General features: G+C 32.7%; 2 protein-coding genes across 2 annotated transcripts; one reads left to right on the top strand and one right to left on the bottom strand.

Annotated features, from left to right (window-relative positions):
• Positions 1–37582: 37582 nt before the first annotated feature.
• On the top strand, positions 37583–108217 carry LOC143247258 (synaptotagmin-7-like). The gene is made up of 8 exons (XM_076495005.1): positions 37583–37791; positions 80345–80631; positions 81524–81608; positions 82690–82843; positions 88135–88251; positions 90696–90865; positions 103726–103834; positions 104764–108217. Exons 2-8 carry the CDS (start codon positions 80357–80359, stop codon positions 105069–105071), a joined length of 1218 nt encoding a protein of 405 aa, XP_076351120.1. The 5' UTR covers positions 37583–37791; positions 80345–80356; the 3' UTR covers positions 105072–108217.
• An 8661-nt stretch (positions 108218–116878) lies between these two features.
• On the bottom strand, positions 116879–130341 carry LOC143248036 (xibalbin-1-like). Its single transcript, XM_076496519.1, has 4 exons — positions 130291–130341; positions 123449–123554; positions 118513–118570; positions 116879–117298 (listed from the first exon to the last, which is right to left on the bottom strand). Exons 2-4 carry the CDS (start codon positions 123528–123530, stop codon positions 117160–117162), a joined length of 279 nt encoding a protein of 92 aa, XP_076352634.1. The 5' UTR covers positions 123531–123554; positions 130291–130341; the 3' UTR covers positions 116879–117159.
• Between the last annotated feature and the right edge of the window lie 12449 nt (positions 130342–142790).

Here is a 142790-nt window from a genome sequence, read left to right as displayed (position 1 = left end):
TGCTGTATTTTTCTTGCTGAGGCCCAGCATTGCCAGGTGGGTCAAGGCGTTCGACTTATTATCTGAGAGCCGCGGGTTCGAATCCCCGCCACACCAAACATGCTCGCCCTTTTAGCCGTGGGGGCGTTATAATGTGACGATCAATCCCACTATTCGTTGGTAAAAGAGTGGCCCAAGAGTTGGTGGTGGGTGGTGATGACTAGCTGCTTTCCCTCTAGTCTTACACTGTTAAACTAGGGACACCTAGCGCAGATAGCCCTTGTGTAGCTTTGCGCTAAATTAAAACAAACAAACAAACAAACAAACAATTTTTTATTGCTGTAGCGGTAGAAATAGCGGCGCTTCATTGAAGAGGTAGAGCGCCTACTTATGACGACTACAGACTTGAATGTATTAAGTAAAGAATGGGTTTTATTTAGCTATGGTTATTTATCGAAAAAGTAACAACAATGTTTATTTAATCATATAAGTAACGAGAATAGATTTGGGTTGATTATGAGTAATTAAATATATTAACTTAATCATAGCTAGCAACTACAGATTGAGCTTTGTATGGATATTTAAACAAAGTTGAACCAAACATTGATAATGACGATTAAGTTTTTTATAGATATATAGGCAATGCTAACATTGCTACAAACAATTCATTATTGAGCCCGGCACAGTCATGTGGTTAAGGCGATCGACTCGTAATCTGAGGTTCACGTCGCACCAAACATGCTCGCCTTTTCAGCTATTCGTTGGTAAAAGAGTAGCCCAAGAGATGGCAGTGGGGGGTGATGACTAGATGCCTTCCCTCTGGCCTTACACTTCTAAATTAGGTTCAGTTAACGCAGATAGCTCGCGAGTAGCTTTGCATGAAATTCAAAACAAACAAACAAAATTTATCATGGTTATCTATAGCTAGTGTGGACTAGGTTTATAGTAGTTATCTAAACAACGTTAACGTAAACATCGGTGAATAATGTATACTGAGTTAATTAAGGATATATACACGATGTTAACCTATAAATCGGTGAGAAATATAAATTGATTTCGTTAAGGATACCTTAGCAATGTAGAGTTAAACATTGATAAAGGAGGTTTATACATGCATTCAAAATTGAAAGTTGATGTATGACAAGTTCATTGTATTTTATAGTAAATTAACAGCAAAAAATAATGAAAGACTTATTTGCAGATTTCTTTCAAAATCCGTTATTCTTGAAACAGAACACATGTGGAGACCCTGCAGAAGTACATAAAATCAAAAATTAAAAGTAAGATATACAGTGTATTTATATGCCATACTATGTTGTAACGTATATAATGCATAATCCTTCTCGTGATTCATGGCATGTACATGTTTTACTGTCGTCACGACAGTATAAACTAAACGTTAAGCGTTTCTCATGTGGCGTCAATTTGGTATCTATATCTACTGACTGACTGACAGACGGGTGCGAGTGGTTAAAACAGGTGATTCGTTTAGGTAGCCTTTAGGCTCTTTTCGGATAAATTGATAAAAAAGAAACAACTTTCAATATGTGTGATATTACGTTAACAAAATAACATATTTCATAGTAGATAAACGAAGCCTTCGATAAAAGTGGTGTTTAATTGAAACATAACACTAGCCTTTCTTTAGACGTGACTAAACATATTCAAGTCAGTTCTGTATTTTACATATATCTGTAAAACATTTCTTCAAAGACATTACTTTTTCAGGACTAATGAAGTTAAAGGTATATGTTCACTGGTCACATATATACACACACACACACTTATATATATAACTGTTTCTGAAGAGGGATCGAAAGGGAGCTCATATTTACTTTTTTCTAATTCACGAAACTTACTTTTTTCAGGGAACATATTTAATAGCATAATTGCTTTTTCTATCAGGATTATATTAACTGCTCTAAGATATTGAATTGTTAAAATTATAGTAAATGTAGATGTTTTTGTTTGTTTTTTTATCGTAGGGTGAATTTATTGTTAGGACTAAACCGAGATTGTTGTGGGGACCAGGAAAATGTTGACTTATACATCGATAAACGTGACCATAAGTTTTTCTCTTTGGTTAAATAAACAACGCTGATTCAAATATCGTTGACTATAAATTAAGTTGTAGTTGGTTATTTAGATAACGCTGACTCAAACATCGGTTACGACGAAAACTGTCTTGTTTGTTATTCAGATAACATTCACTCAAACATCATTGACTAAAATAAGTTGAGGTTGACTATATATATATATGTGTTTGCTCTTTGTACGTATCGTATATATATTTTCATTAAAGAACAATTCTCATATGTTCTTTTTCTGTGTAATAATTTTGTTCTGAAGGAAATATAACACCAAAGTATTTTTTCTGTGTTTCATAAAACACGCAACACTGGTATACTTATCTTGTATGTTATTGTTATGTTTTATAGAAAGTATGATATTATTTTTAATCCTATGTGTGTTATCGTTATGTTTTTGTTTTGAAAAAATGCAAAATGTGTATATCCTTGGATATGTTACTTTATCTCTTTATGTAGCACGTTCTTCACTGATTTTATGTTGATTATATAACTCTCATATTTACTTCGGCCAATATCAGACAGTACTGTATCTTAAGGAGTAGTTAACATACTGATTTGAAAGAGTTTAGTATTATAATAATTCACAATACGATTCACAGTTTTATTCTGATAATTGTTGTTAGTATTTTACGTTCGTAAGAAGCGATGTTCATTCATTGGTAGTTTTCGAACATAAAATGTAGTATCTGAAATTAAGAACTGTTGTTGCGTACGTGTGTGCATGTATTCAGTATGTGACGGATTTACTGTTGTACATTTATTTTAATGTTGATGTTTGTCTTAGTTAAATTTATTTTTAGAAATGCATGCAACTTATACTGTTAAATGTGCATTGCGAAATTCCTGTCTATTCCCTAAGTTTGTAGAAGATTTTCGAATGTAAGAATCAACTATGTACGATATACGTATACAAGCACTAGTGATTGCCAGTATCGTTGCCAAATGAAATTTGTAGGACCTCGCCTAACGATTATAAAAAGTCGTTATTGCAACACATGGATAAACAATATATTACTTTTAGTTTTCCTATATGGTTTACTGTAACTCTCAGAAGCTATAATTGTGATTAACGCTTATTAATAGGGAAGCTACAGATACTTAACCAGAACGTTTCTAGATTTCGAACATTAAAAACCGTTTAACGCTAGGGATTATCATTGGAAGTTAGTATTTCTGCAAAGTCACAATATAACTTCAGCTGTGAAAAGTCACCTTGTAAACGGCGGGAGACAAGCGAAAAATACATAGCTAGCTAGCTACCTTTTAAATGAATTGTATCTATGTTAAATCGGAATTAATTCATTCATCGTGAACCTTCGATAAAACATTCAGTTCTAAACCAGAAAAAAAAGACTCTTAATATTATTTATAAGTTTGTAAACCTTTTATACATAAATCATTATTTGTATTAACTATTTATTACAAATGTTATTATAATTGTATGATTGTTTATATATTAAAATATATTTGTATTACGAAAGAAAACCGTGTATATCAATATTGGCAAATGTTATAAATTTGGTACACCTCAACACTTAATTAACTTTTAAATTAAAATTAAACTCAGTGTTAGACTATTCAAAATTGCAATAAGTAAGTTTGAGGCTCGTCCGAGGTAAATTATAATACGTAACATAATGAATTAGGGACTCATCCAGAAAAATTGTAATACCTAACAGCCATCAGCATAAAACTATTTAAGTATAACATGAACAGTTCTAATCTTACCATTTCCACGGTAATTGTAGAATAAACAAATTAATTAATGCACTGAGTTGTGATTCTATTATGATGCTTCAGGAAATTAGCATTTTAGGAATGTCTTTGATATTTCTTAGTAATGTTTAGTATATTCGAGTTTGAACTACTTGAATAAAAGTATAAATAAAAAAAGATGATGCGGTCCAAAATCAATAAAATTAGGCGGCAAAAGCCTTTATATGTCTACTTTTTATGTCTCTAGCAAATTTGTCTGGTAACTATAGCAGCCAATCAGTTGCATTTCGACAAATGAACTTGGATTCTGTTCTCGTGTACTTCAAAAAGAGCAGACTCTTACATTACATATATAACCAATCAAAGTCTAACAGCGGTACAGCTGATCGTCTTGAAAAGACTGTGAGTTTGTGTATAAAATCTTATTCTTTTAAGCATGGTTTTATTTATATATCCTGAGCTACGAATAACTCTCTTTAAATCTACATTTACAGGAAAATAAATCATCTTTATAATGAATACGGTAAAGTATACTTTTTGCTGTGTATACCATGGTATGATTTTAACTATAATGTATAGATATTATTGATGTGATGACTGTATTTTAGTTTCAATAAAATTGTTGACATGAATGCATGTAAAATATTTTCATTTGTCTCTGCAGAGGTTTTATGCAAAACAATGTAAGGGCTAACGGGGCATAGCCATTCATAATTTTGAGATGATAGACTAGAGAAAATGCGGTAAATCAACATAATTGTACGAGTTGTACATGGTACAAAAGTATCTTTATGATTTATTGGTTCTTTCATCATGAACCACGATAGTGGTTTACCATAGGGATTTCACAAAAATTCTAAAATACCATACAAGCAACAGCCATTTCTAAAGCTACTAAAATATTGATACTAAGAGGAAAAGTTGAATTTCCGAATGTTGGTAAAAAAATTCAAATTCATATACTTGTTAGTCATATTTTTATTATTTATTTCATTCTTGATTCATAAGCCTACAGAAAAACGACTACGAATATTTAATCAAAGCTGGGCAAATCTACTAAAAAATTCCTGCACAAGTCGTAAGACAGTTTTTATGTTGTTTCTTGAAAGAGAATGGAAGATTTTATCAATTTTCATTGTTACTGGCAATGTTTCTCCTCTAAGCCATTGAATCATCGAAAGATACAGCAAAAACGGCGAGGTATATTGCGCCAACATTTATGCACAGCTAGTAAACAAACTCCTGGAAAGGTTGTACGGCTATTTTTAAGTTGATTCTTGAAAGTCGATATTTCTATTCAAGTGTCTCAGAAACGCAGCAAAAATTTAAACATCGTTATACTAGTCAGAAGCTCCTCATTTTATTAGAGTAGACAATGTATATTTGTAGTAGTGTCTCCAGCCTTATCATTATCGATTATAGTTTTACAAACTGTTACAAAAAAAACTGGCTACGAATAGTTTACTGAAATTTGGACAGTACTAATATTTACAGTTGTTAGTATGTCATAGGGTAGTTTTAAAAATTAATTCAAGTAACTTAGTTTTCCCTTTTGAATAAATTCTCTAAGTCCTTTATTTCCGCCACTGAAAATAAATCTGGTATTTTACTAACGTGTATTAATTTGAAGAAAATTTGTACAACTTATAGAGCATTAAATGGAAACTGCTACATTGAAAATGTATCTTTTCTCGTGTGTATTGTTATACTTAGTTTCTACGTGATTTTCTGCGACTATTTCATTGATTTTGCTAACAGTAGATGGCCCGGCTGGGCCGAGTGGGTTAAGGCGTTCGACTCGTAATCTAAGGGTCACGGGTTCCAATCCCAAACATGCTCCCTCTTTCAGCCGTGAGAGGCGTTATAATGTGACGATCAATCCCACTATTCGTTGGTAAAAGAGTAGCCCAAGAGTTGGCGATGACTGGTGATAGCTAGCTGCCTTCTCTCTAGTCTTACACTGCTAAATTAGGGACAGCTAACGCAGATAGCCCTTGCGTAGCTTTGTGCAAAATTCTAAACAAACCAAATCATATTGACAGTAGACGATTACCATTGTAGATTTTTCTACTCTTGTGAGTAGTGATTTATTCTATTAATTTTTTAAAGGCATATTTACACGAAACATCAAGTACAAAACCATCTACCTCAGTAAACAATGGCTGAGTATGAAAACACAACAATTCAGCAGTAAATTGTTGAAAAACATAGTATTCAACTGAATTCTTATACACATACGTAGCTTCAAATTTATTCTCCTTAAATAGGAATAAAAAAGAGATTAGAAAAGGTTGTTTATTTAAAAGGAAAAATTGGGATTTTCAAAAAAATACAGAAAAAAGTTGAATCAGTTTGCAAATATTATATTTTTAAGCTTACAACCAGGGACTCTTAAAAAAAGTAAAGAAACTAGACTTATAATAGTCTATATTATTTTCCTAAGCCACAAATTCGTATTTTAATTCCACTAAAGTTGATTATTACTGTAGACAATGAGAGATAATATGAATTTTTAAATAGTTTTAAGCAGATTTTTGATGAAGTTTATCTGAATCCGTCACGAACCTAAGGTTGTGCACGAAATACAAACGTTATGTCAAGAACAGTTGACTTGCTGTTGAAATTACAGTGATCAGAAAAAGGTCACCCAGAAGAGTTAAAATCCAATCACAAGAGAACAAGAAACTGCGAATCAAAAGGAATTATAAGGACATACTTTATTATTTTCTTTTTAGCCACTTTCTTTGTTTATGGATTGTTTATTGATTCACAGACTTAGATATGATTGATCACACCTTAACCAATGAAAGACAAAAAAAAAGTTGAAGGACATTTGTTGTTGTTTCTTCTAAGTCTGCAAAGTTTTTTTGATATCACGAATGTTGGAAATCTTAAACAATCCAAATAAGAGCAAAATGAAATGGTCTGTAGACTTCCTTTAGGAAGCTTTTTCATTGACATCAAAACAACATTTTGAAAGTTAATTTAGTTTGTCCAAGCAAGATATCAAACTACAAACTTCTGAAAAGTTTAATATAAGGAATTAGGACAATAGATTATTTCTTTTTTCAAGATTGACACCGAAACATAACAATTTCATTACGATAAACTCATGATTTTAGGATTAATGTATTTAAAATACTTAGAAAAGTATTTTATTTTACTAAGAAATAATTCTTGCATTAGAAAACCTAATAGTTCTCTTATAAATTTCTAAAAAAACTCTTTCATTGTAATTTAGAATTCAGTTTTTAGAACGTAAATCTAAGTTTAGAGTCGGTATTATTTGCTAAACGGTTAAAACGTAACATGTTTTATGACTTATATATATATATATATATATATATATTAAACAGTTGTTTTAAGCAGAATTTTCATGATATTTATCTGAACCTGTTACCAACATAAAGTTATGTCGATCACTGCTTTTAAAGCCTAAGAGATATGCTGACTTGCGATTTTTATTAGAATCTCACTTAACCTTCTATTGACTCATTCTTCCCCATAATTATAGTCCGAACTCTTGGTAAAATAGATTCTGCAAGAATCTAAAATGTAATATTTAGTTTTAACCCATTCGTCAAGAAGATTATGACAATGAATTCTCATTCAAATTCAGCTCAAATATCCTCATGTGAATATAGAAAGATAGAAAATGTTTTAGTCAAGAAAAAAATTATATGGAACTGATGTATCTCAATATGGGTGTTAAAATTTTTATTAAAATAAAACAGAAAACAATGTTTTGATCTTCTTAGGTCCTCTTCAAGTTAGCAAAGAGAAAGTTTGCAACTGACCGTTGCCGGACACATACCTTAGGGACAAGAGTATAAACGGGTGCAGGATTGTAGGTGGCGATGCAATTAGTATAGATATAAAGGTGTTCCTTTATATTGGCTTAAATTTGGTTTTAGTTGTCGTACAAGTATGGATTATTTGGTTTTGCGTTTGTTTATATTTGTTTCCCTACTTAGTATCTGGGTGTTTTATATGTTTATGTTGTGTTTATTTGATTTGTAATGTTCAAAAACACGTGCAAGTGTTTTCTTATGTTCTTTAAGTCTGGTTTCCATTTTTCTCCAATATATAAGCCGTGGTAGTTGCTGCATTGTATTTTATAAATGATGTTGATGTTGTGTTTGTCAGCTTAATGTATGGAATTTAGTTTTGTACCTGTTTTTTGAATAAAATTGGTGTTTACTGGAAAGTTCTGTTGCCAGTTGTTTTTCTCCAAATGCTAGTTATTATTTCGCTAAAGTCGGGAATATATGGTATACAGTAGTGTAAGGTTTTGTAGTTTGTTGTATCTTGAGATTTATTATCGTTTGTTTGTTGTTGATCTTGGTGTGTACGTATAATTCAATGGTTTTTGAAGGAAATTTGTTGATGAAGTGTTGTTTTATTTTGTTGAGTTCATCAGGTGAGTTTTGTGGCTTGAGATACATTTTTACTTCAAGTCGAGTTTTCGTCATCACGATATATAACTGGAGTCGCTGTCATGTACTTTGGATCCGTTTCGTACAATACAAATGTGATGGAACGTTGTATTATAGTACATCAACTTCGAAATACATCATTGTGGGGAAGAGACGATCAGCATCAACCTTCAGTTACACTTTCGATACTAGTAGCTCTTCTGAGGAACTCGAAGAATTAACTTATCAAGACATCTGTCCCACATCATTACAAATCTTCCATTGACTTGAACCGTCAAAACAACATATACATGTGGTTTTTCGATATTTTTGTCTCTGCTATCCGTAAAAAAAATGGTGAAACACGACTCATCGCATCCTACTAGTCTATAATTGTCTGTAGTTTTCCATCTTAGCTCCGTTGAGACTTCATTAAATTTAGTACACTGATAAATATTTACAATCTACAATGAAATATGTCTTCCGCTGGTACAGCGGTAAGTTTAAGGATTCACAACGCTAAAATCAGGGGTAGATTCCCCTCGGTGGACTCAGAAGATAGTCTGATGTGGCTTTGCTATAAGAAAACACACACACACAAATAGATATGAAATTGGTCTTGATATAAGAAGTGCAAAATTATTCAGCAAAAACTCGTCAGATTTGACCAAAATTTTGTGAATACCTATAGAAAAAGTTACTTGAACTGTTGACCTTAAAATTTTACTATAGCTTTACGTAAGAATAAAGGTCGACAGGTTTTGATTTTTTGTCAGTTAGTTTAAAGAGGACAGATTTAGAATAGCATAACCATAGAATGAAAGCATAGTGTAGATGTATAAGTATTGGTTAGGCTAAGCAAACTAGATTAACAGTTTCTAGCTCAAGTTTTCAAAAGAATCAAGGTGAACGATTATTATTCATTATTCATTGTCAACTTGTAGGCACAAACTCGCTAAGCTTTATTAGCATCACCTAACTAAAAAGTATTTAGTGTGTCATGATATTAACTTAAGCAATTAGCGTGAATAATTATGCTCGATACGGCTGTACCGAGCGCATGCGGGGATGACAAGAAACTGTTACTACAAAGGAAGTTATTAACACTGTTTTAGACAGGAAAAACTACCGCCTCATATTTCAAAGAATCTGGTTCGTTCTGTAAACTATAGCTCTGTTCCAAACAACAGGGTTGCGATCCTAAGCCTAATGTTGAAAACTATCGAGTTTCACACTTTCGCACTTGGTCTGGTTTGTTGGTATGTGCTAACAAAAAGTGATGATACCTGATCAAAAAATTTTAGGTGTAAAGAAAAAAGTGTGGCCAAAAGGGATTGAGCATGTGACCTAAAGGAATGAAATAAAAATTGGCGGCGAAACTGGTAGCTAGACTTATAACATTGGTAATAATCTTACAGTAAATATCCATAAATTAGTTAGCTAGGGTTTTGCATTTTTTTTATTCTCCATCATTCATTAAGTTGAACAAAAAAAAACGGTCTGATTAACTAATCATCATTATATATATTTATAATACTTCTTTTAATTGCCCATTGAAATTTTAGTTAAATAGTTTCAAATGTTGGCACATTTTCTGCTATATAAAAGTCTATCACTTAAGGAGGGAACTCCCAGGACCAAATCAGTCATGGTGTCATGTATGTGACACCACATAAAATCGTCTTCCACATTGCAGTTAGTTCCTTTAACCATTACTTTTACGTGAACTTTACAGAGAAAATGAATGATTTCACCAAACGTTTTCTAGTCAATTCTTTACATTGAGTTTTGTAACAGAAAAAACAAATTTAGTTTTTTAAAGTAATATCTTCGTATATGTACAATATTTTAAATACTTAATAAGTTAGACTAGCACACACAATATTAATAAGTTTGCTTCTCAGGCACGGCATGACCAGGTGTTTAAGGCACTGGGCTTGTAATCGCGGGTTCGAACCCCAGTCACACCAAATATTCTCGTCCTTTTAGCCATGGGGGCGTTATAATGTGACGATCAATCCCACTATTCGTTGGTAAAAGAGTGGCCCAAGAGTTGAATGTGGGTGGTGATGCCTTTCCTATAGTCTTACACTGCTAAATTAGGGACGACTAGCGCAAATAGCCCTCGTGTAGTTTCGCGCCAAATTCCAAAAGAACAAAAAGAAACTGTGCTTCTCTTGCAATTTTAGAAATATCAGCAAAATATATATTTAGAGATATACTGCAATAATAGTAGTAATACTGTTAAATACACACTATCAGTTTCATTATGATACAAATGTTTTTTCATATATATTATCCATATATTCTGATATAATATTTTTAGTTGGTTACATGCAAAATATATGTGTCAAATAAATTCACCTTCGTTCATAGAATGTGGATTATTGTGTATCTTATTATAGTTAACTTGATATAACTCGCTGTAATCATCGCATGAACGTGGGCTGCTTCAAACTTTGATATAAATGTTGACTTTCCACTGTAACCATTACGTTATTGATTGTAATGTACGTCTCATTTTTTGCCAAGTAATTACATTCATGGAGGCCTGATTCATGTAAATTGCACCTTTTTTTTGTTTCCTTCTTACACCTGGACACTACTAATCCAGGCCTGCAAATCTAAGCTTCATAAATGTTATTTTGGTTTAAATAACGGATTTTCCAAATTCAGCTACGTATATTTTGAAAATAATGTTCGTTTTCTATTATCACCTAAGGATTTTTTTTTACAAATCAAGAAAAAACTCTTACTTAGATCGCATTATTATTTTGTTTACCACGATAAATATTTTTATCGTTATGTTTTTAAACAACCATTAAAACAAGCTGAAGAAAAGTGAAGAACATTTCATGTCAAACGAATATATATCCTAATTCCTCCTGATTCTTTCGTGTGTGTGAAATTACACCTTTTAGTCTCAAAACGTGTTATGGTATTTCTTTTATTTATTGCATTATGAAAAATCTGTACTTGCTGGAGAAAAATGAGTATCATTTTCGGATTTAGCAGAAATTACGGTAGAACATGTAAAAATGTCAAAACATTAAAACGTGTAATTTACATACTTAACTGTCGTTAGGTATCTATATGTTAATAGATGCACAGGAAGTTTCTATAAGTAGTAATTCTAGAAAGATGTGTATCACATTTCTTCTAAGTCTGTGCTTTAGTCAGTGTATTAAATTTATATTCAGATGCACATGGTCACTCCAGTAAAATATTCGTATTTAAGGGGGTACTTAAGAAGTAGCTAAATTTATCTTTTCTGTTCAAAACTGACCTGCAACGGTAATCTATTGTAATAGCAACACTAATATTACTGATTTATGTGTGAAATAAGTATGGGTTTTGTGTTGGCTCAGCGCTATGTCTGGTTTCAGCTGTGAGCTCAGCACAGTATTCCGTTGTATAGCTTTGTGTTTATCTGTTTGCTTTTCTCTATCTTCGAAGAGGGCTATCTTCGCTAGCCGTATAAGGCTAGACGGAAGGAAGCTACTCATCAACACCCACCACCAACTCTTGGGCTACTCTTTTACCAACGAATTTTGGGATTGACCATCACATTATATCGTCCCGACGGCTGAAAGGACGAGCATATTTGGTGTGACTGGGATTCGAACCCGCGACCGACGAATTACGAGTCGAACGCCGTAACCCACTTGGCCATGCTGGGCCAAGCTTTGTGCCAGACAACAAACAAACAAACTTTGATGTTCTTATTTGTTGTGTGAGTAGTAATTACACAGCTGAATTTAACCAGTTTAATAAATTCATTTTTTAAAATAAAACTTAAAGATAATACGCTAGTATGTAAATTCCATGAAAACTTTTGGACCTATAAAACCTAACTTTAATCATGGAATAAAGTGTAAACCACAATATCTGCTTTGATTTAATGTTATTAGTATACATTGTTATATACTGAAATGAATGTTCTTGAACTTTAAATAATCTAAATCCCTAAATCCCCGTTTCAAATCGTTAATTATTTTGTTTAATCATTTGATGACATCATCAAATTACTCAGAAGATGTCACTGTATTTGTTTATATCTTAGCGAAAAACGTTGGATCAAACTTAGCAAAATGGTTTACTTTTGAATTTTGCGCAAAGTTACACGAGGGCTATCTGCACTAGCCGTCCCTAATTTAGCAGTGTAACACTAGAGGAAAGTCATCCCCACCCACCGCCAACTTTGGGATACTTCTTATCAACAACTAGTGAACTGACCGTCATATAGTAACGCCCCCCAATGCTGAAACAACTTACATATTTGGTTGGAAGGAAATTCGAGCTCGTGACCCTTAGATTGCGAGTCAAGTGCACTAACCACCTGGCCATGCCGGGCCCTATCAGAGCGAAGAGAATAGATTTCATCTCGTAACGTTCGTCAGTATAGCTTTGTGCTTAAATATAAAACTAAAAACTCGTCAGTATAGTCCTATGAATTCTGTATCGCAATAAGCTTAGCGGGAATTCGAAAAATTCACTAATTTTACAGTAATATCCGATAGGAGCGTACTTTGCGAAGTGTAAATTAACAAAAATATCTAATAAAAGAAACTCCTCATTAGCAAATTGCTTGAAAGAAATAGTAATGTTAATTATCGGAATCACGCCCACTTAACAACGGAAGGAAGATCCTATCAAAGTTCCCGTCCGGCCACTACTTGTAAATATCAGAATTAGTCACGTAAAGCCCACTCAGATGAAAGTCAATTGACTCTTAAAGACGCACAAATCTCTAATTTCTCCAGTGTTCCTTAAACTAATAGAACTTAGAGTAATCCGAAATTTGGCAGAAAATCATGAAGGCGTATAAAGGCGTACAGTAATGTCACAACTTACTTCAGGAGGGCTTTTGACCTTTAATAACGTTTGTTTTAGTTTAACATATTCAAATAGTTGTTTGTTCTTTCACAATAAACACATATAATATCTCTAAACACATAAATGTTTCAAAATAGCTTTTATATTAAACATCAATTACAATGGTGTATTTTAAACAATAAAAATAGCATTCATATAATTCTTCAAGTGATGTTCTCAAACAGACAATTGAATTTATATTTTCTACCTTAACAAGCATAGAATATTACTATTGTTGATGGTAGTAATTTTTATCGTCATTTCAGTGTTTGTCAAGAACATTGCTGGTTCTTAGTAAATATCTATTAAACACACGATCTATTAATAATTTTAAAGAACGGTATTCGACATTAACCGATTATTGCATATATTATAATATAATGTGTTGAGCCCGATAAGTATCCCTACCAGGTTTAAGAGCAAATATTTTCACCAGTAAACATAAATTAGTGTAGAATTATACCTGTTATTTTGATATATTGTCGTGAAAAATTTTACAGAATATAGTCTCGTACATATTTTTAACTCTTTCAGTAATAGAAGGACCAAAGCATGTAAATACTAAGTATATAAATTATTTATAGTAAACATTATTGAATAGTGCGTCATAGATTGTAATTAAAAAATTTGCTTAAAAAAAGTGAAAAGTGTATTCAACTATACATGTTCAAATTAACCTAATGTCTTTTTATATAAAAACGTTTTAAAGAGACTTGTTCTTTTTTTGGGGGAAGGGGTAAACTGAATGTTTCTTGTCCTGTTTCGTGAAAGATGTACTTAAATATTTCAAAGCGTCACCCTCCCAATTTTAAAATCTTAGGATTAACATACGCGATCAGCGTTTCAGCTTTTGTAGTTGTTGCACATTATTGAAGTCCCCCGCTGGGGCAGCGGCAAGTCTTCGAATTTACATTGCTAAAATTATGAGTTCGATTCCTCTCGGTGGACACAACAGATACCCCGATGTAGCTTTTCCATAAGAAAACACAAACACACATTATTGAGATTATGAAATGTATGAAATATAATTAAAGGCAAATAAAGTATATAAGATATTCCTAAACAAGTTCCCCGCTAGTGCAGCGTTAAGTCTACGGATTTACAACGCTAAGATCAGGGCTCGATTCTCCTCGGTAGGCTCAGCAGATAGCGCGATGTGGCTTTGCTATAAGAAAAAAAACACACACATTTCTAAACAAATATAAAATAAAAGTAGGTCTTGTATTCCTAAGAAGAATGGATGTTATAAGTATTAGGCCTCTTATACATAAAATTAGTTTTTCGGCCGCTACTGTATTTATTTTAACACAATCGATTGAGCGAAATGCGTCGTCGGCATTACATAGGGCGGATGGATTCTATTATTATAATATTTTTTTAATTTTGAAAATTCCCAACAAATTAGAGGAAAAATGTTGCGCTTGAAAAATATAGTTATATAATATAATTCTATAAAGAAAGAATATAAAAGTCTTATAGAGAAGAGAAAACAAAACCCCAGCACCGGAGTACAAATCATTAGCTGTAGTTTGCCCTGGTGTTTTGAGGTATCGACGAAAGTAAGACCAAAATTGCATTAGAGATACACCGTCTATCTAGTTTAACCTCAATTTCACCGGCCTAACATGCTTAGAAGAAAACAGAAAAGGAGTAAGTGTGGTACTATAGGCCAGAATGTTCAATATCTTTACAACCTATCACTATTTACGTTCAGATGTAGAAAGGTGACTTCTCGAGAAAAATAAATATATAAAATTAAATGAAGATAAAAATAAGAAGCAAATAAATACAGCACAACAGATCAATGTGGGAGACAACAAACTGTCATTGAAGTTAGCATTCCAGCCCTCTTCCGTTTGGACTACTAGTGTAGCTGTTACTATACTAAGCCTAATCTTTACTGTTAGTACAGCTCCCGTACTCCATCTTCACATAGGTCTTCAATGGGTATACCTACTATTTTTTAATAAATGTGCTTATCAAGGAAACTTTTAATTTACACAAATAATATAAAATAAATGAAAAAATGTGCTTCATAAGGTATACAAAGAACTGAGATATCTCTGTAGCAACAGGACAACAAATATCGTATAAAGAACTAAGATGTCTCTGTAGCAACAGGACAACAAATATCGTATAAAGAACTAAGATGTCTCTGAAGCAGCAGGCCAACAAATATCGTATAAAAAACTAAGATGTCTCTGTAGCAGCAGGACAACAAATATCGTATAAAGAACTAAGATGTCTCTATAGCAGCAGGACAACAAATACCCTATAAAGAAATAAGATGTCTCTGTAGCAGCAGGACAACAAATACCGTATAAAGAACTAAGATGTCTCTGTAGCAGCAGAATAACAAATATCGTATAAAGAATTAAGATATCTTTGTAGCAGCAGGACAACAAATATCGTATAAAGAATTAAAATATCTCTGTAGCAGCAGAACAACAAATATCGATTGTTTGAAAATATTCCCCATCTCATAGTGATGTTTTGTCCTATTTTGTAATCAGTTTCATCACACACTGACGATTTTGTTTTGTTTCACTTTATTTTAGCAAAATAAGCAGGCTTGTTTGTTTGGAATTAAGCTCAAAGGCTACACCATGAGCTATGTGTGCTCTGCCACCACGAATATCGAAACTTGGTGTCTAGCGGTGGGAGTCCGCTGGGATACTACTGTACAACTGGGGTAATAAGCAATCTAAAAATTTGCAGTTACGTACAGACACAAATACACACGATTATACGTATATATAACTACATATTTTTGTATAACAGTCAATCCTATTAGTTGTATAAGAACATTATTTTACTAGAGTTAAGAAAAGTAATCTAATTTATATAGTGTTGCCAATAAGTGTTTGATTTTTGCAAATGAAGTAGTTTAAATTCACTCACTTCCACCCTGATGATTTCTAGCGCAAAAACCGTTGTCCGTTGTGTAGTTCTACGTTTAACAACAAACCGATGCAAGCAAACTTAGTAAAGTTAATAAATTAATGTAGTTGTTTTTAAACCTTCCCAACTTACAGTTGTTATTCGTGTTCTTGAATAAAAACAAACTTATTTTAACCAATATATTTTGGCATAGCATTCTACATATCGTCGAAATTGTTTGAGTTATATAACACTACCAGAACATTGTTAGATATAATGCGATAAGTGCGCAAATAAAGCAAATGTTTCAGACAGTAGTGATATTAGCTTGTTTTTTTAAAACCCGAATGGAGAAGTTCATAACAACTGTTAACAATTTCTTTTGTAGCGTTTTTTTATTTCGAAATTTTGCACAAAGCTAGACTAGAAAGGAAACGGCAGTTCGTCAAGAGTATTCATTGCTAACCTTTGTGCTGCTTTTGCCTGATCAAAGTTCACAGGTGGCGCAGCTGTAAGTCTGAAGGCTAACAACACAGGAGTACTACACATGCAGCTCATTGTTTACCTTTGCACTGAACAACAAGGCCCCAAATACACCCAAATAAACAAACTGTCTGATCCCATCCAACCGACTCGCAAATCAAACACGAAATTTGAGTGCCACTATTAGAGCGCATCTGAGGTCGAATCGAGGCACGAGTCACTCAAGGCTGTTTGCAGCCTTGCAAGTCACTATTTTAACCTCCCTCACCTGAAACCACACCATCTTTCACTCAAAATTCACGCGAGGGAAATAAAACAACACAATGATACAACACATTAAAATCTTACACATCAACTGCCAAGGAAATCTTAAAGACAAAAGGTTAGAAATATACAACATAAACAAACATATAAACGCCAACATAATCATCATTTCAGAAACACTTTGCACAGAGAAACAAAACACCACAATCCCAGATTCATCTCACACAACATACCTCACTCAGAAAACAACAGAGGTATAATAACTTACTTTAGTACAAAAATATCGCATCTAATCTCGATAGAAGATTCATTTAAATCTGACATTAATGAGACCATTTTTTGTAATATACACTTTAACAACCGGCTAACTATTCCGATTCTAGCCATATATTGCTCACCAACCAAAAATATCGACATTAACTTCCTTCAAAAAATGTGTTAATCGTAAACCCAAACCAATTATTATTGAGACTTTAATTCACCGCACACAGAATTAAGGGGTAACAGAGACACACGCAGAGGATCCTGCATAAAAAATTTTATTTCTAGCAATAAAATGCACTTAATTAATGACAATACACCTACACACTTCTCAGCCGCTAACGGCTCATATGATGTACTCGATTTCATCATCGCACCCAACTTTACAAAAGTGCAGAACGCATTTTTTAGCAAAGAGTTTTGAGTCACAAAATCTTATATTCAGAGGGACGAAATTTTTTATTCAGTTGTATATTTTGTTTATCAAATGAATATAATAATTCACTTTTCAAGGTTTGATGTGAAATCATTACGAATTGCAAAGATCCTATTGCAATCAAGTGGATTCACTTTTCGAGATGGGATTTTTTTTAGTATATTTGCGAAATACTATAATAGCTGCTTAGTGATTCACGATTTTTTTAAATTCCTTGTGTGTGAGAGAAGCTAATGATCCTTAAACAAAGCAACAAAAAATGATGGCTTTGGTTTGGTTTCTTGTAGTTAAACACAAAGCCAGACAATGGGACCACCACTGCAACATACCACTGTGCTACTGGAGGGGGAATGCAAATTATGGCAATAATGACACATTGTTAATAATGTAGATGTCCGGAATAAACTGACATGGGAATATTATGTACTATCGACACTGATTCACCAAGTGTTATTATTTTATATATTAAACTATGAGATATATCTATATATCATTAAACTATGATATATATCTAATTAAAGGATATAACACGAAAACTTCAGTTAAAATTCGTTTATTAAATATCCAAAATTCATCCATTATAATGAAAGTTTATGTGTCGTAAAGAAAACTCTATATACAATTTTTTCAAGGGAGAGACTAAGGTAGGAGTGACTTTCTAATGTCATGCAGCAGTGTTATTACCATTACTTTCATTTAATATTTGGCATCTTTATAATCTGATAGGTAGGAGTGGCGTCTTACCCCACACTAAAGATGTAATTTTCTGCTATAGACCTTGCTCATTGTGTAAACCCTTTTCTCATGTTAATGAACAGATACTTTAAATTTGAATGCGCTTTTCATCCAATTAAATTAAGTTTCAAGAAAAGACAGTTTTTAAATGAACCCTGTTCTATTTTAAATATTATATTTACCTGAAGAAGATTGGCTACAAACTTTTTTCTTTGGTAAATTCACGTCTTGTGTTTTTGAGATGTTTTGTTTATATTCTTAGACAAAATGGGCACCTGTGGTTTTCTCAAGTTAAACTGATTTCCGCAAACGATCGGTAGGATAAATTATAAAGAAATTCGGATTTGAAACTAGCCGAGACTGGAAATAATGTGTTATATACAAAATTAAACGTTTTCTTTTTATGAAAATCAAGACACAGAGGGCGTACTTGATAATCACCTGCAACTAGGTTTGTGAATTGTTCAAATACTTTCGCTTTCTTCTCTCAAGATTTCTCATCAATTAACTTACCCGAGATCCTGTGTAGACTGTTTAAATCTAACGTTTCTTAGTTAATTGATGGCTCGACATGGCCAGGTGGTTAAGGCACTCTATTTGTAATCTGAGGGTCGCAGGATTGAAACATCGTTACGCCAAACATGCTCCCACTTTCAGTGGATGGTGATGACTAGCTGCCTTCCATCTAGTCTTACACTGGTAACTTATGGCCGGCTAGCGCAGATAGTTCTCGAGTAGCTCTGTGCGAAATTCAAAAACAATCTTATTTAAAGGGAAAAGTCGCATCTTATTCATATAATGGTCATTTTTATTCAACAATAAAGAACACTGGCAACTGGAATGAAGTCAGTCGGGCAGTTTTTGGACAACATGTCATATGAAAACTGCATAGATTCAGGATGAATGAAATTTTAGAAAATTTGTACATTAAAATAAGAAGGTGGAAAAATATTTGGTATGTTTGCATACCACACCACCAGATGGAGTAAAACAGCTTTACTATCTCATAAAATTTGTAATTAAACAAATGCTAATTAACAAAACACACTTAAATCAAGTTAATTATCATTTAAATACTCCCATCAGGAAATGAGAGGGTAGTATATCATGTACAAGTTGCAATTTATTTAAAACAATGGTTTCAAAAAACGTTGGTTCCAGTGTGGGACAATGATGAACATTGTGGCTGAAACATATGTCATTTTTGTGGTGTAAGACGGCCCAATGGGTATGTGTGTACCAAACTTTAAGTCACTTGTCGTAAAGCCATCACGCGTTGTAAAAATAGCGGTGAACTTGAACATTATTTCTTTTACAACATGTTCAACTGTCTGTAATTCCTCATTGTTTGAAATCACCAAAGTGAAATTCTCTGAAATATCTTATTCGTATTCATAAAACAATTTAAGGTGTTTAAATTAAGTTAAATCTATTTAGGAACAAAACATTTAAGCCGCGCTTTGATCAATCACATTTATTCATGATGTCACCTGAAGAATATTTACACACAATTCGTTTTCTGTGCAGCACGCCACACTTGATGACGTACAAGAGTGGCCAGTTTAAAGGAAAAACGCATTCACCCTCTTTCTAACTTACCCATGTTTTTTTGCACTTTGTCCTAGACTCCTAGACAATAGGTAATTTCTATATGACATTCATTCAGCTTTTCCGCTCCTTGCCAGCAGCTTTTAAATGATAACTTGAGTGACTTTTATTCAGTTTATAAATACAATATTTATTTTAAATTATAGTTGTTATGAGTTACAAGGAGACCATTTTATCCACCGTTATAAATAAAACTACCCCAAGCTATAAGAAGTGAGTTCATTATTTAAATACTTTAAGAAGGTCTATATTCAATATTTATTGTAACTGTAAATAATATTTGTAATAAAATATGGTTAAATTAAAATTATTTTGCTTTTTTATGACATTTATTTTAATTGGAGAAAACAGCATTCAAGGTTAAGGTGGGTATTAACCCACCAGTACGAAATTATGGCAAACAATCAGAAGATGTGTTAAAGGCGTTGCACAAATATGGCAAATACCAGTATGAGAATGTAACTGTAAATAACGAATGCTGTTATTAGTGATTATATTAGATGTCTACACGTAAATAAGAATACAGCCGCTAACACATGTCATTTGATAACGTTAATCTGGAAATAGTTAAACGTACAATCCAACAGCAGCTTTGACATTCTTGTAACATTTTCAATACATTAGGACCTTGTTAATTTCAATTAAATATTGTGTGTACCATCATTTGAGTTCAAATGTAGTTTAACTCAAAATTTAGGTAGAGTAGACATGTTAGGTTTGAGACCCTTAATGAACTGCAAGGAACGACTTTTCAGCATCTACACTAAAAACCTATATGTAAAAACAGAAAAATCATCTCATTTTCTTTTAACAGGCAGTTATAATCCATTTAAAGGTTACAAACCAATGGTTTCAGATACTTGTACGCTAACCTATGTAGAGGTCTTTCTACTTTAATACTTCTAAAAATATTTTGGATAATTTGAACATGAATAAACTACTTATGTAAAATTGGACCTTGTTGCATAAACCTAGCTTTGTGAAATTACTTGTATTATAGTATTAGTTCGATGTTTTGTGGCCCAACTTTAATAATTGATCAGCCATTAAAGCTATCCAAGCATTGTGATGTTGCTAATGGTAGGACAAATAGGATTTTATATTTATAAAACTATGAAGAAGTTATAATTTCATCTCATAGATCACATTTTGAATAATGTGTTCAGTCTTGTACTCCTTACCTTAGGAAAGACATTTATTTGTCGAAATGATTTCAGAGAAGGGTTAATAGACTTGTGCCTGAGATGGAACGGTTTTCATTTAGTGAGAAGTTTAATTCTCACTACTTGTTTTCTTTTGAAAAATGAATATTCAGGGTAGAATTTGATTGAAGTGTTTAAGGTTGTAAAGGAAATGTACAGTGTGATACATCGTATTTTTTCATACTTAACAGTGAGAACAGTGAAACTTTTGTTTTGTTTTGAATTTCACGCAAAGCTACACCAGGGATATCTTCGCTAACCGTCCCTATTTTGACAATGTAAGACGAGAAGGAAGGCAGTTTGTCATCACAACCCAACACCAACTCTTGGACTACTCTTTTACCAACGAATGATGGGATTGACCGTCACATTATAACGCCCCCACGGCTGAAAGGGGATTCGAACCTCCTACCCTCAGATTGCGAGTCGTGTGGTATGATCACCTGACCATACTGGGCCAACAGTGGAACACAAATATGTTTTGACATTGTAGAAGTCAACTTCAGCTAAGACAGTTTTAGTTTTATAATAGAATGATTGACCTTTGCAATAGGTCGATTTTGGATGTTGTGGAGGCAATAAACTTAAGTGAGTTTAAGATACAGCTTGATAAGTATATAAATGATAAAATCTAGGATTAAGTTATTTAAATTTATTTATTAAAAATGTTACTTTAATTTAGAATATAGAACAGCTTAGACGGAACAATTATGTTAACAACAAACAAACAAAGCAAAAGCAAAACGATAAAGCTACGGACGCTTAACATTTCGTCCAAAATGGTAACAAACTAATGAATTTCTGTCTTCAGTTAAACTAAGTGTTGTTTGTTTGTTTTGAATTTCGCGCAAAGCTACACGAGGGCTATCTGCGCTAGCCGTCCCTAATTTAGTAGTGTAAGACTAAAGGGAAGGAGGCTACCCATCACCACCCATCGCCAACTCTTGGGCTATTCTTTTACCAACAAATAGTAGAATTGACTGTCACATTATAACGCCCCCACGTCTGAAAGAGCGAGTATGTTTGGTGCGACGGGGATTCGAACCTGCGACCCTAATATTACGAATCGAGTACCTTAACCACCTGGCCATGCTACGCCTTAAAGTAAGTATCACTTGAGATTTGCGCTGTTAATCTTGACGAGTATCTTATCTTCTGTGTTCATGGTCAAATGATGATTTTCATTGAAGGAATTTTCGGTTAAATTTTTGTATTAAATTATTAAAAAATAATAGCAATTACTATGAAACAAGGAAATAATTGCGAAATAACTTTTAAACACTACATAAAGTATAATGTATATCTCGACCTTATCAAAAAATGTCATAATGTGGAAACTGGAGCGTATCATGGAAGATACGAAAGTGGTATTTATGCTTTTATGGAGGCACGATCAAATCTACTTGTTTTAAAATAATAATAAAGTAAGGCTTAGAACTACGCATTCTTTTCGTGTCGTACTATATCTACATGCTTAAGTTACTGTAAGTTTATTCGATATTTCAGAAAAATGCCGTGGCCAGCTTAGATCGCTTAACGACGTACTGCAAGGTTAAAAATACTACCAGATTTCTTTCCCTCGAGCGTGGGTTAACTGTAGAACGCCCACATGGTGGTGATTGTCATGTTTCATCAGAGCAACTCTGGTAACTGTAAACGTTTCTTCCAGAGCAGGAAAGCTCATAATTCTTTAATCCCAAAGTGGTAAGTAAGAAGAAAACACTTTTCCTTGCAAAGAACATCCATTCATTCCTACACATAGAAATGTTTCGTGTCATGGCTATCAACTTGTCAGACGAAACGATGAGTATTATAACTTTGGAAATCCTTTTTTTTTTTTTTTTTATACGGTAAAGAGAAAATTATTGTTGATACTTTCAGTAGTGGGTAAGTCACCAGTGCAAGTAAAGCTATAATAATTAAAAGAAAGAAAAACGTCACTGAGTCATTTTCATAACAGAAACTAACCAGGTTCAGTGACCTTTGGCCCGGCATGGCCATGTGGTTAAGCCACTCGACTCGTAATCCGAGAGTTGCGATTTCGAATCCCTGTCACACCAAACATGCTCACCCTGTCAGCCATGTGGGCGTTGTAAGGGTCTGGTCAATCCCATTATTCGTTGGTAAGAAAGTATCCCAAGAGTTGGCGGTGGGTGGTGATGACTAGCTGCCTTCCCTCTAGTTTTACACTGCTAAATTAGAAACGGCTAGCGCAGATAGCTCTCGTGAAGCTTTGCGCGAAATTTAAAACAAACCAGTGACATTTAGTTATTGTATTGCAGTCTGAAAGACTAACCACGACTTACAAGTTGATTTAACTGTCCTTTGTTCCGGGTTATGAACTTGACAAAAAGAGGGAGTAGGTGGATACTATGATAAATAGTATAAAAATACTAAAATGTACAACATATAATTGTAATATAACATATTATTACAGTATTCATTACTACCTTACCAATAGTTTTGTACAAACTTTAAGAACTCACTATATCTATATACTTAAAACGTGGTATTAGGCAGTTGGTAGCACTGCCTATGTAGAGATGGCTCGTATTGTTCATCGAAATAGTATTTTAAATATCACCTAAATTGGTTGATCAGAACTTTACAATATTATACAGTTTCCTTTTATAACAATATCTGTGTAATGACTGAGCCACACGTTCTGTGAATGTCTGTAAATATAGCAAAAAGGTTGAATGTCATGTTACTCTTCCTTCTGTTCCGTTTTTATTACATGATAATTAAAAACCAAAACAATGGTGTCAACCAACTTCACTGAGGTGACACAGCTTTAAAAGTAATATCCGATTTTATAATTATCATTAATAACTAGCACTAATTAAAAATACTTTTAATGTAAACGCTATTATCATTATTCCTTGAAGTTTGCTTTTTTACAGAAATTTTGTGTTCCTTTAATAACTTGAGAAGAAAGGGAAGCAGGAATTACTAACCTTTAATAGATAAACAATAAATATTACAGTTGAAACTTTATTGTTTTTAGAACTTGGTTATAATTACAACCTTCCTATTTCTGTTGAAACACTGAATTTAGAAACAAGAAAATAAATAAAAAACACTTTTCAAAAAGGAAGTGAATGTAGGAACGGTTAATATCGATCTTTCAAAAACAATGGAAACTTGATATTAGTGATGGTTCGTTTTAGAATTTTGCGTAAAGCTACACGAGGGCTATCTGCGCTAGCCGTCCCTAATTTAGCAGTGTAAGACTAGAGGGAAGGCAGCTAGTCATCACCACCCACCGCCAACTCTTGGGCTACTCTTTTACCAACGAACAGTGGGATTGACCGTCACATTATAATGCCCCCACGGCTGAAAAGGCGAGCATGTTTGGTGCGACGGGGATGCGAACCCGCGACCCTCAGGTTACGAGTCACACGCCTTAACCCACCTGGCCATGCCGGGCCTATTAGTGATGGTATTTGCATCATTCCTATATAATAACACAAACAGGGATTAACGTATAACGTATATATTTTACCATTCAATCTCAACAGAGTTTATCCTGTTTCGTCTGTTAATATTATACTACACTATGTGTCTCTGCTATTATGTAGGGATGATGCAAATGCCATCCCTACTATCGTGGTTGCATTGGTTTTGAAAGATTGATGTTAGCCGTTTCTTCACTTGCTTCACTTTTAGAAAAAATTATCTTTACTTTTACACCGTATGATTGTAAGGGTGGTTTTGTATGAAGAGGTAGCAGGTAATGTAGTGACACCAATTGTGCTTCTTGTTACTCCCTTTCAACACCCAACTCTTGATATACTTCGATACCGTTTTACGTGATTATTTAACTGACGGTCATTGGCCACAGAAGTGTCTTATGGAGGAAGTTGAAACATCACGGGTAAAAAGTGGGTATAAGTCAAGAACGGCTCTCATGCGAACCGAACTGTGGCTGTTGGAGTAGAAATTTCAGCTGATTTTATGTATTATTACAGTAGTGAAGGTCATTTTTTCGTTTCATTTCTCAATAGGTGGTGCTAGCCCGCACTCAGAGATATATACGATGTTTGTGTGCTCTCTCATCACACTTTATGTCGATATACGAACGTGACGTCATCTATGAATATAACTGACGTTAACTAAAAAGTTGTCGAATTTTCACACAGTTAACTCGAGATGTTCCTGAAAGAGGCGTTTTTCAAGTGATTTACTGGAGAAAAGATAGCTATTTAACACTGTCCACCTCCAAGTCGTGTGCAACTCTTTAGAACGAATACTGGGATTGAATATAATGTTATAACTCCCCAGCTGTTGATAAAACAGCTCAGCGACAGATTTCGATCTTGCGACAGGCAGATCGTGATTCAAGCACCCTAGCTATCAAACCATAAAAGCATGAAAACAAAAGAAAACAAACTTCTATAACCATACAAACCGAAAGCAACAAGCACGGATGCATAGTACAATATATATTTACCAGGTGACGGTAAAATCAAGACTTTAAAAGATGCTGAACAGTTTGCCTCTACACACATGCACGCAATTCATCTAGTAAATTAACTGTACAAATTATAGAATATCATACTTAAAATCATTTTGAAGTACAACTATTTAATGTAGGCTAATGAAATATTGTACGTAAATATTGCTAAATAAGGTTAACGTTTAGACAGAATGCTTCTTTAGGACATTTGACCAAGTGAAAGTCAACTGAGGTAAATGTTGACCTTCGCGTTTTTCATTTTACAGAATTTTAAAATATTTTATTTTTGTTTTCTCAAATAGTTAACACTTTGTAAGTAATTTCTGTGTTATCGATATTGCGTAACTAACAAGCAATAATGTGTTATCAAGTGTTGTCTAATTTTCAATAATCATCATAGTAGGACGGCATACTATATTCGCCATTCCCATTCTACATCTAAAAAAGGTTTAAAAATTCATGAATTTTTTGTATAATATTTGCTCTTGTGGGTATTACAATGATTAACCTAACACGCAATTATGTGGCTTTCGTAATAATATAGATTCGAGAAAGAATAATGTTTTATGTATGTTTTTTTCTATAGCAAAGCCACATCGGGCCATCTGCTGAGCCCACCGAGGAGAATCGAACCCCTGATTTTAGAAAGAATAATAAGTGAAGGAAAAGTACGGTGATTTGTTGCAGAAGAAATGAAAAAGTCCTGACAAGGTGTGAAGTTGATATAAAAATGAAACATTTTAGTCACTGAAGAACGAAGCACCTTACGGTAGATGTTTGCGCTTCATTATATTAGAATAATTTATTTTTTAAAATGTTCACGTAAAGTTACGCCTGCTGTGCCTAATACTGCATTGACAGGCTACAAAGAATGCAGGTAGTTTACAGCACTCACTGACACAAGTCCTCAACTCTTTAGTTCCGCTAGTTACTCTAACCACTTGTCAAAATTTTCATGTGAAAAAAACAACAAATAAATATTTAATAAAAAGAGAACAGAAACAAATGTTATTTTGCATATAAACTGTTTGATTGTCATGCTCTGAGTTAGAAAAGATAGAGAATATGTGGAGTTAGAGTTGTTAACAATTCTTATTGGAAACTATTAAGTTAACCGCTCATCTTGATTGGCAGAGGACTTCTCAAACTACAGGATAAAAATTTGACTATTATAGGAAAGCTGTTGTCAGACAAATGGCCGTCCCATGACCCTGAGATAAAAGACTGAAGACAAGTATTGTATGTAAGAAGAAGTAGTTAGAGTTACTAAAAGTGTTTTACTAACAGTGTTTAACGGGTTAAACTTTTAGCTCAGTTGTTAGAACACTCACCTCATATGGTACTGGTCTCGAGATGATCCAATTAAAAGAAATAGTCAGAGAATAATCTGTTTGAAAAAAACAGAAGTGTCATTACCCCACAGTAGCTGAACAATTAGAGCACAAGAAATTGGGAGTGTCTCTTGACTGTCTTAATGTGATCCATAAACACCAGGTAAATTAGCATACAATACACCTACTTGCAATACAATATGCAGCTTTTGTGATAATCCTTTGTTGCAGAAGGTAATATCTTGGGTTGAACATTGAGTGCAACCTCGACTATAATTCACGATCTCCAAATTAGAACTTAGAACAAAACTTTAAAAGTTTGTAAATATGGGATATATACTGTAGGAATGTGAGATATATAGAATTCGGATATGATCTGAATCCTGGCCAGACTAGCTATTTAGGGTGCTCGACTTCCTGTTCGACCAAAAATGCTCACCCTTTCAGCCTTGGGGACGTTATAAGGTAATAGCCAATCCCACCATTCGTTGTTAATAGATTATTCCAAGTGTAGGTGATTGGCGATGATGACTGGCTGCCTTTCTTCTATTTCTTCACTGGTAAGTTATACAGGGCTAGCGTAGAAAGTCTTCGTGTAGCTTTGCATGAAATTCAAACCAAAACAAGCACATCACACACTCTATTTAGCAGTTGTCAGCAAGATTTTCTATTTTACACAGAATTCAGTTCATTTTATATTGAAAATATGAAAAGAAAAGTGTAAAAAAATAACCTTGTTTATCATTCATTCACATGACAACAAAAACAGAAATTATAAAATGACATTATTGTAAGATAGCCTTTATGGAATACTTGTACAAATAAATTATAGATTGCATTAAAAATATTTATATCTAATTTTTGTGACTTATCTTTAATAAAAATAACATCTTCCATGATAATTCTGTTATTTTAATAAACTGATTATGGCCAGGTAGTTAGGGAACTCGACTCGTAATTTCCGAGTTAGAATCCTCGTCACACCAAACAAGCTCACTCATTCAGCCGTGGAGGCGTTATAATGTGACAGTCAATCCTACCACTCGTTAGTAAAAGAGTAGCCCAAGAGTTGGCGGTGGGTTGTGATGACTAGCTGCCTTCCCTCTGTCTTACACTGCTAAATTAGGGACGACTAGCGCAGATATCCATCTTGTAGCTTTGCGCGAAATTCAAAACAAACAATCCTTAACAAAGGGGGAAAATAAATCAAAGTTGCAGAAAATGTAACTACATGAACAACAAATAGAAAACTATTGACTACAGATAAAATTAATGTATTTTAAAATATAAACAAATACAAATGGTCGATAAATTACTTAACTTTACAGACGATATTCAAGTATTGGGTGTTGCTAGCTGTGGAGAAGATGCTGCTGATTTACAAAAGGATTTTGTGAGTTGGGTAAATAAATGGCAGATGAGTTTTAGTTAAAATAAATGGAAGATAACTGTGTCAAAATAAAAGAAAATATTTTATATATTATATTATATTAAATATTACATTAGACAGTACAGTATAAAAACTAAAAAAATCATTCTACTCTATAATCAGGCAGGGAAAATTAAAGACAAACCTTTGCTATATCTGCACTACATGAAATACCATTGAAACAAATAAAAAAGAAGTTAGTACGTATAAGGGACAGATGAATTATGTGTTTATAGTTCCGTTAACTAATATGTGGATGTTTTTGTTTTCTTATTGCAAAATTACATCGGGCTACCTGCTGAGTGCACCAAGGATAATCGAACTCCTGATTTTAGCGTTGTAAACCCGAAGATTTACCACTGTCTCACTGGAGGACAGTTATTAACATTTCGATGCATACTAAGTAGTTTTTGTTTTCTCGGTACAGTTTAGAGAACTACTGTGTTAGAAACGCAGTTAGGTCTCTCAACAAGAGTGTCACGTGTACTTTCTAATAGGAAAAAACTGATGTAACCTCAAGCCAAGTGTATAAAAATTGACAGTGGTATTTTTTCCGTGAAAGTCAGGTAATGACCAATGGACATAAGATACGTTATTTTGAAGTGAAAATGACCATTAGTCATGTGGATATTTCATTCACCCTAAGATGAATGGCATTATTGTTTTTCGTATATAGTGTTCTATTATCTCAATCCAGGACAAAACTCACAAGACGAACGACTTGGAGTCTGACATAATTTGGTGTTTAATATGCTTGACTGACAATCTGCAGGTCACAGAATCAAAGTCACAGCTTTGGTGGTAGTGTTTTGTGATGGTAAATAGTGGCGAGTGATATTGCTAGTTACATTCCCTCTAGGCTATAACTCAAAATTAGAGACGACTCGTGAAGATATTTCTCAAATAGATTTACAAAACATTCAAGAAACATAAGAATTTTGCTTTTCAACTAATTTAAAACATGAACCTGATTCCTTAACTTAACATCACGTGTCAGTAAAAGTTCCACACTTTAGACTTGTAACATTGATAGTTGTTTGACGGTGGATTGAAATCATTATCATTTCACTACGTGCAACTCAGCACTCTTTTTTTCTTAGCACCTGACTCATTTCAGAACATAAAAAGTGAGGTTTATTCTCTGAATTACACTTTCTGGTGTGACTCTAGTAATACCTTGGTTTCTGAGAATACTGCACAAGTTGAATTAGCATAGGGGCACGAATAAAAATAAATAAATTATTCCTTGTCTAGAAGAAACTGAGGAATTATCCTTTAAATCGTTTTTATCGAGACTGCAAAAAGATTTTTCTAGTAAGAAAATGACTGAAATATCAAGTTTGTTGTGTTAAAAATACATTTGCCTCCCTGTGGATCAAAAATAAGTCTGAAGCCTTATAATTTTAAAAACCGGGTTTTGATAACCAAGGTGGGCACAGCAGCGATAGCCCCTTGTGTAACTTCGTGTTTCACAATGAACAAACAAGTCAATACAAGTAAAAAAATGAACGAAACTTACTGAAAAACATCTTAAATTACATTAACGTTATAAACTTTGTTTCATTTTCCATTTAATAGAATTAACTATGGTAAGTAAATCATTCAGTGTCATTTCTTACTCTGATCATTTGATATAATGTTAAAGAAAATCGATTAATCTCAGCTATAGCCACATTTTGACATCATCTGTGAACTTAGTAGTTGTTTAATGATTTCTGAAATTTGAGATTCTAAAACAATTTTGTACTTTCCGAGTGAAAAATTTCAACAAGCTGTTTCATGTTTTTAAACCATAACATGAAACTTCTGCTGGTGATGATTGATCATCATCAGCATTATGTCATCGATTAGTATTTTTAATTTTGTAAAAATAAATGAACAGTAAAAAAATAACATTTTAATGATTTATAGACTATTAGTTTATCCATGTCTTGGATCAGTAGCCTACTCAAATCTCGGTTTGTTATTTGTATTAAGTAATAAACTAGAGAAAAATGTTAATCATGATAATATGGAAGTTTCTCGTTATTTCATATTTGATATCATTAATAATACTTCTTTGTTTCCGCTTTATTAACGCAGCAGTTTAAGCTCATTACTCATTCTGAAAGTTTTTAACAAAATCGCATGTTATTATGAAAACAAAAACAAATAAAAATAATGGAGTTTTATCACATATTAACTGTATGAAAAAGAAGTATTTACTTTCGTCGATTTTCTGAATTTTGTTTTACCAAAAAAAGGTTTTAAAACGTTCTTAAAAGTAACATGTTTCTATTAATACAAAAGCTGTAAAATGATATTATAACTTGCAAGACATAAGTAGTTTCTGTGTATCATTGATTGAAAAGAAAAAAAAAAAAAATGTAATAGCACAGGTTAAGAAGTCAACCGTAAACTTAACGGCAGATTATCAGACCTTTAGTTTAGTGCGCCATCTGATGGAGATAAAAACAATTTCTGAATGTTATATAAAATATCATAAAGTATAATAATGATGAAAAGGGAGACATCAATTAAGAATACTGCGAATAATTTAATTTATTTGAGAAACAGGCTTTCACTTGTAATTGAAGTTAATTTTTAATACAACCGTGCTGTTTGTAGATGTTATTATGGAAAACAAAAAAAATAATAAAAAGTATCAGAGTTGACGCCTTAAGTTATGTAACATTCAATGATATTTCAAGTCTAGAGGATGTGTTAATATTAGGCCTAATTACATACTACGTCATATCAACTTAGCCATGTTACAGTACGGGAGCAAATTCATTTGAGGACGTATAAAAGAATTTGCTTAACTTGGAATTTGTTGTGAAACTTTAAGAAGGAAAAGAAAAAAAGAAAGCCAAAGGGGTTTGAAGTAGGGAGAGCTAAGTCTGTTTATAAGACTAATTTAAAGACCCCTCTGTGTGACAGCGGCAATATTAAGGACTTACAACCCTAACATCCTGAGTTTAATTCTCCGCTGTGGTCATAAAGAGATAGCCCAATATGGCTTTGCTTTAAAATAACCAACCATCAATACAAACTCGCTAGTTCGAAACATAAGTAAGTGCAACTTTTTTATTTTGTACAATGTTTTTTATGAGTAACTTTCGCATTCTTTTCCTCTGACTACCATTTTAAAAAGCTATTTTTCTATAATTTTCCAATAAACAGAGATAGTACATTTGAGCACAATTGCGAATTTTGGCAAGTATACTTACAATTTGATCAAATTTATCTAGAAAACAACAATATCTTAATGTGTTATTACATGGCAAAACATATGGTTTCTGTTTGCTGTTATCAAGCTCAAAATTAGACAATGGGCTATCCATATTGCGTCATCACAGCCATTTGTTTCTCATAACGTTATAAATCTTTTCACTTACCGCTGAATCACCATGGGAGTCTGCGGTTTCTGAAAAAACTTGTATGATAGATAAGTATAATATATACAACTTATTTCATTATAACATTACCGACCAAAAACAATTTGGATATACTTTAACAGTTTGCTGTAGTGTTCTCTTTAAACATTTCGTTTGAAAATCGGTATATATATGTATATATATCAGGTTTTTTCAAGATATTGTTTGTTCTTAAACACAAAGCTACATAATGGACTATGCCTATTGTACCCATCACTCGTATCCAAACTCGGTTTTAGTGTTATAAGTCTTCAGATGTATTGTTGATTCAGTGTTCACAAGCGAGTGTAACAGTAGTTAAAAATTAGGGACAGCAAAAGTAAAGAATATTCAAATACAAAAGATACTGAGTAGTCACGTTATTATTTGCGGTCTTTTGAAGTCTTGGTAGAAAAAATAGAAGAATGAAATAAGTTTTCAAAAACATTCTTTATTACTATGATCTCCTGTTGCTCAACTAACGAAAACTATGCAATAATCCTTAGTTTTTTAAAATAATGATTGGTATATTGATGCTAAGTTTATAGTTTATTTTTAGATACACACGTAATACTTATTTCCGGGGTACAAATTTGTTGGCCCGGCATGGCCAGCTGGTTAAGGCACTCGACTTGTAATCTGAAAGGCGCGGGTTCGAATCTCCGTCACACCAAATATGCTCGACCTTTCAGCCGTGGAGCGTTATAATATGAGTGTCAATCTCACTGTTCGCTGGTAAAAGAGTAGCCCAAGAGTTGGCGGTGGGTAGTGATGACTATCCGCCTTCCCTCTAGTCTTACACCTCTAAATTAGAGACGGCTAGCGCAGATAGCCCTTGAGTAGCTTTGCGCGAAATTCAGAACAAACAAACCAAACAAATTTATTCTAAACCCAATTGAACTGTTTAATCCGGAAAAAAGATAATTGGCTAAACACTTTTACATTGATTTTCTCATAACGTTATGGAGCTAAATTCGGGATCTTCCTGAACCTTCTGACAGTCTACCACATTCTACGAATAATCTATAAGAAAGATATGAGATGGTAAAGTAGGAAAACCCAATCCAAGGTTTTTTCTGATAAGAAGAAAATAAAAAGCAAGATAACCAACTCAAACAAGTAAGAAGGAAAGTCAAAACCTGAAGGATGAGTTCAAGAAGGCGTTGTGAATTCTGTACTTGTTAGAATGGCAACATGAGTATTCATTCAAAAAAACCAACAAAACAGTGAAAGCTTTATCATTTGTTTGCATTTATTTTCATGAAATAAAGAAGGAAAAAGCGGCCTAGAAAAGGGTGCACTTTTCCGGAAAATGTAGCAGAAACTGTAGTTTTCAAACGATCATAAAATCTCTAGTATTTATGCCTAAAAATATAGAAACATCCTTGGAAATATTTTTCGCTGTTCTAGTTTAGTACTGAATGCCCTATTATATTGTTCAAATTCTGCAGTTGACGTTCCACAGAAATCGGTAATATAACGGAAATATTTTTCCATCCCGAGGTATGCGTTACGTGTTAAATTCAAAATTGCTTTGAAATGCGGAACAAAGTTTCTTATGAATATAATGGTACTATACGAGCCCAGGATCATTTGATGAAATAAACTATAGCTTTTGTGCTTGTGTGATGACAACCGTGTGAAAAATCTCGGCGTCATATCTTTGGGTCGTTTACGGTTACAGGACGCAGCAAGTGAATTAATTCCAATATCCTCAATGTGGGAAATTCATAACATGTAATGCTTGGTTTATTCTTATACTGAACTGAGCTAATTCTATGAGATAAAAGCATATGTGTGTTTTATATGCAGATTTACGTAAAACCTGGGAAAGGTGTAATAAATCTTAGTGTTGTTTCATTAAGCACATTTTAAAACTTTAACTGTTTTGTATCACGACTGCTAGGGCCATCATATAATCTAAAATAATAATAGTATTTTTAACATTAGCATTTGTGACGTTAAAGCTTCAAAAACGTTGTATTTAACTAGTATATTTTCACTTTGAGTATATAATGGAAGTTAACGAATGTTGTATATTCATAAAACATAATAAACACATTACATTAATTTCATGGTTTTCTCTGTTATGCTTCCTACCCTCTCTACTCTATATGTGGCCTTCTAAAGAACACACAATCCTACAAATACTTCGTCTCTATGGTTAATGTCTGATTTTCATAGAAATTATTTATGAATATATAAATATGACACCCCTTCCTCTTCCATAAATGCGAAATAAAGATGTTTATTGCAGAGTTATAAGTCTTATTTTATCTTTCTTATTGGTTGATTGTTTTGTTTTTGTCAATATAAAAATTCGGAAATGATAAAATCACTACCATTTGAAAACACCTAACGTGAATTGGCTTTAAACAAGAATTCAATATATTCCAATTTGAAGTTCAGTCCGTTGAAACTTATTTGTTCTTATTCCATATGGTGAGTTTTGTCTGGAGATATATATGTGTATACAAGGTCTGTTCAAAAAATACGCGGACTGTTTGAATTGCGCGGCTCCAGTTGGTTCCAGGGAAATCCGCTTGGTGTCTCTAGGTTTGCACAAATCAGCTGATTACGACGCCATTTCCCGATTGCAGATATATTCATTTGTGTATTAGCTACGCGGTTTTAAGTGAAGTGCGATTTTTTCGTTTGGCGGATTTCAGAATGAATGACCTGAAGGAGCAACGACTTGCTGTGAAATTTTGTGTCAAACTTGGAAAATCTGCGACTGAAACTTTTGCTATGCTTAACACGGCTTACGGTGATGTTGCTATGAAGCGTACGGCATGTTTCAAGTGGCATGAACGTTTTAAGGATGGTCGACAGTCCATTGAAGATGATGAGCGTCCTGGACGTCCTTCCACGTCAACTGACGACCCACACGTCGACAAAATCAACACCCTGGTGCGAGCAAATCGACGTCTGACTGTCAGGGAGCTTGCTGAAGAGTGTGGGATATCAGTTGGATCTTGTTAAGAGATTTTGACCGAAAAATTGAAGATGCACCGCGTTGCTGCGAAATTTGTGCCACGCCTGATGACGGACGAACAAAAAAGCCCATCGCGTCCAGGTTTGTCAGGAACTGCTTGATCGTTCAGAAGATGAAAACTTCTTGTGAAGGATCATAACAGGTGATGAATCATGGGTTTATGGTTATGACATTGAAACGAAGGTCCAATCGTCCCAGTGGATGGGTGAAACATCGCCCAAACCCAAAAAAGCTCGCCAAGTTCGATCCAAGGTCAAGGTGATGCTGACAGTTTTCTTCGATGCTAAGGGTGTTGTTCACCACGAGTACCTCCCCGAAGGCTCCACAGTGAACTAGACTTACTACATTGAAGTTCTGAAACGTCTGAGGGACGCCATCCGTCGCAAAAGGCCAGAAATGTGGAGGAGTGACGACTGGTTTTTCCATCACGACAACGCTCCAGCCCATTCAGCCCTCAGAACTCGTGAGTTTTTGGCCAAACACTCGATCACTGTTCTTCCCCACCTCCCCTACTCACCTGACCTTGCTCCTTGCGATTTTTTCTTGTTCCTCAAACTCAAAAGACCCTTGAAAGGAAGAAGATTTGAGACGATTCCCGAGATTAAGGCAAATGCGACGAAGGAGCTGGAGGACATTACAAAAAGAAGCGTACCAGGACTGTTTAAACAAGTGGAAACATCGTTGGGATAAGTGTGTGCGTTGGGGAGGAGAGTACTTTGAAGGGGTCCCAGGCCTGTAACTTCTAAATAAAGTACATTTTGTTTTATGACGTCAGTACGCGTATTTTTTGAACAGCCCTCGTATAAGCAATACTTTATGTATGATTTTTTGCAAATTTATTTTACATTTGTTGCTCAGTTTAAAATCAATCTTGACATATATATATATTTACATATTTAGAATTACTTCAGGAATATTTCAAGAAAATAGTATTTTCCTGTAACCTGACGAAAGGGGAAGTGCTCCATCCCTACTTGTTATAGTTGTATGGCTACATAACTAAAAAAACAAAAAACCGTTTCTCCTGCATGTTGATATACAACTCATGCATGTGAGGGGTTATCTCTACATTAACTGCATTCGTAATATAGTCATTTTTTTTTATTGAAAATGCTTCTACTCGTTTTAATCCTGCGTAACACGTATCCTACATTCATTAGGGAACCAGCAATAAACAAATGTGTGTGGTAAAGAACAATAAAACTCCAACTTCAGGGCATTACATTTATAAAATTTATAAATTGGTAACACGTAAATAATAACGTTCAGTACTTGGTAAAAGAGCTGATATTTACAGTAAGAAGTTAAAATAATGCAGTTTAAAAGAAGTTGTTGTTCAATTAGTTAAAAATTAAATTCAAGTTCAAATAAATATCTAACTTATACACCAGTAATATTGTGATGTATTACTGAAAAGCTATTGAGGATTCGTATACCAAACTGAGACATCTCGCAGGGACATCATCATCAATAATATTACTCAAAACATCTTCTGATCGTCGTACTCACTCTGATAATCAGAAGCATCATCTTGTATTCGTCCTCACTGCCCATTTAGACGTTAAATCCTGCTCAGTTATTTACTGTTGGTCCTCCTATTGTGAGATTCTAATATAACATTGTCTGTCTGAGAAGTACATGCAAGTAAACAAAGGAGTTCACTGGGAGCACACAAGAGAGTTCCTGGTATCTTAATATTACGCATATACAGATTATATAAGATCCACCTTAATGCCACGCATGTATAGATTTTCTAAGCTTCACCTTAATGCCACGCATGTATAGATTCTCTAATCTACACCTTAATACCACGCATGTATAGATTTTCTGATCTACACCTTAATACCACGCATGTATAAATTTTCTGATCTACACCTTAATGCCACGCATGTATAGATTTTCTAAGCTTCACCTTAATGCCACGCATGTATAGATTCTCTAATCTACACCTTAATACCACGCATGTATAGATTTTCTGATCTACACCTTAATACCATGCATGTATAAATTTTCTGATCTACACCTTAATACCACGCATGTATAGATTCTCTAATCTCCACCTTATTGTTACGCATGTATAGATTTTCTAAGCTGCATCTTAATGCCACGCATGTATAGATTTTCTAAGCTGCACGGTACTTTAGGCGTTCAAGTGTTTTTGATAAAATTTTATTATGTAGTGCTTCAGTTCAGTTCGACGACTTAGCAACAATTATTTTACATATCGTAAAACATATTTAATACGTAGACACAGGTTTCAAAGAGGTGTGCTACTATCTCGAACCATTTATTCTTCGTTCAGATACCATTAAATTACGGATTTTTTTGTTTCTTTTTATTTAAAAGATAATTGAGAGAGGAACATAATTGCAATGAATTTACATTCGTCAAAATGACTTGAATTAAAATTAAATAGTTTTTAAAGACTCTGAAGCCAGTTATTTCCAAACGAGTTTTATCTTAAATATCAATTTGTTTACATTAGATAATTATTATTGATTTTTAACCCTCTGATATTTTACCTTTTTAAGTTTTATTTATGCAGACATTATCAAATTAATTTACTTTTTAAAGTCCACCTTCCAAAAATAAAACATATTTTAATAAGAAAAACAGCACAGGAATATAAAAAACAACCTACTATTTAATTTCTAATTGAGGGATCAGAGAAAAATTTATTATAATACTGAAATATTTACTAGCCATGTATCTTACATTGTTTATACAGTTTATTACATAATTTTGTATCTGTTTGTGTTTGTTGTTAGCAGAAAGCTACACAATAAGTTATATATGCCCTATCAACCGTAGATATCAAAACCAGGTTTTCAGCGTTATAAGACAGGCTTAGCCCACGAGTGGTTTATCAAGAAGGAAGATTAACTGCAGAAGCACAATTATGCAAAGTTATTTGTTTTTAATTTTTAACTTATCTTTTGTCGTAAGAGGGCGATCTGATCGCTACTTGTTGGGAAGGTGTGTGTATGGATGGAATATTGTATGTTGTCTCTTTACTTCGATCCGTCAGAGTCCAAGGGCAAGACTGATAGAATGTTAGCTTTCCTACGTAGTTACGCTGACAAAAACGGAAGCCAACATCACACTTTCTTCAAGATTTTGACACAAGACTTATAACTTCCAAGCGGAACTTACAGGCACAGTGTGTTCCAGAGAAACAGGTTGAAACAGCGAGTCGTTTGTTTTGATTCATTATAACACCTCAGAGATCTGATGCACAGTAAGTTTGTTTTTCTTTTGTTTCACGTTTTTGAAGTACAAAACAAGATTAAAATTTACTCAGTTTAAAGCAAGTTTTTGCTTTCGTCTATTTAAGCAGCGTCGTGGTAAAGTGAATAAGACTTCTTATTTTCTAATAAGAATAATTTGAATAAGCAACAAGTTTCGGGGTTTTCAAGTGTTACTTCATAGAAATAGAGCAAGACCGTTTCAAACCTTGGGTAGCTATAGGAAATCAAGACAGAGTAAATGACTGGTACGTTTGTCAAATTAGGAGTAGACCACAACAAAAAAGTGAATGACAAAGCATAACTCTTTTGAAAACAGTACCCTGTGGATATACTGTCACCCATCCCCAGTTACTCAATGGTAATTCTTAGGGCTTACAACTCCAAAAGTTGGGTTTAGATATTTCCAGTTATCACAACACACTGATATGTAGCTTTATGCTTATAAATAAACATACAAAAACTCTGTATTGTAAGTAGATTTTGATGTTTGCTTTCATATCTTACTTCTTTAGAAAGGAAAGAAAGCGCGTGTATCTACTTATAGTTACTAAAAATAAGCACTGAAACTGAGGTATTTTAACTAAACAAATAGCTGTTATGCATATTTTGTTAATTAACGTATGTAGTCAAGTGATATTATCTTAATTATACAGCAATTCTAAAGCCCTGCTTTTGTTGGCGATTCTGTGCTGGGTTTTCAGCATTTGAAGTAATCAAACAGTTTACTGTTTTAATAATGGGGTTTGAGTTTAAGACTCAAATATTAATAATAACAAGTTGATGATAATGTTATCACGACCTCTTTTTTAACTGCCAACTTTGACTTTGTACAACTATCAACAAAGTTTCATTTTATTTCACGTATTAATGTTCAGAAGTACCAAAAATGTATCCTTTTGCCCTTCTTGATAATAAAACACTTTCACCACGACGTCAAACAGTATCACGACCTTCAACTGTCTTCCAAATATTCGTTTACTTTCAATAAACCAGAGTTAAGGTGTGAATATATCTAATTGCTAGAGTTTAATCTTCCTACCACGATCATTACTTTTAAGTTACAAATACAGTTGGAATTGCGTGAGTCTTTAAATGATGAATTTACTCTTTTTGACAATATGGCGAAATATGATTTTTGTTTTCTTTATCGATTGGTTACACCCAACTTCAAGTAATTATTCCAGTTTATTCGGAAAACTGAAGGCGCTTTATCGTTCGTGCAATTGTGTGAGGTAGGACTAATCATAGACGTTTTTATTGGTCTAATCGTTCTGTAGTGATGCAAACTAAGCTAATTACGTCGAAGCTAAGCGTATCGATCGTGTTGTTGACAAGGTGGATTTACCTTCTTAGGCTCCTAGGTTCTTTGTCGGCGTAACAAATGTTGAGGTTTGAATTAGCTTTATGTTCAGGTTTATTTTTGAATACAAAACGTATGTTGTTACGTTTCTTTTTAAAAATCAAAGTTGTTAAAATATTTCAACCTATCTTCTGCATTGTTCTTATTAATATTAATTGCTATTCGATGGATCATTGTTTCGTACTTAACTGACTGGAAAAAAAAATGTGCCAGTGTTTAAGGATGCAACACTTAACACAGGGCATGTGTAGCTAGTGTTATATTTTAGAGTTAATATTAACGCTTATAGATTATGTACATAAGATGAGATGTAATACATAACATAAAGAGCTTTTCTACCTTTTTTAATAAAATGTAATAAATATTTAACATCTAAGGTAAACATCTGAATTTTATGGTTCACTTAAACATCATCGAAGATAAACAACTAATATAAACAATTATATATAACATATCTGTAACCAAAATATCACAAGGAATTAACTATCATAAACTGTTGAGGTTTATCAACACACGCTTAGGAGACAACGATTAACATTAAAAGTTATAACAGACATTTATCAGATATTATAAGGATTTAAACAACCAATGTAAACAGATGGAACTCATGGCTACTTCAAACATTTTTAATATTGTAACATTCAAGTTAACTGAAATATGATCAGGTTGATATAAAAAGCACTTGTAATTTCTGCTTTATTGATATACAACCTGACAATACCGTTCAACGCGTGTAAAAAACATAAGAGAACCTGAGGAGTAGCATGAAGGGGTGGAATTCTAAAACCGATGTCGCTCCCAGGAGTGCTTTAAGTGTGCTTTCGAAGTTTGGTACAGATCAATGTAAAGGTACTGAGAACAACTATGAGCCCCGGGGGATTACATAAGGGGATATATACGAACATCAACTCCATATGTCACTCGGGGTTGGTGGCCTAAACATCCCAAGTGTGGTTGAGATTAATTAAAGTGTGTAGGTGTGGAAAGCGAACACACAGACGATACTTTATACATGCGCTCGGCATGGACAGATGGTTAAGGCACTCGACCAGTAATCTGAGGGTCACGTGTTCGAATTCCTGTCACATCAAACTTGCTTGCCCGTTCAGTCTTAGGAACGTTATAATGTGATGGTCAATCCAAATATTCGTTGGTAAAATAGTAGCTCAAAAGTTGGTGGTGGGTAATGATGGCCAGATGCCTTTCCCTTGTCTTACACTGCTAAATCAGGGACAGCTAGCGCAGATATCCCTTGTGTCGCTTTGCGCTAAATTCAAAACAAACAGAAATTTATATATATATGTCTGTGGATAACCAAGTCTTTGCTTGCAACATAGGAAGAGACATCACATATTTCACTGGAACAGCTTAAAAGTATTACAAAAAAAGTATAACAGTTCTAATTTATAAAACCATAAAACGGTGATAAACTGTTTTAATGGTTTGATAGATAATGTAAGTTCAGACAGACCAACTTTTACTGAAGCAATTTCAGAAGTTAACAGTCAGCATTTAGGGTTAATGTTTTATGAAAACCCAATAAGTCACTTTGAATAGCTTTTGAGGTTTTGAAATGTATTTATTCATTACGTCTCATAAACATTTATGAATAAATAGAAAAACCTGCGTCGTCTTTCAAGAAGATTTTATGGACTCTACATTCTTAACCTAACAAAGTAATTGAATCATAATGACTTAGGCATAATACCCCAGAAGTCTTTATCAACCTAACTTTGAAATCAACACGTATTGAAAATTATTTTTGTATAATCAGACGTTGTATGTTCAACCTTCTTTCTTTTACACGAATTGAATAGTTATCTATGTTATCATATACAGTTTGTAATAAGAAATAATTAGTGCTGTAATGTACCGTTCCAGTTTACGTTAATGTTGTGACAATGATTAACGTTCATGTTTAGCGTTGAATATTGTTCATTTGTCACTTTAAATTACCATGTTAGGTCAGTTAATCCTGATATATCTTGTTAAGCATAGTTAATTTGTCACTTGACATTACTTTATCATTTTGATTAATTTTTACATGCATTGTTTAAGACTGTTTACTTGTCACTTTCAATTAATTTCTTAAGTTGATTAATTATGGAATGTTTTGTTATGCATAATTAATTTGTTTCTTTATATTATTTTTATACTGATTAATTCTGAGAAATATTTTTCATTAATTAATTCCATTTTACATTGTCAAACATTGTTCATTTATCGCTTGGAATTACCTTTTACGTTGATTAATTCTGATGACCATTGTCAAACATTGTTCATTTATCGCTTTGAATTGCCTCTTTATGTTGATTAATTCTGATGTGCACTGATAAAAATTGTTCATTTGGTACCATGAATTAACTTTGGTGTCATGGTTAGTAATCCAGTCATTCAACTACATTTAACCATTAATTATGTTACTATATTTTATTACGAGACACTAATTATTATTTAGTTTTAATCCTAAGTTTCGGGAAATAATCTACTGCCTGATTTGTGTATTGAAAATTGATCGGATTCAATCCTGATCTTCTTCAGGGTTTTCCAATTAGGCTTTGAACCAACTAAATATTTAAATGTTTTCTAGAAAAGAGCCCGAAAGTAGCTGACTGTTATGCTATGCTTTATTTGGTAAGCGTATTTTCAGGAACAAGGAAATAGAACGTTTTTTATCTACTTTTCAAATATTTAAATGATTTCTAGAAAAGAGCCCGAAAGTAGCTGACTGCTATGCTATGCTTTATTTGGTAAGCGTATTTTCAGGAACAAGGAAATAGAACGTTTTTTTATCTACTTTTTAAATATTTTTGGGTTTTGAAAACTGTTCTGACTTTATCCTGTTTACTTATCCTCCATATGGTTTCAGAGATACGCTTTACAATGGAGAAATAAGGCTGCGTATGTCTAATTTTCTTCTTATTTATTCTCAAAGTTTATATTCCTTATTTTCATCGCTATCAAGTGTTCCGAGTATGCATGCCAGTGGACTTAACCTTTACCCTAGTACAAAGAGAATAGAGATTTGTTTCAAAGAATCTGTAAATATCTCAATGATAGTTAGTGTAATATTTGTATCGTTCTGTCTATATTAAGTACAAAGCATAAGAGTGTGTGTGTGTGTGTTTTCTTATAGCAAAGCCACATCCGGCTATCTGCTGAGTTCACTGACGGGAATCGAACCCATGATTTTAGCGTTGTAACTCCGTAGGCTTACCGCTGTACTAGCGGGAGACACAAAGCATAAAAATTACGATCTCAAAAAATGATAAAAGTGAAGTTTTAGAGAACACATTTTGTACTATTATAATAAGTTGTAGAAGCTATTTAAGCCAAACGTGCTACAATGTTCTTGTCAATGTGTTAGTCCTTTAATTAATTAACAGAACAAGTTGCATTACCGCCAATACAACATGACTTCTTGTTGTGTTGAGATTCTGATTGTCTTCATTTATGTTAAAAGCCTATTCATCTTTACCTGGAGCCATTCTTTAACTTAGAACTAGATTCACAAACAACAACTGATGACAACTAAATGGTCATTTTTTGTTAGTACAATGCATTATTGAAATAAATATAAAACAAAAAGAGAATAATTTGTGCACAGCACAAATGTTTTGTATTTGCTTTAAATATAACATCACGCCATTCTCTTATTCTACCGTAAACGGTTTATGTATGATTGTGAAATATGGCTTCAAGTGTCTTGTATTTTCTTACACAATTTAATTAAGTTGTTTCATTGTTGTTTGGCCTTTTAAGTCGCCGTATAAGTCCATACAGGCTTAATGATATACATACTGGAACTTTGTACAAGGCAAGCCGTGGTTGTAATTGTTCCATCATTAGTCCTTTCTCTATTTCACACACAGTTTCAGCATACTTGCTGCATGCTTGAGCTCACTGTTTTTCCACAAAATGAATCTATATTCAACAGGTCTTGTCTTGAGGAAATCACATAATTGTTAAGAATTTACTTATACCTGTCAGCATTCAATGCGCCATCAATTTAGTGCAGATCTCTAGCATTGTTGGTTGAAATACAGATGACATTTGTAATGATTTATTGTGTATGATATGTGTTGCTCATGATACGAATCTTCTTTTTATTATAAAAAAATATCATTAAATTGTTGTCATCAATTTGAATGTGAATTCATCTCTAAATTAAGAGTTGCTCAGCCTATTGTTTGAAGTTTGATAATCATTACGAAGTTTTAATTTGGTTGTTTGTTTTAGAACTTTTTATGGAATTACGCTTCTACCGAGTTCATTTAATGCCAGTACGTACGTTACTGTTCTGAAGGTAATATTCACACCTGTACTTACAGCAAGATCATTAATAAGATTTCTAGTGGATTATCATGTATAACGTAAAGATCAGACTCTGAGATATCTAACATCATTTTTGAAGAGGTTGTGCTTTCTGCGTCGAACACCTCTATTATCAACAGCAATAAATTCTTGTACTCTTATCAGAGTTTGATATAATTTCAATTGAAACATGAAAGTTCACCTCAATCTGTGAAAAGAAGCAGCCTTCAACAGTGAAAACCTTTCTTTCACCACAGTTGACACGTGTTATTTCTGACTTGGGAGTCATGGGTATATTTACAAAACTGCTTTTCAGAATAGTATTAATGCCTATATTTTAGGCATTATATTGAAGTGACACTGTCTGACTGGCTAGATGACAACCAATAACAGTGTAGCCTGTGGACACGTGGCTGTACTTTGTTTGCTCTGGCTCAGTTCACTTTCATACAATACAGTAAGTCAATATATATTATTTGCATTTTATTATTATTTTAATTTTATTCACTGTTTAAATAATTAATTTCAATACTATATATATATATATACATGGTGCGGTTAGAAAACGTTGCATCAGGTCATCCGTAGTTATTTTACAGAGTTGAGAGTAAATGTGTAGTGTTTATCACTGTATCTATGTTTAAAGTCATTTAGTTCACCAGGTTATTTATTATTAAGATTAGGGAGGGGTGGGGAAGAGACCAAAATATATTTGTTCCATAAATAATGGATAGAAGTAATAATTTCTTATCTCCTATGATTTGTCTTATTTATCAACGAAATCCTGATAAATCGTATCAGTATTACTGATGTTATACAACCAAATTTATATGTGTGTGTGTGTGTTTATAATCATTTTGTGGAAATAGTCTATGAATTGACAAATCAATGAAGTAGAAGCGACTACAGATTGTAACAGCACCATATTCCAGAACTCCACTTTGTTCTCGTTGTCATGGCAATACTACTCGAGTGACTTTTTTTTTTACTCCACCCATTTAACTGTTTTTTTCTCAATCTGACTGTCGAAGTATCAAAATGCTTGTCCATTTTACTTGCTTAGCTTCTTGTCTCTGTCGTCTTGCTTAATTTTCGAAATTACTGTCTTTTTACTTTTTGTCTACTTTTTCAACGGTCTTTGTTCGTCTCATTGAAACGTAACTTGTGAAGAGCCAAATAAACAAGAAAAATCCGTTTTCACCTTTTGTACTTTTACTTGTAGTGCGAAAAACACAGACTAAAGCGCATTGGTTGATATCAAAAAGAAATTCTGTACGTAAATATTCGTTTTGACTTCATTCATTTCGTAATAGAAAAACTAACCAAACCTTAAACTTTAATTGTTTTATTTGCATATCAACTATCTATATTTGTGTAAAGAGGATTGGAAAATTATTTAACGAAAAATTCCACAGGGCCCGGCATGGCCAAGCGTGTTAAGGCGTGCGACTCGTAATCTGAGGGTTGCGGGTTCGCATCCCCTTCGCGCCAAACATGCTCACCCTTTCAGGCTTGGGGCGTTATAATGTTAGGTCAATCTCACTATTCGTTAGTAAAAGAGTAGCGGTGGGTGGTGATGACTATCTGCCTTCCATCTAGTCTTACACTGCTGAATTAGGGACGGCTAGCACAGATAGCCCTCGAGTAGCTTTGTGCGAAATTCAAAAACAAACAAACAAACGAAAAATTCCAGTAAAACATTTTGTAAAGATAATAATTAAAAATCGTAAAATCTGTCGGAAACACGAAGACTGAAATTGCTACAAGCACAATAAAAATCAAAGATGTTTCATACCTCCATTATTTATACAGAGACAGGGATTCGATCTGAGAATTTCTTAATGGAATTTTAGTATGGTATCCCCTGGAATTGGGAATTTCGCGTTAGAAATTTAATGAACTAAATACCTAAATGTTTCAAAAAGAATATCTAAGTTATGCTGACTTCTATGCTGGATTGTCGGAGTGTGTTATCAGCTAGTTTTCAGTATTATTCCAATTAATTATACGGTCTAATTTTCTGGACTGCAACAGATAGTTTTGTATTACTGAGTCCTGTATGTCTGCAACGTTTCTTAACCGTATCTTCTTGTTCACGTTCACAATAAATGTTGTAAACGGTGAAATTATGCTTCCCCCATTCAAGCGAATCTTCATGCGGTTGGTGTCTACTGTCTGTAATCGAATTGTGTTGTACCTTTTGAATTCTGTTCTTACTTTATATTGTTTACATATTATCTATATGTTTGAGGAAAAGATTTGACAGAAGAATATTGTTGTATGTACAGCTTTAATCTCTTTATCCTCGTTCTTTATCAAAGATTTCGGATATCCACTGTTAAAAAGGATTAGAGTAATTTTTTGCGGTCTTTTTAACTACCTTTGTTATTACAAATATTGTTTATTATTGAAATTGACTAGTCTATGACGCCTATCTTTACATTGTTGACGTGGTTTGATTTATAGTTGAAGTGCGTACCTGTATCTGTGTGTTTTTTATAAATTTCTTTTGTACACCAGGTATTGTCTTGGCAGTCATCACGTCAAGGAATGGGGGGTTTCTATTTCCTTTGTGGATGGTATCGCTGGCTGTTGACGTTTCAGGTGGTTCATAAATTCATCAATCTTACGTGTAGTATGCAGCTATGTTACGTATGTATCATTAACATCACTGAGCCTAAACATATGGGAAACTAGTTAGTAATTATAAACTAATTAAAAAATTAATAATTTGGCTTTGGTGATCTTCTGGGTTTCTTACCTTGACGACGAGCATTATTAACATACTTCCTTTTGTCTATTGTAAACACTACAATAGTAGTGTTTGACATTTTTGTTATTTAATTTTCACTTTATTTTCATCTGGGCGAATTCTCTAAAGTCGATTGGGATTTTTTTGTGATCCTCAAGGATTTCAAGCGGGAACAGAGCAGTGCTGAAAAATTGATCGATTCTCTTCTTCAAATTATCTGACAACATTGAGAAATGTTTTGATAACAACTTTCTGTTCGAACTAAATGTTTGTTTCCTTCAGAATAGAGCTGAAACTCAACTATATGTAAAGCTAAGAAGGCAATTAAATAAGCTTTAATGAACAGCATGTGCTCCATCAAATTTAAAAGAAAATCCAAAGTCCACACCAAAACCACAATTATAAAGTGAGTTTCATACTACCGTCGTAGAACAAACATTTTTTAATGGTTAAAGGGTTACGTAGAAGTGTACAAGTGTGGTTTAAAATTACACATGCTTAAGTTGGTTATATTTAATAATGCCCTCATCTCTTTCAAAAACAAACACACTCTAGTAGTTGAAAGTTTACCCAGAAGTGTGCGCACGTAGCACAAAACTATACCCGCTGAGTTTGTTGAGTAATGCCCTAATATTTTCTAAAAACAAACACATTCTAATAGTTGAAAGTTTGCTTAGAAGTGTGCAAGTGTAGTTTAAAATTATACCCGCTTGGTTTGATTATATTTAATAATTCCCTCATATCTTCTAAAAAACAACAACACAGTCTAATAGTTGAATGTTTGCACAGAAGTGTTCACACGTAGCACAAAACTATACTCGCTCAGGTTTTGAATAGTTAGTCATGCAATTATCTCTTCCTAAAAGGAACGTATTTAATAACTTTTTACTAACCTGCTTTCTGCAAATATTGTTATTTCTATTAATATGGTAGAAAAAATAAGGAAACTCTCCTTATTTATAAGACAACATGAGACCAAAGAAGAAAACACTTAAGTCAAAATTGCATGATTTTTCTTATTTCAAGTCTTCTGATGGTTTATTTCATCTCTTGTGTTTAATTCCACAAACTTTGTGTCGTTTTAATTTAGACTAGTATTGAGTCAGTTTGCAATAGAGATCTCTTTGTGATATAGAAATTCTAGCTGTAATAAAGTGCTACTGTCTTGAAAATAAATGATTTTGCATTTTCACTTCTTGATCTAACGTTCATATTATCGACTTGGTTTCATATCGTGCACCATACTATATATTGCATTATATTTAGTATTTTGATATCTCGTCTGTTATAATATTAAGAATCGGTCAAAAGCAATAGGTAATATTGCTCATTTTTGTAGAATACTCGACTGTAAAAAGACGCATCGAACAAGGGTTGTATTTTTATTTAATTTTTCGAAATATTTGTTTTGAACTTCACTTAATCCTGTTCGAAACTTTGCGATAGCCGTCCATAATTTAGCAGTGAAAGACTAGAGGGAAGACAGTCAGTCAACGCTACTCACATCCTACTTTTTTGCCAACGAATAGTGATTGGCCCTCACATTATAGCGTCCCCACACCTTAAAGGCGAAAGGTGACGAAGAGTCGAACCCGCGGCTCACAGATCATGAGTCGAGCTCTCTAATGTCCAGATCATGTAAAGCCTTTTCAAAGTGACTCCTGTAGTTAACCATTGTGAACCTACATACTATTTGAATTAATCATTCATCGTAAGGCTGTGATTTTAAACGTTTTTCAAAGTTGCTATTTATATAAATATTAAAACTGAAGATCATACGTGTTACTGATGAATAATTATACAAGGATAGTTTCATTATCGTTTACCGGATTGATTTTAACTAGTACATTTGTATTTCCACAAGAACAACAACATGTTTTAATACATTTTTCTTGAAGATAACAGTAGTATGAATCGTAAAATTAATGTGATAAAGAAAATACACGATTATTTAAAATAAAGGAAAGCAAGAAAACCTTAAATTGGATGAAAGATAGAAATAAAGCAAAGTATTGGCAAATTACACGGAGAACAACTAACTTCTGACACTTCATATATACCTTTTAGTAAAGTAAAAAATACTATTTTAAAAGCAATAATTTATAACTTGTAGGACAAAGCATCCATAACGTTATTTGTAGTGATATGTATCATTTGTTTCAATAAAGTGTTAATACGTGAGAGCTGGAAGTCTAACACTTTTCACGTGATGAAAATGTTTCCATTTTAATTAAAACTTCTGTTACATTAACAATTGTTACGATGTCATCATCTCTTCTAAGCTAGCGAGGTATTATTATGATTAATTATAGTTCTCATAAGTATCAGGTTTATTTTGCTCTTAAAAGTATGTTCTTTGTTTAATCTCTTAGGGATTTACGAGAAGAACATTACATAAAAGTATATCATTACATTAGAGAGGGTGCTCACAACATAACGGTTGTTGTTGTTGTAACAAATGACTTATAAAAGCATTGTTCCATCTGCTATTATCTTTTGTGTGTGTGTGTGTGTATGAGCTCTGTATTGAAAGAAGCGCGTCATCAACAACGGACATTTCGGACATAGTGGTGTTACAATGCTACTGTTACACCTTATATTTTCTTTAACAACCCTAAGGGACTGAACAAAGAATGTAGTGTTAAAAAGATAATAACCCCAATAGTAATGTATTACTACAAATCTAATTAATTATATCTGCTACGCTGTTTTTGTTTTATATATATACTTAGCATTCCACCTAAACAAGTGAGATGAACCTAAAAACAAACAAACAATTTATTACCAACCTCTGAAATAACTGGTGTAAGATATGGGACATTTTGTGACATTCCAAAACTTATTTGAGTTAATTTTAGAATGTTTGATATTGTTAAGGAGTATGCGTGTGAAAAAAAAATACAGAAAAGCCAAGAACATCATAAGAAAAAAGAAGCATAAGAATACAGTTACTGTATTCTATATAATATAACTTAGAAATTAAAGGAATGTTTATTAAGTATATTCATATTTTATAACTAATCAGTCTCCTCCATATAAAAGGAAAATTAAAATAGTAGATACGTTGTATAGTTAGGCTAACTGGAGTTCGTAATAGCGTGAAATAGAACAACTGAAACGCTGTCTGTCCAATTGAACTATTTATAGAGGGTTACGTTCTGGTAAAGCTATTTATAACCGAGGTTTAAAATACCTGAAATTTTTACGTATAAAATTATCTCTATAATTACGACGGAGTTACAAAGCTGAAAATTAAAACGAAAGTTTTATTGTTCTTTACTTTCGAAGATAAAAACATCGACTTTGCTTAAAAGTGGTGGTACTGCTTTGAAGGGCGTCTAACTTCCATAAGATACGCCATTTTTGTATTTTTATTATCGTCTTTATTTCTCGATTATTCTTTGTCACTATCTAAAACTTTAATCATTAACATACTTTGGAAACAGTCAAGAAAAAAATTCTCGTTATGAGGTCTTCCTGTCTATCCCTTCGTACATAGTGTTTTAACAGTCCCAAGCATTGCTATCAGTTCTCTGTGTAATCAGGAATAGGATGACTGAAACTAGCCAACATCAGTTATCAAACAAGTGATTATATTCATCAGATTTATCAGCTATCGAAATTCCTTTATTGGAGATAAATTAGATTTCAAGTGCAATAGAACCTAATTTCCTTATATAGGGTGTTCGGAAAGTCACTGTGCAGTTTTGTAATCGTATTGTATTCAGCCTATTTCAAGCCAGCAACTGATAGCGGTGTTTAGAAACAAAATAAGAAGGATCCAGGCATGTATTGATGCCAACGGGGGTCACTTTCAACATTGTTTATAATTGTCATTCATATTTACCTTCTGTATTCTAAATTGAAACATGTCTGTTAATAAATATATAAGTGCACAGTGACTTTCCGAACACCCTGTATAACTAAACAGCGATATAAGGTCGAATTTATACTTACTTAGCCATTATGAGAATATAATTCACATTAATCTGGTCCCGTCACATAAATACTCGCTTACATAGCTAAACACTGTAAGATTCTGTATCGTTTTCTGATAAAAATCTACCGAAGTGATTAAGTCTGATGAAAAACCTGAAGTACATCTAGTAAATGTAACCACTGAACAAGAATCTCTGTGGTGTTTCATACTGTGTCTCTCACTCCTAACATTTGGAATTTTCGAGCTTGAATTTTCAGAAGCTGTTCCCCAGTGAGACTTCAATGTTGATGAAATCAAGTTGTAAACTAGAACAGAGTGTATCCACCTGTTACAGGTTGTCAACATCTGAAAATTGTTTTGATTTTGTGATGAAATTATTGTTACGAACAAAGGCGAATTTTAAAACACAGATCGTAGGAGAAAAACTATTAGTTTTGGTCTGGTTTTCAAGTTCTTAAAGAAATGCTATCTGGCTTCTAATACGGAATTATTATTCATTTTATATATATAAATATCAGTCTGAGAATATAATGTTTGAAACACTATTAAATTCGAATTCAAAATTATTATTTCATATATAAATATGTATATTAAAGATGTAGTTTCACGTCTTTATTTTTTCTGCAATTTAATAAAACGTAACACGGTAATAGAAGTAAGAAGAATACTTACATTTAAAATGAAATTTGTTATCAATTTCAATGACACGTTAGGTTCACCGACCTTCGAAGAACCTAACTGGCAAATATTATCTTTTTATTCAAGCTCAGTTTCATATCATTATTACGTATATTATTTGAGTTTTGAAAACTATAAGTGATTAATATTAATTTCGTCTGCACAAACAATATTTTTGTTTAAGTTAACTGTTAACTTCAATTTCATCAGCATTTAACAATCAGAGTAGACAACAGTTCATTACGTGAACTTGGTATAACACAAACAAATTTCCTCTTGATGACGATAAGGCGTTCGACTCGTAATCCGAGGGTCGCGGGTTCGAATCACGGTCGCACCAAATATGCTCGCCCTTTCAGCTGTGGGGGCATTGTAATGTTACGGTCAATCCCACTATTCGTTAGTAAAAGAGTAGCCCAAGAGTTGGCGGTGGGTTGTGATGACTAGCTGCCTTCCCTCTAGTCTTACACTGTTAAATTAGGGACGATAGCACAGATAGCCCTCGAGTAGCTTTGTGCGAAATTCAAAACAAACAAACAAACAAATTTGATGACTTTCGTTCATTATCATCTGTATGTACCTTATCTATTCTATTTTGGGGATAAGCAGTTTTGTTAACTCTAAGAAAATGCAAGTATACCTGTTATACCTTAGTTGTTGTTTTTTTACATTAAAATATAAGTATGCATGTTTCTAATTTGCATGACAAACACTTTGAGTTTAGGAGAAATTCTTTTCGAACATACTGGAAAATAATATTTACTATATTACTTGCAATTTTATCTCGTTTCATAAGCGATTATGTTTCTTGTTTTAATCGATAATTTTAATAATATTAGTATTGTGCTAAAATCTGAAGACTTAAATAAATTATTACAAGATCGAAACTATAGTTAACAAAGAATATTTCCATCATAAGTAAAATATATTTGCAATTTAACGTAGATTGTTACTGGTGATTAAAATTTTGTAAACATTCACACAGTATTACTTTTAGTTGTGAAGTGAATGTTTAGTTGTTTTTTTATTTTGTGGCTCATATTACTTCAAAACATTGAAATATATACAATTATATAACCTTCATAAACCTTCGTAAACCATTAAAGATGTGAAACGCACGTTTTGCAGTGTTCAAAAGTACGTTATATTACGTACCAAACCGTGAAATGTATAAATAGGCATCCGATCTGAAGTCTGCAAAACACCTCATTCTATATGAAAATCCTAATGATCATCCTTACATAAAGTAAGACATTCCTATTGCGTATCATTACTTAATACCAGTATGTTTGCATATTTATATACAATATGTATTATTTCATATGTGATTATGTATACAGTATACAAATTTACATTACGTATTTCACTGTAATTTTTCTTATGGAGATTTCTACGAAAGCTTCTTTACATCTATGATCCAGATTTTGAATATTTTTTATTGTTACAACTATACTTTCACTAATACTCTATTTCTTTTTTTAAAATAAATCCCAATGTTGTGATAAATATGTAAGACTGAATGACGAAAAGTCATATTTTAATTCGTAAACTCATACTCTTGATGTAACAAAGTGAATTACTTTGTAAAAGATAATGCTCAAGTTCATACATTATAACAGCAGCCACGCAAAACAAATAACTCACATAGATTATATAAACATTTCAAATAGCCTAGAGCAGAGTATTGCTTGTATTTCCTTTCAGAATTATTACAATACATGCATTCGAAAGTCAAGGGATAAAATTTGAGCATTTATCAATTCAACGTTAACCCTATTATGTAAAAACACTTTTTATAGAGTGAAAAATTTATTTCATAAAAAAAACACGAACAAAACAGTTCTTTTCGCTGCGACATTATTGTGTTGATCTTTTTCTTCTGTTTTTCTTGCAAAGTTTCTTGTATTTTGCAAGTGTAAGTGTTTGTTTTTGAATTTTGCGCAAAGCTACACGAGGGCTACTTACGCTAGCCGTCTCTACTTTAGCAGTGTAAGACTACAGGGAAAGCAGCTAGTCATCACTACCCATTGTCAACTCTTGGTTTACTCTATTACCAACAAATAATGGGAGTGACCGTCACATTATAACGCTCCTACGGCTGAAAGGGCGATCATGTTTGGTGTGACGGGGATTCGAACCCGCGACTCTCGGATTAGGAGTCAAGTGCCTTAACCACCTTGTAGTGTTTTATACGCTCGAAAGTCTACAAACGTTCGCAAAGTAAAGCATGTGATGCAGAAATCATGTTTATCAAAGAGTAAGTTGACATGCTCAGCAGACATATCGACAGACATGAATGAATAAGCTGCCAATTCCTAATCGGACAAAAGCGTTCGGGCTTTTAAAGATAAAATGTATAAGTAGCTTATAAAGATTCAGTTTTCAAAACCATTTAGGACACAGACTGTTTCTACTATTTTATTTATTTGGACAATTGACTGATGTGTTTAAATTAACTGTTTTTCAAAACCTGGGTTGCAAAGTGTGATGCTATATACACATACGACGTTTTAAACACATTCCATTCAGGCAAGTAAAAAATTTCGTCTTAGAACTTTTCTTAGACATTTTCATTATTTTTATTAAAAAAAGAACTTTTAAATTATTCATGTGTGAAATAAATAACTCAGTTGCATATTATTGTACGTTATGTATCTAATGTACAGTTGCATATTATTGTACGTTATGTGTTTAATGTACAGTTGCATATTATTGTACGTTATGTGTTTAATGTACAGTTGCATATTATTGTACGTTATGTATTTAATGTTCCTTTTTTGGTATTTCACTAATTGCATTATTAACAACTACTTCACATTCTTATCACATCTTTCTAATTAGACAAGATCCTATTCTTAACGCTATAAACAAATCTTATTTGAATGCAAATTTATAGATAGTTCATCTACAAAGAACACCCCTCCCCTTAGCAAATGAAACATACTGACAAATAGAGCTCACATTAAACACCAAAGAAAATTAATCAATTGTAAATAATTTAATTAGAAAGTAGCTTTATCCCTTGTTTACCAAAGTTTCCCGCGGATAAGTGTTTTGTGAATTAGGAGATGAAATTTGTTAAGGATTCAACCGACTGTGAGGAATTTACAGAGACGTTTGTACATAGAGTCTAGATTTTCCATTGTAATAAATAATTACTAGTAACCTATATATACATAATGTACAGAGTACGATTTGACATGGAATAATTCTTTTTAATCTCAACAAATCAAAAATTAGATTTGTGACTGATAAAATGCCAAATTTCTCCCCGCAACTGAAAATATCGCTTATATTGTGGCATGTTAAACGCTAAGTGAAAAATATTTCGCAAAAAAAGTTTAAAACCATGGAGTCAGAAATCAGAGGTTCAGCAAGTATTCAGCTTGCTTTTAAGGATATGATAGTCGCAGTAAAAGTGATAATGCTTTTTGCTTCGAAAATTGAAAGCAAATGTCGAACAATTGAGCGATTTTCTTTCACCAAAATAAAGTAAGATTATTTGAGAAAAATTTATGGTTATGTCAAGCTTAAACTGACGTATTCCAAACAATGCATTCTATATGAGAAACCTAACTTCCGTCTTTGCAATAAAATATATATATTGCATTTCATTAATTAATACCTATAAAATTAACATACCTTACATATTATTTTGATCCCCAGTGCCACAACGGAATATCTGCTGACTTACAATGCTAGAAACCGGGTTATGGTACAGATGGTGGGCAGAGCACAGATAGCCCATTATTTAACTTTGTACTTAACTATAAACAAACAAATGCATTTTTATATAATTTATAGCCAAACATATGCGGAAATCATTTGTATAATGTATGTATATATTGCTCACAATACGTTTGCTCCATATCCGTAGGTTTCTATACAACTATATTAATAAGCAGGGAGCTACAGGAGCAAACAAAGTGTGACGAGCTATATGGTTTTGACCTGTTGCCAGAACCAGCTGTCTGATAATCCGTACATCTCTTGTCTGGAGACATGAAACCGAACCTAGTTTTATCGATCAAAGAACCGTTTTATAACATATAGGCATGTTCACGTTGGTGTTGTACACAGACCAGCACAACACACTCCGCAGGAAGCCTCGAGGTTGGTGTCCTCAACTAACACGTCACTTTCGAAAATATTGCTTGGTTTGTCTACTTACATCTCTGTTATATGTTAGAATCTAATGAGTTTATTGCATGCAGGTGATAATACATACAACTTGGTCAAATAAAAAAATACCTAGAGTTATCATTAACCGGTGACTTAATATGTAATCACTGAGTGAAATGATAAACTGAATGGTGGGAAAAATTCAGTATGTAATGCAATAAAAGGTTTTAACGTTTCCTGTCAGAAAGATAATATTTCGTTTTTTCTATTTCAATAATAGCTAGAACTATGAAAAGAAAATCCGCAACGTTTCCCATCATAACTGAATTACATGTAAGGGTGAGTGTTTTTTCTTATAGCAAAACTACATCAGGCTATCTGCTGTGTCCACCGAGGAGAATCGAACCTCTGATTTAAGCGTTGTAAATATGTAGATTTACCACTGTACCAGCAATTCGAGCTCAGTTTGACAATATTTATTGCACTGATTGTGTCACTAATATTGTTTTCAAACTGAGATCATTTTTTATTCATATTTTCTGCATTGATTAATAGTTTGAATAAAGATGCGATAATAAATATATTGTTGACACATTCTACGCCATCAAGAACGATCTGTTATCTCATCGGAATTCTTAAAGTCATGTAATTCTACAAAAATTATCCTTCTGAATGATGTTATTAAATTTCTATTTATAAACCCAACAAACCAGGTTATATTTCAGATATAGCAATACGAAGAGTCTGCATGCTATAAAAGTACAGGAAGAGGTACATTTTCAAGCAGTACAACGAGGTAGAATAACTGTTAACATAAATATGGTTTCTCAGTCTTATGATGATACTTCATATGAACAAATCTGTTCAATAAACTGAAGTTCTCTAAAGCACTCTAAAATGCAAGAAAGACAATAACATTTCTCGGGATTATGTTTTGTAAATCCAAGCCTGTAATCCACAAAATTTCATTCGTCGACTGTAGCTTAATACACAGAGTCGACATTTTTATTACGCTTTTGTTATAATTAAATTGTAATTGTTTTTAGATTTACTTTTCTGATAATAAAGTAGAACATACACACTTCAAAAATTGTCTTCCAATATTAAATGTAGTGTTTATTAACATAAAAAGATTTTTTATTACTTATATAAAGCAAAGAATTAGCAAAGATAGAATTATGTAGCAAAATGCTTTCCATGACCTAGCAGTAAGTTTGAAAGTATATAACACTGAAAATCGAGTTGGACATTTGTGTTAGGCACATATGTAATGGTTATTGTGTATCTTTGCGTTTAACAACAAACAAACAAGCAAGTACAAAAACCTTGTAGTTGCTTTACGTCAAGGTATAAACTGTGAACGTAGCTGTCAGAATCCTTATTTGAACGTTTACGAACATTTCATTAAAACAGAAAATTTTATATCATAAAAATTTTTTTTCAGCAAACAAAGTAATAGTGTTTCAGTTATAAAATATGCAAAAGGAACGAAATTCAATCGTTAAGAGATAATTTTGTTGAGGCTGGCTGGCTAGCTTAAGCCAAAGATTGTCACAGAATACCTTTTAGCATTATACTAATTTAGCATCCACCCCTAAAAAGAACACAAAGAAAGAGTTCTAAAGCTTTATGAATTAAAAAGAATATGCGCAGGTCTTGTTTAAGATAACTGTCGTTGTAACCATCTGTAACTGCTACGCAAACTAGGTTTACAGCACAACTTTGTTCAGACCAGGTTGTGTTCTGAACTGTGAATCTGAAGGATCATACATGGTTTGCGTCCTGTTGCTCTGGATATGGCATAAGAGTGACGGTTAAATTTTAATATTCAAACAGAAAAAATTAGTCCAAGTAGGCTGTTAGTCGAGTGCTCTAACTCATTTACAAAACATGCTTGCTCTTTAGCTGTGAGAGCGTTATAATGTGACCGTCCATCCTACTTTCATTGGTAAAGAGTAGCCCAAGATGGCGGTGAGTGGTATTGATTGACTGCCTTTCTTCTAGCCCATAGCTTCAAACTTAGGGACATCCACCACAGATAGCTCTTGAGTAAACTTGTACAGAATTAAAAAAAAATTATATCAGTTTTAAGTTTAGGGAAGACTATATACAGATAGTCCTTTGTGTAGCTTTGGAAACAAATTATGAAAATAATCAAAATATTTAAATAATTCGATAACTATGATTCATGTGATAGGTATATATTTATTTTTGTTTCGGCTTATTTTTGGTCATAACAAACTAATATATTTATATTACTCTATTTACATTTAAATTATGACTTTACTTCAAATAGTAGTTAGATTCTAAGAGCAGTTTTGCCGCAGAACTGAAATGTTTGGTAACGTTCCTCTAATGGTATGTGTTACATAATTAATATGTCCATACGAGCTTTATACAGAATTTCAATGAACAGAATGCTTAATAAATTTTAATGCACTCAACATTTAAAATAAAATCTAATGTACTAATAAATCTGAAGAAATTATTCTGGGAAAGATATGCAGCATAATTTAGTGCCTACGCCTTTAACATTTACAAACTTACGAGCACTACGTGCATCAAAGAGAGTAACATCACTCAACCGTGTACGTTAATATTTATGTGCATGTATGACTAAGTGTAATATACTTATATATATAAGAAACATGGTAAGAATACGTTAATATTTACAGCATCATAAAATACTCATAATTCGCAGTGTTAATCATTCTGTAAACCAAAGAAATCTTATATATATTTTGATACTGGTTCTTGTATAATAGTTATGGAACAACAAAGCATGTGGACCCAGTATGTAACCATTGGATATTTGTTTGCCTTTAACTTGTGTTTTGAATATATAATTTAGAGAGAGCGAAAGAAAGAGCTAGTTTGACTTATATGAGGTTTTGATTAAGTTACATGTTTATGTTTTACATTTCTGACAAGTTATCCTTGATAGAATATTTATGAAACAAATAATTGGGCATTATATTACCGTTAAATACTTCTGAATACGATATTGAGTAATGAATTTTTGGAATTATTTTTAGTAAAAACGCTACGTAATGGGCTTTCTGAGCAGTGTCCACCGCAGGATCGAGCTCCAAATTCTTGTATTATGTAATCCATAAAACTAACTGTTAAGATAGAGGGAGAAGCAATAGCAAGTAATTCACGTTAAATTTTCCTCTTTTGTGAGTTCGTCAGCAATCATCTGCTAAACTCAGTAATTAAAATTACCCATTTGTATTCTGATGTTATGTTATAATCTGTTGATGAAAAGCCAAGGAGAGGCATTACAAGTTACAAGATTTTGTAATCTTCTTTGTTCTTTCATAAAATGAATTGTTTTTTTACTGTTCTATATTGCGTATAAGCTTATTTATATACAACAGACCAACAGTGTATTATTACAAGAATGTAGAATATTTTGTGAAATTAAATCAGCGATGATCGATCAAATTGGCCTTTCTTTTTCCAGAATTAAGTTATCATTCAGTAAGTTAATGTAAACACTGACTTTCTGAACAAAGGTTTAATTTAAGGAAACGCTTTCTCGATGAACAGTTAATTCAATTTAAATTTGGCAGCTTGTTTGCGAACAATGGTTCCATTTTAGTGAGCGCTGAATAAATATGTTTGTTTGTTTTTCAATTTCGCACAAAGCTACGGCAGGGCTATCTGCTCTATTTTAACAAGTAAACTGTGTATAAAAACGACCATTTGATTTTTTTGTAAGTGCTTATTTAAATTTACTTTTACTAGAGTTTACTTGTTAAAATGAACGTGCATAAGCAAGAGTAAAAAAAAAAATCGTTAAATAAGGAGAGCCGAAGTGACAATTCACTATAGTTATTGTTTCCTTGTGACATGATTTAATATAATCAACGTTTTCTTAAATTAAATCTCTGTTCTCTAAGTAAATCATAAGTAACATTAGAATATGCAACATTGAACACATGGATAATATTGAAGTAAATAAGTATATGTTTCACAGACAAGATTTGGTTTGTTTTTCGGAAGATATGCGTGTTGAATCAGACTACAGAGTTATTTAATGGAACCGATTTTGCAGTGAGTTGATGATTGAACTCCAAGGAACTCGATAAAGTATTATATAAATAAACAAATAATTTCTTAACAGATCTTAAATAGTCGTTTTGTAACTGTACTTATGGGCCACTGAGGTTACATTTATTAGAACAATGATAATTTTAGTTGATCTAAACAACTAAACAATTTTCACAACATAAAAATGTACTTTAACTTCAGTGTAGAGAAAGAAAGCATGATAAAATTTCAATATTTATTTTAATTCTACCTAATTAAACAACTGATGGCCTGGTTTCAGTTTATACCCTCACAATAAGTGTTTTATCTCCAATACCAACGTTTTCACAACGTTTAATTCTAGTTTGTTCATACTACCAATGGCCTCGTTCCAATCTATACCCTCACAGAATGTGTTTTATATCTAACTTCAATATAACCTCAAAACAAAACGCCTAGCTCTCGAGTATTTACACAACTGAACGTTAAACTCTAATATATCCTCCAAGTATATAGCTTATCTCAAAAATATTAAACAAAATACATAATTATCTACCTCCAGTTTATTAGACCAACTGATAATTTTAACATGTTCAAATAATCAACGGTTAAACACCAGTCTGCTCTATAAATCGATGATTTTGCTTCGGTGCACACAACCAACCAACCAACCAACGTTTCCATGATCGTATATATATATATATGATAGGTCAACACAAGTACCCGTTCATTAATCTATTCAATGTATATATGTGTGCGCATTTGTGTATGTTCTTATACGAGAAATATTAAACTTTTAGTATTTTGTATAAATACGTTCCAATAACGTTTTGCTGTGTGGAAAATACCATTTATACGCTTCCATTATCAGCTGCGTCTGAACATGTTTCATATGGATTGAAAAATGTTTTGATTTGGTTTGAATTTCACGCAAAGCTACACAAGCGATATTTGCGCTAGCCGTCCCTAATTTAGCAGTGTAAGAACAGAGGGAAAGCAACTAGTCATTATCACCCACCGCCAACTCTTGGGCTACTCTTTTAACAACGAACAGTGGGATTGACCGTGACATTATAACGCCCCCACGACTGAAAAGGCGAGCATTTTTGGTGTGACGCAGATTCGAACCCGCAACCCTCGGATTGCGAGTGCCTTAACCACTTGACCATACTGGGCCAGTGAAAAATGTGATGAGACAGAAGAGCGAAATACAAAAAAACTAAGACCCTAAAAGGTGTTGAAGATGAAAAAAGAAATGTTCATTCCAAAATTACAGCTTGCCTACAATGTTACGGTTGTAATGTGTATGAGAACACTAACATAGAAAATGTTTTGAGGTTCAACCGCTTACCAAAAAAGTGTTTGTTTCTGCTTTAAATATCACGTTTTACTTCTGTGCCATAAGAAGTGATATCAATAATTTGTAAAAAATAAATAAATAAAATGTTTTAAACGTTTTTGCTGGAATAAAGTAGAATTTATTTTTTATGTTAAAACAAGTCTGCAAGATAAGTTCTTCAGATGCGATTATTTAAAAAAACTTTTCTTTTGCTGAAATTAGTTAAGTCACATGTCCCCCAGTGGCACAGCAGAGTGTCTGCGGACTCACACTGCTATAATCTGGGTTTCGATACCCATGATGGGCAAAGCACAGATAGCCAATTGTGTAGCTTTGTGCTTAATTTCGAACAAACAAACTTAGCTAGAGAGGACCTATTCTCACCTTCAGCAATTTTTGAAATATATCATACTGGTTATTAATTCGCTGGATCTATTTTTTGTCTGTTTGTTTATTGCTGAGCGGAATGTTATACAACAGGCTATCGCGCTGTGTCTACCACTAGTATCGAGCCCCAGTTTTTAGCGTTATGATCCTTCAGGCTTATCGATAAGTAACTAAGGGACTAATGATATGTCTAAAGACTTATAAAAAAAAAAACCGGGATTCGATACCCATGATGGGCACAGCACAAATATCCTCTTGTGTAACTTTGCGCTTAACAACAGCCAGAATTAATTCACTGAAAGAGCTCTACAGTTATTAGTTTGTTCAGCACGGTTCTAACTTTCACGTACTTTATTATAATGATAGAACATTATATTGAACGTCTGACCTAATATTGGATAAAGCTCTTTCAGTTTTATAATACCATGGGATCAGTGTATAATAGTCTTGGCAAAATGTTGGAAGGTATATTGTTCGATTGTAGCTCATTCATTGAAAAGGAAGATTTGCAATTGTCTCAGAGATTTTCGTAGAAAATGAGATGTTCAAGTATATCTCAAAAAATGCTCATTTTGATTGCTTTCTGGTAATTTGACTAGCCAAAAAGTCATTCCATTATTGTCTTCGAAATGTTTTTTGTTTTTGCCTTACAGAAAATGCAATATATGGGTTGGACATAATTGACCATAAATTCAAGTAAACCCTGCCTATCATTAACATTCATAAATGATAAAGAACTTAACCATTGTGTATTTTCCGAGTATTTTCTTCTATTTCAGTGGGTAGGCTACTGGTATAGCGGTAAGTCTACGTATTTACAATGCTAAAATCAGGAATTCGATTTCCCTCGGTGGACTCATCAGATAGCTTGATGTGACTTTGCTATAAGAAAACACACACACAGTGGCTTGAACAATCGGGACAATGCGTTAAAAGTCCCATGTATTTTATTTTTTTACTCAATAAAAGCATAGGAAGGGATGAAATGTGATCTTCAGCTAGATTTCCAAATGAATGTGAAATGGAAACACAGAATGCTCATGGAAAATATCATTTACAGGCACTGAAATGACAAAATAGGTAAAAAATTAAAAAAACTATTTAATATAAGCTAGCCTTGTAAAGAAATTCAACTAAGACAGTAAGTTTTATTATTAATATTTATATACAAAAGATGGGTTTACCATTTCAATTACTAACACAATGTTTCAGTTTTGTAATATTTAAATTATTGTTTCATTGTTTATATTATTATGCTTTGTTTCTAGTATTAAGAGCTGTAGATCAGTTGGTAATAACTTGGAAGAAAGAAGATTAGAAACATATTAAACTTTATTCAAATACGAGAGTGATTGTTCTGCCATATGATAATTATCTAATAAGAACCTTAAGTTACTAATTAATGCCATGAAAAACCTTACACAGCTGGCAGAGTGGATAAAATTAAAGATCTTATGAACAAATAAAAAATCTACCGTTCCATCTCTAACCTTCCCAGTGGCACAGCGGTATGTTTGTAAATTTCTATTGCTAGAAACCATGTTTCGATACCCGTCGTGGGTAGCTTTGTGTTTAAATACAAAATAAATCTATCCCTAAATGCGAAATAGTTTTATTTACATTTGATATATATTTTACTACACCAGACTAATATGTTATATCACACATTTTTAATATATGACTAGTTTACTTAAAACGTTTGCATATTTTATGTTCATTTAAGTGTAACTCAAGCCAATAGAAGTTATTAGACCTATCTTTTTCTCAACTAATGATTTAACTCACAGACCTTGGGTTATTAATTTCTCGCTTCATAACAGTCGTTGTAAGATTTATTACCATATTATACCATTAAGATATATTTCGATTACCAAAATTTTCAAACTTTGAAAATAAGCTTTCGTTTTTAACAAGTCTTGCTAAATGTTTATTGAAAAGGACAAGAAATCACAAACAAGAATAGAATTAACCGACACTTCAAGAAAGAATACTAATATCATTATAGTATATTTGTATATGCGAAGCTCCATCGTGACGTATCTACTCATTGTGTTTTTGGGGGATTCGAACTCCGAATATTATTGTTATAAGACATCACACTTGTTGTAGCCCCACAAGACGAGTTATTATCATTGGTTCTTCTGATATATCATATTAATAAAAGTTTTTAAATTATCTGTCCAAATAAAAAAACTAATTATGCCTATCAGTTTTAAAACCAAAACATCAAGCAATGAAACACGTTCATTTAAAAATACAGTCATTGTTCGTTTTAATCTTAGGGTCGCTAAGTATGTTAAAGTTCGTAAAATCCCCGTCACACCAAACATGCTCGCCTTTCAACCGTGGGGGTATTATAATCCGACAGTCAATCCCACTATTCGTTGTTAAAAAAGTAGCCTAAGAGTGGATGGTGAGTGGCAATAACTACCTGTTTCTCTCTAGTCTTACACTGCTAAATTAGGGACGGTTAGCGCAGATAGCCCTCGTGTAGCTTTGCGCGAAATTAAAAAAACAACAACAAACAAATACATTCAAGTACTTTTTAATATTGTAGAGCTTTCAGATAGAATAAGCCACCATAATAGTTAGTCATGTCGATATAAAAGAAAAAAATATATATAAGATCTATTGGCAGGTAAAATTAACCAGATGACACACTTTGAAGAATTGATATATTCGCTTTTGTACAACTATAAATCCCGTCGCGCCAAACATGTTCGCCCTCTCAGCCGTGTGGGCGTTATAATGTTGCTGTCAATCACACTATTCGTTGGTAAAAGAGTAGCCCAAGAGTCGGCGGTAGGTGGTGATGACTAGCTGCTTTCCCTCTAGTCTTACACTACTAAATTAGGGACGGCTAGCACAGATAGCCCTCGAGTAGCTTTATGCGAAATTCAAAAACAAAACAAAACAAACAACTATAAATAACGCATATTTATTTAGGTATGCCCAAGTAATTTTCTTTAAACTTCTTTGCATAGATTTTGCATTAATCTTGTTGGCCTACTGGTACACACGTTATAGAAAGGCTGTAAACTTGTGCTAATTCTCTAGTTTAGACAGACAGATATTTCAGTAAGGCTTATACTTGCATTTTCCTATTCATGTGTCATGTCATTCTGGAGTGACTTTATACTTATTTTAAAGGATGGTGCAGATACTTGTTTAAGTTAGCATGAGTCGAAGATTTATCTTCTTTTAATATGTGTCAGGAGTGGTCGTTAATGTAAGTAACTTACGTTTCTGCGAGGCCGCATTTTTGTCTGACTTGAAAAACTTTGTATCCTGAAGATTCCTATTCCTAACATAATTTTATCCAGAGTAGTTACCTGCCTGCTTCAGCAGCCAACTGCAACACTATAGAAACTGTAGAAGATTCCCAGTACAAATTAAATTCCCAGTGATGTCTTGTGTAATTGTATAGCAATAAATGTTTCTTTTTACTGGGTATGTTTCATTTCCATTGTTGTTTGTGCTGTTTGTACATGGTTGTTGATATCTTTCTACACGAAACCACTTTAGCTAAATATCAAACACGAACTGTAACAGTCACCTTATTGATATCGAACATTTTGTTATATAATCTCACCGTGTACTTACTCTACAAATTTTTCAAGCATAAGTAATTTATGCTAATGACTCTTTTGATATTCCGACATCAATTGAGAGAACTAATTTATTATTTGTGAGTGACATAAATATGCAGTTTATTTGTGAGTCTGGTTTTGACAATTTAGTATTAAGAACAAAGCTGCAAAATGGGCTATTTGGATATTGCCTAACTAGAATGTCGAAACCTAATTGTTAACGTTAGAAGTCATCAGAATTACCACTGTGAAACTTTAATAAGGTTTTCGGATGTGATAATGCGTAATGCTTACTTTTTCTGTTTATATTAGTAATAATTAATGTACAGTTGTTTAAGTACAGTAGCCAAGAACAGTGTGGTTAACTCTTCAAAGTACAGCTGTCTGAGTACAGTAGCCTAGAATAGTGTGGATAACTCTTCAAAGTACAGTTGTCTGAGTACAGTAGCCTAGAATAGTGTGGATAACTCCTTAAATGGTCTAAAGTAAAGCTGACTTTTGAATCTGATATTAATTAGTTTAGTTTTGAGCTTGGAACAATGATCATGATCCGCCAATGTTATAAAAATGCCATACAACAACCAGTTATATGTCTGTAAAAACACTTATTTTAGATATAAACATGGAAATATGGCTTTAGCATACCTAGCACACAAAATGTGGAATATTACCGTTCATTTTTTCGTAGTTATGACTTTTGTTTAGTAAGGTCAAAACAACCTGTGGTCAACTTTCTCGAACCATTTTACTTTAGAATCATCTAGCCATTATTTCCTTTGTTCTACATCATTTACTTCATTTTACTCTTCAAAGGCTCCATTTATTTGACCCTCCCAGTGATTCAATGGTAACTATGGAGATTTGTAACACTAAAATAATAGTGACGCAACTAATATATTGCTTCTTTTTTCCTATTATACCTATTATGTTTATCTGTCATTGTTCTTTCTACATTGCATTCACTCTTTACAGTGTTATATACTGTATTCAATGATTTATCATTATTTCTCAGTTATTGACTCATACTTCATGCGTGTACCATCTTGTGAAAAGGAAACGGAAACTTGCTTCTACAAGTACACACTCAGTGATAAGATAATCAATATAACTCTTCTAATTGAATAAAATGCATTATTCTAATATATAATAAACAAGAATTTCGTGGTTTTCATGTATTTGGAAGTTTGTATTTTTCAGTAGATGATAGAATACATAATAAATAGACAATGTTATGATTATAACTATGTCTCAACTGGTCTGATACGTACTTGACAATGGATATGAAGGACATAGTGTGGTTGAAATATTATTGTGCGCTTTTCTACTTCTTTAAAACCCTAAAGGACTAAATAGAAAATGGTACAAACTATAATAGGTTTAGTACTAATGTTCTAAGATAATTAAAGATAGTACATTGTTTTTAATATATTTTCTGTGTTTTTTATTTATTTAACTTTTTCTTTCTTTATTTGTTCATTTCATTATATGTTTGATGTTTTCACGTGGTATCACATTTTCTCTGGTTAGGGGCAAAAATTAGGAAATGCAGAGCAGAGTTTAGTATATTATACGAAGATTTATTGCAAAATAAATAAACAGTTTTGTTGGGCAAAACATTGTTTGTACTAAACAATGACCAAACCGGTAATGTATGCTAAAGAACGTTTTCCCGTTAACTTTCTATTCTACTTGTACATTTATAAATATTAAAAGGTGATTACGACTCGACAATTCAGCTTTCGTGTGGATATGATTATAACTTAGCATCGTCCTCTGAGAATTTTGTAAATGCAAAAATAATTGAAATATTCAGCTATATAGCGTGCATGAATATATATTAACATTTTGTTACAGACGATTGTCGATAGGCGACGCCACTACAACTCTCATTGTATGTGTGTGTTATTTTCTTTCCTGTAAGATGGACATTGCCAGTATTAATCTTGAATCCTAAGTGGCCTTCTTCTAGCTGTAAAATGAAAGAAGCTCAGGAGATTAGTTAGTGTTCGAATAGTACAGATCACTGTAACTCGTGAAAAGTTATGTCTTCAAATCTGATATTAAAGATTGCTTATTATCTCAAAACCCTTACTTTTTGCATTAGTTATAATCGAGCTTGAAATATCAAGTAATAGAATTCACTGGTGTTTTATTAACCTAATAGTTCTCCATTAATTGTGGACTTCACTGGTCTTTTATTAACCTATTAGTACTTCAATAATGATCGGCTTCACTAGTCTTTTATTAGCCTATTAGTACTTCATTAATGATGGACTTCACTGGTCGTTTATTCATTTATTTGAATAAAAATTTAAAAACTGGTACAGAACAGTCTAACCAGCTTAACTGAGCGAAAAAAAAAACACACATGTAGCCTTTAGAAAATAATACAATTGAACAACTATTCCCCAAAAATGGAATTACTTAAAGTTTATAGGACGCCTAGCACATTTTTAAAATAAATGAGTAAATAAAATAATATTTTTGTTCTAAACAGAGTTGAACTCGATAAAAGTCCATACGATTTCCCCAAATGTTTTAACAAAATAAATGTTCAGCAGAATACACCCTAAAGTTGACATTTCAGTTGAACACCTGTAACAACGAATCGAAATATATTCAACACGCATGTGTTGTAGCTTGCAAACGTTTAGGAACTGTGGTTAGGTGACCATTGTGTGTGTGTGAGAAAGAAATAATTAATTTTAGACGAAACAAAAAGTGGAAAGTTTTCGTGACAAAGACATTTCAACGTTTCGTTTCCTGTCGTTATTGGTCTTGTTTTAAGTTCTTAACTGTTGTCGATAAGAAACAGTTTTTTTATTCACTATTAAAAAACTGTCAACGTTATCTTCAGCTTAGAAGTCAATATTTATTATATTTATAATATAATATATTTATTTATTATATTGTTTGTTTGTGATGATATTAGTCCCACTTCGACTCTTAATAAGACAGAACTTGAATTTTAACATCATGAAGAACAAAATGATTTATTAATCTTTTATTTGGAACAATTTGTGTCTGTTGTCCCCCCGCTAGTACAGCGGTAAGTCTACAGACTTACAACGCTACAATTAGGGTTTCGATTCCCCTCGGTGGCCTCAACAGATAGCCTCATGTGGCTTTGCTATAAGAAAAACACACACAATATACACTCTCTTATCAACTTGATATTATCTAGGTGATGTTTTGTTTGAGGTCTTTTGTCGAACAGTGTAAAGAAAAGGCATAATTGACCAGTTTAGTAAAGAGATCTGACGCGTAGAATTTAATCATGTGCTTTATATACTGTTTTCAAGGCAAGTTAATTACAACCTGTTCTGTGAACTTAATATAATTAAGCTCGTTTTGTGGATAACTATAATTTTAGTGACTTAATTTTAGTTTTGTTCTATGTAAACAATTTGTTTTACTCGAAGACTAATCATTACGGCTGCCCTCAAAATTAGTAAACGTTTTAATAATTGATTGACAGATGCCCTGTACAGAACCTTCAAAATACATTTTAATGCGTAACAATACATGTAGCATTACAATTCATTAATAAACATAAACCGTATTCAGTGCCTTTACAAAATATTTTAACGTGTAGCAATAGATATAATGCTACAAATTATAATAAACATAAACCGTGTCCGCGACATTTAGAAAACTATTTAATATAAAACTACTGCAATAATTTTAGAATTCCTCGATAAACAAGAGGAAGCATTTTCTTATTTACTGCTCTGATATATTAATCTTTTATTATTTTCAGTATCAACCGTTTCTTGATTGTTAGCGTTAAGTTGTTACGGATGGCCTTTAATCACTGCGTCAAATATTATTATACTTTATTGCCAGACTGTGTTAATATCATAAAACCTGTTCACGTAACATAGAATGTAAATTATTGAATGTTGCGAACATAATTTCTAGCCTCGAACTATACCAGCTTTTCCTAGGAATTCATTAATCTTTATTACATCAAAAGAATATAAAGCAGGAACTAAGTTGAAGTTTATAAGAATCATCTCATTATATTTTATTATTTCTAAACCCATGTAAACGATATATTGTTTTCAAATTTAATTAAATTTTTAAAAAGTGGATAAAAATATTTAGAAAAATGTACTGAAACTTGTCAACATTCTTACTTCTTTGTGTTTCTTTATAGCAAAGCCACATCGGACTATCTGCTGAGTCCGCCGCGGGAAATCGAACCCCTGATTTTAGAGTTGTAAATCCGTAGACTCACCGCTGTACTAGACAGAATAAGAAATTTATTTAGAGAAGATCTTTTTTATAAAAGACGAAAGAATGTTGTTGTTTGTAAGTTAAGCACAAAGCTACACAATGAACTACTTGTGCTCTGGCAACCACGGGTATCAAAACACGAATTCTGATGTTGTGAGTGCAAATACATACTGCTGTGCCATTGGGGGGCTGAAAGAGACTTTAAAGTGTTAGAGTTTTTAGATAAATCTGTATAACGTTACTTTAATCTGGTTTATACCTTATCAAATGCAATGGAAAATGTGATTCGTTGACCAGACGGACAATATTTTATATTGGCCCACCCAGTAGCTCAGCGGCATGTCTACGAACTTACAATGCTAAAAACCGGGTTTCGATACCCGTGGTGGGAAGAGTACAAATAGCCCATTGTGTAGCTTGTGCTTAATTAACAACAATATTATATTTCCTAACAGTTGTGTTCCTTCTTATTATTTATTTATTTCACGTGACTTTAGTCGTGTTTTATTTGGCTAAAGTTTCAAGACTAGTTTATTTGTTTGTTTAGAATGAAGCACAATGCTTCACCAGTTTCTAGCGGTGCAGGTGCAGAGACATTCCACTGGGAGATATTTCAAGAATAAATTAAACTGTGCTAATTTTATTTATTTACAATGCGAACTTGTTGTTTCTTCTGAGTTTTGGAATCCATTAACGTTCTCTTCCAACATATCTGTAACTATCCTAACTTTGGGTGAACTGTTCACATATAGGCATTCTGTGAACAAATGAAAGTTAATACTTTTTTTAACTACTTGCACTACTGTTTTATAAGTATTGCTTATTCAAGGCTAGCAGAAATTATGTATTGAATAACTATAATAGGTGCATCTTTCTATCTGATTATGAAGGAGCGAACGTGGTGGGACCGTAACAGTTGTCCACAATAATCTTGTTTAATGTAACGCAACTTCTCATCCATTTGCTTTACACCATTATGTGAGTCGTTTCGTTAACCCTTAATCACTGTTATTTATATTATTCTACTCTATCTATTGAGTAAACCGCTATATTGAAACGTAAAGATAAACTTATATATCGTTTTCGAAAATTTTATTCTGCTTGCTTCCATTCTTTGGTCACTTTCATACAGAAGTTTGGCTCTGCTATGGTACTCATCAAGTTATCTTCTTTTCATGCTTCTTAATGTTTAATATCAATGGTAATCTTCATCTAGACGTTTGGTTATAACGATATCACTCATCCATACATTTCATCATACCGATATTATTTTTCTGGAGATTTGGACTTATAGATGATTTTCATGCGAATTTACTGACATGTTTTTCGATCTTTTCGAACAAAAGTTTCGTCTTATTTATTGAGAACTTTTGTTGATTGTGCTTTTCAACACTATATTACTTTTTCCTGCACACAGTTTTCCGTTGTTGCCTGGGTTAAGAAATACTGGGAGTATTTGTCTTCTGTTTGTTCCAGTGTTTCTTTATTTGGAGTGTTAACCTCTGTTTATTCTAGTCTTTCTTTATTTGGAGTGTTAACCTCTGTTTATTCTAGTCTTTCTTTATTTGGAGTGTTAACCTCTGTTTCTGGCCCGGCATGGCCAAGCGTGTTAAGGCGTTTGACTCGTAATCCGAAGGTTGCGGGTTCGAATCCCAGTCGCACCAAACATGCTCGCCCTCCCAGCCGTGGGGGCTTTATAATGTGACGGTCAATCCCACTATTCGTTGGTAAAAGAATAGCTCAAGATTTGGTTGTGGGTGGTGATGACTAGCTGCCTTCCCTCTAGTCTTACACTGCTAAATTAGGGGCGGCTAGCGCAGATAACCCTCGAGTAGCTTTGCGCGAAATTCAAAAACAAACAAACAAACAAACCTCTGTTTGTTCCAGATTTTTGTTATTTGGAGTGTTAAACTTTGTTTGTTCCAGTCTTTTTTCATTTGGAGTGTTAACTTTAAATGGTATCTCAATATCTATAAATAATTGATATTTTAAATATTTTGTTGTGTAGTTCTCAGACGTTAGAACGTACAATAGAGTTTGTCCAGATATTTCTTTAACCAGATATTATTTTAACAGGTTTTGTCTTAATGTAGAGTTCCTTGTTGAAGGTTTATAAGCAATTCAAACTACCAATATTGTATTTATAATGGTTTATTTAATAGAACGTCAACTACTAAGCGTACAGTATTATATATTTATCTTTAAATTTGGCATTTTGGTCTTTAAAACTTTTAAAATAATTTGAGTTACAAAATAAATTTTTCTCTAGTTGTGCTCTTTTATGACTAAGTCTGTGTTAACAAATAATATTTTAATATCTCTAAGTATTTGAAAAAAACAAGTGTTGTATGGTCGGGACTTTTCAACGTGACGATTTCTAGACATCAGTGTATTCGAGTTTCTTACACGAGATTATATGAAAATAGTTAGATGTTATTTGTATAAAATACCTTATGTTTTTAAAATTTTGTTTAATATTCTGTAATAACGTATGGTTTCTGATATGCTATCAGATTATATATTTATGAAAAATATTTAATGTTTATTATTGCTTTACTGATTTTGAAATCCTCAAAACATTTATTGACCGTATTGTTTTACGTAAAACATGGCGCATGAGTAAGCTTGTTCCTCCATCTTCTTTAGCTATTGTACTTGAACTAGCTATTAGTTACTCACTGTACGTATTGAGTGGAAGTATTACGTAGTTTGGTACATACATTTGAAATGCACTATGCTGTTCTATTAATGTGATGTATGCTTATTTCTTATTTTTCGACACGTCAAATCTGTATATGCTTAGGTTTAAATGATTTTAGTAATAAAATTATTCCTCTAAAAACTTCAAACCTTTCGGCAAGAATTCTGCGAATTAATATCTAATTAAACAAAGCCGATGATAAATAATTTGAAATCTTACACGATGTTTTTTGTATTTTATGTAATTACCGTGTTTTTGTTATGTTAACCTCTGAAGAAAACAGTGATTCGCGATCATTTCTAAATAAAACGTATAGAACGTCTGTGATTAGATTACTTTCACCTATGCTACTCCTGTGGCCAGCGATGATCAGCTAAAAACTTAATAAATAGATTATTAACAGAAGGCGATATTCACGCTTATAGTTTGCTGCTTTCGTTTATGTAAGTGTTTTTTTCATTGAGCGTTCATCATTCTGGATTATAAATCCAACTCGCTACTAGTAAAAACAAAGGAAATTTCGGTATAGAGCTGTTATCCTGAAGATGATCTAAGAAGGTTGAAACATTGTTCCGTACTTTATTTTAATTAAAGTTTTAATACCCATACCAGCCGTCTTGAGAATACATTCTCGTCATCTATCTCTTGCATTATTATATTCCAAAAGAATACGATTTATTTCAGGTAACGAAGTAAAGATTTAAATATTTCAATTGAACAACAAAGCGGCTGAAAACGATCCTAGGTTTACATAAAAGATCGCTGGAATATCAATCATCACCAGTACTGAAAGAACGCATTAAAAACAAAGAGATAACTGAGAAAAAGTAATGTTGGAAACTGAAGATAATTTATTGTCTTTTTTATGAAAAGTATAATAAATCAAATTTATCTTTAGAGAAATTATAAGATCAGGAAAGATTCCCGAAATATGGATATCACTTTTATTGGTTCGTAATTAATAATTATATACAAATTGTTGTTGATTAATAGGCGTCGTTGTCTCTTAAATTGAACACAGATTTTTAAAGCATACCATAGGTTCTTTCAAATGTTATCATGTTTTTTTTAATGTAAACGTTTTTAAGATTGATTACAAAATTAAGATAATATTGTCTAAAAATGTTATTATTGTAATGAATACTGACAGTGTTATAGCTTATATACAGACGTATTTGTGTCTCACTTTGGATATCACTTGTTTAAAACTTTGATAATCCTACTAGTGATTTTAAAGTAACAAACAGTTCTAGAATCGTTACTTTAAAATGTAATAAAACGTTTTGTTGAACTAAAGAGGTGTCAGCTATAACCAACTATTTTTAGACTTTACAGCAGTTGATAGGGTAGCACTTTTAAGAATAATTTCTTATATGATCTTCACGTGCGTTAGAACGTTTACGAAATCATTTATTATGTGTTTTATAAACACAGTTGTAAACTTTGTAATATTCACTCAGAGATGCAAGGAGAGAAAATAGTGAAACGTAATTTTCATTAACTTGTGGTGCTCTGAGGTATATCCACATGACAACTTTAATCGGAAGTATGCTATTCTCAGAATAAAATGTGAATGTTAGTGATTGAAACATTTTCCTATACCAAAACAAAGCTTTGTTTACATAAACATAGCATGTGAATTACTAGATTGAAAAGGATACACAACGTGTAACGGAATACCCGTATGAATAATTGCTGAAGAATCACACCAAAAATTTTCAGGTTAGTCTCATTTGCAGATAGGGAAATCAAGGTTTCCTATGTCTCTGTATACACACATTATCCATCCGCCAGACAGCTGATATAACTTAATCAACAATTTATTGAGAACACTGGGCATATGTCAGTAAAAACACTCACCCAGACTTGTTTTTCTGACCATATATGGCTCACCAAGAGGAGAACTGTCTTAGTTTACTGTTAGATACTTCCAGGTCATCTTAAAGTTGTGACTGTATTCGGAGCCCCGTGTAAAATGTTAAAAACTTTATGAATAAAATTATGTTATTTTGCTCAGTTGTGAATAAGGTTTAAATTAAGACATCTGCAAATCTCAAGTTCTGTAACCCATCCTTAAGTTATTTAGTCCAATTCTATGATCACACAATTTTAATTTTTTTCGTTGTTTTAATAACTAGCTTATCCAACTAGTTTCGCTGTAGCACACAAATATGTAATATAAAAAGTGCACATATTTATACATGTGTTTCAGTGTATGCAGAAGAAAAAATTTGCATGTTTGAAACACCTTATATAATATTAAACTTACTATTATGTTAATATAACTTGCTAAAGAAATCTTAGAAATCTTGTGTTTTCTAAGAAAATGTTAAAACTGTTTATTGAACTCTTACACTCCGATTTTGTTACTTTATTAATTAATTGTATTTATTTATGTATAATCTATATTTTACATAATATTTTACTATTTGTTGTTAATTATTAATTACATTATAGGCTATCTGTACTGTGTTAACTACAGATATATCGAAACCTGATGTAAGCGTTATAAGCCCTCAGACTTGCGGCTGAACCATTACACAAACACTACACATATATTGCTCTCTCTCTCTCTCTAGTGATATCTTTTTATTATGTAGGAACTCCTGAAGACAAATTTGCTTATTTTAGCGCAAAAACATATTACAGGATATCTGCACTCTCTCACAGTGGGGAATTGAATACCTAATATTAATTAGTTTTGTAAGTCCATGAGCTCACCGTTAACTCAATTGGGAACTCAACTAGCAAACGAAAGGAAAAAAAAAATGTGCTTTGTACTAAAATTATAATTCTTTTTTTATAACAATTTTCTTGATAAAATTTGAATATCTCACTTTTAATAAGCAACATTTTTGTAAAATGCCCCACTGTTAACAAGCGTTGTATTTTCTAAGAGTTGGGTTTCTTTGTAGCACATATTCCTTACTTAATATTTTAATTCCAACTTTAAGTTCTTCTTAAATGTTGAGTAAAGCAAACAGTGTGTGTGTGTGTTGAGTGATTCTATTAGATTAGTAAGAATGACCTTGTTTAACACTTTATATATTTAAAATCGTTAGTAATAGCCCGAACAAGTTTTAGTCTTTCTTGGAATTAATATAAGCGACATTCTATATTCTACAATATGCTGTTGTCATACAGCTAAATAGGCACTATACTCTTCTATCTGGCACATATTTGAATAAAATCTCAACTACATGAAGCAGTGAATAGTAACTACACATTATACATATGTATGGAGACTAATATACCAAGTTACTTGTTGAGAGTGTGTAATTAGATAATGTAATATATATATATGTACTTACAAACTAACTACTTTATTATAATTCAAGAACGTCCACTTTTGCAAGTTGTTAGCTTCTAAGTTACGATGAAATGGTTTGTAATCTGTAACGCTTGAGGTGACTTATGTGGTGTGGTTAAATCTTTTCAAAATCTCTAGAAAATGTCAACTTGTCTTCTATACCAATTACTTCCGTTACCATTGGCAACAGAACGTCACGTTGGTATCGTTTAATGACGTTTAGGTAGCGTTTTCCTTGTTGCTAAGTTACGGTTACAGGTCACAGAAAGTTTACATATAAATTAAGTCGTTGTCAAACTTAACGATGCATATGTTATAATAACGGAGCAACGAAGACTTGATTGTTGGCATATCTGCACAGACTTGTAATTATTGTAATGGGTTTGTTGTATAGTGTTTAACAAGTGTGTGTTATAGGTAAAATTACTGGTATTGTATTCATACATCAAGAGTGAGCAAGTTTGATGAAACAATTTTACAGCGAAAACTATAAATTTAAACGAAATATTAGCTGTAAAATTCTGTGGGAACCGAGTATGATATTTTTTCGTCTGTTTGTGTCACCCTAGAAGTTAAGTATGGGGTTTAGTTAGCATCATAAATATCTCGAATATTAGGCCTACCAGTTTCTAATGTTTTTCGAGCTTTCCCCATTCAAAACCGTAAGTTATTGTGCTAGCTTTTCAGATGGAATTTATCTCTTATCGTTCATCCCAGCGGGAGAAAGAAGCAAAACACTGTTTCTCCACTTCGCTGGGCTTAAATATTTAATGCACAAATGAAAAGGAGTGAAAAAGGCATTTGTAGTTTAGCTTGAGAAATATAGCAAATGTTAGGCCTAATAGCACTCTGCTCTTAATTTTTGTGATGGTTTACGTTGGGATTTTTGTTAGGAGGGGAAAATCTTTTACTCTTTCAAATAATTTAACGCTGTTAGGCTAACTTTTTTTCTCAAAATGATCTTAAAATAATCTTTTATCAGAAATATTTTTTCTTCATACAAAAGATCTGCATGATCCATTAAAAGTGGCCCTTGAAGGTCAAATGAAATATAGCTTTTTTTTAGTTGGACATTGTCACAGATATATCTTACTGACTTGAAAAAAAAATGTTTAATTTTTTATCAACAGAAATTTGATATTTCGTTGAAATGAAGAAGTTAAGTTATGGGAAATTACACTTATTTGTGTAGTAACTTTTATTACTTTCATTAAACGAATTTTTCTTTTATGATTTAGATTAAGGATACGAAAAGCATTCCTGTTGTTTGTCTTCCATGTCAGTAGGCTATTTCTGTTGTTTGTCTTCTACTACAGTAGGTTGTTTCGATTGTTTGTTTACCATGACAGTAGGTTGTTTCTATTGTTTGTCTTCTACGTTTGTAGGTTGTTCCGATTGCTTGTTTGCCTTGACAGTAGGTTGTTCCTGTTGTTTGTCTCCACGTCAATCGATTCTTGCTGTCGTTTGTTTTATAAGTCTATAGGTTGTTCTCTTGTTCGTTTTCCACGCAAATAGGTTGCGTGACTCACAAGAAACGTATAGTTCTCGTGTAGGTGAAAACATACTTATATTAATTTGTAGTTTAACATGGTAACTTACCATCATACTATGCGGGTTTAGGAAGCCTCAATTTCAGAAAAGCTTCTATACAGTGTGCAGGTAGTTTTCGTAAGGTATTATTCGTAACCAACATAACAACCATACATTTAGGTATATATATATGTGTGTGTGTGTGCGTGCGCGCGCATGTGCATGTAGTTGTGTCCTGTAACTATGAACGTGAAATTCAGATTGAAAAACATTTCTAACATATAAACAACGAGCCTGGTTTTGATTTCCCGGTTGCTCTTTTAAAAGTGTTTAAAAACATTGTCTTTATAACTTATTTCTTCTTTGATTCGTAACTTATTTCTGTTTTAACTCATATCTTCTTTCTGCTTTGATTCACTATTTATTTCTGATTTAGTTTGCTTACTTACACACGTATATCTGCTTCAGTTTTCTTACTTACACACGCATACCTGCTTTAGTTTGCTTACTTACACACGTATACCTGCTTTAGTTTGCTTACTTACACACGTATACCTGCTTTAGTTTGCATACTTACACACGTATACCTGCTTTAGTTTGCTTACTTACACACGTATATCTGCTTCAGTTTGCTTACTTACACACGTATACCTGCTTTAGTTTGCTTAAGTTTGTTTACACACGTATACCTGCTTTAGTTTGCTTACTTACACCCGTATACCTGTTTTGACTCTTTACTTATTTCTCTTTTTATTTAGTCCTTATTTCTTCTTTGGTTAACTATTTATTTCTGCTTTAACTCGTTGCTTTATTCTGCTTTCTCTACTTATTTCTCTTTCTATTCAATACTGATTTCTTCTTTGATTCACTACTTATTTCTATTTTGATTCACCACTTATATCTGCTTTGATTCGCTACTTATTTTTACTTTGATTTACTACTTATTTCTGCTTTGATTCATCACTTATTTCCGCTTTATTCAGTTTTATTGTGTTTTTTATTCCATGCACGAGTCTATATCAAGCCTATCTTGTGTTAGTAATATTAAATAGCAGTGTTATTATTACTATTTCTTGTTGCATCATAGAACGACATGGTGTATTTTTATAACACCTGTTCCTTTTAAGCTACTTAGAAATATTCTAAAATTACAACACGAAGGTGACGTTTGAAAGCAAAACGCCGAATTTTTCAAAATGTAGGTTATACTTTAATAATTAGTTTTCATAAAATATTTTCAGCCTTTTCTGTAATGAATGGTAGTCATGATACGTAACTGAACATTTAAAACGTCTTAGAAAGAATAATTTTTGAGAAGAAATTAACACGAGCAAATAAAGGTGCAAAATTTTGCTCTTACAACTAAAAGTATCTAAGAAAAAATATAACATTTTATAAATGTCTTATTGAAATGAAAGAACAATGTAATAAAAGTTTGGTAAAACAAATGATATGGTAAGTGATGAAATGGTTACATGATCATTTAATTTATGTGTTTTATACAGTTATTCTTATTTTAAAAAAACAACAACTGTTAAGCCTAGGGCTCCATTAATTGGTTAATTATCTGCTGTTATAGGATGAAAGTCGCATTATAAGGCGTAATTACGCACTCTTTAATGGCATCATAAAATGTTATGTGTAAATGAATTAAATAATTCATAAAACACTTTAGTTCTTTGTACTGAAATTCATTTTATAAGGTATATTTACTTTAATAAAATTTATTATAATTTAAAATGTTCACTTTGTTCATGGTAATTTTTGTTTATTTTAGACAATTAATGATTTTTTTACAGTTTTTCTTATAAAAACAAACTCTTAAACCTACATTAATTAACTGATGATAGTCGCATTAGAAGATTGTGTGGGTGTGTTTTCATATAACCAAGCCACATAGAGCTATCTAGGGAGTCCACCGATGTGAATCGAACCGCTGATTTTAGCGTTGTAAATCCCGAGACTTACAGCCGTATCATGGGGGAACACATCATTAGATAAAAGGACTAGTAATGATATTAATTACATCCACTTTATCCCTTAAGACGATCGCATAAAAGCATTTGAATTGATTCCTACTACTTTCTGTTCAGTTAGAGACGGTGTCAGGCTAGTTGGGTTACATCACACGTAAAATACATTTTACTTACAATACAAATATAAATATCCTTCTCATTACTGGGGAAGTACTTAACGTAATTCGTTTGTTTATTGCTTGATCACTTAATACAAAAAAAAAGGGCACTAAAATTTATTTGAGAAAGTATTACCATTGTAATTAAGTTTGCATGAGGAGTTGACACAATGGTAAATGTTTGACTGAGTTTTACAAACTTACAACATTTTATAAGGCATACTTACTTTATTAAAAGTGGTTATAAAGTATGATAATTTCAAATGTTCACTTTCAATCCATGATTTTTTTTTTTTTTTTTACTTTAGAGAATTTAATTACAAAGTATTCATTCTGAGTTTTATATATTGAAGGTTGCCATGGTTACTAGATATCAAGACCGATTCGCTGTTAACGTATGATAAATAAATTTCATTAAGAAATTGTGACGACTGGTTTTAAGAAAGGGATTATTTTAGTTTAGTTGCTGTTTTTAACAATGCCTAAACAGCGGTAAGTGTATTTTGCAGATAGCGGCGTGATTTAAGGACATGATGTCAATAGTATATATGTAAAAACGGTCATCGAAGAAGGTCTAAACGTTGTTCGCTCCTTTACATAGTGCTTTATCTACCAACACCAGCCGTTTTTACATATATACTTTTCTCTACAAGTGAGTTTTCTCGTCATCACGGATTATGTTTATAGGATAGTTTGTTTTTTTCAGCAACACTGGCAAGTATTTAACAGTGTTTAAAAAATGCAATGATTAAAATCTGTTGGTATGTGTTGTTTTCTGACCAAGCATAAACGCTGACAAGTGATTAATTATGTGTAATGTCGTGACAGAAGTTTGAGTCTATTTGACCTACTGTTTTATAACGAAATCCAGGTAGGTAGGTGGATAAAAAAATTAGCATGATATTTGGTGCATAATAATAGTAGACGTACTTATATTTATTTTCTTCTCATTTTTTGTATTGAAGAGCGGTGAATGCGTAAGTGATGTGACTGTTATTTGTACAACTCTACGTGAACTCATGTTTCGAAAAAAAAAGTTGAAAATTACGAATACAGTTTAGAGAAGAACATTTTAATAACTACTGTATTTGTTGTATGTTACCTGTGTATTGTAACTCTTACCATGAACAAACATTTCTCTGTATCGTATGCAACCAAAAAATATAAAAATTCAAATATTTTTATTACAAAATTTGTGTTCTAATCTTTAACAGATGTTTCATGTCATTGTTAATACCAAATTTCAGCGCAAAGAGCTAAAATGGTTTTGGAATTATCCAAATAACTTATACATTATTTTTATGATGCCATTAAAGAGTACATAACAATAAAGGTCACATTAAATATAAATTGTAACCTGTCTGTATGCTGCATATACAGATATTAGAACAAGGTTTTGTTAAGCCTAATGAAGATTTGTCACGTGAACGTCTTCAGTCGCTAACTTTCGTTTGTGTCTGTCTTTCAGTTTGGGAAATGTACAGGCTTTGTAAATTTTCAATACTAAATGAGTCACCGCGAAGACTTACCTATGTAATTCGAAGTAAATATACTTGTATTCGGTAGGGAAAGAACTAAGATCGTTTAGGAAGTGAAATTCAGACGATCTGAATATATAGATATTTCATACGTTTACATGCCTTAGGTCTGAGTGAACGTAATGTACATGTGAGGATTGCAAACACGATAAAAAAAAGTTGTAGTTTTTATTCATACTATCAATAACTTTTATGTTTATCATTAAACAAAACTACCAATGCTATTTGTCGTTATTATTACTGGACACTTAGTATTACCTTCAACTGGAAACGTTAAGTATTTTGAAATGTATAGTGCCATGGAAAGATTTACAACTCATGGAGAAAGGAAAGAAACACATTGTAAGGCAAATTTTGTTGTTACCGAAGATTATGCTGAATAATTTACTTTATTCAAATATGTCGAGCTTAAAGTCAAATTATACATATTATTCATATTTAATAGTTATACTGTTAATAAAAACAGTATTAATTATGTTTAATTTATGATAAAGCTTTTTTTACGTTTATCTGCATTTTCTTAATTATATGTATATCATGTATTTGTCTTTTTGTTTTGTTTTCAATTGTCCAGAAGTAATTAATTATGGATATGACCACCATCATCGTAGCCTCAGTTTTAGGAACACTAGCGGCGCTAGTGTCGATGAGTGTGACATTGTTCCTTTGCTACATTTACTGCAGGAAGATTGAGCACAAAAAGACAGCAAGAGATGAATTAGAATCACTACAGTTTGGGAAGCCGCCACCTGCAGGACAAGGAGACGGAGCGAAAGAGCTTTCAAGACATAACGTGGAGGACCGAATTCAACAAGGACTAATACCGTCCCTTATGGGACCCTCGGCATCGCACTCAACGCTGTGAGTGTCAGAATGTGTCTCTTAGAGTACCTTAAGTAACTTTTACATCTATTAAGCTAACAGAAATGATTGTTATTCTACGTTGCTGAACAAAGCTGAGGAATAAATCAACCACGAAGACAGTTTTATTAACAAAACATCCAATATATATTTATTCCTTAAATTTTTTAGGCTTAACCAATTACGATTTATATGAACTTTCATAGAATGTACTAATAGTATGAAACGAAGTTTCAATTTTATGCTTTTTCCATGTGAAAGTCCTTTCAAACATTATGTTCCTCAAAAGAATTATTGTATTTGAAACAGAATAACATCATAGATTACGAAAATTAAGTTTTGAACTGAACTGTATAACCAATACGAACTAATCTTATTTATAGTTTCAACATTGAAGGATGGAGGAATATTAAAAATCGAGCCTAATGCTTGTGGTAAAGATTACATCAAAAGGAAATTGATTTTCTTCTCATTCATCTGTTTCTTTTGTTTGTTTTGAAATTCGTGCAAAGCTACACAAGGGCTATCTGCGCTAGCCGTCCCTAATTTAGCAGTGTAAGACTAGAGGGAAGGCAGCTAGTCGTCACCACCCACCGCCAACTCTTGGGCTACTCTTTTAACAATGAATAGTAGGATTGATTGTAACATTATAACGCCCCCGCGGCTGAAAGTACGAGCATGTTTTGTGTGATTCAAACCCGGATTACGAGTCGAATGCCTTAACCACCTGTTCTTGCCGGCCCGCTAATTCATCTAACGTGTTTATTGAAACTTTCAAACCAGAGACGTGTAAGAATTGAATATCTGCTGTCTAACATAAAGTTCATCATAAAAATTAGTTGCTATATACATTTACTTGTAAATTTTAAAAATGTTCAAAATCTCTTTTTAGTATTACCGAAGACGAGAAAGAGAACACCAGCACCACCATCCAAGGACCAATTTCTTTTCTTCATTCTCTTTTACCGTCGGCTGAGGTAATACGAAATAAAACTAGCAGTTGAAGTTTAATCACATCAGTAGGTCACTGTATAACTTATACCAACTATTATAAAACATGAAAAATAGATAAGTACATGTACACGAATTAAGAAAAATGTGGGGATTAATTACGCTAAATATGACTAAAAATCTGTATTAGATTAAAGTATTAAACAGATAACGTGCTGTTGTGAATCTCATATATTATGGAGTTAATGTATGTGTATGTGTTTTCATACAGCAAAGCCACATCGAGCTATCTGCTGAGTCCACCGAGGGGAATCGAACCTCTGATTTTAGCGTTGTAATGGAGTTAATAGGCCTAAAGTATATTTATACCAGCTGTTTATCTATCCATAAAATAAAATGAGTTATCGCAGGTATAAAAATATCAAAATGCAATATAAAGTAACAAGCTAATAATTATCTTTCATCAACTTCGCGTAACATTTTACGCAACAACATTAGACTTGAGTTTTTAGCGAAAACTTTAATTTAAAAATGTGATAATTACTTATATTCTAAGTATGAAAGGTAATATTTTAAAAAAATTCAGAATTTCATTAATAATCAAATGTGGTTTAGGGATAATCTTAGTATAAAGTTATAACCGTAAAAGCGATGATAAAAAACACTTCTGGAAATCGTTTGGACAATTGGTGGAGTTTTCTTTAAATTTCTTGAACTGTCTCGTTTAGTTTTCTTGATTCAAGAACGTTTTACTAAAGATTTAATGCCTGAAAATGATAACGATTTCAATAGTTTATTTTCTTTTTTGTTGTCTTATCTGATCTGTCGTTCTGTTTATTAAATACCATCATGATTTTTTATTTACGATAAATATCTGATGCAGAATTCACTGAGTCAAAGCAATTTTGTTTTAAACAATGAAACTGAAATGACAGAAATTGTGTTATTTAACAACTTTTAATGAATATAACACTGGTATTTACGGTTTCGCAGTAACGTATGTCTGTATATAGTGGCTATATACTTATAAACGGATGTTTATTGTGGTTACAAATCTCTTCTTGCTGTACAAAGTTCAACAGAATTTTTACACATTCTCGTTGACAGCAACAAGAGGAAGCTGCAGACCTAGCTAACGCCATGGCTGAACCAGACGATCCAGCTGGACAGATACAGTTTAGTCTGGAGTATAACTTCTCTAATTCTACTTTGGCTCTGAAGATTATACAAGGTAGAGACTTACCTGCCAAGGATATTATAGGCAAGTCTTTTTCTATATGTGTTATATATATATATATATCCATTTTACGTGTTGTTGCTGCTCAAATAAGAACCGATTTCATTATTCTATCGTTTTATACAGTTAACGTATTATTTTTTGGTGCCGATGCAGAGATGAACATCATAATATAAATGACATGTAACAAAGCAATAGTTAACAATACATATATGTAGACTGCGCATGTTTAGTTGCTACAAAGAGAAACAAGATGTTGGAGTGTCAAAATATTCTTATGTACGCACGTATGTCTTTAAGTTATTGTACTTACGTGTTTGTGTGTATATAACCTTATAGTCGTTCTGACAATACACGTATTGACATGTTGTTCACCGCGCTATTTCTCCTATTAAGTGTATTTCACCTGGTAAAATGCGAGGAATAATATTGGAATTTTTATCATTATTGTTATAAAATATATGAACAGTGAATATGTAGAAAATGTACACTTGTAATTTGATTATTTAAACTTATATTATGCACAAGTAAGCTACAGTTTATAGTTTTGCATTTAAAAATAAATCATTTTTCGATATTAAATCCATAAAATCACTTTTTTGCGTATTTATACATTTAAATTTACAGACAAAAATATACGTGTTGAATAAAAAGTATGTAGGTAATAAATTAACTAATTGTTTTACGTTAGTCAATGTCATACAAAGGTTGTTTCGGATATATCGGAGCCATTGATCAAGAAGGAGGGACTGTAGTAAAGATATTTTAAATATCACATCGTGGTTGATTAAACAATATAACTTGAAGATCTTACAATAATCTACCAATAAGGGTTTTTCGGGAATGATATAATAATTAGTCACCAATGTTTTTGTTTATTTTTTAAATCATATGGTGGTTCATTTTATAAGGTTATTTTGAGCAGTTAATTAAATTCTATTTTGGTGAAGATAAACCAACAACAATTAATACAAGGTTCTTTTGGAAATCATGTAGTAGATGCGTCTGTGAGTTTACTTTATAAATGCTTTGATACATTAACTACAATGTAATTATTGATCTTGCAAGTTATTTGAATATCACTTAAATAGTGGCACTAGGATAAATCTGATGGTCATTGAAAACTTAATATAGTGGGTTAATCCAAAAACCACTCATCGGCTCAAACCAGTGTTGAAAGCTTGATACTCTAATAATAGCCGGGTCTGGCATGGCCTAGCGCGTTAAGGCGTGCGCTTCGTAATCTGAGGGTCGCGGGTTCGCGCCCGAGTCGCGCCAAACATGCTCGCTCTCCCAGCCGTGGGGGCGTTATAATGTGACGGTCAATCCAACTTTTCGTTGGTAAAAGAGTAGCCCAAGAGTTGGCGGTGGGTGGTGATGACTAGGTGCCTTCCCTCTAGTCTTACACTGCTAAATTAGGGACGGCTAGCACAGGTAGCCCTCGAGTAGCTTTGTGCGAAATTCCAAAACAAACAAACAAACTAATAATAGCAAAACAGATTATTTTATAAGTTAGTTTGTATGTTATCAATAGTTATTGTTGGAAAATAATATATGAGCCAGCTGACATTACAGGTTAATCTAATGATAGTACATTAGTTGGCCTTATAGTATGTAGATTATTCAACAGTTTATACTGAAGTTAATACTAACAGCATTGAACTATTTACATTTAGATTATTTTGTAATCTCGTATATCGCTTCTAGGCTAATGTGAAGATTTTTAAGTAATTCACACCTTCGGTAAATTTAAGTATATTACAGTAGTTATGTTATAGAGTGGTGTGAAATTATTTCAAAATACGACAGCGGAGAGTGTTTTGTAGATCGATCCACAGTCGTCATTATGATTAAATGTGAAGATATTACAACAGATGGTTTTAATGAACAATATACATAGATATGACGCAACAATTAGTATTCAAAGTTAATCTGTAATTATTTGAACAGATGAAACTGCGGAACAACCTAGGGAAGGACAATACAGTAATTAATATTATTGGATCACCTATAGGAAATTTATCGGTTATATGAAAATTAACGGAATTCATTTCAAATTAATGTGCTAGTCATCAGTAATTAACATCGACCATTAATCTGTTGACATTAAAAATGTATATGATGACTTGAGGGAAGTAAAGTATTTAATCTTGAAATGTTTTATGCAAAGGGACGACTGTGTGTTTACCTCGGGATATTACAATTGTTGATCTAATAAGATATAGAAGATATAATGTACTACATTTTTACCTCGGGACATTATAATCGTTGATCTAATAAGATATAGAAGATATAATACACTACATTTTTACCTCGGGACATTATAATCGTTGATCTAATAATATATAGAAGATATAATACACTACATTTTTACCTCGGGACATTACAGTTGTTGATCTAGTAAGATATAGAAGATATAATGTACAACATTTTACATTACGTCTGCTCGTGTACTTCATCACTGATATAGTACAATGGTTGTATTTCGTTTTGTTGTGTAATCTGAGAGGATGTCAATATATGATGGTCAATTTTAACCCGGAAATAGTGACGTAGATGGCCCGGTTGTAAAAAGTTGAATTAGCAAAATTGTTAGTATTGTAGTTTAGTATGAATATAGTACAATAATTAGTACTGAAAGCTAATCTATGAATGGTACAACTGTTGGTATTGTAGTTTAGTCTGAATACATTACAATAGTTAGTACTGAAAGTTAATCTGTGAACGGCACAACTGTTAGTATTGTAGTTTAGTCTATATAATACAATAGTTACCGCGTAAGGCTAATCTGTTAATGGCACAACTGTTGATATTGTAGTTTAGTCTGAATATAATACAATAGTTACCGCGGAAGGCTAATCTGTGAATGGCACAACTGTTGGTATTGTAGTTTAGTCTGAATATAATGCAATAGTTACCACGGAGGGCTAATCTGTGAATGGCACAACTGTTGGTATTGTAGTTTAGTCTGAGTATAATACAATAGTTACCCTGGGGGCTAATCTGTGAATGGCACAACTGTTGGTATTGTAGTTTAGTCTGAATATAATACAATAGTCGTTACCGTAGAGGACTAATCTGTGAATGGTGCAACTGTCGGTATTGTGTATTGTAGTTTAGTCTGAATATAATACAATAGTTACCATGAAGGACTAATCTGTGAAGGATAAGGTAGTTTATCTTGTTGTGTAGTTCTTAGTCTTAGGGCGATACAATCGAACTTTTTTATAGATCTGCATAATGTCAGTTGAAGCTAGAATATAAATCAAACAACCCTTAGAGGGTGTCAATTACAATATAGTTAATACTTAATATTACACCAATGCCTTATCTATCGTCATAAGTTCAGGTTTTCAGATTTTTTCCGAGTGTTACTGGTCTAAAATGTGTTAGAATGTTTTTTCTATGTTATTAAAGCCATAAAATAACGTATTAATTAAGTCAATCAAGTTAAGTAATATATTTGTTGCAAACGTTTTTAGACGTTTTTTTTGCAAAAAAATACGTGCATGTAGCCGCCTATAATTGATAATTAATCAAATACTCTTGTCCGAACGAAGAACAGAATTAACAGTCACTCTTATAACACACCCATGGTATCAAAGTACGGGTCGCGTTTTGCAGCAATGGGCCATAAAAAGGGAACTCTTTAATTTAAAATCCAAGCATGCTGACTATTATAGATAACGCTAAGCTTCGTGAAATCTTGCTTGGATCTCTCTGTTTTACGCGACTTGATGATTAGAGAGCTCGACTCACATTCTGAGAGTCAAGAGTTCCATTACCCATTACCGGACATGCTTGCATATTCAGTTGTGGGAATGTTATACTGTTACGGTAAAAGAGCCAGCCAAAAGTTGGTAGTGAGTTGTGTTGATTAACTGCCTTCTCTTTACTGTATCACTTCTAAATTGGGGATGGCTAACGCAGGTAGCCGGTTTTGCTCGAAATTCAAACCAAACCAACCCGTAGGAAATCAGTAGTTACTTCACCCTAAATACTGTATATTTATCATTTGATGAAACAGATTTCTCTAAACAGTTTTAATAGCATGAGAGCGGCTGGTACACATTTTCGTTTCTCGGTGGAACATCAATAAATGGACGTACAAAACTAAAACGCTAGCATCTGGAATTCGATTCCTTGCAGTGAATACAGCAGATAGCCTAATCTAACTTTCCTCTAAAACAAACAGACTTACAAAATTTCATAATCCAAAAAAATTAATTATAAATCATTTAAATGTTCCAAAAAACGAATAATAATAAATTCATATAATTGAATTTCTTAAGGGAAAATGTTTCTGGTGAACTATCTGAAATTGCTATATGTATAATATAACTATTTTTATTCATTTAGTTTACGTTTATCAGCAAAAAACTAGTTGAAAATATTTTAAAAACAACGCTAATGTTAATATATTTTGAAATATTGCGGAACATTTCAGTAATTTAAGGTAAATTAAATAAACGTTCATATGTTTCAAATTTCTAACAATAGTTTTAAGATTAGGGGCTGTTCTGGGTTTTAGGTTTTAAATCTGGTCACCCTGAAACAAACAAACAAAAGCTATTTGTTTTGCGACAGGCACATTTATTTGACATTTATGTTGACCACCCCATCTATTGGTTATTTATTTCACTACTTTCATTTCTTTTCTTTTTTGCCAAGTTTTTATTAATGCTCTAAGTTTTAATATTTTTAAAAATATTCTCTATTCTATAAGTACTTTGATAAAGTTTAAATTAAATTATATAGATTAAGTCATCAGCAAAATCATTTTCAAATTTAAAAAAATGGTAAAAACTGTAAAAAAAGCAAACGAACCACGTGGTTAACGTCTCATCGAGGTCACAATTGTTTGGTCGAAACGTTTACTACAAAATCATTTTACCTCAGTCTTGTAGATTTTAATATATATATAATAATTGTTTTATATTTTCGAGTCATATCACGTCATAGGAGCACCTGTTTGTAAACAAAGTGTATTGTCTTCTGTTGCTTTGAGGTTTATGGGTAAAGTAGGTTAAAGCAATTTTGAATTTTTTTGTACTGTCTTTATATTTTACAAGACAATATATTGAATGTACCTACAGTTAAATACCAACAATGTTATTTCCAATCATTCTTGTTTGTTTAAAATTATTTGTTTGTAGAACTAATGCAAGCTTAAAGTTGATAGTTTACATTAATACTTTTATAAACGTTAATATAACTTGCTTAGGGACGACGACTGGTTTTCATGAGTGTGATGTTGTTTGTTAAAAATATTTTAAAAACCAGGTTAAAGTAAGGCTGAAGCTTTTGTATTCTAGGAACAAGCGACCCCTATGTGAAAGTGTATCTCTTGCCAGATAAGAAACACAAGTTGGAAACCAAAGTCAAGCATAGGACTTTAAATCCTCGTTGGAACGAAACACTTTATTTTGAGGGTAAGAACAATAAATACTGTAATGGCTTAAACTTTACATTTCCTTTATATTTTTCTGGACTAAATCTCTACTGGTACTTTTCTTTACAACATGAATGAACCTTTTTAGACCATTACTTTTCTAGAGCTCTTTTTACCAGCACTATTTGGGCGAAATCTTGGACTCTTTTTTTTGTTAAAAATAATATAAAAAAACGACAACCCTAACCATAAAAAAAAAACAGAAAAACTACAGTCTTTCAAGTTCAAACTTTGCTTTCAAGCTTGAAAACAACCTCTTCTCATTGTTTGACTTTCTGGTCTCTCGAAATTTTCAAAGGTTTTTTTTTACGCACTGATAGAAGACATTTACAAAACTTCCTGTTCGACATAACAGCTTTTTACCTCAAGCTACGAATTAAACTTGTTGCATGTCTCTCGAAACGACAGTTCAACGTTTCCTCTAATATCTTTAGTTTGCACGCAAAATAGTCTTTCCACAGTAAAGAGTGTAAGAACAGTATTAATTTAAAATCTAAAAGCGACATTCGTGAATAACAAATTTTCTATCCACTAAAATGACTCCTAGTTCACAATTTTCCTTTTTGTATGGACATTTCTACCAACTTACGTCATGATTAAAAGAACTTACTTTGTTTTCTTGCTACTGAGTTTACAAATATCGATGATTATCATGTTTAAGTTGAAGAAAGGTTTGTAGCTTTTGTCAGGTGATGGCGCTCTAGCAGTCAGGTATTAAACTTTGAGATCAGAAAGTTGATTAACAGTCAGCAGAGGTCGGAAACCGCAATATGTAAGTACACCATATCTACAGCGAAATGAAGTACTATAGTCTGTATCGTATAATCAGTGTATCAAATTACTGAATTTACCTTTATTCTAGCATGAAGCTTCGTTAAAACTAATCCCTTTAAGTTCTCTCAATTATCTTTTAACTTTTCCCCCCATCTAGGTAAGTGACAAAGAGTCATTGTTTAGGATTTAAAATTTGACAGAGTCGTCGAGCATAACTTGTATGTTACTCAAGTATTCACTTGCGTTAAAGATAGCAATAACATTGCCTTTGTCTGGCCGTTTGACATTTAAAATGTTATATATTTACAGTTGTTTTAAGATGGCGCAGCGGTGTATCTATGGAGTTCCAATACAAGAATCCGGGTTTTGATACTCATGGTGGGCAGAGCACACATAGCTCATTGTGTAGTTTTGTGCTTAATTATTAACAAACAAACTTTTAAAGCTGAGATTTCTTCAAAGGTTTGGATATCTTCTGGTATTAAAATTATAAAAATAAAGAGTTTTTTAGTTTCTTGAAGAAATAATCACATGAATGAGTTTTAAAATGCAAGATATTCTTAACGACTGTACGGAATCAGTCTTATTATTATAACTCCTGAGGTATGATCATGTTAGAAACAACAGTACAAAATATATATTTTATCAACATCCTGTTGAGTTTCTTTTTAAAATTTACTGAGGTGTTTCACAGATGTATTCTTTAACTCGGACAAACTACACGTTTTAACATGTTTTACGCATTCCCATTACAGCAGAAAGAACGTAGTAAATCTAGTGAGTTTTTCTAGTGTCCAATTATGACTCGTTAATGACTGAATTCTAATGATTCCATTAATTTGCATACAAATTGTTTCCTGGTTATTTATTTCTTTTTTGAGTGGAACGAAGAACTAATCCACATCGTGAATTCCACATCCAAACATAAAACATGTCTGCTCCGAAATATGCCAGCTTTATTTTAATAACATTTCATTTAATTATGCTATTATTTAATACACAAATAATTATTCACACATTGTCAACGTTTTAACTAGTTTTGATTTGTATTTAACACAAAACAGTATTCAAATTCATATTTGTTATAGCATATTAATTTTAAAATGTACATCGTCAGCATAAACCAAAACATTTTTATTCACAGCTAAGAAAAGTTACAAACACATTAGATGGTGTGAAGCTGTGATCAATGACCTTTAAACTATTCGTCACATCGTTTTCCATAAGATGTTTTAGACTGCGCCGACTTTGAGGCTCTATGAAGATAAATGTTTGTTTGGAAATTAGTATATGTTAAAACTTAGTGCGTCTGGAATTACTTCTCAGTGAACACTCAACACTCTATCTTAGAAAAATCTTGATAGATTTAATGGATCATTTAAAAAAAAATATGTGCGAATACATCAAACATAAACGATAAAGAGTAAATAAAATTATCCCCTACAGCTAACTCTTTTTGCCTCAATAAATAAATTCTTGCCATATACCCTTACTTTTATTCTCAGAAGGAAAGAGTTCACAGTCGTCATAGTTTCAGTGAGAAATTTCTATTAATGTTGCAGTTCTGAAACCTTTAACACCATTTTCACTGTAGTGAAATAATCGATTTCATATTTGATCAGACAGTCTGTATATATATATGTTGTCTAGGGTATCCACTTTATAAACTTCAGAAGTCCATTCTCTATCTACATGTCTTCGACTATGACCGCTTCACGCGAGACGATCCTATAGGTGATGTGTATTTGCCATTAAGCCAAGTCGATCTCACTCAGAAGCCAACATTCTGGAAATCCATCAAACCGGCAGAAGACTCAAAAGTGAGTACATATAACTCATCTGATGATATGATATTTCGTGTGGTATAGCTAAACATTTTAAATTCGAACATTATCACAGAACACTTTTAGAAAAAATAATATTAAAAAGATAAACAAGGACATGAGGTGCACGCTTAAGTTTCATCCTGTTTATGAAATTGCATAGAAAATCTTCATAGTTTATTAGGGGAGAATTTCTAAACTTGAATAAAAATAACTATAATACATAGACTGTTAACTTGTTGTTCTAAATCATTTTTAAAATACACAAATGAGGCCATTGCAAACAAAGGTACATATGAAATATATCTGTAGTTATTTTACAAAATTAACTTTACAGATGATAATAATCATCCCTGGTGTAATACCTTCACAACTTTTAAATATAAGTAAAGCAGAGGCTCTAATAAGTGTAACAGAACAGTGATTTAGGTGTTGCCTATTAAAATCTATTTTTATTTTTCGTAGACTTACACTTCTTAAACTGAGACCATTAGGGTGCATTTGGATCCCCATGAATCATGTCCGAAATTTCATAAAATATTTTTAAAACATGATTTGTATAACACGACATAATTTTTGCAAAAAATTAAATTTATATGAGTTAAAACATCCAATTTTAGAATACAGCTTTTCATGTACATATAACATTTTTTCTTGCAAAATAAAAACCATAGGTCGCCAAAAATATTTAACCCAAAATGGATCTTTAAGTTGCTAAAGTTAGAGAACCACAGTTGATTTTAATTTTTTTCTGTAGAGTATAGACCACTCTCAAAACACAGTTAAGGTGGTGATTATTAAAACATTATTTTTCTATAGATTACTCTGAAGACACAGTTAAGGTATTTGTTGTTAAAGCCTGCCTTTTTGTAGACCGCTCTTAAGGAAAATTAAGGTATTGATTGTTAAAGTTTGTTTGTTAGACTAATCTTAAGCTACATAAAAAACCTTTAATCAATTTACATTTATTTTTCATTCAGTTAAAACTGCCCTTTAACTTCTAGTAAGTTCTGTGTTTGATCCTTTCGATCAATTATAAGATATTATACAAGTATATTTCCTTCTAAATACCTTAGATGATAAAAACTAAGGTGGATACAGGAGCAAAAGGATACAAACTCTCGATTTTGTTAAATATTAAAACTACTTTTAATTTTTGTATTAAATATAATGATGAGGAATAGTTATGAGAAAGAAGAAACAGTGCGAATGTTCCTTTAGTTTATTACTGTTCGATACATATAAACATGTGAGCGAAGTTTTATTGTACGCCAACTAACTGTGCAAACATTTGTTTCATTAAGATATACAACTATACAACGGATACACTTATTTATAATTTCTCATATGTATATATCTATATGTACGTATGTATATTTATGAATAAGTAACTGTGAGATAAAAACATATAAACTTAGATTAAATAACAATAACATAACAAAACCACCTTAAAGTATTTTCTGTGTTCCTCGAGGGGAATCGAACCCCGAATTTTGGCGTTGTAAGTCCGTAACCTACTACTGTCACTCCGAGAGACTTAAATAAGAAAACCCGTACCATTACCAGCTGATAGCTATTGTTTCAAACAGCGTCAGCGGCCATCAGTTCAGCTACCTCGATGATAAAGATCTGTCAACCAATGGAAGTGCTTCATGTGGATTTTGCTGACTAATGGAAATGCTTTGTGTGGATTTAAATGTAGAAAATAGCCTGGTGCTTTTTTTTTACTTTTACTTTCTTTTGTTCCGAAAAATAAATTCTACACTTTCTTTTGTGTATCTCTGTAGAATATATCGTGAAAAGAAAACGTTTAAGCTTAGCTTTGATGTTCCGAGAAACGTCAAATTTGATCAGTTTAGCTACGTTTAGTGACATAAAATGATATCCAATATAACTTTTTAGATCTTTAAGTGTGGCATATAGTTTGTTTTATGATAAAATATACACGTGTACACTCTTTCATTCCAAAAAAGGAGGCTGAGATCAAGAGATCTGAGATGATAATTTTAGCTACATTGCTGAATCAGGTCAGTCTCTCTTTCGGAATGAAATAATATACAATCATGTTTTGTTTATAAAATATAGGTCACGACCTAGTTAATTTTACTGCAGTAAAGTGTTTACTTTGCTTATTAAATATACATGTTAAAATGTTCTTGCAGTTGGTAATGATAATTCAGAAAATTGTCGTCTAAATAGTTTTCTTTTTATGTATTTTGGTTTATACTGAGAATTATTTTATGGATTTTGGTTTACACTTAGGATTATTTTATGTATTTTGGTTTATACTGAGAATTATTTCATGTATCTTGGTTTACACTTAGGATTATTTTATGTATTTTGGTTTACACTTAGGATTATTTTATGGATTTTGGTTTACACTTAGGATTATTTTATGTATTTTGGTTTATACTGAGAATTATTTCATGTATCTTGGTTTACACTTAGGATTATTTTATGTATTTTGGTTTACACTTAGGATTATTTTATGGATTTTGGTTTACACTTAGGATTATTTTCAATAAACGAAAATGTTTTTAATCCCGAATTTTGACTAACCTTCTATTTCTAATTATGCTGTTGGTAATTTATATCAAATAATTATGCATCTCAGCTTCATAGATACGTTGTTATTTATCATTATTTTTCCTAAACAAAGTTTTATTTAAGCTTAATAACATTAAGGAGATTAAAAAACAACAACAACAGCCGATTAACAAAGTATAAATATACACATACACTCAGTAGAAGTTACTGTTATACTCCCTTGTGATTCTCTCTATTTCTTAACTGCCCCACAGTTTAAAATGGTTGGGTCGGTGATTTACTTGTATGATACTTAATAATGAGAATTATATATGCTTATTCACACCTTTACATGTGTAATGAACACGGTATACAATTCATAGATCTGTTGCCATTGGTAATCAATACCATAAAGAGAAATCGCAGCTTGGGATATGAACACCTGAGCTAAGCTCTTTTGTTCGCTTGTTCTCGTGAACTGAAGAATTTCAATAAACAATGTGCTTGTCTTGTTAAATATTCCCTTTTCCCGCCAATTTATTAGCACCTTTGAAGTAGCTCGTATCGGCCATTTAACACAAACTAATTAAAAAACCGGGTTTCGATACAAGTGGTGGGCAGAGCACAGATAGCCTATTGTATATCTTTGTGCTTAATTCAAAACGAATGAACGAACAAACAACAACGATTAAAAATAAAGTAAAATTTTTTTTTTTTTTTTTTACAATAATATAATACTGGCTGCATGTAAGTTTTTAATAGGTTAAAAACTACGTATAAATAGAATATATAGTAAGTTGTTCAGGCATAGAATCTGGTACTTTCTAAGACTTTACGAAAGAATAATAGGTAACCTTTATGATTGTAACGTACAAATCTTTGATTAGTATGTATTGAATAAACCAACTCTTTTTCACCAGGTATGGCCATGTGATTAGGACCCTTGACACGTACTCTAAGAATCGGGGGTTTAAATACCCGTCACATTAGACATATTCGACCTTTTGACCGTAGAGCGAGTTATGATTTTTCGACCAATCCTACTATTCATTGATAAAATAGAAGCACAAGAGTTGGCGGGGGGTGATGATGACTAGCTGTCTTCCCTCTAGTCATACACTGCTAAATTAGGGACGGCTAGCGCGGATAACCCTCGATTGGCTTTGCGTGAAATTCAAAAAACTAACAAATAAATCTTTTTATCAGAAGTATATCGAACAGCTAGTAGTATTATTGAATAACATCTAAGGATTCGTTTTTCTAAATGGAACTTAATATGCACTTCTAGCAAATAAGCTCGATACAAGTCTGCTCGAAATCTTTCAGTTTAAGGTATCTGGCATTTGTGTCTTACTAAAATACATCATAAAGTTTTTGAGTAGGAAAAATAGCTTTCAAAGATCAATGTTAAACCTACCATAAAAAATATAATTACCAAAAAAAATCAAAATTAATTTTGTTAATGTAGATTTGTGCTTATCAATAAACAGTCAACTATCTGTGCTGAGACCACCACTGGTATCGAACCACAGTTTCTATTGTTAGAAGTCCACAGACATTCCTCTGTTTGGGAAATAGAAAGATCAATAATGGTAGATCCAGAGATCAATATCAAGTGTATCATTTCTTTTTAATAATGAAAGAATCCCCTGAATGTTTCCATTGTTATGGTTATAATTTATTTTGTAATTGTTATTCTTCTAATCATTCAACAACAAAAAATACAGATACGACTTATCTTCAGGCTTGGTTTAATATTCTGGGATTATGAAGCATAGATTCGTGTACAACAAAAATCTTAATGATTGCGTACGGCGTTTGAAATGTCTTTCACAGATCTAAAGCAACCTAAGTCCATTACTATTTTATTTATCTGTATTGAGAAATGGTAGTACTTACTGGAAGGGACCTAACTCGTGGACATATATCAAATTAATAGGAGAATGAACCTAACGTTTCGTTTCTTTTCTTTTTGGCAAGTTTTTCTTGATTAATAAAAAGTACAGTAATTTTGTTGTTTTAGATTTTTGTGACCTGAGAGTCATAAAATGTTGAAACTCTAAATTTATCAGTATCAGTAAAATGCACAAAATTATCGATTCTTCTGTCTTAATTCGAAAAGAGTAATAATACATCTTTATATGTAATTCTAACTAAATATTACCAACCGTTGTGTCCAAGATTGTCGTTTAGGAGTTATTTGCCTAAGAAAGTTTATCTGTAGCTTTTGATTAAATCAAATGACTTGCATAGCTCAGAACTTTACATTAACCCAGTAAATAATGTAGTTAATTTGATGCATCGTTCTAACGGCACTTAAGGCTATCTTTGCTGAACCTACTGCTGGTATCGAAAGCCAATATTTAGCGTAATAATTCCTCTTCCTGTTAAGTTATCGGAGTATGTGACATAATAAAATAAAAATGCACTTGAATCATCATTTGGGTAGTTTCAGTGTCTTAACTTTGATTGTTTCTACATTGAAATAAATCATAATGTGTGACTAGTTTTCGATTTAAGAATTATTTACTATTCCAAACTAGAATCGCCATATTACTTTGATCAAACTATACAAATAATAACCAACCATAATAGATAATTAGGTACATCAGTGTGAACAATTTAGTTGCACAAAATATGAACAATTTCAATTAACAGAGAGTAAAATTTCCATAGTTTAACTTCTAAAACTTTTATTGGATCGTAATAATAAGTAAAACGTCCCTTTCAAGAAAAGTAGTTTATTACTGTCCTGATATTGAGGTTCTGATTAGTTTACTCGAAAACTGTTTAATTAAACGAATTGACGTAGTACAGACATAAATATGGCCCGGCATGGCCGAGCGCGTTAAGGCGTGCGACTCGTAATCTGATGGTCGAGGGTTCTCGCCCGCGTCGCCCCAAACGTGCTCGCCCTCCCAGCCGTGGGGGCGTTATAATGTGCGGTCAATCCTACTTTTCGTTGGTAAAAGAGTAGCCCAAGAGTTGGCGGTAGGTGGTGATGACTAGCTGCCTTCCCTCTAGTCTTACACTGCTAAATTAGGGACGGCTAGGTGCAGTGGGCTAACAACCTACTCACTTAAATTCTTGTTACGGAAACCGCAGTGATTGCGACCCTATGTTCCTTAATGGAATGGAGAAGCAGATGATGATGATGACAGACATAAATATACTAACTCCATGAGTAGTAACGTCAATAACCTTGTTTCTGTTTGTGAAATATATTTAATGTTTTCTACGGTGATGATTACGATTCTGTTCAGCAGCGATTCTCAAGACTTGTAACCCTAAAAACCGACTTTCGATGCCCGTGATGGGCAGAGATTGTTAGCTGTGTAGGTTTGCGCTTACCAAAAACAAATTGTTTATTTGTTTTGAATTTCGCAAAGCTACACGAATGCTATATGCGTTAAGCATCGCTAATTAAGCAGAACAAGACTAAAGGAAAGGAAGCTCGTCATCACCACCCACCAAACTCTTGGGCTATTGTTTTGCCAAAGGAAAGTGGAATTAACTGTTAATTATAGCGTCTCCACGTCTGAAAGAACGAGCAAGTTTAGTGTGACGGGGATTCAAACCCGCGACCCTCAGATTACGAGGCGAGCGCCTTAACCACCTGGTCATGCCAGGCCTGAAAACAACAACAAAGAAACGTTGTTTGGTTAATTTTTTTACTGAGAAAATTTGTACTTTTAAAAATATTTAATTAATTGAAAAAACATTTTTCACTTCTATCTTTATATCTGTAATACTCTCTAGTTAGGCCTGGCATGGCCAAGCGCGTAATGCGTGTGACTTGTAATCCGAGGGTCGCGGGTTCGCGCCCGCGTCGCGCCAAACATGCTCGCCCTCCCAGCCGTGGGGGCGTTATAATGTTTCGGTCAATCCCACTATTCGTTGGTAAAAGAGTAGCCCAAGAGTTGGCGGTGGGTGGTGATGACTAGCTGCCTTCCCTCTAGTCTTACACTGCTAAATTACGGACGGCGAGCACAGATAGCCCTCGAGTAGCTTTGTGCGAAATTCCGAAAACAAACAAACAATACTCTCTAGTCGCTTACGGCGCAACAGTATAGATAAAAGTTTCGTTTGAAACCACATCATACTGTATGCAAACTTTAATACATAAATTATAGGTGTTTTTTTTATCCGCATCGTATTGATTTGAAAGTATTTCTAATTAAATTATACCCAAGGAAATTATAACACAACTGATAAACCTTGATGATGAGAAACCCACTGATATAAAAATGTATCTGAGAACGTCTGGTATGAGTATTAACACTTTTATTGATATGCAGAGAACAACGTTTCGACCTTCCCAGGTCATCTTCAGGCTAACAAAGAGAGTGTCTTTGTCTTAGGGACGAGAATATAATCGAGTACGGGATTGTAGGGGGTGTTGCAGTTAGATGTTAGGTTATTAATTAGTATAGATATAAACGTGTTCCTTTGTATTGATTTAATTTGGTTTTAGTTATTGCATAAGTAGGGATTCTTTGATTTTGCGTTTATTTATATTTGTTTCCCAACTTAATACCTGGGTGTTTTATATGGTTATGTTGTGTTATTTGATTTGCAGTGTTTAAAAACGTGTGTTGCGTTCTTTGACTCTAGTTTCCATTTTTCTGTTTGTGTCTTCAATATAGATGTCGTGGCTGTTGTGCATTGTATTGTATAAATTGTGTTGGTGTTGTGGTTTTGAGTGTAGTTTTTACATAGTATGGACTTCAGTTTTGTACCTGGTTTTTGAATAAATTTGGTGTTTACTGAAATGTTGTGTTATCTTAAGTCTTTTTTTCAAAATGTTGGTTTTTTTTTCGCTCATGTCAGGAACATATGGTATGTAGCAGTGTAATGTTTTGCAATTTGTTGTTTCTTGGGATTTATTGTTCTTTGTTTGATCTAGGTGTGTGTGTATAATTTTTCCCACGGTTTTTGGAGGAAATTTGTTAATGTTGATGAAGTGTTGTTTATTTTTGTTTATTTCATTGTTAATTTTATGGGGTGAGCATAGTTTTATGGCTGTATTTATTTGGTTTCTTGACATGTTGAGTTTTTGTTTTGTTTGATGTGCTGAGTCGAAGGAAATGTATAACCCAGTATAGATGATTTTTCTTGATTTCTGTTTTGAATTGTGTATTGGTTCTAGTAATCTTGTGGTTAAGGAATGCTATTTGGTTAGTTTTTTCCTGTTCACAGGTGAACTCAATGTCGGGGTATCGCGAGTTAACGTGATTGAAAAAACTAAATGTGTGTTCTGTAGATGTGAATCCAGCAATTGTAATATCGAAATACCTGTACCAGTATAGTGGTGGGTGTAAGGCTGAATTGATCGCTGGAGCTTCAAGCTGTGTCATAAAAATGTTGGCTGGAAATGGTGACGCAGGATTCCCCATACTTAGGCCATTTATTTGTAGGTAATTTTGGTTATTGAACATAAAGTTAGTTTTGGTGGTAGTGAATTCTATATATCGACTTCAAGAAAAGCAACTAATTAACAGTTCCACTGGCAATTACTTGTATTTATATACACACGTATATACGTTGTTAATTCTTACCCTCGAGAATATTCTACAGATTTAGTGAATAGGGAAGAATTTTGCAATACACATTTAACAGTACGGGTTACTCATTTCTAAATATATACTGAACTAAATTAAAGTTCCGGCATGGCAAGGTGGTTAAGGTATTCGACTCGTAATCTGAGGGTCGCGGATTCGAATCCCCGTTACACCAAACATGCTCGCCCTTTCAGCCGTGGAGGCGTTATAATGTGACGATCAATCCCATTATTCGTTGGTAAAAGAGTAGTCCAAAAGATGGCGATAGGTGGTGATGACTAGCTACCTTCTCTATAGTTGTTCACTGCTAAATTATAGACGGCTAGCTTTGCGCAAAATTCAAAAAGAAAAAACAAATTAAATTAAACCTAGATGTTAAAATAAATATACAATAGTAATTCCGTTACAGTTTGAATTTCGCAAAAAGCTACACGTTTGTAATTCAGCAGTGAAAGACTAGATGGAAGGCAGCTAGTCAATACCTTCCACCCAGAACTGTTGGGCTACTCTGTTATCAACGATTAGTGGAATTACCCCTCACATTATAACGCCCTCACGGTTGAAACGATGAGCATGTTCGATGACAGAGATTCGAACCTACGACCCTCAAACTGCATCCATGGTCTAAAATACGAATGCGAAGTTTCCTACCATTTTCCATGAAACGCACCCCGCAATTCGAGGCGCTTTATATGTTATTAATGTGTCAGGCAATTTAGTGTAACAAATAAATAGTTCAATAATTTTATATGATATAAAATGTTGCAAATATTCCAGTCAGTTCATGTTTATACTGATAAACTATCCAAACATTGTAAGTAATACGCAATGTAAGCAGTTCAAATGCTACCATAATAAGCAACCTAATTGGATTGTGTCATGCTCTTAAAGGATTATATCCAATCTACATTAGGATACGTGACTGATATTTAGTCGAATATGATTGTTGTGATTCCAGTTTGTTTAACTAAATTTCTCATAAATACAAACTTTGATATTTAGGCGTAATTAGTAGCTCGAACCTTCATTGACTTCCAATCTTGCTTATTAACTTTTTGAGATATTCCCAACTTCATTGCCATGGATTTGGGGGTCGAAAGGTTCTCTATCATAATCATAGTTTTATTTTGTGATGGAGGTGTCATTACAGATTGTTTTTTTATATAGTTTGGAAGCCTGTTATTACCCAAAATTCTTTGTTATGTAGCATATTTCTACTCCCGTATAGGGCATTGAAGACTCTTCTTTGTTCCTCTCGAAATATCATATCACTTCGCTGTACATCAATTTACAGTCTTACGAAATGAATAATATCTCTTCTATGGATTAGCTTACTCGTTGGTGACTTTGTTACTTCGTTAGCATATAAAAATGACTTATATAAAGTTTTATTAACTAACCTTGTATGTAATGACAAACGATCCAATTACTCTTTATTTATGTTGATAAGTACTGTAATTAGTTCATACATTATATACATAATACTTTACCTTGGTATTGAGTTTTTCAGTGTTAGTGCTTTATTTATAAGCAGTCCAATTTTCTCGTTTTACAGTACAAACTTTTAGAGATTTATTGTACGAAACATTGTAATGTTCCCATTTTATGATTTACATTTCAACGGTTTAATATAATATGCGATCATTTTCCAATCTCTAAGCCTTATTATACTATTTATATTTCATAGGAACTGCAAAACTAATTTGGTGTCTGCAACGCAACATTAGGGAAGATGATCCCTTGGAGTAGCTGACAATAAGTTATTACGTGTGCGCTATCTGCTTAATTGTAAATAAGTGTGCACATTTTGAGAAGCCTCTTCTCGTTTAATACAATTTCGTGCATGTTTTGAGGTTTTTAATTTGCTTTTCAATACCATCCAAACTAGGCCACATTCTACTAAATAGAGTTTGTAAAGGAACTTAAATTACACGTTGAAGTGCTACTACTCGCAAAGCAAATACAGGATGGAAGTAATACATAAGTTACACTGTTTACTGCTCATAAACTAAGCCACATTTACTCCTGTTCTAATCTTTCTGAGAACGAGATACATAATAGTGTTGATATGTAATTAGTAACATTTGCCTATAATATTGGCAAGTGGATTTGTTGTATATATACCTAGTATGTGTTTGTATAAAAATAAAAGTAAGTTACACTGGATGTATGTCTTGGGTTTTACAACAATATTGGCTACTCTGTCAGCAGGTCACCGACGTATTTCTGGTGGTTCTTAGATGTTCTGGAAGGTTTTATCTTTTCTCTTGTGCAATGTGGTATAGTATATGAAAACAATTTTCATATGCAAAATGTGCAAAACAAAAGATTATATGACAACCAAAGCCTGTATCACGTTCTGGTGGAAAGATAATTGGAATTTGTTTGGTATTTTGTGGGTAATTAGATATTACCGCAAACGGAAAGGAATACCTAACAGATCCCTCCAATGTAAAATATTAATAGACTTGGATCATAAAAATCTGTTCAGATATGTGACTTAGAATGTTCAAGTTGGGAATGTCTGTTGTATTTAACGAAATAAAAAATAAATAAACGTGGATATAGATCAACATAGGTGAGGCATCAGTACCATCTAGAAAGAGACCTAGTCGCACCACAACTATGGCAAGTAAAGTGTTTCTTGTAACACGTGAAAATTCAAGAACTCTTGAAACAAACGCTGGGAAACAGCTGTCCTTTTACGGGAAAAGATTATATAAAACTCATTCGAGAGGTAAGATGTGCTTTGAACATGACAGTCTCATGATTAAGTATTTTGTAATGAGAACCACTGAAAGCTCACTGACGTGAACACAGTCGTTATATATAGCATAAAGAAACATGCCAACATGGTCTGCAAAGATATGGCGAGAATCCAAAACCATTATAATATGTGACGACATTACGAATTTACATGCATGTGACGTGTATTGTTTGATGTGTGTTGCGCAAGTCTCGCCTGTTATCTAAATTTGTAGAATATTCTTGAGAGTAAGAATCAACAGTATTTGTTTTAGGAAAACGCTAGCGAGATTAAAAACCTTGGTGAACGTTCCAGAAACTGGCATTAAAGTATATAAATCAAGGCGCCAAGAGACAGTATTATTATTGTTGATCAGCTACAGTCAGCATACTATAAGCTTCGGAAGCTATAATTGTGATTAACGCTTATTAATCAAGAAACTGCAGAATTTAATCAAGAAATTTTATAGATATCGAACAATATAAACCGTTTATAGTTTGTTTGCTTCTTTATAAGGACATTAAGTATCTTCTTCGGGAAAGAGCATGCTTGTAAGCGGTGTGAGGCCAACCAAGCTAGCTAGTTTAAGCAAGATGTGATAATATCAAGTCAGAATTAACTTGCTCGTCGTGGACCTGGATTGTCGATAAAATATTTAGTTCTAGACCGAATATCAGACTCAGTTTGTCTGTAGGTTTATAAACCTCTTGCATATAAATCATCATTTGTATAACCATTATTATAAATTGCATTGTTTATATTTGTATATTAATATATATGTGTGTGTGTGTTAAGAAAGAAAACTGTGTGTTTCAATCTCATTTACATTTATTTAACTTTTAAACTAAATTTTCCGGCTATTTGAAATCTTAGTACATAACGTACGTAACATAATAAATCGAAGACTCGTTTGGGATAATACGTAACAAATATAATGTACTCAACCTCTGTAATTAGTACAGAAATAAAGTAGTTGTTTAAAGACTGAATTATTTAGCCTGTTAAAAAGTAATAAGGAGCACTAAGATTCTGGACGTAATAGTGAAGTCAAAGCTGGCATCTCACAAGATGGTGTGTCGTTAGTTTCCATATAGCGGATAAAATATTTGGCTGATACAGTTCTAGTAATGTAGCATGGAAGCTCGGAACCCTTGTATGAGGTATAGGAGGGGGCACTCTACCATTTTTATAGACCCCATACTAGGAAGAGTGCTTATTGTAGTGCAGGTAGTTGTTCTAAAGGCCTTGAGACAAGATCCTTTTAATTGTTACAAATGTCGGAGACCAGATAGTTTCACGCACTATAGCCATCCAATGGACACCTGGGTTTGGCCCTTTTCAATAAAGATGTTGAATGACAGTATTAATTATACCATTCTGCACAGAGAGGTTGCTCGCGTCATAATAAAGGATGATCACTTCTTCACCACAGTGTATTACCAAAAATATACTCTGACCCTTCTCAAAGTCAAACAATAAAGACAATAGTGTGTGATGGCCACAACTGATTATTTCTCTAAATGGACTGAATTATTTCCATATGCTGATATTTTAACATTGTTAGCTTATAAGTTAGCAGACCAACGAATGTTACCGCCTTCTGAAAATATTCTTAAATGTTTGCAGAAGTATGTGTACTGGTTATACATCCATTACTGTAAGCACATATGGAGTTCAGCAGCAACAGATTAGAAAATTGACTTACGCTAAACGTGAACTTGTATAAAAATGTGCAAAAAACCTATGTCTACGTATCTGAGAGTGAAAGGTGGAATTAACTATGAAACACTCTAGAACGTGGACTGGATCAAACCTTGTCCATCAAACTACAAGCTCCAGTAATCCAGATGTTGTATTAATAAACAGTTCAAGTGTATTGTACTAATAAGATTTCCATCTAGGAAATGTATAATAATGGAAAGTGGCCTAACGATTTTGTATTATTACTAATGAGTTCCATCAGGTAGGTATGTTAGATCATGTTTAATGTATCATTACTAATAAACGATTTGATCTTTTTTCAGTTGGGCGAGATACTGGTGACACTCATTTATATCCCCAGAACAAGTGAGCTGTCCATTTCTCTTATCAAGGCAAGGAACTTGAAAGCTAAGGATATCAACGGGTTGTCAGGTAAAGTCCAGTCAGGACAAACATTTGACTTTTACATCTAAAATATTTAAAATTGCAGGTTTCAATGCTAACACTAAAACTCTTTCTCATTAGATTAAAACAAAATCTTGTCACAGTGAGCTCATTCCAGATGTTTACGAAAACAGATTTCTATGTTGTCACATTTAGATTTCAATTTTTTCCACTCTAAATGGGAAGTATTGTTTGATAGCGGTTACAGACTAGGATGTGTAATTTAACAATTATTTTATGTGCATCATTCACAAAATATTACTATGTGTGAGATTTTTAAATTTCTTAACAGTTTGAAACAAATACACATAAGAAAATCATGAGCTGACATATTTCATATGACGACTATCTTGAAATATGACTAGTTAAATAAATTTAATTTTCCATAGCATCCTCAATGATATCTGAAGTATCTGCGGCAATTCCTTATTCAATATGATTCCACATACTTCCTCTTAGAACCCGTAAAACGTCTAAGTACAAAATTGTTTGTACATGAAAGTCAAAGTGGAAGCCCGGACAGTCAAAGACATTCTTACATAATGAAATACAAGTTAGATTATTTTCTGGGAATACTGGTTTAATAATTTAAAGGTAATTTTCCTTATCCGTTTTTTATCGAATAACTGTTGATGGCATTTAAAATCTTAAGTTGTATAATTCAATATATTTCTCGGGATAAGGAAAGTCTTACTTGTTTGTTGTAGTGCTACCAAACTTCTGTAGTAATCAGATTAACGATGGTTGCTCTACTTCTTGAAACACTTTCTAAAGAAACTCTTATTTGTTTTAACAAAGAAGCTGCGAATTTAATAAACCTTAAACGAGAATGAAGAGTCTTATAGTTAGTGTTTTAAGTTGGTACGTATTTTGTTCTTGAGAACCTTTGACCTTTTTTGTTTTGTTGTTGTTTTTAGATCCGTACGTTAAGGTGTGGCTTCATCGGGGAGATAAACGAGTGGAAAAAAAGAAAACCAAGATCCATAACCGGACACTAAACCCGGTATTTAACGAAACCTTTACGTTCATCGTACCTTGGGAACACATCCGGGAAACTTACCTGTCTGTAACGGTCATGGACTTTGACACAATTGGACGGAACGAGCACATTGGAAAGGTTATTTTATCCTCTAGGAGCGGACCCACTGAGTCCAAACACTGGTGTGACATGCTGGCTAAAGCCAGAACTGCCATATCCCAGTGGCACAGACTGAAAGCATTGTGAAAGCTAGCTTACAAGTAACTAGCTTGAAATTAGAATATAGACTTATGGGTGTAACTGATACAATAGCGTTTTGTAACTGTGTAAGTTTCAGTCAATCTAGAAAGTTGGACTTGGTATAAATAGCAAGACAAAAGCGTTTCATCCGTATGTAGTCGTCTCTGGATGTAGGTGTTTCTTTTGTGAAACATTTGTCGTACAGATGTTAATGTACTGTAAGTTTTACTGTACATTGTTTTAAAACAGTATTTCCAAAATGAGATCGTTTATAGATAGATGTATTTTAAAATCGCATGTTGTAAGACATATTGTAATATTAATGGTTTTAATTAGTGATAATCTGGCTGCTTTATGGTCCACTGTTCGAAATTGTAGTTATAATATGAAGAAAGTTAACACCTAATTAATTGTTTAATCAATTAATATTTTAAGAAGCAAACATAAATGACAGAGGCACTTCTAGATGACAGAGAGGCACTTTCTTAAATATCAGATAATTATAAATATATACAAATAAGGTTTATAAAAATATAAACATTAATCTCTATAATTCAACATTATAATCTTTGAATGTTAGTAAGAAGTAAAACTGCAGAATTAAAAAACATAACATTTGTAAGCATGAAATTATGATTAATTTGAATGATCAATTAAAAGAAATTCTAAACATTTACAATTATTACTAAATAAATATGTTCAGTTTGAGGTTTATGCAGTAAAAAACTAAAGAAAGATTTTGACCACATTAACAAAAATGCAGCTTTGTTTAATGCTCGATTGCTAGTTACCGAGATTCAAACACTCAGTTTTTTATTTCTCTGTGTAGAAAAGGTAATGTTTTTGCATACGTTTCTTTTAATGTAGGAAGAAATAGAAATCATTTAACAAACTGTGTCAGACATGTGTATTTTATGGATTATAACTATTATTTCATAATAGGTAATTTGAACTGGACAAAAAAAATTTAATATTTGATTGTTCTCTCAATTTATAGGATCTAAAGTATCTGTATTTATTAAGGATTTTCAAATTCCTTTTTTATCATAGTTATTTTTTCATAATGGCCGATTTGAACTGGGCAAAAAAGTAAGTTCAATATTTAGCACCGTAAGAATTTTAAATATATGATTTAAATATATGATTCTTCTGCCAGTTTGTAGATCTTAAAGTATCAATTTTTATTAACAGCCTTAAAAAGTAATTTTCTATTAAAGCTATTTTTTCATGATGACCAATACGAATTGGGCAAAAACGTTGAGTAGCTAACACTGTGAATTATTTAAATATTTCATTGTTCAATCCATTTGTAGGTCCTAAAATATTCGTATTTATTGAAGATTTTTAAAAGTTATTTTTTATTATAGCTATTCTTTCATAATAAATAATTTAAATTGTACAAAAATGAAGCTAACTGTCTAACTCTGAGCTATTTTGTAAATATATGATTGTTCTGGCAGTTTGTAGATCTAAATATATATGTATATATTTGTTACCGTTTTTAAGTGGTTCTTTTTTATTAAAAATTACGAGCTTTGTTGAAGCGTATATTATAGTTTTATCTGTGAGTAACTCACAGGTAATTATAAAATACATAAATAGTGAAATATCAGCCTAAAAGATAGCTAGAGGTTTGCTTGTAACAATAACCCACTTATATTTAAAGGTATAGAGATTTACATTGCTCATTTAGAATCATAGAAAGACTCCTTGGCTGAGCTACAATTACGCTGTACACCATACAACCAAATAAACGGTGTGACCAATTGCAATAACATGTGTTTGGTTTAACATTTAATTTTTTTTTCCCAATGAAGCTACTGTTATATGCATAATAAAGATAAATTGAAGGAAGAACAATTTTTTTGCTTCAACCCTAAAATTTCTGCTATATAAAAAGAATCAAAGAACGCAGTTTGGATTGTTATCCACTAAAATTACCACAACAGCAAGTTTTACAAGAATACTTCGGTATCGACGACTAATTCATTTCATTCATTACTTTTAATTCAATATGCATTTCAGATTAGCAAGTCATGCAACTTGCTATATCCGTGTAAAATAAGGAGAAAGGACGAAGTTATTTCTGTAACGTGACAAATAATTCAGAATTGATTAAAATTTATTTTCATCTTAAGATATTATGGCACTTGTTGAGCACATAATATTCCAAGTACACATATTTGTTTGAATTAATAACATTCAATTCTTAGAATTTTATTTTTTTTATTTTCCACAAAATTCAATTTATTTCCGTGGGCCCAGTTACCACTCACGATGTGGTTATTTTAGTCATTCATTTGAAAGTCTATAATGAATTTAATTTACATTTAAAAGGTTATTCGAAATTATTCATTTTTTCAAGTACTTAAACATTTATTGGTTATTTAAGAAATCTAAATATCATTTTATTAAATGTAAATAATAACACAATAATGTATCAGTGTATGGTTGTATAAATAATAACAAAATAACGTATCAGTGTAATGTTATATAAATAATAACGCAATAATGTACCAGTGTATGGTTGTATAAAGAATAACACAATAATGTATCAGTGTAAGGTTGTATAAAGAATAACACAATAATGTATCAGTGTATGGTTGTATAAATAATAACACAATAATGTACCAGTGTATGGTTGTATAAAGAATAACACAATAATGTACCAGTGTATAGTTGTAAATTGCGATTAATTTTGAGCATCAAGATACAATCAGAACTTGTAAAGCTGAAGAGTACAAGAATACTGATTGAGTTTAGATTGTGAGCTTAGATTCATCAAGTAAAAATAAAAGGTGACTTTACTGTGTTAGTGTTAGGTGTAGTCTGTGATGTCATGGAACTGCACCTATTGGAATTAACTGCTGTTACTGTTGGACTTTTACAACGAATTCATCAGTAAATCGTGCGGTCGGAATTTGAACAAAACATTAATATTTATTTCACTTCAAAAAAGCCAAAACAATATAATATCACACCAGCAAAACAAAGAAAAAGAGATCTAAAGAGAACTAACTAGACTCCATCTTTTATGTGACAAATGTATAAATTAATGTATTTTCGTTATACTTATATGTGTATCATTGTTTCTGGTAAGTTGCTAAAGAGATGTTTGTATCGTGAGGTATTATATATTAAATAAAAAGAGATTCAACTTGTGTGCGTGGATTTATTGAAAGTCAAAATTACACAACGAGCCCTGTTTTCAGCTAAACATATTTTTAATGTGTTAAAATTTAGTGGATAAATAGAAAATTGGCATAAATAATTTCAAACTCTGTTGATGTATTGTAGCTGTGTTCGAATGGTTAATTCTAATGTGTATTAAAGCATCTAGTGTATTATGTACGAGCCATAATTGGTTACGATTACACGCTACATAAGTTTTGAACAGCCGTCGAAGCACGGGCTCTCCTCCTTCCAATTACTATGGAGTCCTGTCATTACACGTTCACCAGTGCGCAGTCTAAGTACTTTACCATCGTCCCTTTTCCTGAATCACCAACCATAGAGAAGTAACCAGTCGGCAGTAACATACTTCTGTTGTTCCTTCTTCTGGTATTTAGTTATTTATTGTCAAAGAAGAATAAGAGAATCAAATTGTTCGAAAATGTCTTTTTAAAAAAAAAAAAAAACCTGTTTAACAAACCAGGCTTGAGAAATGTGATGAAACTTAATTTTACGGCAGTTGATTTCTATTTCCGATTTCGACCTGCTTGTGTTTGTAAGTTTAAACCAATTTAAGGTTTAGTATTCATTATTGTGTAATATGTTAAAAGAATAAAACCTTAATTTAACTAGATATTTCTTTTATAATAGAATTCAACTCAGACGAACGTACGGAATACAAAACGTAGTATGGTACAAACTACCATTGTCGATTATATTAAATGGCAAATTAATTTAAAACATGTTTTCTGTGTTATGAAGCAGGAACCACGTTTTTAATATTGAAAATTGATTATATTCACTGTGTGTGGTAAAACGTTTCATTATAATGAATTTTAAGAACATAATTTTTCAGATTAATGATACTTCAATACTTATGTAGGGAAACGTAAAATGTTAATATAATAGTAAATTTTCAAAAAACGTTTTATAATAATAATAAAGCGGTAAGATATTTCTGGAACATTCTACTTCAATATGTAGTATGTGTCCCCACACACAAAAATTACCTTATTATTCCGATACTAAGTTACTTGTAAATTTACTTTGGTGACAGCGCGAAAAGTGTTTTCATTTGTAACCATTACTTTCAGCCATTACTATTAGAAATACCCATACGGGAAGGAATATGAAGTGCATACATCGCATACGGGAAGGAATATGAAGTGCATACGTCGCACCAAAAAATTTGAAGAATAATTCGAATTTGCAATATTTCAGTTATGCCAAGACAAGAGACACCCTATCATTTTAGTATGTCACAAATGAAGCATCTAATGATCAGATCTGAAATAGAAATAATTAATTGTTCAGCCTTTGCTATGTGGTCTCATACAATTTTGTTCCACCTTTGAAGAGATTCACCAAGTTCAAATTACTGATATTGTACTTATAAACCAAGGTCATGCTACAAAGAAGACATCCGAAATTCTAACTCATGTGAACAGCCATCAGACAAACAAAAGCCAGCTAATCACAGCCGAGTAGTACGAATTAACATCTTAAAGTGCCATTAGTTCAACGTGAACTCACTTCCAACTTAATAGTAAAGATATTCTGGCACTGAAAATACCGACCGTCATCCACAATATAAGTACACCTTTTTTGTCGCAAACGAATAAACATAAGGAACCAGACTGTTGACTTCGGTGAGGTACATTCTCTTCAGACAGCAGCACAGCCTGCGGTGGAATAATTACGTAAAACAATACTATTTTCTCAGTTAGAGCTTGCTTTACTTGTAGCCAGATAACAAGTAATCTGTAGATCCAGCCTTACTTCTCACAGATAAAGGATGCCTTTGGCATTGGTACGGACAACAGCAAATAAGCAGCAGTAGTTTATATCGATTTATACATTTCACTGGATGACACTATTAATGCTGCTCATAACAGAGGCCACAATTGATTCGGTGTTAGCTTAATGTATGGTAGCTTCCTTAGATAAGAGGGGGATTAGTATTAACTTGCGATCAGAGCGAGCTATTTACTAAAAATCAGCCTGGCAATCACTATAGATAATCAAGTATACTCTTCTTGCGTCCTTACTTTGTGAAGATTAGAATACGTTGTTTCATCCTTGCTAACGATGTTTTCGGCCACAATCCCAATAATGTTTCACGAGGTTCGGCTAGCTTAGGAGATTCAGATTAGTCGTAAATAGATATGTTAAGAAAACAATGCAAAACTCCTCTACAATAAAAGTACAGTAGCAAAAAAATCAAACGTAATAATATTCGATACATTTAACAGTCTATCCAATATTTTAATAAGTGTAGCAATAAATAAATAATATATTATACTTTACTTAGATAATATACTTAAAACACTGAGGGAAAACAACATAATTTATTTATGACCTTGGATATGCCAGTAAAGGCTGTATTAGGTGAAACCATAGCCGTGGATAAATTATATACATGTGAAACGAACAGTTTTCTTCTTTATACCTAAATTTTGAAATTATGAAGTTTCACCAAATACCGACGGTTTCAGTTATAAATTATATGGTACTTTACATAAATAACCCACGAACATTAGCTGCAGAAGTATTATTTCTTTTAAACGTAGTGCAGTATAACGGTCATGATTTTTCTCACATTCATCATAGCGTGTCGTTTTATCAATGAGATACATTTTTATATCAAGTGGGTTTCTCATCATCAAGGTTTATCAGTTGTTAAGTGTGTTATAATTTCCTTGGGTATAATGTAATTAGAAATACTTTCAAATCAATACGATGCGAAAAAAAAACCTATAGTTTATGTATCAAAGTCTGCATACAGTATGATATGGTTTCAAACGAAACTTTTATCTATATTGTTGCGCCGTAAGCGACCAGATAGTATTACAGATATAAAGATAGAAGTGAAAAATGTTTTTTCAATCAATTAAATATTTTTAAAAGTACAAATTTTCTCATTAACGAAATTAATGAAACAGCGTTTCTTTGTTGTTGTTGTTAGGCCCGACATGACTAGGTGGTTAAGGCGCTCACCTGGTAATCTGAGGGTCGAGGATCCAAATCCCCGTTACACTAAACTTGCTCGTTCTTTCAGCCGTGTGGACGCTATAATTAACAGTCAATTCCACTTTTCTTTGGCAAAACAATAACCCAAGAGTTAGCGGTGGGTGGTGATGACTAGCTTCCTTTCCTTTAGTCTTGTTCTGCTTAATTAGAGATGGCAAGCGCAGGTAGCATTCGTGTAGCTTTGCGAAATTCAAAACAAATAAACAATTTATTTTTGGTAAGCGCAAACCTACACAGTTGACAATCTCTGCCCATCACGGGCATCGAAAGTCGGTTTTTAGGGTTACATGTCTTCAGAATCGCTGCTGAACAGAATCGTAATCATCACCGTAGAAAACATTATATATATTTCACAAACAGAAACAAGGTTATTGACGTTACTACTCATGGAGTTAGTATATTTATGTCTGTACTACGGTCAATTCGTTTAATTAAACAATTTTCGAGTAAACTAACCAGAACCTCATTATCAGGACAGTAATAAACTACCTTTCTTGACAGGGACGTTTTACTTAATAGTACGATCCAATAAAAGTTTTAGAAGTTAAACTATGGAAACTTTACTCTCTGGTAATTAAAATTGTTCATATGTTGTGCAACTAAATTGTTCACACTGATGTACCTAATTATCTATTATGGTTGGTTATTATTTGTATAGTTTGATCAAAGTAATATGGCGATTCTAGTTTGGAATAGTAAATAATTCTTAAATCGAAAACTAGTCACACATTATGATTTACTTCAATGTAAAACAAACAAAGTTAAGACACTGAAACTACCAAAATGACGATTCACTCCGATAGCTTAGCAGGAAGAGGAATTATTACGCTAAACATTGGCTTTCGATACCAGCAGTAGGTTCACCAAAGATAGCCCTAAGTGCCGTTAGAACGATGCATCAAATTAACTACATTATTTACTGGGTTAATGTAAAGTTCTGAGCTATGCAAGTCATTTGATTTAATCAAAAGCTACAGATAAACTTTCTTAGGCAAATAACTCCTAAACGACAATCTTGGACACAACGGTTGGTAATATTTAGTTAGAATTACATATAAAGATGTATTATTACTCTTTTCGAATTAAGAAAGAAGAATCGATAATTTTGTGCATTTTACTGATACTGATAAATTTAGAGTTTCAACATTTTATGACTCTCAGGTCACAAAAATCTTATACAACAAAATTACTGTACTTTTTATTAATCAAGAAAAACTTGCCAAAAAGAAAAGAAACGAAACGTTAGGTTCATTCTCCTATTAATTTGATATATGTCCACGAGTTAGGTCCCTTCCAGTAAGTACTACCAGTTCTCAATACAGATAAATAAAATAATAATGGACATAGGTTGCTTTAGATCTGTGAAAGACATTCCAAACGCCGTACGCAATCATTAAGATTTTTGTTGTACACGAATCTATGCTCCATAATCCCAGAATATTAAAGCACTTAACAGTGTAACTGTGACAACTGTGGCACACTGTGATCGTGACAAACTGATAACGATAAATCATGTACAATTCTTAAAAGAAATACTGTAATCCTAAAAGGTCAAAATAACAACAAAACTTGAAGAAAGTGAATATTGTAGAGAAAGTAATTATCAAGAATAAGAATATAATGTCATAATTATAAATTATTAATTATTAAAATTAACTATATCTAATAAGAACACTGTGTGAAGTACAAACCTGTGGTGAGAAATACACTAAAGCAATTCACTATTACCTGAAGTAATATCCAAATGAAATAAAAACCAGACGTAAAAGATTTTAAAAAATTCGTGGTATTCTGTGAAACTTCCAAATCCATAATCAGTAGCAATACTATCGTTGAATTTCCCACAGAACTGAATGAATTTTGTGCTTAAATGCGCAATGGAAAACCTCGTTTGTAAAATATATTTCAGATATCCTTGTTGTTAACGAATTTTTCGGTTGTAATCTCAAATTGCCAAATAAAACGAGCAATCAATCATGTATCAGATGCTCTTGGGTGACACATCACATTCTGTCAAATAACTACAGACATACAAGATGCCTTGGAAAAGGATATATTTAAAGAATGTATTGAAGATATTGCAAGCAATATAAATATTTTGATTTTTTGCTGTTTTTGGTGGTTATTATCCAAAGTAAATTACTATGAAGTATAAAGAAAAAGCTATTTCTAAGAAATGTTTATTATTAACCATGAGGTTAATATCAAGCCATTTATATTTCGGTCATATGTCGACACATTAGATAACTCATTTGCATGAAACAGATATAAGGGTGTGTTTGATGTTAATTTATATAAGCAGTTTTATTATTTCCTGACTACAATATCATACATTTAAATTATTTGTTAACTGTTTTGTATAGTGTGGTTTTCAACAATTATAGAATAATTTAGATAATAATATCCACTTTATGGTAATTCTCTTGTTTCCAAAGTAAACTTTAACTGCTTGTCAATCATATAATAAAAACAATATAGAATCACAAGACGATAATCAAAAAATTAGAAACGTCCACTTAGCAATAAATACGTTGGTTGCAGAAAACAAACTTAACTACATCTACTTGTTAATTGCCATTAACATAAACATAATGTGAGGGAAAAGCCTAACTACAATATACTGAAAGTTAAAATTCCGTTGAATATTCACATGTTTCTTTAAGTGCCCAGGCTTTCGTGTAGTACAAAAAAGTAAATTTATTTCGTTTAGATATCAGTGTATTAGAATAATGAAGATGTTCTAGAATTATACAACAATATTCTTCTTTCGCTGCTTTTTAGGTAGTATCATTTTCTTTCTTGAAAGGTCCAACAACAGTTTTATATCTTTTAGAAACGACTAAAGTCATTTCCAATTGCTTGAATGAAAGTTCACCATGACTACAACACGTTTTACTTATTTTTATAAAGTCAACTGACCTTCTGAGCGACAGTAATAAGAAAAAATGGAGATCTGTTGTTGTATTTTAAGGATTTAAGAACATTATCTGACGTTTACAATGTATTAAACAAATGACTGGATAACAGTTGACGCTAAAGTTATACTTGGTAGACAAACACATGAATGTATTTAGTAGAACGTTCTAAGTATGAATAAAGTTTCTTAATGCATTTATAAAAGAAAATTATAACATGATTACATATTTCAAGTAATAACCGTTACTTCCAAAATATTTATGGATGCATTTTTCAATTTTCAAATGATGCTATTATTCGTACTATTCTATTTAATTATGTATAATACTGTATTGATAAAATGCTGACTGGAATATTTTTAGATTATTAATATTTTATCATTCATTCCGCACAGCTTCATTTTATATCGATAAGTTTTGTTTTTGAATTTCGCGCAAAGCTACATGAGGGCTATCTGCACTAGCCGTCCTTAATTTAATGATATAAGACCAGAGAGAAGGCGGCCACCCATCACCACCCATCGCCAACTCTTGGGCTACTTTTTTACCAACGAATAGTGGGATTGATCGTAACATTCTAACCCCTCCACGGCTGAAAATGCCAGGCCATTATATCGATAAAAGGATCCCATCCGATAAGAAATCAGTCGTAGAAGTTACCGCTATAAATTTTAATCTAGGAAAAATACTGCAACTTATTACAAGAATGTTCTAGTAGCATCATTAATTTCATAAACATATCACCATTTCGTAATGTGCATAAAAAATATATGCCATTGAGAATTGTTAAGTTTATCAACCTCTTAAAAACGACGGCCTTTTGTACTTTTCTGGGCTCTAGAAACAGTGTTATTGAAAATATATTAGAGTTGTGGTAAAAATAAGAATATAACTTAAGAAAATACGAAATAATAACAAACTTTCACTGTTTAGTACGTTATAAATTTAGTGACGAACGAGAAAAACATCATCACATCAATTCTATCGAGAAATGCATTTCCCATAGAATAACACATAATAAGCTGTAACACAACACAGTCTTCCTACAGACAGTCGGATTCAAAACTGTTCGAATAGATCATAATTTAATATAATTTTCACTGGACAGTTTCCCCGAAAGTCGAATCGTCGATGAACAAATGCAGTTGTGTAAAAGCTTTGATCACTTTGGACACATACTGAAGCTTCACTATTTTTTATGCATCTACTGGCCAGTTTTTATGGGCGAATATTTTGTTAACATCTATGTGTACACAGCATGAATTATTGTTCGTTTACTAAGTTATCTTGTTGTTCATAATTATTTGAGCATTAAACGGTATACTGAGGTATTACAATATTCTGACATATTTCCAAAAGGATTTAATAAACGTATCACATAAAATACAGGGATGTTAATGATAGAATTGCGTGAATTCGATAATACTGGTAAAGCTATGTTCAATTCCAGTTAAATATTTAATATTTTCACATCTTTAAGTTTTGGAATTTCAAATTACAAGTGAGCGTCGTCAGATTTTGAATTAGATTCATGGTTTGGCTTTCAGTTTGAGGATTTTGGACATGGAGGAATTATTTTCAACTTTACAGATTCCGTAAGCACTGCACTAAAATTATTTTTCAATATATTAAAGTATCTTAGAAATCAGTTTCCAAGAGTTTCTTTATTATTTCGGCAGATTAGAATTTTTAAATGAAGAAATTTTGAGAATGAACATTGTTGTTGTTTGAAGTTAAGCACAAACCGACACAAAGGGCTATGTGTACTCTACCCAGGCGCTGGTATCGAAACCGACTTTTTAGCGTTGTAAGTCCCCAGACGTACCACTATGTCACAGAGGAGTTCGAGAAGGAATGAATTATTTTATCATTTCTTAAATTATATTTTTATTTTGAATTAAACTATATTTTTATACATTTTTGGATTCTTTAAACAACTGGATAGATTGTTGCGAATTTTGAGCATCCAGCAATATTACGTTGAATAAATTGTTCCTGTATCTTAATATTAAATTATTTTTTGTAGTAAGTATTTTTAACACATTTTAAAGTTTTTTTGACTTTATGTTAGAGGGGTTATTTCAACATTTTAAAGTTTTTTTACTTTATGTTAGAGGGGTTATTTTAACATTTTAAATTTTTTGACTTTATGTTAGAGGGGTTATTTCAACATTTTAAAGTTTTTTGACTTTATGTTAGAGGGGTTGTTTCAACGTTTTAAAGTTCTCGATATTTTCCCCAATTCTAAATTTCTTGAAAGTTTCAATTTAGGAAAGAAATTCACTTTTCAGTTTTACAAAATTTGGTACACTGTAAATACATGGATATATATATACACACGTGTGTGAGTGTGTGTGTGGACGTGTTTAATACAGTTCACAATTTAAACTGCCTATATAAAAGAGGTTATTATTTTCCTTAATCAACTCTTTACTCGTAGGAATGTTAGGGAAGTTGTGGGGAGGATAGGAAACTCTAATCTTTTATTTTTTTTTTTGAAACTGCCTATTCTCGATTGATCAATAAAAGTTCAAATTTATGGTTTGGTTGGACTGATATTTTTTCTTAAATGCGTTTTTAACAGCTTATCTGGTATTTATATTCTAATTCTAAAACAGTTACAATAAGCATAATCGAATGTATACATAGCTCTCACAATCAATACAATGTAAGATATTTTTATTTATTAGCGTGGAAATAAAACATTTACAATAAGCATAATCCAATACATATATAGATAACATTCACAGTGAATACCATGTAAGAGACTTTTATTTGGTAGCACAAAACTAATGTGTTAATATATCAAGTATCTTAAGAGGTCAACTTTCCTCTCTTACCAGACTTCTATAGGTATTAAATACGACGATAAATTTCGTGTACTTATAGAAAATGCAAACTTTTGAAAAGAAGATTGTAACAAAAAGCCCATTTTAGAATTTGATTAAAGCGGCATGCTCGTTCCTATGTTTACCTGCTCATTTTCCCCAGCCCTGGAATATTCCCTGTCTCTGACATCGACAGTTGGTGCCCCACAAATTACACCGGCAGGAGGAACCTCCGCAACAAGAGTTTGGCCGAGCATCACAACTTTTCCCGCGAGGAACACATGTTCTCCTATAAAAAACATTTATTGTTAATTTACAATTAATGATAGTCTTTGATTCTGAAAACAACTGAACGGACATGAACCAAAGTATATACAATGTCGGTAAAATAATAATCTCTATTGATTACAGTGAATTACTTTTTTTCAACTGTTTACCGTTAAATGAAGTCTAGTGTTAGCACCTGTCCTTATTTTATAATTTTTTGAACAAGAAACTGTCAGTCAAAGAACCCAGTTACGCTGCGCAAAATGTGTAAAGTTAGGAAACATCAGTTATTTTGAGTGCTTATAAATTATATCTTTAATTCGTGGGTCAATCCCTGCAATGATCAGCAGAATTTGCTCATTGTAAAGCTTTGCACTTAAACACAAAATAAGCACATGAGAAAACTGAGGATCATATTTAGATTATTTATGTTAACAGGCTTTGTTACTATGTTTTACCAGAATGAGAAAATTGTATTTTTATTGACAATTATAAAAGTATCAATATGAAATTATTTAAAAAAATATGCACACATTACTGGAAAAGCATATTTTAAAACGACTTACTAGTTATTTATACTTTTGAAATATATTGTCATTGTTAATAACATGACATGAAAAGGATACACATATAAAACGTCCAATACAATTTTGCTCTGTGTGACTAAATTCCTGTGAAGCATATATATACATTATACACTTATAGAATAAATTATCAGGTCAAAGTAAATGGGTCCGCCATGGCCAGGTGGTTAAAGTACTCGACTTGTAATATGAGGTTCTCGAGTTCGAATCCCCGTCACACCAAACATACTCCTCCTTTCAGCCGTGGGGCGTTATAATGTGACCATCATTCCCACTATTCCTTGGTAAAAGAGAAGCCCAGGATTTGGTGGTGTGTGGTGATGTCTAGCTGCCTTCCCTCTAGCTGCGGGTTTGAATCCCCGTCGCACCAAACATGCTTGCCCTTTCAGCCGTGAGGGCGTTATAATGTGACCATCAATCTCACTATTCGTTGGTAAAAGAGTATCCCAAGAGCTGGCGGTGGGTAGTAATGACTAGCTGTTTTCCCTGTAGTCTTACACTGCTACCTTAGGGATGGATAGAGCAGATAGCCCTTGTGTAGCTTTGCGCGAAATTTAAACCAAACCAATCAAAATGAATGTATTGTCATCATTATGTACAAATCTTATTGTAATCATTTTGAAACAACCAATGAGATTAAAAATCCATTTACCTGTAAACAAAGAGCAAGAGTTCCTGTAGTTTTTCTCGGTATTTTTCAAGTTCATCACCTTGGGAGATAAATTAAGTATATGTAATCAGCTACGATTAAAACGAATGGAAAAAATATTAATTAACGCTTAAATACTGCAATGAAATTATGTAATTAGTTTATAAAGAAAAGAATGTTGACTTACGAAAACTCTCAGAGTGATATTCGGATTGATTGAGCACTGATTACAATATATTAGACTCGATAGAATCAAAAAACGTGCTGGTGTAGAAACGTCCTCTAGGGTTTACGTTTTCTCAGGCCATTAACATCAATCTTAATTTAGATTTAGACACATGACAATGGAATAAGCTTCAACCACAAGTCATCCTCTTAAGCTTGTAAGCGTTCTGAAGTAGTCAAACATCGAAAGAAAGGGAAAGAAAAGAAAACGTACGATGACAATAGATGCCCTGAAAATGTTATTAACTTAACTTTCTCTTTCAACTGGCGAAGTCGCGAGTCTCAAAGTTAGCGTCACAATACTGACCCATCATTGTAGCTCTTTGTTTCTTAACTCACCCTGTTTAAAACTTGGTAAATACATTGAGTTTTCTTTGTTTATTAACGTGTCTTATTTTTAAACTGAAAAATACATTAGGTTTCTTTGTTTGTTAACTTGTCTTGTTTTTAAACTGAAAAGTACATTAGGTTTCTTTGTTTGTTAACTTGTCTTGTTTTTAAACTGAAAAGTACATTAGGTTTCTTTGTTTGTTAACTTGTCTTGTTTTTAAACCGAAAAAATACATTAGGTTTCTTTGTTTATTAACTTGTCTTGTTTTTAAACTGAAAAGTACATTAGGTTTCTTTGTTTGTTAATTTGTCTTGTTTTTAAACTGAAGAGTACATTAGGTTTCTTTGTTTGTTAATTTGTCTTGTTTTTAAACTGAAGAGTACATTAGGTTTCTTTGTTTGTTAACTTGTCTTGTTTTTAAACTGAAAAGTACATTGTGTTTCTTTGTTTGTTAACTCGCCGTATTCATACATTTGGCAAAATATATTCAAGCTTCTTATTTCCTTTATACGTTTAGCAACATAATATTTTTTTTAACTTTGTAAATTTGGTAAATAAATTTAGCTTATTTGTTTCTTAACTGACATTGTTTGTAAACATAACAGATACATTTAGTTTTTAGTTTCTTAACTTGTTTATCAACATGAAAAAATACATTTTTTTTAATTTCGAGATTTTTCTTTTTAACTTACCTTGTTTAACCTTGCAACATATTTTAGTTGATTTGTTTCTTTATCAGTAAATGAATACAAAGTATATATATGAAAAAAATACATTGAGAGCATCTCATTAAGTTGTTTAGTTGGCCTTTGAAATTTTAATGGTATTCAGATATGGGGGAAGAAGTAAATTTAAGGGAATTGAATGAAAGGCTTGATAAATATTTGAATTATAAAACATAGATTCAAGATTACATATATATATACATACAGTTTAATTTAGTTTAGTGGAGGGAAGAGCCTATATGGATCAATAGATTCCTCTATAGTCATTAATTTTATGTTTTCCCTTCATTTTCACATAATCAACAATTAATTTTCTTTTCTATATATACAAAGGACAAAAATCTGTATCTGTCTGTTTGCCCGTTATCTAACTACTCCTAGGTCACTGAAACAATTTCAAACAAATTTTATGGGATAAGAGTTTGAAGCAAGGAATATGTTAGTAGGAGCACACAGCACTCTCTACATACACTATTGGTGTTATTGACTATTTAACATCTTGACCTCAGTTAACGTTGTGACGAATTTACTATTATATATTTATTTTAATATTGATGTTTCTTTTTGTTAAATATATGTTTAGAAATGCATGTAACTTGTATTATTATATCTGTATTACGAAATTCACGCCTATTCACTAAAGTTGTAGAAGATTTTCCAGCATAAGAATTAATAATGTACCGTGTGTGTATGTAAATATTTGTAATTGCTAGTATTGCTGTCTCAGCTGAAGTTTCTAGAAATTATCCTGTCAAGCTAATAAAACGTAATCAATGTGGCATGTCAAGAGACAGTAAATATTGTTGATTTGCTACAGTTGGTATACTATAAACCTCGGAAGCTATTACTGTAATAATGCTTACTAGTTTGGAAACTACAGATATTTAACCAGGAACGTTTAAAATTTCGAACGTTACAAACCGTTTAACTTCGGTGGATTAACAACGAATGTTAGTATTTTTACAAAGACATTATATAACTTTAGCGGTGAAAAAGATAACATTTGATCGGCGAAGAACTAGTTAGCTAAGCGGTAGGTGAATTGTGCCTACATCAGTTCAGAATTAATTCACTCGTCGTGAGCCCTCGATAAGATATCAAGAAAGTTCAGAATTGGATAGAAGACTCAATATTGTTTGAAAGTTTGTAGAACTATTGCATATAAATTATTATTTGTAATAACAATTATTATAAATTGTATTATTGTTTGTATAGAACACTAGTGGCACAGCGGCATGTCTGAGAATTTATAACGATACAAAACGTGTTTTGATATCCGTGGCAGGCAGAACACAGATAGAGCTTTGTATAACTTTTTGCTTAGCTACAAAAAATAAACATTGCTTTTATATTAAAATATATTTGTATTAAGAAAGAAAACTGTGTATATCAATCTTGTTAGCAAACATCATAATTTTGTTATGAAACAAATGCAATGAAAACATATGACCGCCACTACTACAGTAAGGCATAAACTCAGCTAAAATTTCTAGGATGTTAGGATGTATCTTGAATTATTAAGTGACCTTTCAACTTCTGCGGCCAGTGACTGTCAATTAATTAATAACGTGAAACACTGTTGAAGGATATTAAGAGCTGGGTGTTGAAGGTGGGGAACAGAAACACACTTAGCACTACTACTTTGGTCGATTCCTCTTCGCAAAGAGTCACCATGACCATCGCACATGTTTTAGGTATATACATAGTGCGTTCTTACTTGTAAAGATAAGAACTGCTAACATTGAATTCTTAGAGCTTATACAAAACTAGTGGTAAGGTAATAGTTAATACTAGAATAATATGTTATGATATAAATAAATTGTATAGATGTTAATATTTTTAGTGTTATTTATCATAGCATTCACTTCCATATTCTTTTTAAGTTTTCATAACCCGAACAAAGGACAAATACCTCAGCTTGTCAAAAATAAAAGAAAACGCATGAATGATTTTAAAAAAAATAGCATTATATAGTTCTAGAACGTTCCAAATATTTTGAGACTATAGCTAAGTTAAACATTTTAATACGTACAATTACTAATTTTTTAGAATACAAAAATGGTATTCATGTTTTATTTTAACTCTTACTATTTGTGATTGAATAAATTAATAATTTTTCTTACAATTTCTAAATTTGTCATATAAAGTTAACTGAGATTAATTTCTCAGTTTATTAATTATGATTGTACGTTGTAAAGCACAAAGCTATACAATGGATTATTTGCGCTTTGTTTATCGCAAGGACTCGAACCCTAGATTTTAACATTATAAGCCACTGCTAAGCCATCAGGGTATTTGTGATGATGGAAAAAAATGTAATATACAAAATAAGTATTTCGAATATTCTAAATTTAAATGTTTACTAGATTATATTTATTATGATAAAGGCTGATTTGAAATATATCTATCTATCTAACCTCAATTTATCATTTCCATATGTTAATCTACAGTATAAGTCTAAAAACATATTATCTGATCACAGAATATCGTTCTTTCAGTGTCCTGAGAGTATCTCATAATATTGTGAAAAATATTTCTCGTTGAAGGGCTATAATCAATGATCTGTAGCAGTTTAACAAGTAACAAGTTCTTTGTAATCAAATAATTGATTCCGATAGAAACTTTTTTAATCTAAGGAGTTCAGCAATTTTAGTTTTACCGTAAAGGTTAACATGTTAAAACCGGAAATCTATAAAAGAATGAAATCAGAAAACGTACAAAACAATTATTTGTTATCAAAGTCAACCATGCCAGTGAGGCGTTATTGATTGTTATTTATGCTGCTGTTGTTGTTTTTCAGATATTGAAGACAAGTGGAAACCATTTTATTAATTTCTCCTGGATCTTTTACGGTTCAGTTCTGCCTGCAATTTTGACAGTTGAAATTTTTTTTTGTAAAATCTGATACTTCTAACCCGGGCAAAAGACAGGTGTCTCAACAATTTTTTTAATAAATTAAATCGTGAAAGGCGAGTTACTGAGCCACATGTGGTATTTCTAGTATTCGTATTTCTAGATGACAAACCAAACTCAAGCTTCTGACAATTTAGGAATTCAGCTCAATGTGAAATTTCTATTTATTTTCAATGATAAATGTGTTATTAAAGATTCCCTTTTATAAGCAATGTGGGAAATGTGTTGACACATTCTATTCTCATAACTTCTAAGAGAAATAACTACAGAATTTTTAACGAATATTTTTGTTTCTAGGTGAAAACATTTGTAACGCTAATACCTTGAACTATGAAACATTAAATTAATGTGTTTAAAAATCTTGTCTCTTTAAGATATAAAAGAAGCCCTGTATGGCTAGGTGGTTAAGGCACTCGACTCGTAACCTGAGGGTCGCGGATTCGAATCCACGTCACACCAAACATGCTCGCCCTTTCAGCCGTTGGGGCATTATAATGTGACGGTCAATCCCACTATTCATTGGTAAAAGAGTGGCCTAAAAGTTGGCGGTGGGTGGTGATGACTTGCTGCCTTCCCTCTAGTCTTACACTGTTAAATTAAGGACGGCTAGCGCAGATAGTTTTCGTGTAGCTTTGCGCGAATTTCAAAAACGAACAAACAAGATATAAAAAACGTAATACATACCAAGACGGAAGCAATAAAGTTTATATATAAGTGCGATGAAGAAAACATTCATCCTACGTACCACTTGTAGAGTATGAAGAGCTCGTGACTGCAAGATGCAGCTGTAACAAACCGAATATTACAGCAATAACAAAGTAGTTCATGGTTGAAAAAAGACCTTGGCTGATCTAGATATTCAAGAAAATCTACATGTTAGGTGAAAAAGACGAAGACAAGAAAAAAGAACGTATTTTGTTGATTACTGTATTTAACTATTTTCTGCAAATATTTTTCAAAGATATAAAACTGGCCACCAGTTCCAAACCCTAACATATGTAACTGAAACTGACTGATCATTTTATTACGATCCTCACCTAGTATCGGGTAAGGCCAACCTTCATACCAAAATAGCTTATGCATAGACACCCAAGGTGTGTAGTTTGATTGTAGCCTATTCACCAAGACGTAAAAGACTGTGATTCATTTATAGAAGTCGAGAGAAAGTTATGTTGGCATCAAAGATACCATTGAGATTCAGCAAATTTGGTGACCAATGAAAATAATTAGTTACTTTCATGCCCTTTGAACTAATTTAAATAATGTAAGTACAAAAGATCTGGTCGTTAAATTATTGTTCATCAGGGCGGAAATACAAAATTCTGAGGTAGACATGGTCGGCACCAACAAACAAGAAAGCTTCGGATGTCAGTCTGAGGGAATGAAAGAACTTCCATCTTTATCAAAGGAACATCTTCCACACCATTACATTGCTTCCAGTACTTAAACCATCAGAATAGAACAAACGTGTTTTTATTTTCTGCATTGCCTGCAGAGAAAAGCATGAAACGCGTTTCATCCAAGCTTGCAATCAATCAGTGAACACAGTATGATATCTTAGCTCCACTAGACCTGTGTTGTCCAACATGTATTTGAGAAGAGCTGTTTTAGGACTACTTGCCAGCTACGATAAGACATATGATGTGATATATTTCTTGTATACGATTGAAGATAGCCGACTCCTGACAACAATTGCAGAAATAGTTCAACTGGAACACAGTTTGCCTTGTTTTGTTAACAGCTTGTTCAATAACTTTATTCCAAATATCAGTCGTTGGCGGCCATTTTATCTCAGTTATAAACAAATTAATTTATGATTGCCAATATTTATAGACTCTGGTGATACATTTTCTTGAATAGCGGAGTTAAAGAAATGGTTTTATTAACGGTATTCTTGTTAGATTGGCAACCACTACAATGTTCATCTAAAAATACGAGATATTTTTACTTTTATCAATAGTCTTGCAGAACAATCAAGTGTTCTCTATATATACATTTACAGGGCTCAGACCTTCACTTTACACGTCACATGATTAGTCTATTTTTGATGAGCAGTTATAGAATGTTCTATAAATATGTATGGAGGTCACAATGAAGTGGCCAATCAGTGTATAGTACTCTAATTTATATATGTAACATACGTTAAACAAACCTATACATAACAACTACAAGGTTAATGTATCAAATAAACATGTGAATTTGTTATATTCTGTCATTTTAAATATAACATAATTACTACATTTTTAACATTATGTATTATTACGTACTTACCGTCTTCTATGTATTGTTGTTTGTCCATGTCTATTGTACCTATTGCGTATACTATGTCTATTGTATGTGTTTAATACGTTTGTGTTTTAATGTTTATATGTTCTAAACGTTATATCCCAAGTATTTACGTGATTGCTTACGCGTACTGTGCCTATTATGTATACAATGTCTATTATGTGTATTTACTACGCTTGTATTATTACGTGCTTACTGTGTTTTAAACATCAAATATTAATGTATCATCTACGCTTATTGTGAATATAAAATATTGTTCATTGTGCTTGTGTGAATACGTCCTTACTGTGTTTTAAGTATTATTTGTTTCCGTTTGTTGTGCTGACGATATTAAGTTTAGTATGCATTGATGTATTATTATTATATATTTACTATATTTAAAACAATATGCGTTTTTAATGTTTTATTTAATAACTGACTTAGTTTATATATAGATTATACGATTAATATGTTTATGTGGTTCTAAGTTGGTTTTTTTACTGTAGTTGTAATGTCCTTTTTTAAAATTTGTATATACTTGTTTCCTTCATGTGCAATACATTGTGTTTGTTCACTAAGCTTACTTTTAAGACTCTAATCAGGAAACAAATCATAAAAAAATTATGTGTTATGTGTCTGTTATTTGAATATCGCCCTATAATCTATTATGCTTTAAAAAGATCTGTAGTTGGTGACTTCTCTTGTTCATTTAACCATCTTGTGAGTGAATGCAGATAAGCTAGATATTTACTTTCATATATATAATTGTGAATAAACAAGTAACTCTAAGGTCATATATACAGTTACTCTCCTAAATAACTCTGTCATTGGCCTGATGGTTAGGATGCGTGACTCGCATCCTGCATGATGCAGGATTGAAACCCGTTGTTGAACACGCTCATCGCCCTTTCAACCGTAGGTGCACTATAACGTAACAGTAAACACCACTATTCTTTCGTAAAGAGTAGTATAAGAGTCGGCGGTGAGTGATGTCTACTAGCTGCCTTTCCTCTAGTCTATCACTTCAAAATTAGGGGCGGTTAGCTCAGATAGACATCCAGTAGCTCTGCTCGAAATTCAACAAAACAAACACACACTATTCTGCTGAAACAGAACATTCGTTCACTCAGCCATTCGCTAGAAAAAGTAAACTGTTAACAAAAAATGGTACTACTAGCTGCGAAATATTTATGTTTGACATAAATGTTTATCTTACAACTTACTAAAAAGTGGACTGTTATCTTAAACATCTCTGTTTCGCTTACCTAAATGTCATGAGTTAACATTGACAAATATTTCTGCCGTACATTCAACTGTTACTTGCTAATACAAGCAAATATCTTTCAAATCTAAGAATCACTTTCATTGTTGCTCATTAAAACATCCTGCTAACAACAGTACCTTTCGTCATTCTTCAGAAATTAATAAATTATTAACTTCTTACGATCCTCATTGTCGTTAATATCATAAATAGATTATGAGCTGCAATTATAGTTAATTATTTGTCTGTTAGCCAACTAATGTATAGTTTTGCCTATAAATGTTCGAGGTCCTTGAACCATCTTGTCTACCTCTATAAATTTAGCAAGTTTGTACTGTTTCAAACTTCGTGTAAAAGATGTATTTAAGTGTGCACCAACTTTTTAACTAATATATGTATCGCATACGGTACATCTATCTAATTCACGATGTTAGAAAAACATGTAGGTTCGAAAATACAATTAATCACAAAAATAGGAAACCTAAGAGCTTTCGAAAGATGGGCCTTCCTTCTTCAGGGACAAATTGGGAAACAGTATACACCTGTTTAAGCTAGAGTTTCGAAAGGTATATATATATATTGAGTTTGGTGTTATTGAATTATATGATGGTGTCTAAGAATGCAATTTGAGTTTAAACAAATGTCTTAATTTTGTCTTTTATGTGTATTTGGTGATATTATCTGTCACAGATATAGAGTTTTGAGCTCTTGGCAACAGATTTGTTTCCCATAAACTTTCTAAAGTAATTAAAGGGAGAATTGATCCAGGTCATTAATTAGGACTATACTGTACGGCTCGACTCCAGAGATCGCTGGAAGACTGGATTAGTAGAAAGTTAATTTCACTAAAGGAATCCCTCTGCTGCTTCGTGAAAGTTTTCTAGGTCCATATATCACTAGCAAGGTAATTTGGGTCTGGGCAATGACAGTAGCTAAAAAACTGAAGATTCTATTCCTTTTCAGACATACAGTAAATAGAAGTGTTGACCATACTGAATCAGACATACAGTAAATAGAAGTGTTGACTATACTGAATCACACATACAGTAAATAGAAGTGTTGACCATGCCAAAAGTGAATCTTCTAACTTGGGCGTTAATATAATGTTGTTCTTGTGAATAGAAAGTTGTTTGTATGTGTCGATAAATACGTTTTATAGACTTAAATAGGCATTTTAATCTTTATTGTTAAACATAAAGCTACAAATGGGTTATCTGTGTTATACCCATCGCAATTATCGAATCGCAATTTTTAGTGTTATAAGCCCTTCGACTTACTCATGAGTTGCCTGAAGGTCATAAAGGTACTTAAACATATTAACAATAAGTGCTTAATAACCAAGTGTTTTGTACCTTTACAATAATTTTGTCAAGCAGATTACAATTTTGAGCATCTAATAAATCTGTAGCCCGGCATGACCAGATGGTTAGAGCTCTAGACTCGTAATCTGAGGGTCCAAGGTTTGAATTCTTGTTACACCAGACGTGCTTGCCCTTTCAGCCGTAAGGGTGTTATAATGTGACGGTCAGTCAAACTGTTCGTTGGTAAAAGAGTAGCCCAAGAGCTGACGGTGGGTAGTAATGACTAGCTGCCTTTCTTCAAGTCTCACACTGCTAAATTAGGGACGGATAGCGCAGATATCCCTTATGCAGCTTTGCGCGAAATTAAAAATAAACAAACTTATAGACCTCAACGTAATGAAGGATTTATAAGTCAATTTTAGACTTGTAAGAAAATAGTTGCCTCACATTTCATAATATGTGTATATGATTACACTGACTGGCCACTTTATTATGATCACCTCCTAATATTGGTGTAGACCACAGTTCATTACAATAGGTCATGGAGTGAGTATAAGATTTAGATTCCATACATAAAATATTAAAAGCCGTCCTACTTCATTATAGCCCTTTCGTCAATGAGTGAAGTCTTCACAGAAGGTGAAGTTGTTGAACAAAACGTTCGATTTTTTTTACAAGTGTCAGACACAATTCATTGTGACTCTTACTGTTATTACACTCTGAAGACAGATGTCTTTGAACAGCTGGCAGAAAAAGTGGTATTTGATAACAGCACCCATTCTCTACCTGTGCCATTCCTCTCAATAGCAGAGGAATGCTTACACTTGTATAATAGCCGACAGAATAGCCGTGATATGACTCTATACCACTTGCCACAATATTAGTCTGTTTTTGGCATGTGTGTGTAATTAAAGATCTTAATAGAATACATTGGTCTGTTAGCGCGTATATTACAATGTAATAAGGATGGAATATTCAAATAAGCAACAAATCCTACACATCTGTTTTGACCATATCTTTTATTTATGTACGTTTGTTTATTCTAAAACAGCTCAAAAATAGAGTCTACACGTGATCGTTGGGAAAGCAGTAAACAGGAACAGAAATTTTCGAGTTAGCACTGAGTTAATGTGAATAAAAATAAATGTTAAAATCCATCAAATTGTATTTATGGCAAACCTACTAAAGGTATGTACCGCTGTTCCGAATTGTGAACTACAGTCGATTCTTTTCTATTTTTAGTCAAATATCGACTACAATAAAGTGTATATCTGTTCCTAACATGCCAATTTGAGATACATATACAAATTGTTTGTTTGTTTGTTTTTGAATTTCGCACAAAGCTACTCGAAGGCTATCTGTGCTAGCCATCCCTAATTTAGCAGTGTAAGACTAGAGGGAAGGCAGCTAGTCATCACTACCCACCGCCAACTGTTGGGCTACCCTTGTTACCAACGAATAGTGGGAATGACCGCAACATTATACGCCCCCACGGCTGGGAGGGCGAGGATGTTTAGCGCGACGCTGGCGCGAACCCGCGACCCTCAGATTACGAGTCGCAAGCCTTACGCGCTTGGCCATGCCGGGCCAATATACAAATAACAACGTCTTGAAAGTCCCATCTGGATACGTTTCTCGAGAGGCTGGAAAATGAGAATCAGTGCAAGAAGAAACAATGGTTAACCCAATAGCTTTGATGTACAAATTGTTGTTCAATAGAAAGTCTTAAAATGAAGAACGACGAAAGTTTGTTTCTTAAAATTTAATTTCACAGCTCGAAGTATAAAAAATATTAGTGCCAAACATCAGAGTTCATAAAAGTGAAATAGGCTTAGTGTTTTATCAGATTTTACTCCAACAAGCCGGAAAAAATACTAGTTTGTTAACAAGTCTACAAATAAATTCTGAATAAACAAAAAAAGATAAACTGCAGTTCGTTTCAAGGTGCACAACTATTTTGTGAAATAAATCTGACACTAAAATTTGAATGATCTGTGTCTGTTCACAACTTAACATCAAAGTTTATGAAGTACCTATTTATCTCACCTAGAACAGTTAAGGTTGTGAATGAAAGCAGGTACAACCGATAAACGTAAGACTGGTATATTAGATCCTTTTGATAAATGCATATACGAGTTTCAACCCAGTTGAAGTACATATTGTTAACCCGTGAATACAACTATATTTGATTAAAAATAGAGATGCAACAAATAAAATGCAGTATGTTAAACAATGAACACAAGTGATGTCCAAACCTTAGGGCCCGGCTCGGCCAAGCGTGTTAAGGCGTGCGACTCGTAATCTGAGTGTCGCGGGTTCGCATCCCGGTCGCGCCAAAGATGCTCGCCCTTTCAGCCGTGGGAGCGTTATAATGTGACGGTCAATCCCACTATTCGTTGGTAAAAGAGTAGCCCAAGAGTTGGCGGGGGGTGGTGATAACTAGCTGCCTTCCCTCTAGTCTTACACTGTTAAATTAGAGATGGATAGCACAGATAGCCCTCGAGTAGCTTTGTGCGAAATTCCAAAACAAACTAAACCTCAGCAGTAGTGAATATAATAAAATTACTTTTATCCCATTGCATATCTAATGTTGGATACAGACACATATTTAACTTCGTTTTTTACTTCTTTCTTAGCTTCTAGCCGTCTTTGGTTAGTTATTGATTTCCATTATTAATTGTCAACTATCAAATGGTGGTATTAAGCCAACTGATGATGGCCTTAATGGAAACATAATACATTAATTTATTACATACTTACCACGAACCACCAGGTAAAGTCTTCTCAAAGAGGTTGGAGTCTCTGTAAAACTCGGACTACACCGACCCTTGACACGTTTATTTATCGTTGATACTTTTTTTAACGGAACATGCGTACAAGAACTGATCAATACAGTGTTATTTGTTTCAAGCCATGGAAAACTTAAGATAACTGCTGATGTATTATGTCAAATGTATGACGTGGGATATCATTAAACTGTTGAATGTGAAACATCGAAACAAAATTTTTCTTAATCTACCTTCTTCCGACAGTTTGATGTCACAAACAAACAATAAATTAAAATTTTATCTGCAGCTTCCGAAAGATGGAATAAGCACTCAAAAATAAAAATGATAATCGGTATGCATGTATATTTATATATATGTATGTATGTATGTATTTTAATGAAATTAAATAAATACATTTAAATTAAGTTAAAGAAGTAAACAAAATCATGAGGAAGGTTTGTTTGTTTGTTTGTTTTGAATTTGGGATTGGGGGATTGACCGTCACTTATAACGCCCCCACGGCTGGGAGGGCGAGCATGTTTGGCGCGACGGGGATGTGAACTCGTGATCCTTAGATTACGAGTCGCACGCCTTAACACGCTTGGCCATACCAGGCTTTCAAATTATGTACCAGAGCAGTTTCTTATATCACTGTAGACATCCATCTCAAATTATGTAATAAAGAGCAGTTTCTTATATCACTGTAGACATCCATCTCAAATTATGTACTGGAGAAGTTTCTTATATCACTGTAGACATCCATCTCAAATTATGTACTAGAGCAGTTTCTTATATCACTGTAGACATCCATCTCAAATCATGTACTGGAGAAGTTTCTTATTTGAACGTAGACATCCATTTTAAATTATGTACCTTGACAATTTCTTGCGTGAGTGTAGATATCAATCTTAAATTATGTACCAAGACAGTTTATTATCGAGTGTAAACATACATCTCAAAATATGTACCAGGACAATTTGTTTTGTGATTTTGATTATACAGCTCAAATTACGTACCATGACAATATTTGATGTGAGCTTAGACATCGACATCAGCTTAGGTACCAAGACAATTTCTTATAATATCCACATTGATATCTTTAAATATACATACAGCGATGGGTATTATGATATTACATTTACGTTTGCTATCACATATTTAGAATTCTATGTATATATTTGTTATGACCATAATTTTAAATTTTTTAAAAGAATAATATGTCACTAGTTAAGACTGTTATACTTAATTTCACAAAGGTTAAACAATGCAATGGAAAGTGCGAAATAGTCAGCGACCAATCACATATATTGAATAAATTTAAATGAAATTAAAAAATTAAAATATTTTTAAAAAATGTAGTTATAATATAATTAATCAGAGTTTGGGAATTGCTGTTTCTAATGCAGTTCTACCTCATCAGGCCCGGCATGGCCAGGTGGGTTAAGGCGTTTGACTCGTAATCTGAGGGTCGATGTTCGAATCCCCGTCTCACCAAATATGCTCGCACTTTCAACTCTGGTGGCATTATAATGTGACGGTCAATCACACTATTCGTTGGTAAAAGAGTAGCCCAAGAGTTGGCGGCGGGTGGTGATGACTAGCTGCCTTCCCTCTAGTCTTACACTGCAAAATTAGGAACAGCTAGCGCAGATAACCCTCGAGTAGATTTGTGCGAAATTTCAAAAAACAAACAAACATAATTTTAGAAGGATGTATGCAGTGATATAGGAAATTAAAATGGTGCATAATTTGAGATGGATGTGTACAGTAATATAAGAAAGTATCATGGCACATAATTTGAGGATTTTAGATGGATTTTGACAGAACCACAATGACATAAGGAATTGTCATAGTACTTAAATTGAGATGGATACCTACTGCCACATAATTTTACGTAGATGTTTATAAGCCCATAGTACACAATTTTGTATGTGTGTTTTTGTTTTTAGGATCTTCGTCACAAGCAGAAAAGAGGAATTTGCCATTATTCTTCAAACAAATCCCTGGCCACAAATTGAAGAACGAGATTCTAGGCAAACAAGCGTAGACCACGAACCCTTGGATTCAACATATTAATATTCCAACCATTAAACCAAATCCAGTCCAAGTTCTTTCGTGGCTCAACGGTTCATTGTTTTTTTAAATGTTGCAATATCTGACACTGAAGCAAACAATTTCTTTCTGATGTTATTATGAGCAAGTTATTTTCGTGAATGTCACCTTAATTTTCAGATATATTCAGATGAGAATTCTTGTGAGAGGTGTATAAAATATTCATACACTGTGATAAACGCCAGCCTTATATTTAGCACTAATGGCTACTTTTGTATTTTATATAACATTAATTAACAAAGTTTCTAACTTTGATATCACCATGAAAAAAGGCAATTATTTAAATAGAAGAATTTTTAAAACTCAGCTTATGTATTTATTTATCTTTAGACTGAATGAATTATGATACCTATAAATTGTACAAACATGCATAAATGTATTAAATAAGGTTAACATATAGACATTTACATTAGTAAATATTTATGTATATTATTTTTGTTTTGGACTTTAAAAACCAATGCGTTTCGAGGAAATCCTTATGGAATACTGTACCCCCACGGAGATGAAGCCTTTTCTGTCTTTTTATCAGTATTTACTTAAATAACGAAAATATTAGCCTCTTCTCATGTGCTTCATATATACGTATAAATATGGACATTTAAGTCCCAAGTGGAGAGGTTTGATTTCACGACATAATGCATTGAGAAATAGAACTCTCGGAAACCTACCCAAAAGTAAAAATTGTTCTAACTGAATTTCTAAATAACTTTTAACCCTTCTAAACTACATGATGGATAAGTCGTTAACGTCTATGAAGAGCGAGTTTCAATAGAAATAGTTTTATACCTAATTACTTAATTACAATTACTCTATTATTCATCGAATTTGTTAGCCGTCACTACGAAAAGAAAAAAAAATATTTTGCCATATGTTAGATAAAATACGTATTTTTGACGTCATGTTTAGCAATTTTATCACTAGAATAATAAAAACTGCTGTGAACTTACAATGTGTCAAGGTAAGTTTTTTCGCTTTATTTTTCCCCTGTCAGTGTGTTGTAAAAAATAAATTGTGATATATGTCTTTATTTATTATTACTTTTACACAAAGTAGGTATTCCACATACGGGAATTTAGAATTTGAGTTCGAATAAGCAAACAAATATATCAACTTTGAACGCACTAGAACCTGTATGTGACATATACCATAGACAATTTCTTGAACTAAGCCTATCCTCAAAAATAAGTGAATTCGACTTATAGAGAAGCCTAAATGTTTACCTGGTGGCTGAGCGCCAGCAGAAACAAATACTCCAGTTCAGAAGTATCGGATTTTACAGAAATATTTCCATTACCAAGAATATAGGCAGGACTAAATATAAAAAATCCAGGCGACATTAATGAAACTCACAAAAATCAGCATCGATTTGTTGTCTATATCTAAAAGAAGTAAAACATAAATAACAATCAATAACGCCTCACTGGCATAGTTGACGTTGATAACAAATGATTCTTTTGTACGTTTTCTGATTTCATTCTTTTATACGTTTCCGGTTTTAACATGTTAACCTTTACGGTAAAACTAAAATTGCTGAACTCCTTAAATTAAAAAGTTTCTATCGGATTCAATTATTTGATTACAAAGAACTTGTTACTTGTTAAACTGCTACAGATCATTGATTATAGCCCTTCAACGAGAAATATTTTTCACAATATTATGAGATACTCTCAGGACACTGAAAGAACGATATTCTGTGATCAGATAATATGTTTTTAGACTTATACTGTAGATTAACATATGGAAATGGTAAATTGAGGTTAGATAGATAGATGTATTTCAAATCAGCCTTTATCATAATAAATATAATCTAGTTTGTTTGTTTGTTTTGGAATTTCGCACAAAGCTACTCGAGGGCTATCTGTGCTAGCCGTCCCTAATTTAGCAGTGTAAGACTAGAGGGAAGGCAGCTAGTCATCACCACCCACCGCCAACTCTTGGGCTACTCTTTTACCAACGAATAGTGGGATTGACCGTCACATTATACGCCCCCACGGCTGGGAGGGCGAGCATGTTTAGCGCAACGCGGGCTCGAACCCGCGACCCTCAGATTACGAGTCGCACGCCTTACGCGCTTGGCCATGCCAGGCCATATAATCTAGTAAACATTTAAATTTAGAATATTCGAAATACTTGTTTTGTATATTACATTTTTTCTCCATTATCACAAATACCCTGATGGCTTAGCAGTGGTTTACAATGTTAAAATCTAGGGTTCGAGTCCTTGCGATAAACAAAGCGCAAATAATCCATTGTGTAGTTTCGTGCCTTATAACACACAAACATAATTAATAAATGCATGAAACTACTCTCAGTTAATTTAATACGACAAAACTATATATTGCGCAGCAAAATTAGAAATTGTAAGAAAAATTATTAATTTATTCAATCACAAATAGTAAGAGTTAAAATAAAAACATGAATACCATTTTTGTATTCTAAAAATTTAGTAATTGTACGTATTAAAACTTTTAACCTAGATATAGTCACAAAGTATTTATTATGTGCTAGCATTCGATAATGTTATTTAAAACATTCGTTCAGACGTTCTTTATTTTTGACAAGCTGAGGTATCTGTCCTTTGTTTGGATCACGAAGTCAAAAAAAAAAATGTGTTAGTGAATGCTATGATAAATAACACAAAAATCTTACCTTCTGTACAGTTTATTTATAACATAACATATTACAGTATTCATTATTACCAATAATTTTGTATAAGCTGTAAGAACTCACTGTACATTTGTACTTAAAACGTGGTATACATTGTGCAATGGTCAGTTTGACTTTCTACGAAGAGGTAGCGGTACAACTAGTAGCATTAAGGGTGTTTTCTGTTACCCACTTTCAACACTGAGCTATTTATGTCCTTCCGCAGTGTTTCATGTGATTTATTAACAGACGGTCATTGGCTGCAGAAGCGTCTTACGAGCGAAGTTGAAAGGTCATGGGTCAGAGTAGAAAGTGGATTAACTTTAGAAACTTCAGCTGAGTTTATGTATTATTGCAGTAATGACAGTCATGTGTTTTCATTGCTTTCCCGCATACAGAATGCTAGTGCACTTTATGAGATGTATAAGACCTTTTTGTGCTCTTTCCGCACACTCTGGTTGCTGTGTTATATAAAATTTAATAAAGTGTTTTGTTCGTAGTGTAATAATGTGACACCATCCAGGAATATAGTTGACCAGGTGGTTAGGACGCTCGACTCATAATCTGAGGGTCGCGGGCTCGAATCCCCATCACACCAAACATACTCCTCCTTTCAGCCGTGGGGGTGTCATAACGGTACGATCAATTCCACTATTTGTTGGTAAAATAATAGCCCAAGAGTTGGCGGAGGGTGATGATGACTAGCTGCCTTTTCTCTAGTCTTACACTATTATATTAGGAACTTATTTCAGCTATTATGTTGTTTTTATGGTTATGCATAAAGTTTTTCTTTCTCAAAAGCAGGTCCTCAACTCAGTATCTCGACATTTTCGTGAGAATTTCACTCCTAAATACACCTAGCATTCGTTGTATAACACGTAACGTAGATTGGTAAGTTTCCTTTACACGAGTACAACGTTTATTATACATTGTTAAATTACAAAACTTAAAAATACTGCCTGTAAAACATTAACTTCAACAACAGTTACTTCGGTAAAATATACAAACACGCAGAGAAACACATTAATTTATTACCTTTTCTCTTATAACGAAAATAATACAATTAAGCAATGCGAAAAACAAAAAGTAAAACTTAGCTGTAATAACCACTACCGGTACTGAATCTTATTAAATATCATTTTTCGGTATTTAATTTGGTTTGTGTGAAGTTTCGTGCAAAGCTACAAGAGGGTTATCTGCGCTAGCCGTCCCTAATTTAGCAGTTTAAGACTAGAGGGAGGGCAGCTAGTCATCACTGCCCACCATCAAGTCTTGAGCTACTTTTTTACCAACGAATAGTGGGATTGACCGTGAACCCGCGACCCTCAGATTATAAGTCGATTGCCTTAACCACCTGTTTATATCGGGCCTTCTGTACTTAGAATAGAAAGGAACCTCTACTTCTAAATTAATAAAATAATCCGGGTTTTAAATGATATATGTGAAGTTTAGGCACCTTTAGAAATCAAATGTACACACACACAAATATGACGGTTGCTTGTTACACTTCTTGCTATCACAATCTTAACTATTTGCTGTTTTAAAACGTTTACAAGAAGAAAATCCTTCAAAATTGTATTAAACTATATATTATCTATTTTTTATTTTATTTTTCGTCAGCTCTGGCAAGAAATTTACATATTTCTATTAACTCAAAATAAATTCCCACAGGAGGTTAAAACTCGACAGTTGGAGCTAACGTTTCTATTGCTATCTGCATATGAATTATAATTTAGTTTTTAGAAGAAACGTTTGGGAAAAATCACAGTTAACCTTTCAAAAATTCAATGTCGCAATTCCTTTTTTGTTACTGCCAGAAAATAGTGGTCTGTAAATGGTTCAAGAAGAGAAACATCGATGCACCTCAACTCTACGTTTGAAGACAACGACATCTATAGTTAGGTTTACAAAGAAGCTGGTGAGTACCCTGAAAAATAAGTTGTTTAATACTATTTATACAAAGAATGTTGTGTACAGAGACATATTTTGTAGTTTGTAAATGTTTTATACACATTTTTGCATTTAATGACTTCAATAGATAGAAGTGCATTTACCGTTTTATAAAGAATTACTTTCTACTAAAACATATTGAAATTATAAGTGTATATAAGTCTCGGAAGCGAAGTACCAGTTTATACCTAGTGTACATATATCATTCATTCGTGGCGTAAAGGAGCGAATGACGGGTAGTCTTTGGTTGTATGTGTTTGTGAAAATACTTTATATCTAGCCTAGCGTTGCTACCAGCAACAAATAAATATGTCGCAAAACAAATACAAGTATAAAGTTCAAGTATAAAAACGAATGGGAATTTTAAAAATCCCAGAAGAACATTTTGAGGTAAATAAGTTATAAACATCTGCATTATTTCTAAACGATTGCATATCAAGAATCGCTGGATATTTATTACAGAACTTATTGTAATGTTTCGTATGTAAGCTTCTGAAAAAAATATGTCTAGTTGTGGTATAAGTCAAATATGTAAGTTATGCTATGATAGAAACAGTAGGGCCCCCGTTAGTACAGCAGTAAGTCTACGGATTTACAATGCTAAAATTAGATGTTCGATTCCCCTCGGTGAGCTCAGCATAGAACTCGATGTGGCTTTGCTAAAAGCAAACAGAAACAGTAGGTATTCTCTTTTTAACTTCCTATTTCATTAGTTGTAACAACCAAGAATTCAGATCTATCTAAGATTTAAATTCAGCAAAGTAAAAATAAAAACGAAATTAATACAAATATATTGGTCTAAACCTAAAACAAAAATCTAATGTTCAGAAAATGGAGAATGGATATTTATATTCACTACAAGTATAAAAAATACTTTTGAAAAAGGAAGAGATGGGTCCATCAAAATGTGAGGAAACAAACAGTGATGGATACAGTATAATAAATCTTCCCCTTTATAACGTCAGGAGTCGTGTCCCGCATCCTGTCCATACTCACTTTTTTTTTCTATCTTGTCTACAATAGGTCAGAAAAATTAACATTATCAAATTTAGTTATAGTATCATACAGTCTGCTTTTACGAAACTAGAATAATCAGATATTCGTGTCTATTTATGACTCGTATGTTTTTTTTCTTTACAACTTGTCCCTCCTTTTACAATTTCATGAGAAGGGAACAGGATTTCATAAAAGTTTTCTACCTATGATATCATAAGTTTGTCACTGCTATACAAAAGTGGAAGAACCATATACACACTTTTGTACGTACAAATGAGCTGTATAATATCTTAGACACAGAAAAATTAAATAGGCTGCACAGATCAGATGTTGGACACACCCGTGTTAGGTTGTTCAGAGGAAGTATTACTACACCATGTCCATTCCTACCTTGTTTCCTTACTTTTCGGTGCAACCATTCCTACACTTTACGTTTTTATTTTATTTTGCCATTTCTTTATGCACTATTTTATCATACAAGATGACATGATGTTATCCATCATTCATTTGTGTTGATATCCTGTATGTATGTCATCAGTGTGGATGTGCACCGTAATATGTGTAGTAAATTGTCTTCGCTTATTGTGTGTGTACACATTGTAAGTATGTACGTGTTGTGTATATGCGATGGCACACACTCTATAATGCGAAATGTCTTCTAGGTGACGTCATCTGAGTTGTGGTTGTGTGCATATGCTAAGTGTTGGTAATTTAGTTAATTAATATAATTTTTTGCTTCACACAAGCACTAGCACGTGGTTCCTGTGCTATTGTTCTATTTGGTGCACTTATAACTATGGTAAATCTGTTTGTTACATGAATAGAAGCGTTAAACAATGCCACTTAGTTCCTAAGATTGAAAATTTTGTGATTTTGTGAATTGTTTTACATCTGCTCTGCTGATTTTATTAAGTGATTCTGTAACTTGTAATATTATATGAGGTTCACTTATCATCTAAGGGTGTCTCTCAAATACATTTGAAGATTTATTATTTGGCTGTTAAAGGTGTATATGAGTAAATAGCTTGTATTGTATATATTGTGCATCAGCCCTATTTCTGCTGTAAGTACTACCGTACTTACGATAGCAACATTAACGTAAGCATACAGATAAACATTTTCCCTATGCTACTTGAAATGAACGAAACACGCAGTTTATCTTTGTGGTAGATATAAAATCATAATTTAAATTAATTAATAATAAAAGACTAACAAACAATAATATTCGGCCAACACATCATATATCCTACCCATAATGTGTCTCGACCGAGGATTAAAGATAACAAAGACGTTTTCGTATAGATAAACTGTTTGAATAACAAATTTCACGATCATCGTTTTAGCTTGTTTTATGGTTGATAAGCTTATATAATGTTTAGTAAAGTGCTTTCCAGAATTAAATTATCTCTAATTGCCTATCAACATAATTATAAGGTTTCACCACACTGTTCCAACGCATATATGCTTCACGCTACGGTAATACAATCTTTGACCTATAAAAGGTTTGTCTGAACAAGAGGAGAAACGTTCGACGGCTATAATTATTATTTCAGTGACTAACTAGCGCTGTTTTCTCCTCTTAAAAATTATTTTTGAATAAATATTTTCAAAGCATAAACTAGGAATTTAACATGCAATTCATGATGGTTGCTATGGACTGAATAATTTAAATTGTGGGGTCAGATGCGGCCTGCAGATCAACAGTTACCCCTCGTTATTCTACATAAAATACTGGAGTAGACAATTTAAAACATGGTTACAGGTAACTATGTCTTCATTATCCTCACATAAGTGACATCACCGTTCAACTTTTCTCGGTACTTGTAGTGAGAAGAGCACAGATAGCCCAATGTGTAGCTTTGTACTTAACTATAAACAAATAAAACCTTTCAACTTCTCAAATTCTATCAGTATTATTCTTACTTGATGATATTATATTTATAAATCAATGGGTTGGGCGTCGCAAAGTGTTTAGCATCTCCGAATTGGGAATTAAATATTTCATGGATCGTGTATTATTGTAGCAAGAATAACACTTTCGGACCATGGGTGCACTAAGAGAGCAAGGACCAAGCTAGATTCTTATAACTCATTTTACTTGTGCTAGACTCGCAAAGTGAGGGTCACGTGCTCAAGTCCCCATCACCGAATATGCTTTCAACCGTGAGGACGTTATAAAGTGTCAGTCAGTGGCACTATTTATTAGTAAAAAAGTGGTTTAAGACTTTATGGCGAATGGCGTTGACTAGCTGCCTCTCTCTTGTCTCCCACTACTAAATTAGGTACGACTAGTTCAGATAGCCCTCGTGTAGATTTGTTCAAAATTCAAACCAAACCAAGAGTGATTTTTAGTGACCTCGTCTTTCCCACTTTAAACTGGCAATATACCCTATAAGGCAAGTCATCTATGATTATTGCATTACACTTAAAAAGTTGAAATAGATGTTTTTGTTGTTGGTTTGTTATTAAGCACAAAGCTACACAAAGGGTTATCTGTGCTCTGCCACCTCGATTACTGAAACCCAGTTTCTAGCAGTATACATCTGCTGACATATCGCTTTGCCACTAGGGGTTATTGAAATAGATTTGTAGAGTGATTTTTTCATAATAACAACAAGTGGGTGTTTGAAACATTTAAACAATGCTTTTTACGAGCGAAAGTCTAACTAGATCTAAGAACCTCCCAAAATGTTACCAAAGCCATCGTCTGGTCATATTTAAGCATTTTTTCATTGCAAAATCAATTGTCTTGACTTCAGTTATTCTACTTTTATTACAATCAGGTCATTATTTAATGTTGTCTCTCGCTAGTTCGATATGAAATTATCGGGTCATCCCATAAGTAATGTCCGAAAATTTAAGATAGAAAATGCATCATCATTTCTGTATTTGTAGAAGGCTTTAATGACTAAAATTTGTGGTAGGACGTGTATAAAAATTCTCAGTCAAATAAAAGAAACTAACGTAACTCTACTTTTTTCAGGTCATTAATCAAATAAACCCTTATGAAGATGGATGTGTCTGAGGAGCACATTAGGGATATAATGCTTTATGGGTTTAAAAAAGGCAATAGTGCAGCAGAAACTACAGGAAACATTTAAGTTGTATATGGTGCGAGAGTCTCTCAATGAAAAAATGTCGAAGGTCATTTCAGAAGTTCAGATCAAGTGAGTACAGCTTAAGTGATGCGCCATGTTTAGGTCGTTCTGTTGAGTTTAATGAGGACTTGCTGCTGGCTGCACTTCATGAAGATTGTGCTGTAACAGTTGAAGAACTAGCACAGAAGCTTAATTCAATCATTCAACAGTTCATCTTCATCTGCAACAGCTTGGAAAGGTGTCAAAAGTTAGAGCAAGAGTGGACATTTGCACTTCTCTGCACTATCGTGAACGTAAATCACCTTTTTTGGACAGGTTAGTGACTGCAGATAAAAATTGATATGTTAAGTGCCACACACAATGGCTCAGTGCAGGTAAACCCAAAATGGGCATCCTCCATAGGAAAGTCTTGTTAAGCATTTGGTGGGACAATGTTGGTGTGATCCACTTTGAGTTGCTGCCACTCAATGTAACGATTGCATCATACGTCTATTGTCAACAGTTAGAGCGCTTGAATGCTGCACTGAAAGAAAAGAGGTCTGCTTTAATAAGTCATAAAGGTGTTGTGTTACACCAGTATAATGCATGACCCCATACAGCAAGGATCACATCTGCAAAGATTGAAGAGCTAGACTGTGAAAAACTTCCATATCCTCCATATTCTCCAGACTTTGCCCCATCTAGTTATCATCTATTCCGAAGTTTGCAGAACTATGTTTATGGAAAAGAGATTGGAACATATGAAGATGTCAAAATTTCCCTTTCTACATTGTTTTCCTCCAAACCCCAAGAATTTTATAGAAGTGGCATTCAGAAGCTTGTGAATCACTGGCATGAAGTAATTAATAATATTGTAACATACATTATTGATTAAATAACATTAAAAGCATTTGAAATCCTTTCTCTTTTTCTGAACCTAAAACCGGACATTATTTAAGAGATGACCTGATAGAAAATGGCCGTAACGTCAAATAACTGGAAACCAGGACTGGAAAGGCCAACTTCAAGTGTTTGTTTGTTTGTTTTGTTTTTGAATTAAACACAAAGCTACACAATGGGTTATCTGTGCCCTGCCCACCACTGGTATCGAAACCCGGATTTTAGTGTGTAACTTCACAGACAACTTCAAGTGACTAACACTGATGTTTCAATTTACCCATTAGTTATCCTGGTGAGTTATGATAATTCAAATTATGTTACAGAAAGTTCCTTAAAACTTCTATTACTGTACTTTCTCTCTTACTACTGTACACTAGATACAAAAAATTGGATTTCACGCTATTTAAGTTTTTAATTGAAAATTAAACTTTGTTTTGTTTTACCATGATTCCTTTTTACGAATTTTAATAATTTTACTTTACTTTTAACTTTTTCATCGGATGTTTGGCACATATACCCTAGTTGCTTTGCGGCATAGAAAGCAAAACCAACCAACCAAGACTACAGATTTGCAAAGTTATAATCAAGTGTTCGATTCCACTCAGTAGACACAGAAGATAGCCGGATGTGGTTTTCTTATAAAAACATACACACACATTCATTATTACCTGCTACTCTAGGAATCTTTCCGGAGGTTGACAACAAAAATGTAATTTTGTCACTTATCACATTTGACATGACTACTTACTGATTAACAAATCTGGGCTTCAAAAGGCATTTATATTAAGAAGCGATTACATTATTTTAAGTT

This window comes from Tachypleus tridentatus, chromosome 1, assembly GCF_004210375.1.
Source record: "Tachypleus tridentatus isolate NWPU-2018 chromosome 1, ASM421037v1, whole genome shotgun sequence".
NCBI classification, from domain to species: Eukaryota; Metazoa; Arthropoda; class Merostomata; order Xiphosura; family Limulidae; genus Tachypleus; species Tachypleus tridentatus.
This window is presented reverse-complemented; position numbering and strand designations above follow the sequence as displayed.

Bases quoted from the DNA above. Each gene is read 5' to 3' on its own strand.
- LOC143247258 (XM_076495005.1), top strand. From the start codon at position 80,357: ATGGATATGACCACCATCATCGTAGCCTCAGTTTTAGGAACACTAGCG. The intron at 82,844-88,134 runs GCAAGTCTTTTT...TTTGTATTCTAG, and splicing joins ACCTGCCAAGGATATTATAG to GAACAAGCGACCCCTATGTG. The intron at 103,835-104,763 runs GTAAAGTCCAGT...TGTTGTTTTTAG, and splicing joins GGATATCAACGGGTTGTCAG to ATCCGTACGTTAAGGTGTGG.
- LOC143248036 (XM_076496519.1), bottom strand. From the start codon at position 123,530: ATGAACTACTTTGTTATTGCTGTAATATTCGGTTTGTTACAGCTGCAT. The intron at 118,571-123,448 runs GTACGTAGGATG...TTATCTCCCAAG, and splicing joins CTCTTCATACTCTACAAGTG to GTGATGAACTTGAAAAATAC. The intron at 117,299-118,512 runs GTAAATGGATTT...TGTTTTTTATAG, and splicing joins CTCTTGCTCTTTGTTTACAG to GAGAACATGTGTTCCTCGCG.